This window comes from Epargyreus clarus, unplaced genomic scaffold, assembly GCF_041222505.1.
Source record: "Epargyreus clarus isolate Ecla_fem2 unplaced genomic scaffold, WU_Ecla_fem_2.2 ptg000002l, whole genome shotgun sequence".
In the NCBI taxonomy this organism is placed as follows: Eukaryota; Metazoa; Arthropoda; class Insecta; order Lepidoptera; family Hesperiidae; genus Epargyreus; species Epargyreus clarus.
The window spans coordinates 4,624,053-4,758,214 of NW_027332210.1; the positions used below are offsets into that span (position 1 = coordinate 4,624,053).

Sequence of the window (134,162 nt, forward strand, 5' to 3'; positions counted from 1 at the left end):
GGGATATTTATCCAATAAAACCCCCTCGGGAACTGTACTTTGCGCTACATAGAGGATTTTCGGACACGACAGATTGCGGCTAGCTATACATTCGTCCATTTCGGAGTAAGTAATTGGCTGTTCAAGCTCCTTTTCTTGTCGTTCGAATCTACCCTCGAAACATAAGAATAACTACGCTAGAAATAGGTGTGGTGGTTTTACCTCCCTGATCGAAAAATACTAGTCCTACCATCTTTGATGCCTCCGGAGTCGAACCACAAACATTCTACCACCTTCAACTACAAGTGACATGATTCCTCTAATGTAAGTTACTACTTAACATCAGATCACATGTTAAATAGATCCGAATAATTTTATTATCGGCTTATTAACCAACCAAGTTAAAACGACACTTACTTAAACTTAATCATAAGCAAATAAGAGTTATATTGTACTTGATAGCAGTATTTTAAAGTTGTGGAACAAATCTGTCTCTTGATGGACACGTGTCCTACCGGACAAAAGGATTGTGGCTCATTAGTAGGGTTACCATCGTCCTGTGAGAGCTGGGACATTTGAGGCTTTCGCGCAGTTATTAGTTAATGCCCCTTTCAAATCAGTATAGTATTTTCTAGTGTCATGCCTATAAACAGATTTTAAACTGGATTTTTAGATTTTTTTATCTATTACAGGGGTTGTTTTGTTATCATACAGTGAAAATATCGGTACTTTTGAAACTACAGACAGATACTACAAGTTTATTTATACGTAGATAAAAATAATAGTAGGCATTGGATGGAAGATTGCTAGAACAAAAAAAATCGTGTTTAATTTTGTTAACTGTACCCTTACCATGAGTTTTTACGTTTTGACAACTATGACTGTTTTGGTATTTGTTTACGTATTTGCCCATACACATTCCAATCAGCGCCCCTAGCGGATTGTATCAGAACTATAGTGTCAGTTACGTTACATTAAATGTCTAAATTGACAAAATGGTGCTTTATGTTTTGTCTCTCTTTTTTGCGAACATGTGAGGCAGACTAAAAGACTTGAGCACTTACTTATTGTTACGTTTACTCAGTCTACTAAAGCAAACGGAATAAAATAATGGATTGAGTAAACGTAACGTAAAATTGTGGGATGTTTTGAAAACTCATGGTAAGGGTACTGTATCGACTTTGAAGGTGGTAGAAAGGGTCTCTACTCCAAAGCCTCTACCTATTTCCTATGTTCCTACAGAACTGTTAAGCGCTGCTGTATTCTGGTTTGTGGGGGTGTGATAAGGTATAGGTATTTGCACGGCGCATTAGAACTCAGTTGTCGAGGACAACATCAATTGTGGCCGAACGTATACAGGACTTTAATTATCTCTGGGGAGGAATTAAAGTCCTGTATAAGTCTCAGGTCTTTAATTCAATTACATGTGTCCTTGAACGGCATTGATTACCTTCAGAAGGCGGATTGCACATTCATATTCTACTTCTATATTATAAAAAATGTTTGCTTTTCAATTTCTCCTCTTCCTCTTTTTTGTGGCTCTTTCAGCTGCGTCCCTGCTTAATCTTGGCAATCCTACTCATAAGTGTTTATCTTACGAATCAATTGATACGCAGACTTATCGCGCCGAAAGCTAATACGACAAGGTACTTGGAAGATTAAATACATGTCGAGCTTGAATATGGGAACTCAGAGTTATAATTATTATAGAGTCCGTGTATACCGCCAACACGTCGTTACGAATCGTATGGAATTGTGCTTCAGCTGTTTATAAAGCTTAGTTGTGAAAAGGAATGTAATGTTCGTTTTCACAGAACATTATTAGTTAAAAAATAAAATGAAATTAGCTAACCCACTAAACCCGCACTTCAATTATCATAATTATGTTACGAACTTTTTTCCTGTCACGCGGGTACATGTCTGCGTGTTTGTCTTATTCGTTAATTAACTTGATGCAGTTTCTTCGTAAATCACGTACATTCGGTATAAATGACAGAAAAAGTATTTTTGAAACGATAGGATGCAAGTGGCATGCATGCGGATCGATTCTTCACATAGACACAAACCTGCGTGACATGAAACAGGCCCCTACATCCCGTACCGTGCATAGCGATGATGTTTTTTATTTGTTTATTTATTAAATAATATTCACTAACATTGCAGGAAAGCCTGATTCGTTAATAAATGTAGTCAATTTGTTACTATTCATATAATATTATGAATTACTTATATCATTCATTATTATTATTTAAAAGTTGCATTGTTTAACATTTGTCCAATATTGAGGTATTATTGGTATCAATAAGTGAAATCAAATTATTAGTAAAATTATTATATGTATAATGACATACTAGTCACAGTCCAAATAAACTGATCTAACCTGTGTCCACTGTTCATACTTTAGTTCACTCGCTCTATACTTCGTAGTCCCAAACATACGAACAAACGAGACAGGACAACAATGAGCGGTGCGTTTGATTGGATTGAGGGATTGTGCTCGTTAGCTTAGCGACTGTCGGCGTTCGGTTTGTAATGGATATTGTTAGTTCATACCAGTGTTATACGGTATTAATGAACCGAGTAAAATTTAATGTGATCGAATTCTTAGGGAATTGTTTGGTTAAGAGTTGTTGGTTAGCATTATACAGACCAATATCCTAAAAAAATCAAATAAAAACAGTATTGGGATTGATGTTATCGTTACCTATTAGGTACTAAGTATCACCACGTCATTATTGGTTGTTTCGAAGGTGGTAGAACCCGCTTTGGTTCAACTTCGGCGGCATCACCGCCACATCTATTTTTGCCTAATAACAGCAATGGAAAACGCTTCTATATTCCGCTTTAAAGGGCATAGCAGCGCTTAACACTATTGTTAAGGCAGAAATAAGTCAGTCGATCGTATCCTTGTATCCTTGTATGAAGTGAAACCGTGAAGTTTTGCCACCTTAAAATTTAACTAAGACCTAAGTACTTAATATCTAGTGTACTTAATATCTAGTGTACTTACTTACTAGGAGGTACTTACTAGGTAGTAAATATAACACGACAAACAACATTCTCAACAAACCAACATCAATAACTGAACCTAGCAATTATTCCGTACGAAATGCCAGTCCTCGAACTATCCGTCACTCGCAGCGCTAATCGCCCAATAAACGCCCATTAACAACTAAATTGTGCTCTAATATACCCACACGCCTAAAATATGACAAAACCACTTCATTACATCCTATTGTTGCGATTTCACTCCACTTCCAACGGCTATTGTGGACTAAATACCGTAGATGTGATGTGCTTTGTATGTAGTCGAATACTCGGTTTTTGGTGCGATTTTTTTCGATGATGTTCTAAGGGTTGGTGCACACGAACAGAGGAAATATTTTGTTAAATATGTATTTGAGACGGCTATTTGGATGCAGTTACTTATATTTAAGTTTTAAGTATTGATTACCTAATATTGGCTAAGGGAAGCTTTGAGACAATTACAACGAAAGAAATAAGTAAGTACGTACTTATGTACCGTCAATATTAGCATATATTTTATTTAAATGTAAGAAGCAATGGATTCTAAGTACAAACTACCTATTCATTTTTACAGGCACGGAAATATGTAACCTATTTGTTAGGCTTGTTGAAACTTATCGTGCAATGTTTGTTGCTTAAATCTGAAAATTATTCTTCAATATGACATAACAAGTAATACATTTTTTTTATTAAAAAATTGCAAAGATTTTATTGCATTAAAGTGGCCTGTCTTCACGGTTATTAATTACAGTACTAATTTAATTTTATAAACGTCTGTATAGGTAGGTCCTTGATTATTAACTTATTGTAATACTAGCTGATCCGGCAAACGTTGTGTTGCCATATAAATAAAAAATGTTAAGGGTGAACAACCCTTATCACTTAGGGGTATGAAAAATAAGTAGTAGCCGATTCTCAGACCTACTAAATATACATATAAAATTTGATGAAAATCGGTAAAGCCGTTTCGGAGGAGTACGGTAACTAACATTGTGACACGAGAATTTATATACAAGATAGTTAAGTAGGGTCATGTGTTTGTGTTTAATTACAAAAAAAAAATCTTAAATATAATAGTAGGTATTCCAGTTTAATTACATGTTTGAGGAAATCAATAGTACATTTAAACCTAATTCATGAAATAAACATTCCTTATGAAAAGTTATATTAATTTTAAGTTTATCTAAGTGTGTCCATGCCTTACACCGAAGCAGTTGCAGCCTGTGTGTTTTCTCTGATAATAGGAAGAGAATGTGCGAACTAATTTATCATTCGGACGAATTCTCTTGTTAATTCGTCACAGCGAGGCTTTCGGGTCAGTCCGGGGGATGCTAATGTGAGAAAAAACTTTATTATGATGCCCATTGGGGTTTTATAATGGATGGTTTTGCGAAGAGCTTAAAGCTGCAATGTGATAGTGATGGGAGTTTAGTTGTTTAGTATGCTACTGTATAATTAAATTTATGTTATGTATTGTATGTATTTGTGATGGTGGTAGAACCCTCTGTGGGTCGACTTCGGTGGCACTAACGCCACACCTATTTCTGCTTAATAATAGCAGTGTGAAGCGCTGCTGTGTTCTGGTTTGAAAAGTGTGTTAAGGGAGACATACTTTTCCGAGGCTTTCCAGCTTTATTCTCAGGAGAAGCGGTACATCTGCCGGGCTGGAATTAGAGCCCTACCTACTGTTGACCATATTATACCGTACTTCTGAGGATTAAATTGGTATGACTCGTAAATGTGTCTTTCGTACCAAAAAACAACAACTTGACATTGCTATTATAAATTTTGCCCCGGAGTAGATCCCAAAATCCTTATTTTTACATACATATTAAAGTTATTTAAAAATAAATATTCAAGAAAAATGTTGGTACCAAAACTAGGTTTGTTATTGCGAGCTTTTTATTTGAGGTAATTGTCTCACTTTACTTTTAATTAATTACACTCTACTTCGTTCCCTATTAAAACACTTATTTTTAATGCAATCATACATTTGTATGTAGAGGGTTCGTTTTAAAGGTGCATAGACATAATAGTCATCACAACGGAACTTTCAAAAGAAACTTACAACTGTCGTCGCCGTAGGCGGCGCGTGCCGTTCGTTAATTATTAAGCTTAATTAATAATTAAAATGACGTTTCCATTAGAATCACCGCTGTTCTTGTATTTAATGACATGGCCGCTTCCTCACTATATACTTAAGTGGTGGGATAGGAATGGTATTCGAAGAACATTTCATGTAATTGTTTTTATTAAATTTAGATGAAATAAGACATACGAAGCAAAAATGTATTAAAAAAGAAGAAATAACTGACTAGAAAAAATGCAAATAAATAAATCAAGTAGGTAAGTAAAAAATAATACATTTAACTAAAAGTACCTAAGCTTAGAAAATTTATTGAATCTTCACGTAAGGTTAGGTCTTCTAAAAACGTTTTTTCAGGCTCCAAATTCATGAAATTGTTTATTTACTAGACCTTTTTGTATACTACAAAATATACCATTTCTAGTGTCTATGATTGAACTTAAGTACTTATTGACTAATATTAAAATCTCACTATAAGCCGGATCCTATAGTATCCTAGTACCTACTAGAAGTCTGTGTATGCGCGTTTGGAATACTAAACGCTCAAAACTTAGCCTCAATTGACATACAGGCTGTTATTATTTTTTTACAAACCGTTTCGTTTAGAAACAATTAAACTCGATTCCTTATAAAGCAACGAACACTATTTACCATAAAGCGTGATATAATTATAGAAACTATAATAAACACAGATTATAAAGACTATTTAAATAAATAATTGCCGCTAACACCCACACAAAATACACGCCCTGTATCAAAAACAAATGTGCAGTAATAACATCCTATGTTGAGGTGTAATTATTACGAATTTCGAATTGCTTTCGAAATCACCAACTGTTTTATAGCGCGACCAATATAACTTGATCCCTGTCTTGGATTACTAAAGTTAGTCATGAAAAGCTTACAATGAATGCTCTACGATAGGGTTGGAGATTCGTCTTGAAATACCGAGTATTTTAATCGATTCAATTGAAGTCTGAAGAATCGATTTTCAATTTATTTTATTGCTACTCTAAAACTATGTCTCACACAAATAGATCGACGAAGTGATAAATTTAAATAAGATGATTTCGAAAAATAAAAGAAGCTTATATACTATTTTTGTCATTTTAAAAAAATATTTTATTTGAATAGAAAAAAACGAATATTGAGTATTTCGTTTTTAATAATTTTTCAGTAAAAAGTTTCTTTTAAATATTGATTTGAAGTACTTATCGATTAAAAAAATGATGTCTGTATATTATTCGATCTCAAGTCGACAACCTATTCTACTGCGTAATTCTAAAAATGAAAACATTAAATTCGAATATTAACTTTATGTTTACGCAAATAGAATTGAAAATCCTTAAATATAGGAAGGAAGTTTGCTTTTAGTCCCGAAGGGTTCGAAGCCAAGGGCCGTAGTAAATTTGGTTAACACAAAGCGACCTTCCGTTACCCTACTATCACTCCCGCCAAAATTGTGGTATTAAATTTCGAACAAAGAACCCGAGAATTTATTTTTTAATTTCCCACCCGCGAAATCAATATGTATTGATTGCCAGTTCTAATTACTTACATGAATTAACAATTTACGGCTGTCATTATTGGTTTTCTTTGTCGTAAATGTATGTTTTATTAGGCGAGTGAGTTGTTTAATTTTTTGCGGTTTTTTTATTTGAAGATATGTATATTTGCGGTTTTTTTATTATAAGAAAATATACAATTTTCAGCGTCGCAGACGGGCAAAATGTGGAATGAACTTCTTCCTGATTCCTGAGCGCTATGAAATGGGGCTCTTCAAGAGGGGTGCAAAAAGAGCTCACCTACGAAGTCGGCGATGCATTGGCGACTTCTCTGGTGTTGCAAATGTCCATAGGCGACGGTGACTGCTTTCCACCAGGTAGCCCGTCTGCCTTATCGTTAGCTATAAATAAAACATAGATTAGTAAAGATTACTCACTCCTAACAAGAAAATGTACCCAGTTTTGAGAATTGAAATAGTTGCGTAAAAAAGTTTTGCTATGTCTCCGTGCTAAAATGTCCCTAAAATATTTGAAATAATTATTTATTTATTACGTAAATTACGTTATTATTACGTAAATTAGTTATTTATTCGTAAATTTTCTCTAAAAATTGGTTTATTTGTCAAGAATTCAAAAAAAGAACTTACTAATAAGCCGTTTGTTGCTTCTTTCAATTTCAAGGCGGCGAAGTATCATTACTAATCTATGAAATAAAAGAAAAAAAACAAATTTTTGTAAAACGCTTTTTCGTCCGTGAATACACAAGTTAATTATTCCTCTATATGCCATTGAAAATAATTACAATTGTGTTGATAAAGAATCATTTTTTCTCAGAGTGGAGGTTGTGATTTCACGGTTGCATATGTGAATTGTATAAAGAATGTGTATCACTGTAGGCAGATTATCTCTTTAAGATAAAAAAGTTGGAACATTGTGTATGAAATACAATATGTCTATGCTATAGCAGGCACCTACATAGCAATTTAGAACATTACTGAAATATTGTTCCTCTGGAAAAATCTGAAACATTAAATCAGGAACCAGAAAACAATACCTACTTTACACCATAAATTATATCACAAAAATAAATGTAAATAAAAATAAATGTAAATTCATGCTACATTTTTGGGTAATTTTAAAATGTTTTTTTTTACAGTTAATTTCTTAAGATAGATTCTTATATTTCAAAATTACCTGTATAATGCGGTATTTATACTTTTAAGGATTTACACATACTGTAAGTAAGTAGGTATGTATGTACCTATGTGGAAAAATAAGTAAGATTGAATTTCCTTGAATCTATCAAGTAAATTATTATAATATACACCAAATTTTGTCACTTTTGTAGGTAGATAATTCTTAGTGAAACTTTAAAAGATATTCGCTGCTGGTAAGACAACTCTCAAACACTTAGTTACATGATTTTCTTCGTCTATTTTAGAACGTTTACGCTTTTAACTAATTAAACTGCGAATGACTTAATTACACATTTTGCTCGAGAATTTTGTGCGTACAAAGCAGGCCGAGGACCATTAGATTCATAATGAAATCGTTACAATTAGACACACTTTGGATTGGAATTAGGGGCGCGGAAAAATTGTTTCTTTTTAGGGTTATGTCGTACAAAGGTAAAAACGGGACGTCATTAAGTCTCCGGTAATTGTTTGGCCGTTTGGGCTTCTTTTGGACACTAAAATATGAACAGTTGAAAATTCTCAGTGTTTTTAAGTACTACTTAAGTTCTTTTGCAACGATTACAAATAGTTACTTATAGTTCGTGTAAAACTGCTAGTCCTCTATGAGTATAGAAATGAATAGCGTCGCCATAGTAAATTGTATCGCTACACCTGCTTGCAACAACTTCAAAGTGGACTAGCAGTTTGGCGCAGACTATACTAAAATGAAAAAAAGTAAAAATAAAGATTAGGCTTGTGTGGGGAGCCATTAAAGAAACCATTATTTTTTGGCGTTTTTCGGTTTATCTATTTATCTGCACCTAATGCATAGATATTTTAAATGTTCACAATACATCTAAATAGATAGATATATTTATAGCATTATTTATATTAAGATATCACAGCATTAACAAATAAGTATTGAAAAAAATATTTTTTTAGGTACGGAATCCCCATAAATAAGGTCGACTTGCACTTAGTTAATATTTTAATAAACAGCAAAGCACTTCCCGTTAGCTGAATGGCCAGGAAATGGAGAGATATAAGGATCTCGATACAAAATCGCAATTAACATAAAAGATAAGAAGTTATAACGTTGGTGGTAGTAACGACTTAGAGGGTAGGTAGTAAGGTGTTGTAGATACAAAGAGAAAGTAACGGAATAGACTCCGTATATGTAGGTAAAGCAGTGATAGCCCAATGGTTAAAAAAATACGTGTGGCACTCGGAGACTGCCGCGGTAAAGCTATTACATAGCATTTTTTATGCTATGAAAACGCTCAGAAGGAATTCCAGAAATACAATACATTCTTCCATAATCATCAACATTTACATTAATACATCTTTATCCACTATTTTATCATATCTCCATTATATAAGACATTGCAAATATCAGCCATAAAATATACTTCACGTAATTTTAAGATTTCCGCACGGATTATAAAAAAATGTGTATTACTGCCATCTGTGTTCAAGTTGACGAAGCAAGGTTATCAAATAAAATAATAAGGAATGTAAAATAATACTTTATTCAATTATATCCATATTTTTCTATTGACAGTCAACAACTCGGTTGCCTGGAGACTTGATATCCAACAGTCCTCCACCGCTATTTTCACTTACACCACCAGGGGCGCCGGCAGCATTTGGTCAAGGTGACGGCGCACCTGTATGCCATTTTCAGTTCTGACTTCATAATGGAGTCTACCTAATCTTCGGATGACGACTCCGAACTCCCATTTAACTCCTGGGTTGGTGTAACTGCGGACTTGTACCTTATCACCTTGTCCGAACTCCTTCGTTGGCGGTGCATTGTAATGTAATCTGGATAGTGGGGCGGATTTCTTAAATAAGGCATGCATATAGGTTCTTACCTCTCTGCCGAACAATCACTGATAAGGTGATAACCCTTTTGTATTAGGTGTACGTCTCAAGCGTGCCTTGACAGTTAACAATTTATCAAATAAACTTCCGCTCTTGCCCATATAAAAGAACATTCAGGTATTAGCCGATTATTTTCTTTTTGTACATTCAAAAATTTAAATTTTAGCTTTGTATATATTTCTTCAAATTCGTACCTGTATTTTATTTCCTCTTCTAAATATTCTTCTTCTGTAAGCCATTCAATTTTTTCTTGAATCGCGTAGAATTTGTTCAAATTTTCTTGTAAAGAATTCAGTCGTATATTTATTTCTTCATTGTCAATTTTTTCTATTCCCGAAATGTAATTTTCGGTTCGTTTCATTAACCCACGTAATGTGGCTCGTATTTTCTTATTGTTTTTTAGTTCATTCGACATCCCGTCGCCAATATCAAATAAAATAATAAGGAATGTAAAATAATACTTTATTCAACTATATCCATATTTTTCTATTGACAGTCAACAACTCGGTTGCCTGGAGACTTGATATCCAACAAAGGTGTTACTTATTTTCATTACGGAATTTCTCGATTCGGTCGCCGCGCTCAAAGCCCGCGATAAAAGCTATGCAATAGCTTAAAAACTCGACCTCTCAAACGAGGGGTACGAGGGTCAAATCCTAGGCACGCACCTCTGATTTTTCAAAGTTATGTGCGTATTAGAAATTAATTATCACTTGCTTAAAACGGTGAAGGAAAACATCATGATTCATCATCATCATTGTGCACGACAGATTAATATATGAATTATAAATAATAAAATAAAATATTTAAAAATACTTAAATATAAATGAGTTATAATATGAGCCTGTATTAATAATCTGTGGAACATAATAAAGATGCAAACGAGGACGGCGGCAAAGAAACCGTATCGACTCTGTGGTAATTCGCGCCGCTGCGGATTCCCGCGCTTTTTTAATTGCGCACTTCGGATGATCGGACGATTCGACTGGAAGACACCATTGCTGCTTTTTTATATATACGCTTGCTCTGCCGCCGCCCGCGCCGCTTTTAAACCATAATATCGTCTTTTATTAATATACCAGCAGCCTATACGTAACATTTTGGTCCTTCGAGCCGGATAATTCGTATCGTTTATGCATAAACAGATGGTGAAAAGTTGGGATCTAATTTGAAGAAGTTCGTTTGAAATACCAACAGTGATCGTTTATCGTTTATTTTAAACACTATTGTTATGTGCATGCAGTGTATAGCTGTGTTTAGTGTTACCGTTTAAATTGTTTGTTCGTGGTAATTTCGTATGTTTAAAAGCTAAGTGCGTTTGTAATTAATAGAAATATAGACATAAGTGACTGGTGTTCGTTTGTTCGTTGTCAATAAAAGGACATTTATTATTATGTGGTGAGCGAAGTGTATTATAGTTATTAAAAGTGAGTTCGTATATTAAAAGTAACGTGTATTAAAAGTGACGTGTATGTTAAGTTCGTGTATTAAAAGTGAGTTCGTGTATTACGCGTTAAATTATTGTTTATGTGTAATTGTGAACGTGAATTTAATATATCGGGTGTGATTGTGGTGTTAATATAATTGTGTTGTATTCATGTGTGTGTGTGTTGCGTATCAATTAGTTGTTTATTCGAGTATAGTGTAGTGAAGTGTCGAGTTAATAATATTAACAAAATGCCAATAACGAGGTCAATATCCTCTAAGCGTAGAGGTATAAAGATCGAGCCAGCTCCACCTGAATCGATCCCGGTCACTGAACCACAATCAGCACGAGAAGTAGACGCGCCAATAGGGATACCAAGTACTCCAATGACACAAACGCAAGGTAAAAAGAGTATCGAGTCGTTGCAAAGCCGATCGAACGAGTCAGCATGCTCTAAGAAGAGCATTCAGCGCGCTGAAGCGTTAGAACGACTCGCCAAGGCAAAGCTAGAAGAAGCGCGCGCGGTCACTGCACTTGCTGAAGCTGAAGTAGCCAGGATCGAGGCACAGTCTACCGTAATTGATGATCATGAAAGTGGTCCCGATGCAGACAAAGATAAGTCTTTTCTTATTAAGAGTTGGCTAGAAACGCAACCAAAGATAGGCGAACCCGTGGATCAAGATATTTATACTACCCATCAGAAAAATGATACTGAGTTACACCCGGCGGAGTTCACCGACCGACGTATACCATCTCAAGAGCCGCAAATGATAGATGTGGCAGCGCTCGCCGCGGCTTTAAATGAGGTCGCGCGAGCTACATCATCGCACCCACTATCAAAATATGTTCAAGACTTACCATCCTTTAGTGGTGCTAGCAATGAATGGCTAGCATTTAGAGCTGCATACCGTGATACCAATGGTCACTTCACTAAGACTGAGAACTTGATACGACTAAGAAGATGTTTACGGGGTGTGGCCAGAGAAGCAGCGATATCGCTATTTATTGCGGAGACTGAACCGGACGAAGTGATGCGCCTACTAGAATTAAGATTTGGGCGCCCGGACGCGTTAGTCATAGCAGAGATGGAGAAGATTAAAACTATTCCTCGACTAACAGATAACCCTCGAGACATATGTGTCTTCGCCAGTCGCATTAATAACATCGTAGCCGTCGTACAAGCTTTGAAGAAAACTTATTACTTGTATAACCCAGAAGCGATTAGAGCAGTCGTAGATAAATTAACGCCCGCTATAAAATATCGATGGTACGACTATGCTTCGACAAGACCAGAAGATGAACCTGATCTTATCAAAATCTCAGATTTTCTGTCTAGAGAAGCTGAACTTTGTAGTCGATATGCACCAGCAGAGAATGTCAGAGACCGTTCACCTTCAATTCAGAAGAAACCACACAGGTCTTACACTACCACGTCATCAGAACCGATAGTACGCTCGACCTCCCGAAAGCCACTGAGCGCACCAGATTGCCCCATTTGCGAGAAGGATCATAAGATTCGTGACTGCAAGACCTTCAAAGATTTAAAAGTTAGTGACAGATGGGAACGAGCGAAAGAATTCAACATTTGCTTTCGATGCTTGAATAAAAGAAATTTTCGGCACCGATGCAGCTACAAGGCATGTGGGGTTGAAGATTGTAAAGGATCGCATCATCCCCTTCTACATAGCACTAAACCGGCGGAGTATAACAAAGAGAGTGGTTCCGATTTAGCCGTGGTAACATCAACTCGGCCTAAGACTTTAGAAACAACATTTTTGAAAATAGTGCCTGTAACCATAAAGGGCCCCAAAGGTACTTTAGACACATTTGCCCTTCTAGATGAGGGATCTACAGTTACCTTGATAGAGGAAAGTATAGCTCAGGATGTTGGTGCAATTGGGCCAACAGAGCCGTTCGACATTGAGGGTGTGGCTGGAGCTCGAGTGAGCGCAAACACTTCAAGACGGGTGTCGTTGCTCATCACCAGAAAGCACGCTCACAAGGAACATGAGCTTACAGCGCGCACTATCGACAACCTACATCTGTCACCTCAAGCTATAGACGGAGATAATTTGGACAAGTTCGAATATTTGAAAGAAATTTCCGGTGACCTCATATATAATCGTGGAACACCTACACTTCTGATCGGCCAGGATAACTGGCATCTCATAGTATCGCGGTCAGTTAAGTGTGGAACACGAGGTCAGCCAGTCGCATCATTCACTGAGCTCGGCTGGGTGCTTCATGGCCCCAGTGGAGATAAAACGCATCGAGTTCATTTCGTGTCGAAAATTACAGTCCACAATGAAGAAGAAGAGGAAAGAATAGAAGATCTTATGAAGAACTTTTTTGACCTCGATGCAATCGGAATCGAACCTAAGCACCCTAAGAATGACCCGAACGAACGCGCCATAAGTATACTCGAGAAGCGAAGTCGTCGGTTGCCCAACGGACAATTTGAGACTGGTTTGCTGTGGCGTAATGACGACGTGGTGCTCCCCAATAATAAGGACTCCGCGATAAGACGCCTCGAAGGCATAGAGAGAAAGCTGGACAAAGACGCCAATCTCAAGCGGCAGTACAACGAGCAGATGGCACATCTTCTTGATAGCGGGTATGCTGAGTTAGCGACTTCTTCACCACGCCCTGGCCGCATTTGGTACTTACCACATTTTCCGGTGATAAACCCTTCGAAGCCCAAGCCAAGAATCGTATTGGATGCTGCAGCCAGAAGTCATGGAATTTGTTTGAATGATACCTTGCTAAGCGGTCCTGACCTTTTGATGTCGCTGCCCGGAGTACTGATGCGTTTCCGGCAAAGACAAGTAGCAGTAACAGCAGACATAAAAGATATGTTCCTGCGTATAACCATGCGAGAAGAAGATAGAGATGCGTTGCGTTTCCTGTGGAGAGAAGACAGACGAGAAGGACCACCTACAGAATATCGTATGCGCAGCGTTATATTTGGCGCAGCTTCCTCTCCGTGCACTGCGATTTACATCAAAAATAGAAACGCAAAAGAACACCAACAGCAGTTTCCTGAAGCTGTGGATGCCATCATCAATAACCACTACATGGATGACTATCTACAATCATTTGATTCCGTTGAACAAGCTATTCGTGTTGCGTCAGACGTGGATTATGTTCATCAACGTGCAAAATTCTTCCTGCAAAAATGGGCATCGAATCGACCTGAAGTGCTCGCCAAATTGACATCGGAGCTTAATAGGCGAAGCGAGGAGGTAAAGCTGCAGGATAACCCGACAACAGAGAAAACCTTGGGACTTGCATGGAAACCTGTTGAGGACCATCTGACGTTTAATTTAAACCTTAAGAAAGTTAAACTCGAAATATGTAACGGAACGAAGCGACCAACAAAAAGAGAAGCACTCCGGACCATAATGTCGCTTTTTGATCCTCTGGGCCTTGTCACTCCAGTCACCGTTCCAGCGAAGCGCTTATTACAAGACACTTGGCGTTTAGGTGTCAATTGGGATGAGGACCTTCCTGATGATCTACATGCGGCGTGGCTTGAGTGGTTGCGCCATATGAAACAACTGAGCCATTTGGCCATCGAGCGCTGCTACTCACACTTTACCGATGCAGCGCACGTCGAGATGCACATCTTCGTAGACGCAAGTGAAAGTGCTTGCGTCGCCGCAGTCTACTGGCGAGCTATTACTGTGGATGACACCGTCCATATGTCATTAGTCATGGCCAAGGGGAAGGTGGCTCCATTGAAGGTAACATCAGTACCACGTCTGGAGCTGCAAGCAGCCGTATTAGGCTGCCGCCTAGCACGCACAGTTGAAACCGAGCACGACATAAAACCAGCACGCCGAATATTTTGGACAGATTCTCGCACAGTGTTGTCGTGGCTCAGAGCGGGACCGCGTACTTATAAACCCTTTGTTGCTCATCGTGTAGCGGAAATTGAAGATGATACCAAAGTCAGCGAGTGGCGTTGGGTGCCTACTGCACTCAATGTTGCAGACGATGCCACCCGCGGAACACCAAGCGAATTTGATCACAATCATAGATGGTTTCGTGGGCCGCATTTCTTATATAATTCAGAAGAATCTTGGCCCCAAGAGCCAGAATCTGTCGTGACACCAATTACTGGGGAAGAACGTGTGGCAACAACAACACATGGAACTCAGCGCCTCGTCGACGCATTGCCTCTGGTCTCGAAATTTTCATCCTGGTTGCGTCTCGTCAGAACAACCGGCAGAGTTCTTCAATTTATCGAGCTTTGTCGCCCCCAGCGTCTGGTTGCTCCTGTAGGCGCTATAAAAAGAACACGTCGATCAGATGTTGAAGGCCTGTGGAAGAAGACGACATCACGACGACCACTTCAACAACCGCGAACTACAGCTACGACACCTGCTAAGCCATGCTACGTGCCTCTCGAAGCCTTTTACCTTAAAGCGGCAGAGAAGATTTGGTGGAAAGCTGCTCAAGAAGAGAACTTCTATAATGATATTTGCCGCCTTCGAAAAAACTTGCCAATCGCTAAAGATAGCAAATTACGAGCGTTAAGCATCTATTTAGACGAAGAAGGCGTTATGAGACTAAGATCGCGTATCGACTTGGCCATAAATATTTCACCGGAACAGCGCAATCCACCGGTCCTCGATGGTAGAAGTTCATACACCCGATTGTATATCGCATGGATTCATAAACTTAATCACCACGCTGGGGCAGAGACGGTAGTAAACGAAATTCGTTCACGTTTATGGGTGTTGCGTTTAAGACCAACAGTTCGAAGCATAATAAAAAGTTGCATAAAATGCCGACTTCTGCGAGCAAAACCTAGTTCACCGCTAACAGGAGACCATCCAAAGACCCGACTCGCCCATCATGAGCGACCGTTTAGTTTTGTGGGTCTCGATTTCTTTGGTCCCTGCGGCGTTACAATAGGACGACGACATGAAAAGCGATACGTCGCTCTTTTCACTTGTTTGACAACTCGGGCTGTGCATATAGAAGTGGCAGGATCCCTGACGTCAGATAGCGCTATCATGGCTCTGAGAAGGATGATGGCGCGGCGTGGATGTCCGACGGAAATCCATAGCGACAATGGAACTAATCTGAGAGGAGCTGATGCCGAGCTGAGGAAGGCTGCCTATACGGCGACAAAAGATGAGGCCACATCTCGTTCAATAACCTGGCGATTTATCCCACCCGGAGCTCCATTTATGGGCGGAGCGTGGGAGAGATTGGTACAATCGATTAAACGAGCACTAGCTGCAACATTAAATGAGCGCTACCCAACGGAAGAAGTGTTGCTGACTTTGCTTTTGGAAGCGGAATACACGGTCAACAACAGACCTTTAACACCAGTGTCAACCTCTGCAGATGACCCTGAATCGCTAACTCCTCTGCACTTTATACTGGGAGGTCCAGCTCGAGTGCCACAGCCTGGAAGCTTCAGCGACGCTGATCTAAACGCTCGACAAAGGTGGCGGCATACTCAACGTCTAGCCGACATTTTTTGGGCTCGTTGGGTGCGTGAATATGTGCCGTTGCTTCAAAACCGGCGGGAGCCTCGAAGCCAAGGGCCATTTCCACAAATTGGAGACGTAGTATTGCTGGTGGACGAGAATTTGCCTCGGAATACCTGGCCCCGGGGAAAAATAACAAACTTATACCCTGGAAAGGATGGAGTTATTAGGGTCGTCGAGGTGAAGACAAAGTCGGGGCTACTAAAGAGAGCCACAAAGAAGATTATCGTGCTCACAAATGAGGTGCATGAAATGCACGGCGGGAGAATGTGCACGACAGATTAATATATGAATTATAAATAATAAAATAAAATATTTAAAAATACTTAAATATAAATGAGTTATAATATGAGCCTGTATTAATAATCTGTGGAACATAATAAAGATGCAAACGAGGACGGCGGCAAAGAAACCGTATCGACTCTGTGGTAATTCGCGCCGCTGCGGATTCCCGCGCTTTTTTAATTGCGCACTTCGGATGATCGGACGATTCGACTGGAAGACACCATTGCTGCTTTTTTATATATACGCTTGCTCTGCCGCCGCCCGCGCCGCTTTTAAACCATAATATCGTCTTTTATTAATATACCAGCAGCCTATACGTAACAATCATCATCATTATTTGGAAGGTGGTAGAACCCTTTGTGGTTCGACTCCGGCGGCGCCACCCACACCTATTTCTGCCTAATAACAGCAGTGTCTGGCGCTGCTGTGTCCCGTTTTGAAGGGTGTGGTAAGGGAGACAGACTTTTCCGAGGCATTCCAGCTTAGTCCTCAGGGGTAGCGGCGCATCTGTGGCCGACCTCAGGTAGGAATATCTAATCCTATCTGGGGTTGATTACAGATGTCCACGGGCGGCAGTAGCCACTTACCATCAGGTGGACTGCATGCTCGTCTGCTACTCTTATATTATTATAAAATATGTAAACAAACATATACTGTTTGTTTTTGACACAAGTCGCGATCGGGTGGTACGGTCAGCTTGAGTGTTAAATACGGAAAAATAACCAAGTCAGCTCGTTATCGAACCATATATATATTGTTTACGGTTCATCACGGTGTAAAGATGGCCATATACATAGTTAAGGCTAAATCCGACGAATATTTAAAAAGTGGCCCCAACATGCATGTAACACATAACCAGTATACGTTGACCCGTCGAAGAACTTGAAGTGTTTGTGATTAGGGGTCATGTGAAACTGGATCTTGGAGACCAATTAACGAATAACAAACTCTGGCCCGTGACCAATTCTCGTACAGTTTTAACAATTTGGATCTCTAATGTGTAATTTGACATCGGGTTTGTAGGCTTGGAGTACATGTTTATTGTAAATTTTGATTTTTAATTATTTGTGTCATAGGTCGCCTTTTTATAGTCGGTGTAGACTTTTAGGGTTTCAAAAGGTCTGGATCATCATCGACCCATTAGTATCCCACTGCTGATTTTTTTTTATATAATATAGGAGTAACAGACGAGCATGCAGTCCACCTGATGGTAAGTGGCTACTGCCGGCCATAGACATATGTAATCAAGTTGGTAGGTCGAACCTCAAAGGGTTCTACTTATCAACTTCAAAACTGTCTGGCCGGGGATCGAACCCGGGAGTGCGCGTCAGACCGGCATGGGGACCGCTCCGCAACGCGGGTCGTCACACATAACTCCAATATTTGTTTTCCAGTGTGATCTCGTCCTAACATATTCGCCGTGGGCACGCGACGAACATCAAACGCTGGCCGGGTCAATAAAATGAATCGCACTCCATATGCATTCGCCGTGTGGAGAATGGATTTCACATCGCTAGTTCGTGTTTAGGCTGTTTAGTTTACTTTCGACTTTCGTATCACTAATACAATGCTGTATACGTAAAAGTTTATATCTTTAAGGCACCATCTGCCTTATTAATATTTGAGGCGATAATCTTGGAAGGTTCTAAGTTCTACCTGTCGTAACAGCCGACTAAAAGGGGGCTTCCGGTGTTGCCGGCGGCAAGAGTCGGAGCTCGAACCGTCCAGTACCCTGGGAAGTACCTATGTACCAGTACGGCGGTATGTACCTATGGTCGCTTACCGTCGTGAACACCGTCGTGGAGATGTTGTGGGAGAAGCGAAAACTGCTCCCCCAGGGCAGAGTCCAATCGGGGCATCACGCTTGAAGGACTTCGGTTGTGTTCCGTCGGCGATCCCGGAGTCTCCAACAAGCGCTGAGGACGGCCACCGGGGGGGTTTTAGTGCGGTAAAAATCCCACATAACCCGGCATCGCTTCCATGTCGTCGGGTACCTTTTGAAGGTTTCCCCCTCGTTAAGAAAAAAAAGGTACCTGCCTTTCATACCTGATTTACGGTATGAGGCGACTTAAGTTTTCAGGAATGGCAACGCATCTGTTCGTTAACAGTTAGGTTATGTTTAGGAATAATTTAAGATACCAAGTTGTTATATATAGAGTTGCTTACAAATATCAGCAGCAGTAATCAACAGGCCGTAATTGGTAGAATGTTTGTATGCCACCTGAATGCTAAAAAACTTGGGCTTTGAAATCATGGAACTCAAAGATTGTCGTAGTTCGTCTCTGGAGGCACCGCCGTACATACCTATTTCAATCTTATATCTGCAGCATTGAGTAGGTACTTAGGTAATTAGGTATATGAGGCGTCGTAACTTAGTATTCTACTAGCATCATATCTGTGGCCTATCTTAGTTAGAACTTAAATTTTAGCTTATTTTGTTTACTCTATCGACGTCAATTTGTAATAATTTCATTAATTAATGAGTACTCGTCAACGTCAACATTGAAGGTGGGTAGATTTAAAAATGGAAGCATAGTTGATTCTTTACTTGTCATTTGTAACTAGTCGTAGTTTTGCGCTCGGCGAATTTATATTTATGTATTTATTTATTTACTCTTTATTGACCATGTTAAAAACAATGTGGTGCAAAAAGCGGACTTAATGCTAAATAGCATTTTCTCCCAGTCAACCTTAGGGATGTGCAGAAAAATTAAAGGCGGTAAGGTAGGTTTATTCAGCAAATTTTGTGTGCGCTCATACGCTCCTGTTTCCCAAGTGGACTAGCTGTGCTACATCATGTGCCTTGTGAAGTGTTTAGAGTCCACTCCTGAAGACCAGGTCGTGTCTCCTTCGTTGAGCAACGTGGTAGAGCCGAGCGCATCACCCCTGACACGATTCGGGTCCACATGAAGGCACGGTTGGTGGATTTATTTACTCATCTGCTAGCAGTCCTAGCATTGTATCATATGTCTTTCAATATACATAAATCCATAGGATTAGTAAAGATTACTCACTCCTAACAAGAAAATGTACCCAGTTTTGAGAATTGAAATAGTTGCGTAAAAAAGTTTTGCCACGTCTCCGTGCTAAAATGTCCCTAAAATATTTGAAATATTTTTTTATTTATTATGTAAATTACGCATTATTAGTTATTTATTCGTGACTTCTCTCTAAAAATGTTTTTTATTTGTCAAGAATTCAAAAAAAATAACTCATTGATCAGCCTTTTGTGGCTTCATTGAATTTCAAGGCGGCGAAGTATCTTTACTAATCTATGCATAAATCAGTCAACTATTTCAAGGCAGGCGAGGCCAGTGCCTAACGCATAATTATAAATAAAAAACATAACCTTTCATTTCATAAATAAAAAGCTTTGACGAATAGCTACGCATATTCCTATACAGTAGGTATAAAGAGATCTGTAATGGAACAACTGTTACTGTGTTGTCTTGTTTTTGATAGAACTCGTCAGTGTTTGTATCTCGTGGTATCTACTACACTCTGTTCGTATTTATTTATTTATTTATTAAAAAGTCGCACCAACAAGGTGAACACTGATGCATACAAATTATTTTGATAAAACATTGAGAGATTTTTTAAGTGCCACCTCAATTACAGGTGCGAACAGCTTGAGCAACTACATACTAAACAATAATTTATAGTTATATTATAAAATTAAGAAAATAATTATGCTCTAACAGTGAAGGCTAACATCGTGAGGAAACCTGCACGCCTGAGTCTTAAGAAAAAGTTTCCAAAGTGTATGAAGTTTACCAATCCGCATTTGGTTAGCGTAATGAGAGATCAGGTTCAAACATAGATAGATATATTATATACGTATCTTTCGTCCATTTATTATCTTTAACGAGTATTGCCACTAGAAATGTTATAGGTAGGAAAGTAAAACAAATATTTTAGAACACATATTCATTTATTTACACTAAATAATATTCACATTATTTGCAGAAGCACATGTATAGTGCTTACATACACAATTACGCTTTAAGTCGATATTTATAGGAACAAGAAGTCTAATAACCTGCGTTAGTCGGTAATAATTTAGGGAATCGAATAGTAAAAATATTTACTTTAATATTTACTTAGTTTTACGAGTGTTTCATGTGGTGGTAACCATCTTTAGACATTTTATGATATTTATCTAATTTATTTTTAAGTAGTAATTAGTTTAACTTGTTTCTGAATAAATTGATTCTAGGCTTTCATAAGTTGTGAAAAACGTTTAAAGTAAATTCAATTTTATTTCGTAAGTTGTGAAACGGCATTAAAATAAATTCAATAATTTGTGTATTTAATACGAATATGTTATATTGATAAATGCAATGATTTTTTAATTAAATATTTTTTACAACATTTGTATGAAATAAATTCAATCCAAACTACAGGATTCATATACATTTATTTCAATATTTTAAATGCCGTCAACAATATGTTAATATTATGTGCTGATTAAAATTTCATATTACAACAAATGCGAAATATTATTTTTGTCTTATTTTATTTCAACAAATTATCCGCTCTAATTGGCGTCATTAGATTAGGATCGGTACCTATTTTCATCATAAAAATATATTAATGGACTATGGGTATATAGACAACGCCCTTCAAATTATATATTTGCTGTTTCTTCCTTTAAATTGGTTGTTAAATGTCGATACTTTATTTTTTCCAATGATCAATTTGCATAAGGTTTCAAAATTTAATTACGGATACAAATTTTATTTAAGTAAAGACATTTGTAACCTATATAAATCACCTAGATTTGTATAGGCTACAGTAACATTAGAGACTATTTTTAGGAATATAACTCTACCCAAACAAAATGAATGTGTCTCTCTGTTACAAACGTATTTGAAATCAACAACTGCCTTAGAAATGTTGCGAATGACCGATTTCAGGCGCTTTGTAGTGAAATAGACAAGTTCTAACAAAAATGTAGGTTGTCATTGCTTTCTGGTAGAAATACAGACGCCTATTTAACGGTTCGGTAAGTACGTTTTTAATTTGTATTACAGACTTAAGACTTTAATTAACTGTTAGCCTTAAAATATTACGGCATTTTCATTGCAAATCTTAGTCACATTTCACGTTTAGAAATAATAATTATATCCTCAATGAAATCCAATTTGTCACAACTTGATTGAATTCAACTATTGGTTATTTCATTTACACTCGTAATACAGTTAACTGGTATCTTCGCGCCAAACTGCTAGTCCGCTCTGAAGTTGTTGCGAGCAGGTGTAGTCATACAATTTGCTATGGCGACGCGATTTATTTCTCTATTCAGAGCGGACTAGTATTTTTATGCGGACTATAATTTACTCGAACTAATTTAAAATTAGTAATCAGACTAATTAATAACTACGAAGTACGAGTCCGTATTCACATTTATGATTACAAAACTACTAATAAAATAGCTGTTACTACACAATCTAACTATACATTTATACTATTTACAGTTACAATAAGAAATTATCGGCGACAAGAAAGGAAACTGAAGGTTTTATTGCACAAGAGAGGTTTATGTATTGTAAACTTTATAAAGGAAATATTATTATTAATAAGTTAGATAGAGATATATAGGATAGTCCTCTACGCCAGCCGATAACTCCACCACAATAAATAATTTAGGAATATCTCTAAGAAATATTAAGTACTTAGATAAAATCAACTATCACATTTATTCGAACAAAGCTTCTTCATAAATTTTTGTACAACATAGTAATGTAACTAATATTATTTACATCAACATTAAATAGTGAATTATAACTAGATTAGTGAAGACAAAAAATCTAATGTCACTATAGTTCGTTGATAAAAAGTTTTAATTAATCACTATAAAATCGAAAACGTTGTTCGTAATCACTTCACATTGTTACGGAATCGAATATGACTATTCGATTGAAACAGTCTGGAATCGATTTAAAAATCGAGCATTCGTCTGTCGTAGACGTCTGGCGCGATGGACCGCGCCACCTCGTTTCATTTTGACGCGTTCACGACTAGGTTGGTAGCTGCCTCCTCACTCGCGCCTATGCTCATAGCCTTCTTCTTAAGGATGCCCAAATCCGTGACGTTTTCAAGGAAGCTCTTGTGTGCTGAGAGCACTTTGGCACTCTCGACGTCCTTCTTCAACTCCTCCATGTCTCGCTTGAGCTTTGCTCGTCGGTTCTGGAACCAGGTGATCACTTGGGCGTTGGACAGCCCCAAGGAACTGGCTATCTCGTCCCGGTCTGCCGGTGAGAGGTACTTCTGGTAGAGAAACCGCTTCTCCAACTCGAAGATCTGGTGGTTGGTGAACGCAGTTCGGGATTTTCGCTTCTTCTTCGGCTGTGGTCGTGAGTTGAATAGGTTTAGGTGGTTTGACTGACCATCTGAAACAAGGTAAAGTACAGAGTTAATTTTTTATATTGAGAAATTACATATGTTTTTTTTTTTTGGAGCGACATGGTCGTAACTATATGCAAATACACGAACGAGTGTTACAACCAAAGTGATTAAATATAGGTATAGGGCTTTATAGAGCGGTCGTTGTGAATCAATAACTTTCCAAAAACGTTACAAAAACTTTCGTCAATTTTTTATGACATCTCAAATTGATTGACGTTTAAAATATATCCATTTCGGGACGAATTATTACCAATCGGTAATAAGTCGATGACATTTTTCCTCTCTAAGCCCAGTTACTATATAAATCAATTACTTTCCTACAATAGACGTGGAATGATTTTTTAGATTTTGTTCGTCCGGGATTTGTACCCGGACTTCTGAGTAGTAGATCATTACCACGCGGATGTCAACCAGTTCAAAACTTATTAGTAGTCAGAAAACAAGTTACGAGCCAATCAAAGTCACATATTCCTCTTAACTAGACTTTGATGTCAATACCATAAAGTTAAGGGTCCCAAATTAAGTACAGTAAGGTTCTATAGATAACGAAAAGCCCAAATTAAAATACTACCGCGTTATCTACATACGTTGTGCCATATAGATGGAACTTCTAACTCGTTATCAGACACTAAAACATTATTCCACTCTATGACACTGCAATAAAGAGCCCGCAGCGCTAAAATGTAACTCGTCTGTCATAAAACATACAATAAAACGCAGCATTTTAACGAGCACACAATAATACGGGTTGTTCGTAAAAGCTTTCTGAGTGAAGAAAACAATCAGTGCCTACTACATTGTAATGGTATTTTTTATGAAAATGTTAATTTCGAATTAACGTTATCTTCATATTGGTTTAGTTCCGCTCGTTTAAAATTCGAATTTTCTTTTATGGCTCTCTAATAAAGGCAACGGAAATGAAGACACAGTAACAATGGCGCTATCTATACATCCGGTCGGTTGCCCTATTTCTTATATTATCTGTATTATTTTTTGCTATGCTCTAAAATCGTGTTGCGAATGTAATTGTTTTTTGAAATTAACTTGTAAATGGTTTTGTTTACGGCTCGGTTTACTTTTAACGGATTTGCGTAAACGGTTTTATCTATATCGTTTTCTTGATAAGGGAAACGTTTACAGGCTAGCGATATGAATACGTAATTGTTGTTGCCTTGTACTCAACTTTAAAGAACTTTAAAGAACATTGCCCATAAAATATTAAGTTAATTCCGAGTTAAATTAATGCAAAAAAGTAAAATAGCGGTAAAATCGTTAAGAAATTTAGCATCGATTACCATAATTCACGTAACCTTTATTAATATAGCAATATACAATTTTAATACGCGTGTCGACCTCCATGGAGAGCTTATTCTGTGAGATCACTGCTCTGTAAGGGCGCGGTTCACCGCAGGAATTAATAAAACCCTTCGTTTTAAAGATCAGTATCGTTAACTTAAACTGCCTATGCATTGTCACCTCATCGGAATTCACTTTGCAACTTAACATGCAATTACATGAACATTAGCGGTTTCAACTTTTGTGCCAAAAGCCAAGAGTTTACAGCCGTACAATCGCATAAAAAACAAACCATTATGACAAGCGAATTCCATTCGGTCACCGTCACGTTCGATTCAAAGAATTCAAAAATTATAAAAGGGAACAATTTATTTGTAAAATATGAATAAAACACCGGCGGCATCAAAACAACACATCGGCTGTATTAATCATGGCTTAATCGCATCCTTAGCGAATGGGAACCTCAATTAGGACTGTATAAAACACCCAAAGTGCCAAAAAAGATTTAAGCCAAAGACATCGTTAGTGCACACAAAAACCATCCAATCAGTCATGGCAATGGTAACTGCGAATGAATACACCTGTAGTTTCGTAGTTTGACTGTACCACCACTTCATCTTAGGGGTGTATGCAACACCCCTAAGATGAAGTGGTGAAGATGATTTTACAATTAGGGGATGAAAGGGGTTGCCCACAGTAGATATTGTGGGGCTACCAAAATATGACATAGCTGATATAGGTGCTGACTTATTTCACATGTAATAAAAATAAATATAATTAAATACAAGAAATTGGACTTTGTTTTTATATTAAAAGAGCTTTTGCCCGCGGCTTCGCTCGCGTTACGAAGTAATATGACTAACTAAGAAGATTTATGCAAACTTTCATCCCCTATTTTATCCCCTTGGGGGTAGAATTGATCAAAATTCTTTCTTAGCGGTTGCCTACGTCATAACATCTACCTCCATGCCAAATTTCAGCCCGATCCGTCCAGTGGTTTGGGCTGTGCGTTGATAGATCACTATGTCAGTCAGTCACCTTTGAGTGATATAGGTATGTATTTAGATTGAACTGGCTAACGAGTATGCAGTTTTGATTGCAAGTGGTCGCTGCCACTCATGACATAATGTAGGTAAGTCGTTCGACTTATCCGATCGGCATCACCCATACCGAATACATACCGAAACGGGAGAAATGCTTTACGCTAAAAATAACTAAAAAAGCAGTGATAGCCTAATGGTTAAGAAACTCGGCCTCTCGATCGAGGGGTCCGAGGTTCAAATCCCAGGCACGCACCTCTGATTTTCAAAATTATGTGCATATTAGAAATTAATTGTCACTTGCTTAAACGGTGAAGGAAAACATCGTGAGGAAACCACCAGATATGCAACCTGAGAGATTTATAAAAAAAAATCTCAAAGCTATGTGAAGTCTACCAATACGCACTTGGCCAGCGCGGTCGACTATGGTCTTAACCTTTTCATTTTGAGAGGAGACCCGTGCCCAGCAGTGGGACAATAATGGGTTGATGATGAAACATAACTGAGGTGGTAACACCTCTCCGATCGAACCGTAGTCGTTCTACCATCTTTTAATCTTAATTCCAGTCCTACATGCGATCTACAGATGAGTTGCTACCACCAAAATAGGTTACTTTTACAGTTTATTTCTCCCGAATAAGATCCGTCAAAATACCAAATCATAATCACGACGCCGAATTAATGTTACGTTTTAAAATGAAATAACGAAATATTATGTATAAAACCCACAATATGAGCCGATAGATCATAATTCTAAGAGTATAGAGGTGTTATATATGTGGAGTCTTCGACTGTTGCGTAAAAAATCAGTATCTGTGTCTCTGTCTGACTTCGTATTTGTGTAAAAAAGTCAGACAGTGTGGCAGAGCCTTTGTGTTACGCTGGTCTAATGTGTTTAGGACCTAATTTGCAACCAAATCGCGTAGTGTGTTTAGCAATTTTTCACGTGAAACAACTGCTTGCTGCTAAATCGTCTTTTGATGAGGTTCAATCTTTGAACAATAAATAACGTCGGAAAGTATCGTAAAATATATTTCGAAAATATTATTGGTAGGGATGAAAATGTTTATGCATTCTTTTGAAGGTACTCCTTCGTGCATCAACTCTGGTGATATTTCTGCCTAATAAAAGAGTGCTTAGAGCAATGATATTTAAAACTATAGATATGTTAATTTTTTTATGTTAACGAGGGGGAAACCTTCAAAAGGTACCCGGTGCCGTGAGAGCGACACAGGGTTATGTGGGACTCTTACCGCACTAAAACCCCCCGCGTGGCCGTCCTCAGCGCTGCGTAGAGGACTCCGGTATCTCCAAAGGAACGCAACCGGAGTCCTCTTGGCGCATTGCCCCGTCGGGCTCCGCCTAGGTGAGCTTGACGCTCGCTACACCGGCAGAAATCTAGCATCCTCTTCGCTGCCTCCGTGGCTGAGAGGAACCCACGATGGATTTTCCCATCATCATCATCATCAACCCATTATTATCATTATCCCACTGCTTGGGTCCTCTCAGAATGAAAAGGATTAGGCCATAGTCAACCGCGCTGGCCAAGTGCGTATTGGTAGATTACACATACCTTCCAAACTTTTTTTTTCAGGTTTTTGTCAGGTATGCAGGTTTCCTCATGATGTTTGCCTTCACCGTTTAAGCGAGTGTTAATTAATTTCTAATATGCACATAACATTGAAAAAATGGAGGTGCGTGCTTGGGATTTGAACCTCGGACCCATCGATCAAAAGGCCGAGTTTCTTTACCACAATACTATCACTGCTTTTAAGTTATTACAAAGTTATAGTATAAAGTGTTTCCCCACGTTAAATAGTGCAATGTTTGTACTTCTATAATATATAAACAATTTACAAAGTCATAGAGCTTTTAGCGCACAAAACAAAAGTTTAACACTAAAAACGTTCAAGCTTTCACTGGCAGTAATCTTTAGGACTTGAGTTAAATTGAACTATAAACTGAATTGCACACTAAAACTCCTTTGAACTAACGTATTGACGATATAAAAGTACTTTGGCTCAATAATATGGTAATGCTGTCTATGATTTATATTGGTCTATAGAGAATTATAACTTATGAAAGTTTAATAGGAATATAATTCACATAATATCAACAAATAAAATTGAGGTGTATCTTCGTAAGTAAAATATCTGACATATTCTTGGTTACCGCTAAGTTAACATTATATTTTGTATATTTCTATGTATTGTGTGCATAAACATTAAGAAAGGACTTTAGGAAAAAAATACTCGATCAAACGGATTGTTGAAATGGCCTAAGTATTCGTTTTACACATACTTTCGTTCTACATAGTTTAACTTTTGTAAGTCCCGTAAAATGCAAGTAGGTAAGCGATATAACAAAGATTTATCAGGAATTAATCGAGTTGTAGTGACCGTATTCCCCCGCGGATTTGCGACAAAGATAGGGCATAGTTTGTTAAAAAAATGTTTAAACTTATAAGAAAACTAACTACTCAACTAAGAATTAAGCAAAATTGAGAATAACTTGTGTACCTATTTCATGCAGCAATGAACATCTTCGTCGTCAAAAAGGAAAGGAGTGAGCGGATTCAATTAATTAAGAATAAAGTACCTAATTAAAAGTATATAACATATAATAACATTTACTGTTATTTATAATGACGCATGATTTAAGCGATTTTAAGTTTTAATCCATTGTATTAAGCATTGTACGAAAACGATTGCGTGAACTGAAACACAGTAATGAACAATTATAGCATAATTGTAATGTAAATAAACCATATTATGTAAATTTTTGATTACACAGTCTTTTACGGTATATACTAACAATTTATGATTTAATTAATTTACTCATTATATTCATAAGTAAAACCAACAAAGTAAATGAATTTATGTTAATTAATTCGTATTTTAACAAAGGCGCTCATATACACTGCACTGAGATCAAAAATACATACTTTTATTTCAGTTGCAATTTGAACTCAAACATTTCTCAGGGTACCTACGTATAATTGCGTCCGTTAAAAGTACCTATATTATAATATAGAGACCTGATAGTAAGTTGCCATTGCTACCCATGGATATCTATAATCAACTCTAAGTAGGATTAGATTCCTATCTGAGATCGGCCACTTACGTGACGCTCTGAAGACAAAGCTGGAATGGCTTTGAAAAGTATCTCCCTTACCACACCCGTCAAACCAGAACACAGAAGCGTTTAACACTGCTGTTATCAGGCAGAAACAATTGTAGCGGCGGTGCCGCCGGAGTCGAACCACATAGAGTTCTACCACCTTAATTGGCATAAAGAACGTCAACAACGTACTAATATGTGTATTTAAGTACCACTAAAGCTTTTTTCACATACAAAGCGGCATCAAAACACAGAGTCGTCTCGACTGAACGCCTGGTTTCATATCACGGCCTATTTGCACCGTACGACGTACCGACAGACAGACGCGACACATAATGGGCCATGACAATGTTTGGTTTGCCTCTTAATTAGGAATAAGTATCCGGTAGCTTTTTATATTTGTTTCGGTAAATGTTGTGATAAGCGGCCTTTTGATGTTCATCAGATTAGTTAAGTGACCGTGTGGTCTGGATTTAGATTTCGTGTAATACAAATTGTACGGACGCATGGTAGGTACAATAAGACTTGAGTAATTATTAAATATTGCAAAATGTAGAGTATCTATCCATTTTACTCTGTATGGCAGTCGTAATATGAAATGTATACAAAATTCTTGTTGTTATTCGATTTTGTGCCCCATTATGTTTGAAAAATATGATAAAATTTATCAAAATGTTCAATAGCTTTAAGTGCCGACACACATAATTATGCGTGCGACATATTTTTGCGACTAACTGAATTCGATCAATTTTCAGAGGTGGCTTATCTAAGTTATCTTTAAGAAAGTTTAGAGGAGTCGCCAATGCATCGTTTTGGAAGAGCGCTTGTTTGCACTTTTTTTGATGAGCTGAATTGTTTTTGCTGTTGCCTTTCTTTAGTAACTAACTACCAAGCTAACCGAAATAGACAGCGATCCACATGACGTCACCAAACGAGCCCAAGTGAAGCAAAGCTAAACGCATCTACAAACCGTGATTCATGAACAAAAGACGGAGACAGCTCCTTAACGAGAACAAATTGAATATCCTGCGAGACCTCGTTACGCGTGTCCAACACAATCCCATACAAAAACTCTATAGGATCAACCTATTGGCATTTAGCAAAAAGCGTAGCGAAGTCGGACCTATGTGAGCGATTGATTTTTTTAAATCTTGATTGATTACGGAGTCCGTTTTGAGGGCGAATTGAAATTTGGGATTCAAACACCGTATACCTGGTATAAAGATCCACTTTTGTCACACTACAGGACAGGTGGTTCCTTCATCTTCAACAACCCATTACTGTCCCACTGCTGGGCACGGGTCTCCTCTCATGAGAAGGATTAGGCCATAGGCTACCGCGCTGGCCAAGTGCGTATTGGTAGACTTCACATACCTTTGAGATTTTATTTTTTATAAATCTCAAAGGTATGCAGGTTTCCTCACGATGTTTTCCTTCACCGTTTAAGCAAGTGATAATTAATTTCTAATACGCACATAAATTTGAAAATCAGAGGTGCGTGCCTGGGATTTGAACCTCGGACCCCTCGATCGAGAGGCCGCGTTTCTTAACCACTAGGCTATCACTGCTTCTGTGGTGGTTCCTTAGAATAATTAGAAAGGTTTAGACCGTAGTCCATCATAGTACTCATAAGTAGGTACTTGACAACATACGTATACCTTTCAAAAATTTTTATAAGGGTTCGTAGGCTGGTAGGATTCCTATGTTTTCCTTTACCGTTAGCGCAATTAATTTTAAATTTGCTTGTTCTTACTAAAAATCAGAGGTTTGTAGTTCGAACCTGGTTTATTATGACTGGACAGGAAAGACTTAACAGATCCAGATTTGGTCAATATGAGCATTAGCGTCCATACAAATGTAATATACACCTGTAATATGCCCCTAGGTTTTGATCACCAAGAGAATTCGAGAATTCTTTATTCCTTGGTAAAAGAGACTCCGAAATTTAAATGTCATTGAAGACGAAAAAAATCAACTCCGAACACTTAGGTATTTCAGTTAACGATCAGGATAAAGCCATCCACATGATTTAATCTCCGAGTTTTTCAAGCACATTCATTCACACCGGCATTAAAACAAGATCAGGCTTCACGAATGCGCTAATACGTGCGTATCGATTGACGGGTATCGCCTGTAGGGTGGCCATGATGTGTAGGATATTAGAAGTATGAAACTTTTTTATTATTTTTCGGGCTGACAGCTCAAAAATCCCATCCTATCTTTCCGTCAGAACGTTGGCATAAGAATTTCTACGATTGCTAAGAACTTAAAATAAGGACTCTTCACTGGTTATCTTTGGTTATGATTCTTAAAATGGAGGATTGGGTGTTCTTTATAATATAGTTGAGAGATGTCATTATATAATTTATATTTTGTAATATGCTTTCAGAGTATAATTATTATTGTCAAGTAACTTGAATTAAAATTCAAGAACATAGTCAAATAGTGAAGGTGTTTAAAGTTACAATGATTCCATTTCGCTCTCTATATAGTTTTATCTCTGCTAAAAGACTGTTTACACATTTAATGCATATTACATTTCTTATACTTTAAGGGCATAGACAGGCGCCTATATTAGTAGAGTATAGGACTATATTGTAAGTAGAGAAAGTCTAAGTACTAATATGATCGTGTAGTGGAGCTTTAAAAAATAAAAAAAATAAAAGTGATTTAATGCATCAAAAGTAGTACATGTTTTACAATATTGTTGGGTACCCTCTTTTGAGTACGTTATTACCTGTAGTAGAGTCCCGCTCTTCCCTTATACAATACTAAGTACTACAAAATGTAAATTTCCAAATATATTATACTTGAATATAATTAATAACGATAGTTTTACTTTGTTACATGCATTATTATATGTCTTCTTAAATATATGGTCACCCCATCCGTAGTGAACGAAGGCCATCGACTAAACAGCTCGGAGTAACGAACCAAATCGCTATCGATTACGCTGTTGTCTTGGACGTCCGCACGCCATCCTCAGCCCTTAGGGTGAGAACACACGTGCGACTGTGGCAATACAAGCGACGGTTTATGTCGACGATAATCGCAATAGTCGACAATCGGCGAGTCGGCCGTGGTCGGTGACATAATCTGTCGCTCGTGTAGTACGATAATGCAATAGAAATAACATGTCCGTACATCATAGTAGGTGTCCGTTCACAAGTTAGATGTCCAATTGTATTAATTCGATTTGGGAAACCATAGGCAAATACATCTAAGTAATAAAATAAATTGAATATTGAGTAAGTTTAAACTGTATTTTGTTTGGATATAGGTTATTTAATTTAATATCTCGACATGAATTTGTACAAACTTTTTCATTGCCTGCGTGCAGATCAGGTGCACATATTAACCAATCGTATACTATCGTTTCATAGATTCCTGTCACATAAGCCGCACGCACGCGGGACACGGAGAAAATTCACGCATGCGTTTATTTATTTATTTATTTACATGCCAACAGCAACACACAATACATTATATAGTACTTAGAAGTACACTATAGTAGTATTAATAATAATAAGGGTCGTATGAGTGCCAATTATGGGCATGAACAACGTTTATATATCTGTTAGTTTATATTTTTAATTTGTATGGAACAAATCGAACCATACGCAACCATTATAATGCTGACTGAGCATGGTAATACTGAAACAACCGCAACTGTTGCCCACTAGTTTCGATCTGTGCCATTTAACTATGATATAAGTGCTACTGATATAAGCAGTGGGACAGTAATGGGTTGCTGATGATGATGATAAGTGCTACTTCGTTCGAGACATGTTGACATAACCGCGTGACAAGAAATTAAGTAGCTGAAAAGGTCCTAAGTCTGATCACCGTGTACTGAACGGTGATCAGAGTACAGTAAAACGACCGGCACGTACCCGTTTTATTTCAAGCTCACCTCGCACAAGACGTGACGCTATTGAGGAATTAATTAATACCATGACCAACTTGGCTGGAGGAAGTCTGTTGTGTCTACTTGCTTGTACAGTGGAAAAAAGGCGTAAACTGATAAGTACCGTAATGAATATAGTTATGGCTCGGATGCGCTACCTCTAGATAGTAGGTACCTAGATATATTTATATCGGTCATAGATTAGTATAGATTACTCACTCCTAACAAGAAAATGTACTCAGATTTGAGAATTGAACTAGTTTCGTAGAAAAGTTTTGCCACGTCTCCGTGCTAAAACGTCCCTAAAATATTTGAAATAATTATTTATTTATTATGTAAATTACGCAGTATTAGTTATTTATTAGTAAATTTTCTCTAAAAATGTTTTTATTTGTCAAGAATTCAAAAAAAGAACTTACTAATAAGCCGTTTGTGGCTTCATTCAATTTCAAGGAGGCGAAGTATCTTTACTAATCTATGGTTTGAGACAATGTTTTGTAGTATTACATTACGTAACAGTAAGTATAGTCCGCGTAAAACTGCTCGTCCGCTATGAATATATGACTACACCTGTACCTGTAATCTTGACTAATCTATGTCTCAAACACGTTTTTTTTCTTTTCACTGAGAAGATTCTTTTTTCAAATAAAATATATTCAATAAGGCGCTAATTTTTCTTTTCACTGAGAAGATTCTTTTTTCAAATAAAATATATTCAATAAGGCGCTATCACGACATTAGGCTGACCACAGTCCCACGGCCGCCTTGAGCGGTTCACACGGCCGATATTCGGTAAACGAGCACGTAACTCCTGGTTTTACGCCCCGTTGGCTGACCACCTAAGATTGTTTTTATCGCGAACATTTTGTGCATTATCTGTATCACACCTAATTTTTACTTTTTCTACCGGCGTAACGCTGGGAACTCAATCGTCAGCCAGTAACATTACGAATGATTTACTTTTTTGTTTGTATAACGGTTTCTTGAGCCATATTGGTTTAATTTTGATTTGTTTTGCCTTGATAATGTTTTTTTTTACAAGTAGGATCTTATGAGGTACATTTGTACTAACTCAAATGTAGGTAATATCTGTGTTAGTTATCTAATACATAACATATACCCAATAGGTTTAAATACCTAACTTATAACAAAAGTTTTATAGAAATTTAATAATTGTCCTATAATCAGACGAGATTAAAGTTCGTATCATATGGTTGTAAATATTTAAAATAATGTCATGTACTTATTCACAAAATATTAGTTAATTATTTTTGTCCATAACTCATTTAATTACAATCAAAAAGTTATAAGAGCGGCTGACAGAAACACGAAAACCCCAATTTATTTTCGCAATAATTAATCGCTTTACGAAATTAATCGCTTGATTAACATATGGATATATGACAAGCTATTGGGCCTCTGCCAAGAATGCCACAATATCTCATTAGGAGCAATTAGTATGGCATTAATTAACCAGCATTGTGAGATGATGCGTTGGTGTTGCCATTTGTGAGCCGTGATTTGTTGTTTTGCAAATTATGATTATCTGTGGTTAGTAATTGAGATAATTTAAGCTTTTGTTTTATGTCTAACAGCATTTTTTGTCCTAGTAGGCATTATAATTTCACGTGTGGTAATAATAATAGTTATATGTACCTACATGTTATTATTTTTTTACTTGGAGGAAAAACTTAAGGAAAAAATTGTTAACCTTACGACTATTAAACCATTTTATGCGCCCAATTATTTAAACGAATTATTATATTTTAGTATTACATAGTTCCAAGCATTGGCCACTAAAATGTTGATAAAAAAGACATTAGCGGTACTGCCAACATATCAAAGTTGGCGCCAAAATGCCAACACAAACAAGAATTGGAATTTGGAACGCATAAATTAAAGGCGCCTACTAATGGGCTCGAACGCGTTCGGATCTCGTTCGAAGTTCGAAAGAAAATTTAGGGAGGAAAAAGTGCGGTACAAAAAGCGTCGGTACAAAAATGTATAAAAACGTTGCACGCGTGGAATACTGCGGCAGTTAGTGCAGTGCCCGTGACTGACTAACGATCGATGTTTATCGTAACCAACTCGAACGTTTAGTAATGTCGACGTTGTAACGCTAATGAATAGAGTATCTGCATTCCAGCACTATAAAAGTAAAACTTAATTTTATTTTCTAAATATTACATTTATTTATAAGATTTGTAATTAGTACCTAAGAAGAGAAAAGTTAAGTAAGTTTAATTGTAAACATTTACGATACGTTTTACAAAATAGATTACAAATTAGATTATGTACAGAGTGAAGAACCAATTGGGCTTAAAAAATTTCAAAATAAAAACAAAAGAACAATAATTTGTAAGCAAAAAGTCATTAAACAATTCGTCAAATACATAATTTATTAAATAATTTTACTGAACCATTCTAAGTGAGACGCAAAATACGTTAAAAAGTAGATAGGTACGACAATAAGTAGGTACAAGAAATTCTAAAGTTAGGATTCCTAAGTTATGTTCCATAATCGGCAGACTTCACAGACCAAATCATTTTAAAATAATCCGTATTATTATTGTTGATTCATCTACGCTGTTTGTCAATTTAAAATCCACATAGCTGTAGCATATGACGAAAACGCTTAATTTTTGAAACAAAACCGACAAATTGCTAATGAAACCAAAACAGTTTCAAAGCGTTACTGACGAGGCGCGTCGAGAGCGCGGATACCTTTGAAGTTTCAGTCGACTGATAATTTTTTTAATACCTCTTCAGACCGAAGTAGTCAAAACAAACCATTTGGATCCCTTTTAAGATCCCACTTGAGTTTACTACAGGTTTTATGCTTTATTTATTGTGGTAGCTAAGAATATTTTCTGGTTAATGAGGATACTACTCAATTCAGTGATAGTTTTATTGCTAACTTTAAAGTTATTGCTAACATCCAATTATTGTTAAATGGCTACAATTATTGTAACTGGTTAAAGTAATGGAATTCTAATTAATCTTCTGTAATAATCATCGTTAATCTGTCTAGTAACCCGTACTAATACTATATCTACTGTTATCTGTAGTTGTTTTCTTAGAACGAGAAAGTTTTGCGTATTTGACATCAAATGCCATTGCAGATATTGTTTACCACTTAGGTATGTTGTTTTCGTTCGCTGGTAAAGTAAGTGATAATTAAGCGAAAGTAATTGTGAAAAGTAAGGCAGTGATAGCCTAGTGGTTAAGAGACTCGGCCTCTCGATCGAGGGATCCGAGATTCAAATCCCAGGCACGTACCTCTGATATTTCAAAGTTATGTGCGTATTAGAAATTAATTATCACTTGATAAACGGTGAAGGAAAACATCGTGAGGAAACCTGTATACCTGAGAGATTTATAAAAAAAATCTCATAGGTGTGTGAAGTCTACCAATACACAATAGGCGGCGGTGGACTATGGCCTAATCCTTCTCATTATGAGAGGAGATCCGTGTCCAGCAGTGGGAAAGTATTGGGTTGATTATGATGAATTGTGAAAATCAAGGTTGCCTGCGATCTAAGGCTCTGTTTCTCTTGCGTAGGAGGAGGAAGATCCCGTTTCTTTTTAGTGGGAGAACGAAACTTCTTATCACTTCGCTGTCACTGCTTGATCATCTAAACGCACTGCAGTGCGGCATGCCAAATTCCGCTGTCAATTGTAACACACGCAATAATCGTGCTCAATCGTAAGGAATCAATTAAGGAACAGTAAATAGTATAAAGTGTGCGGTGCTTTTCGAAAAATGATAAATTGAGCACTCCACGCTTTTTCCACAATTATACTATTTACTGTTCCTTGATTGATTCCTAGATTGAAAATTATTTTCTACTTTTTAGTTGAGTTTATCATAAAAGTGTGTTTTTTAGTTTTTTGAACTATATTTTTTAAACTTAACAATCACAATTTTTCGGAAAATATAATTTATTCTTCTTACTACTCGCTACTCGCCTTACATTCGAACTCTGGGTGTAAGCATGCGCAGCAATCTACCTTCACATCGGACTAGGCTATCACATGACGAACATCACACAATTACGTCACAATAAATCAAAATCAAAACCAAATAAACGACAAAAATAGACAAGCGAACTATTCATATAAATGGTGCTATTAAAAGGTCGTCTCTCATGTCTCCTATAAATATCCATCGTATTCCCAGCCCCTCACCCATATGTCTTTATTCTGTCTAATAACAATTTGGGTGATTATGTGACAAAAGGAAGTGTTTTCGTCGAACGCATTTCTCTCGCTTCCCCTTGGGGATCCGAGCCCACATTATTGCTCTCCCGTGATTTATAAGTCTATGCCGCATCTATTTTGTCGCTTAGTCTTTGGTGAAACTTGTAAGGGAAAGTTTTGTTGTAATTCTATTTTGTACGCAAATTTGCTTATCAAATTGTTTGGTTCTGTAATTATTGTACTGTGAAGTTCATCGTAAGTCGCTTTGTAAACGTAAAGGTAACTATGATTGGGTACAATATTGTTAATTGGATTTTACGGCTTATAAAAATGTATAATGTATAGAATACAATTTTATTTAATAATTATTGTTATACTAAAATGTACCATATGTCTTAACGTGTAGCTGACGTGTGTAGAATTCAAATCAGTGGCCGTGGTTCGCCGTGGTTAGGCTGAGTGTGGACCCTTTTGTTAAATTTTACTGCAGCAATGTTCTGATTAGAGAATCATGTTAACTATTATTTATTCCATATAATGTTGTAGTATTATTTACAAATAAATATTTCTTTCTTTCTTTCTAGAACAATAAATAAATATTGATAGATTATTTAAAAATCGATTAAAGCTTTTTCAAAATTAATGAGGATTACTTAAGAAAGAATACACAATAATAATAAAGTCTAGCGTTACAAACTAATACTACTTCAATAAATCCATATTAGCTATAGGTAAAGTCAGCTCCATAATATTTTAATACAATTTAAACTATTTATTTCATCAATAAAATACCATAACAACTAACGATGTCCTAATACATTTACGACACATTAACGCATTGGAACGTTTAAAATAATAACAAACGTATCAACGGCTAATAACAATAATAAAGACACGTTCGAATGTTGTGTGGTCGACACAAATCACCGCCATGTGTCGCAAGCCGAAAACAAAACGCCCCTCTGACAGATATATTAGCGACATCGCTTTCACACGTAAACCACGAAATTTGTCACATTAAAAACCAATACTCAAAGGATTTTGAACCTTATACAACCATAGTAAGATTTATCAATTATTTCGGGAACCGCAAAGTTAATTTAGTCTTCCCAACAAGGTCACTCAGGTTACACATGTCAAAGCTTGCAATACCATTTTGAATAGCATTCCACTAATTTTTCGACAAGCTGTTGGATTTTGGACATGTTTATATTCCTTTTTATTTCAAGCGATTTTTTCTCGACTCTTTATCACACTCGAAATTGACAAAAATAGTGCAGTTTTTGTTTTACAAATATGTCAAAGAAATCTTAGTTAGCAATGGGGGTGGCCTTTGTTGAATGTGTGGTCCGTTTTGTGTGGCCGAGTTATAAAAAATATTCGTATCGAACGAATAATATGAGTACTTGATACACATAATCGATATCAGCTAATTAAAACACGATGACTTGACTTTTATCATGAAATAGATAAGTTAGGATCTACTACTGTTTAAATAACGCTCGTGGCGAAGCCGGTTCTTAATATAGAACTCAGTTTTTATCAAGTGGGTATAAAATCGCAAAAAAACATACGTACAAACGATTTATGCTATAAATAGCGAAGGGATACAATAAAAACCAAGACTTTGTTTATGCTACAAGTATAATTAACCAACTTTTTGTATATGGTGGGGGATAATCTAAATCTAAAGCATCGTTAGGAATTCTTAGATTTTTGTTTGTTTAAATTTCCAAACCGGTAAAACCACGGCGTAATATTTTATAAGAAGACTGTCAAATGTACTCTATAATTATGTGATCTGTCATACAAATGTCAAAAATACAACACTAGCTAAATACAGCACTAGCTAAGCTAGGCATGTGCAGATGATGTCCTTAGGCACAATGTTGGATAAATTAAGATTTTAAACACGATAGCACTGTCGACTGAGAAGGACAGATGACAGGTAGAGTAGTAATTACGCCACTAATCGGTCATTATTTCCCATTAAAGGGAAGCGAGCCATTTTTTAAGCCGGGCAATATTTCATTGACACCGGGGGATTTTAAGCGTATAAGCCGTTAGCTAATTCGGTCTCCCGCTCGCTTATTTGTTGCTAGGGATGTCACTTTAATGATTATTCGGATCATTCGACATCGGTTCATATTCAAATTTTTTATTCAAGAATTTCAAATTGAAATATTTATTAAAATAAATTAATGTTATAGCACAGAATTTGTTGTAACTCTTTTTTAAATTTTCGCCGCTTCTAGTCAACACTTGTTTCTAATTGTACCTTTACGCTTAAAAACTTATACTCATATCTACATTATTTTAAAATAAAATGGAGATAATAATTTATCTGTTTGGAATTGACTTTGTATAATATTAAATTGTAATTAGAAGAACCGTTAATAAAGTCGTAAGCATAAATGGAATAGGTACTTATTATTAATGCTTATATTATATATTCCATATCTATTGCGTTATAGCATTAATTAAAGAAGCTTTATTATCGCTACAGGGGAGTTGATCCGACCAGTCGATCTGAGATATCCGATTGTTTTTCAAACCCATCTCTACACTATGATATGCCCCACCGACACCAGAGACAATGATCGATAACTGCGCATAAGTTAATTGTGCGAACGTGTGATTAGGGCGTATTATACCTACACTAGTGTTTGTCATTTTTAGTTTTCGAATGATATAATGATGTTTTCATTGATGTATCTTTTGTAATAATAGAGAGAAAAAAGACCTAATTCTGGGTAATTTAAGAAATTCTTAAGTAAGGCTCGGAAGATTTTTTATATTTTTATTGTATTCTCTTCGTGTTATGTGAGATATATATTCCTTCTTTGTTATGTCGAAAGGAAAACAATTTTCTACGGAAAATAGCAAAATTCGTAAAAATAATGTTTTTCAATTTAATTTAAATACTGGTCTACTTCAATATAAAAAGATAACATTTTTACATTCAATGAGAGCTTCAAGCAAAAATGTTTATAATTACTAAATGCCTTTTGTAAGTTTGCTAACCTTTTACACTATCCGAAATCCGTAAGTAACGATTTGTATTCAAAGAAATTCTACTAAATTCAAGCAGATAACACAAGCGATAGACATTTGTAAGAGCAAAGGGAAACAAATAGCTGCAATTCTGTGAGAATCTGCGATTTGGGGAAGCCGCAGTGGTAACAATCTAAACGTCAGCACAGATTTAGATTTATTCCCCGAACGGGATTTATTGTGCTCTTTTGTCGTAATGGTATAAAACTTGTCGTATACATAAATACGTATGTAATAGTATAGACAAAGTAAGTATAGTGGTATAGTCCGCGTAAAACTGCTAGTCCGCTATGAATATAGAAATAAATCGCGTCGCCATAGTAAATTGTATGACTACACCTGCTCGCAACTACTTCAGAGCGGACTAGCAGATTGGCGTGCACTATAACTAATTTGTTGGTATTGAATTAGCTGCCATTTTTTGTAAAGATTAAATTTTGTTGATTACAGATTAAACATTTAAAAATCACATTTTCACACGAATATAAATTAAATATAGCATATGTCATAGAATGGTTAAGAGTCAAAGGGTATTTTACTTTCGTGTATTTTATAGGTTATTTTTTTCGTACTTAGTCAACTACCCCAATTATTCATGTCATATATGTCCATAGGCGGTAATGACTAACCATCAGAATTAAAAAAGAACGCAAACTTCTTTGCTACACAAAAATCCAACCACATAGACGCATCTATTACATATAAACTTACACATGATTTTAAACAGATTTCTATCTCCACACAAGATTTGTTATTAGCAACTGCAATTCCAATTTAAGCATTACCTAGACTAGATCCAATCTTCACCTACGATCGATATAATCTCGGTTGCGGGTCGCTGGTCATTTGTCAAAGCCGCCTGTTAGTGATTCCGGTATAAATAGGACATTCGAATTGTACGAATCGATTTGTGTCACTAGAAACGGTTATAAATTGAAAATCGATAGTCGTTTTCGATGCTTTTTAATCGTAACTTGTAGGAATTTTATAACAACGGCTTTTCCTTCCTTATATATTGAAGGAAAAATACATAAGAAAAAGGAAATAAGCTTCCGTACCACCAAATGTTCATTATTTTTTACTTATTTTTATTCATTTTATTATTTTCAACAATATTTAATTACATTACACAAAAATAGATGGCGTTGGGATGATGATCAATGATACCTAAACAACGTATAATAAAATTAAAATAACTATATTAAATTATGTTTTATGGTTCTTATTTGTATTTATTATAACACCAGTAAAAAAATAAAAAAATCAGCTTTTATTATTTTATACTGATAAACCTATGCACTTCAACCACACCATATTTCAGTCTTAATAATTGCGTTACTAAAATCAATTATATAAAAGTGCCAACATTAAAAAACGTGATCGCAAACTTACGCAAGCAATTAAGTGTCTAGCCTATTCATCCGAACAAATGAAAAAGCTCTCATCAAAACTAACCTTTCCGTTGAACTTTTCGCCTCAATAACATTTAAGTCACGTAGACACGTCGCTAATGCTCCGGGATCCCTTTAGCAAACAAATGACTCCGATCCCGGATTAGGGCGACGATTTAAAAGGATCCCGGACTCTCGAGTCCCGCCTCACGCATTCAATTTGTTACAATTACTCGCCTACCGTCAAACAAACCAAAATTGAATCTAAACTCCGGGATAAATGATTCCTTCCCCTCCGTTTCTCAATGCGTATTATATTTGACTTAATGAGTTCCACTTGCGTATGTGGGAAAATAATACTCATAATGAATCATTTGCGTTTAAGTTTCCTTAACTCGGCAACGCATCTATCTGATATTTGCCTTGCGAAATATGATAGTATCATGTTCGTACATTAAGGGTACTCTTTGAGTCCGGGATTACCAGTTTTAGCTAAACAACTTTGAGAATAATAAATTTTGTTTGTAATTGAGATGAGAAGTGTTATAATAATTATTCATTTGTTTATCAGAATAATCATATAAATTAAAAACAAAAATTTGTTGAAATGCTGCAAACGCCCACAAAATTAGACAATAGAAAATGTATGCATATTAAAAAATCTAATTACACCTGTGGAATTGAAATCATGTATGTGTGGAACCTAATGCTTTGATGCGTCCGTAACAGTAATTACCATTGTTGATATTTCTTTACGATTTGCCTCGTATTCCTACCTGTCATTAGGGCCTTGTTCTCATTTACATGCTTGAATTTTCGAGTCATTACGATAGATAAAGCTCGGTGTTGTATCTTATGTTTCCACCTCAGGAAGCATCGCTATCTGTATAATAATCCCGCTTTACGCATGTTGAGTAGCCCTTTGTACTTCAAGAGCCCCGGCAGAACGAATCGATCCTTGTCAGTCCATTTATTAGTTTACAAAAGTAATCAACAGTAAACTCGCTCGCCTATTTGAACATATCATGCGACGGATTAAATGGACGAAATTCAGTTGAAAATTTTCGTTAGCAAGCGTTAAGGGCGATTGGGGAGGGTGGGATGAGGGGAGGATTGTCACAAGCGGGGCGTTTTCCATTTCACGCTCCGTTCGCCGCTGATGACACCGCATTCCGGAAAGCAAATGGCTCGACAAATGAAGTGAGGGCGCAGTCGCAGACACGCCCCGACACGTCATAACTGTCACTTCGAGTATGGGGAGACTTGCTCCCGTTTCGGTGGAAGCCTTTGTGCTGATAAATTGATTCGATTTAACACCGCTGTCCTTTTGACTTCCCAGTAATTGCGCTTGTTCCACTCCTAAGTCAACGTATTTATATCTGAAGTGACATCCAACTTGAACTTGGCAGTTATTAATAAACAATGTAAGACATAATTGTTGTACTGAAGAAATTAAGATTACATTGTTACGAATGTCTTTTTGTTCGCTCACACTGTCATTAAATGTGACGGTTGCTGGTGTCTTTTAATTACTACTTGTAGTCACTTATATAGCGACAAAACTAAGAAACTACTATGTAATGACGTGTTATTACTGAAAGGCAAGCTTTTACTCGTCGTATAAATTACGAGATACAATGTATTAACAGATAAAGTTACTGTAGAAACATACAATAGTAACAGTTATTTAGAGAGAACAGTAAATAATGTTTACCAGTTATTAGAAACCTGATGAATTTAAAAGTTGGTAACGTTCAGAAGTTCGGCATAATGGCTTCTAACTTACGCCTCTATTGTAGCAATACATGTTCAAATAAGACGCCTTTTTAATTATTTGAAGTGAACAGATACTCATCATAAAGGTAAAATCGGCTTTCATACCAATGACTCATATGATTTACTTAGATCAAAATCAAATGCAAAATCTATGAATACAGACCTGGCCAGTGACGTTACTTCGGCTTAAACCCTAATTCTAAAAGAACACTTAGGCCTACAAATAAGCCAGTAATAATCTAGTAGTACCAACGAAGCCCATTTATAACCAAACAAACTATAAACAGATACATCAACGTTTACCTATATTCATGTCCATACACCGCTGCGCGTAGCAGAAGGTCTTTTTCTTTGTCTCATACCTGTTTCCACGATTGTTACGGCTTGCTCGTGACAACTGTCCAACACCTTGAGTGTCCGGGCTATAAAAACCCACTTATTGTCCATCTGAGCTGGCTATTAAGAACACTACGCGTGCTTCTGTTCATACGTTGTTCTAGGAACTCGTTTGTATGATTGGCTGTAAGTACGTATTGATACCATGATAATAGGTTTCTGATGACGGGGATATCTTCTTTCAAGCTAAGTGGCCATTAAAGAAATAACCTTGGCGTTTAATAAAGGTTTTGTTTCTCTTAACGGTTTTCAAGCTACTTTGTCGCGTTGTAAATTATAGAGACACAAACTACCTAATTGATTGTTACGTACAAAAATGTTAACTGTGTGTAAGTAGTATCTACAAAACAATTTTGTGCCATGATAAAAATTAATAAGATAATTCTTCTTGTATTGATTTATTAACGATCACGTAAAAGTTTTTCTAACAGTTTTAGGAACTAGATAGGTATAACTTTAATTTTGATAATATGATTCCAATTAACTAACTATACTTAAGTAACTACTTACGCATTTATTATGTATTTTAGTTTCTTTAACTCAGCAACGCATATATAGGTAATTACTTCAACGGTCTTGAACTTTGAGTTACAGATATTCTATGTAAAAAGTTTACAAACAATGAATTCGAAGCGCTATTAAAATATCTAACTTGTCCACACATTTCTTAGATATCGATCAAGGGACCGATCTAATCGATTTAAATCCCGGCAGGGTGCTGCGCGGGATAATTCCCGTGACGCACATCACTAGCAGGTGGATGGTATGACAATTTTAAATGGTACGGAATGATATAGTCGATCATTTCGTCGTTTTGTTGAATTTGTGACGCTCCGTTTTATTGCGTTCCAATCGAATTATTGTTGAAGTTATTCAGATTCTAGTCATTCTTTATATGATGACGTAGAAATGAAGGAAAACTATTAAGAATAAATAAGCATGTAGTCAAATTACATATATTTTCCAGCAGTTAGTAGATCATTGATAGAGTCGTACGTAGTATCTACCTACAGTACCCTTACCATGAGTTTTTACGTTTGGACAAATATGACTGATTTGGTATTTGTCTACGTATTTGCCCATATAAATTCCAATCAGCGCCCCTAGCGGATTGTATCAGAACTATAATGTCAGTAACGTAACATTAAATGTCTAAATTGACAAAATGGCGCCTTATGTTTTGTCTCTCTTTTTTGCGAATATGTGAGGCAGGCAAAAAGACTTGAACACTTACTCAGTCTACTGAAGCAAACGGAACAGAATAATGGATTGAGTAAACGTAACTTAGGAAGTTATGTATTTTATTGCATTGAAACATTCTCAAATCATATTTTGAATAATCATTTACGCTGTGGATAATGTGTAACTACTCTAACTAATCAATGTAGGTACTCAACTCACTTCAAAGAGACTAAATATAGGTACAATAAGGGTACATACAACGATTGTGTTTGACTCTTTGACTCACACAAACAGAAACCCAAGAAGTGCTAATTAAAATCTCGAAAATATTACAAACAAAATTTACCCGTGAAGCATTTCCCGTTATGTTATATGCACATCAAACAGCGGAAGCTGGCATATCTTGTGAGAAAACGTCTTAGTGTGGATTCATTAAATCACATTAGTAAATAACCATGAAATAGTACGATGAAAAAGGTATACATCTAACACCATGCGAGATTTTTTTGTAGAAAATGGGCTCTTCTTTATGAGGACGACACGACATGGACACGACGCCGACATCAGCTCCACGACACTGGCAGCAATGTTTTGCGATGCGAATGAGAGTGCAACGAAAAAATGAACAAGACAATTATAATAATAACTAAAACTAATGTCTTCATATAAAAATGGAATCTTGCGTGTTGTTAACATATTACATAAGAAACGTGCTGGCATGACAGCGACACAGGTGACATTACTACCGACCGCGACGGCGCGTCCACATCGTGCTGGGCTAGACAAATTCATTGACGTCGTTGCCTGCCGGAGTCGTGTCGTCCCAATAAACAAGAGCCGCTGGTTTTAACTGATATTATCGCAGTTTAAAAACACGGTCTGATGCGTTCAACGTCGTTCATTGCATAAATATTCACTAAGCAAGGTGTATTTAGTATGGAAGCGTCAAAATTATTACCATTGCTAATTTGCGAAACTATTTTAATGGTTGACGTGAACCATAAAATAAAAGGTGTCTAAATTAGTTTAGATGAAGTAAAGATATGTAAATTCTAAATTAATTTTGTTTTATTGAAAGGTTACCGATCCGTGAAAATACCGAGCATATTTTTATTTGGTTAATTACCTAGTGAATATAAGTTTGGAAAAGAGTTGTTATGAAAAAGTAGGTATCCTCCCTAGTGCCTATGTACCTACCTATTATTTTCTTCTGGTTACTTAATTTGGTATTATTTAATTCAAGCGAGAATCTCTTGTTACTTAATTTGGTATTATTTATTTCAAGCGGGAATCTCTTGTTTTATTTTTATGGTTTTTGACTCTTTTTCGCTAAACAGATAGTTTATTTGCTAACCATATTTATTAAGCATACCATTAGCCGTATTCTAAGCATATTTCTGCAAAATACAAAACCTCATTTAGATCACTATAATCTAAATAAATTTGGTAGATGGCAAAGAATGTCCATTTACAATAATGTGAAATTATAAAAGTAAATTACATAAATTCATGAATAAATAAGAAAAACAAAACGAATGCTAATTAAGCAGGAGCATGGCGGTGGAAATGTGCCAGAGATCCGGCGATGGAGTTAAATCTGGTCGTTTAGATCGGTCCGATTGTGGCTATTTCGAGGCCACGAGCGATTGGACCAGCCGATTTGCTGATTTATTGTCGTTTCAGCCGACGGTTAGTTATGGTTAGTTCTTGATTGGCTATTGGAAAAATCATTCTAATTTCAGTCGTCCACGACAAATTATACCTACTACACAAATATAGCTGTCATAAGGAGTTTTACGATTTAAAAAAAAATCAAAGCCTAAGTGATAGATATATCTTATTGATACTATGTACTATTTTCCTAGTACAGAAATATCTTAGATAAAAATATTGATAATATATCATTAAGTCCTCGCCAAAATTGTCTGTCACACAATGTGTAATCAGTCTTATATTATGCCGAGGTAAATAAAAATCAATATTGAAGTTAAATCGGGTCGTTTAGATCACCTACACAAGTTGTTGACTAAAAATCTCTAAATTTAGCAAAATATGGTACCTATGCAGCAAAAAATAAACTAATATGATATATTTGAGTTAGATCTGCTATTTGGGATAAGTCTGCCTAATATGCCCGTCTTCATGGTCATCAGCGATTAGGGAAGTCGATTTGCTGATTTATTCTCGTATTTTGAGCTATACTGGGTTTTTGATTGGCTATTGGGAAAACGTCAGTTCTGTTTTCACCTGTCATAAGTTTGTGACAAATGATACGTGTGCATTGTATAGGTAATACGGATTTAATTTGGCAGAACAGTTTGTTAGAAATTACTTGTACTTTAGTTAGGATAGATGCTAGCTTGTATCTACGCTTGATTGTCCCTATAGTTTCATATAGGCTACGGTATCCCCTGCCTGTCGTAAGAGGCGACTAAAAGGGGGCTTCCGGGGTTGCGGGTGGCAAGAGTGGGAGCTCGAACCGCCCAGCCAGCGGCCCCGGGAAGGACGGCGGTATGTGTGGTCGCATACCGTCGTACGCACCAGACGGTGTGGCGAGCGCCAAGCTCACCTGGGCGGAGCCCGACGGGGCAACGCGCTAAGAGGGCTCCGGTGGCGTTCCTTTGGAGATCCCGGAGCCCTCTACGCAGCGCCGAGGACGGCCACCGGGGGGTTTTAGTGCGGTAAGAATCCCACATAACCCTACGTCGCTCCCACGACACTGGGTACCTTTTGAAGGTTTCCCCCTCGTAAACAAAAAAAAAAAGTGTCTACGCTTGATATTAATCTAGGAAGTGTATTTGGTTTTACTTAATAAACGTGGCAAAATCTCTGACAACCTTAGCAATAAACGATTTTCATTATCATTGACAAAAAAAATTAAGTACCTATCTACTTAGGTATCTACCTTTTTTGTTTTTATATTTTTCATCCTTAACGAAAAGGGAAGAAAACACAGTCAAAAGTTTTTTTTTCTACACAAAATAGAGATGAATCTTCTATGTAGCTTTTCAGCATATTCTTAATCGAAGGTGGTAGAACCCGTTGTGGTTCTACTGCGGCGGCACCACCGCCACGCCTATTTCTGCCTGATAACAGCAGTGTTCGGCGTAGCTGTGTTCCGTTTTGAAGGGAGATATACTTTTCCGAGGCATTCCAGCTTAGTCCTCAGGGGTAGCGGCGCATCTGTGGCCGACCTCAGGCAGGAATATGTAATCCTATCTGGGGTGGATTACAGATGTCCATCGGCGGCAGTAGCCACTTCCCATCAGGTCGACTGCGTGCTCGTCTGCTACCCCTAAATGACTCTACATTCAAACAATTTTAAATTCAAACATTTCTAACGTACACGTATAACAAAGAAGTGAACTGCATGACACCAAAATTCTTTATCCGATTCGTCATGAAAATTGCATACAGGTGCAGTTAAATGTGTCGTGACGTCATAAAAGACCCCTCACCACGTGAGCTGACACGATCACACAAGTCACTGAACTCTGCGAGTGTGAAATGTTATTTATTATTTGGAAATGTGATTTTTCGCTGTAGTTTTCGGTACAAGTGTGTTAATACGAAAGTTTTATTTGAAAAAGCTTACCGTATAAGTAAAAGTTTCTATGTATTTACTAGCTGACCCGGCAAACGTTGTGTTGCCATATAAATAGAAAAATGTTAAGGGTGAACAACCCTTATCACTTAGGGGTATGAGAATTAGATAGTAGCCGATTCTCAGACCTACTGAATATGCATATAAAGTTTGGTAAAAATCGGTAAAGCCGTTTCGGAGGAGTACCTACGGTAACTAACATTGTGACAAGAGAATTTTATATATAAGATTTTAATGCTTTAGTTTTACCAACTTCTTTTATTGATTTTATAAACGTGATTTTTTAATTGGTGGTTGTTATAAAGGTTATTTCGTGTTACGTATCAAAATAACATATACCTACACATAACTACATTGATTAAAGATAAACCATAGCAAACAGAAACGTATACCGAAATGAAAAAAGATTTACATTTTTATTCCTATTATGTAGAAAAGAAATAAATTAATTAAAGCGGAAAAAGGTTTATAATCCAAATTAAATCCTAAATAAAAGCACGTTTTAAAAAAGCTGTACACTAAAGATTGCTACTAACTTTACTACAAGAATTCATTCGGCCGTATAACTATGGGATCGCTCCATTGTTGGCAGCCCTGTGTTATTTTGTCATTTTCCGAGCCACTACGCTGACATATTGTTCCATATTATTTTTGACATTCATTCGTTTGAGTCGCTGACATCTTTTCGTGCCTTAAATAATTCAGGTGATGTGTTTTATGTTTTTAAGCTGTTGTATCTAAGTGTAAACTATTTTTAGGTTTTGTTTATTAAATTCAAATGTGTGATACCTTATAATTACTTTGAAATTTTTGTAACAAGGTCTAGACCATCACTCTTACCATCTTTAGCACTTAGTTATCATTAAATGCTATTTTATGGTTTATAGGTGTAAGGTTATATTTAATTTGATTTATACGAGGTATTTTTACATAGTCTATTGACATGACGATGATTGATCAGTTTCAAGTATGACTTATGCTCTCTTTTGTATTTATCAATATCTAAGATTACACTTATCAGATAAGCGTTTGCAATTTATCGGATAATCTCATGCAATTGTCATTTAAAAATATGAAATGCACTAATGCATATATTTGCAACATATACTTAGGACAAACTAACTTGCCCCGTAAGGACGAAGCGTCCAAACTTTGTCCCCAAGAATAGAACCGGAACCAACGTATATCTAGCTTAAAGACGTAGAATTCAATATTATTCAGGCTGCAGAATATCTAAGTTTCTATTTGCTACTTTGTAACAAAAAGGCACCAAACAACATAATTTGCAATAATGTTTAGACACGTGTCCCCTGAGGGTGTTGGATCGTGTAAATAGCTCACAAGCGACCGCGCGACAATCGCATTGTGTTATTCTGCGATTTTCCGAGCCACTAAGCGGAGATATTGGCCTTTTGTTGGCGTTTGCTTACGTTTTCTCGCCTTTGTTAAGTTTATCCGCGGGGTGTAAAGGCGATTTTCTATTGTCGTGGGGTGTAAATAGTTTTATGATGGTTTTCGGTGTCATGTGAGCTTTGATTATTTTTTGTTGCAATATAGGTAGTCGCTGCTATGTTATAAGTTTAATATTTCTTTAACTATTTGTAATGTAAGGATATTTCAAACAGAAATATATTCTAGTAACGTATTAGGTAAATAGAATTTTCTAACACTAGATAATTAACCAGATAAGCAGACTTAGGTATCTTATTAAATATATTATGTTTTTATTTGTAAATAAATTCAATTTATATACTGAATACCTACAGAGTGTCTTTTTGTACAAAAAATAGAAACAACAAATTAAGCTTAAAATAAAACCCCTAAGCTAGAGACCGACTGCGCGAAAAAAAGCAAAGAACATTATTTCAACCAGTCCCTATCAAATTAAAGTTTACGAAAAGCGCAATCTGTTCGAAGCGTAGCAAATCGCCCTTTAAGCATGAACTATAAAACATTAGCACAAGATTAGGGGTTGCGTGTATGTAGGGTTGCCACACGTACAAAAATATATAAATAGAATTGAACTATATTGAAATCCTATTTCTGCCTAATAACAGTAGTGTTAAGCGCTGCTGTGTTCGGTTTTGACACAAAAAGAGTATTATTGTAACTATATTATGTGAGTTACAGAAAACATATACGTAGATAAGTACATAGAAAATTTAACAATGAATGTCTACACATTCCCCACACACACACAGTAGCTACCTACTTACCTATCTACTATATTTTTACAATTAATAAAGCTTTTTTAGTTCGTGGCAACCCTACATGCAAGCCGCCTAAGCTCTACCAATGTTATCTTAGCAACGACAATCAACACCCTTTCCATCGCCGCGTTCACATTAAATCCTTAAACATTACTGCGAACATAAGAGGCAATGAATCGGAAAATTATTTTTTGTAACGCGATAAAATGTTAACAGTACGATGTTAAATTATTCGCTGAATTATTTACTGTGTTAAATTGAATTTGAGTATAACATTCTACGCGGATTCTTTTATGTCGGTAATTGAATTTGATAGTGTATTGTCAAAGAAATATGTACTTTGTTTGGGTTAGTAAAAAGTGGATCGATGGATTTATTGCTTTTATCCAAAAATCTTGTAAATTTAGTTTTCACAAGGATATATTAATGGTGTAAATAATTGTTGGATGCAGATCAAGCACTCATCTCGATCGGACTCAATACATAGAATAAAATGTATCTTCTCTCTTTCATTTCCTATGGGTAAGTAGGCACTTTGTGAACGAGAAATAAATACCTTACCTATACGCCTATCCAGATTAGACTATTTATTGTAACAAGTTTGGTCCCTACATCTACTAATTCTAATATCAAGCTTAATATAGAGCCAGCCGTTTTGCATCTAACCTAACCTAACCTAACCTAAACATTTATAAGTACGTACCTACCTACCTATATTCTAAAAATAAGTAGGTACCTACTTTAATCTGACTAAGAATACTTAGTCACGTACGAAGTAGGTAGCGAAGGTAAATATACATATTTACGATAAAATCCTACAATATTATTTCGACACCTCAGTAGCAATTTGTATTTTCAAATAGATCACGATAGCCATTACTTAATGCCGTGGTTCAATTTGTCAAAGCGACAATTACGGACTATTGATGGATGGTTCGCGTTTTAAACCAAACGGCCATTTTTGACAAAGTATTGCGGTCTACAATTATTGCAATTACCAGCGAACACAACAAATATCTATTTTATTACAGAAATAAGCGATGTAGCAAACAAGCCTTTTAAGTGGCTATTGTCGCCATTGAACATCTATAATTAAACCCAGATAGGATTGCAGTTGAACCTGAGATCGGCCATTTACCTAAAGTAAGGAATAAGCCTAATACATATTAACTTATTTATAATACCGATAGTAAGGAATACGTTGGAATGAGTACCTAAGTGTCCCTCCTTTCCCACATCCTTGAAATCAAAGCTCAGCAACAATTGACACCGTTGTTATTAGGGAGGCAGATAGATGCGTTGATTCGATTCTGGAGATTTCTCTGAAGTCCAATTAGGAAAGCCTATACCACGTTCAAATAATATCTGTAGATCTGTATATAAATGATAATTGTAAATATGTTATCATCGATCCATTGATGTCTCAATGACCTTAACCACATTTCTCAAAATAGAAAAGGGTTTAGCTACAGTCCACCATGTTGACCAAATAACACAATTTTGAGAATATTTTTTTGCAAAACTCATATGTAATAAGCTATTAAGCTTCTTTCTGAGGTTTTTCTTCGTCGTTAAATTGATAATTAATTTGTAATTTGTACATAACTTCGATGTTCAAAGTTACAGAATTCGAATTTCAAACAGAGAAAATAAATGCGTTACATTATTTGCGAGATATAGTCACCCGTAGCAGTAGAGGCAATTGCGTCAAACTTCGTGGTTCTAACGAGTTGGATGGTGTACATTGCGTGTTTTTCCCCAATATCGCACGATCGCGACCAAATCGCGCGGCCGCACGACATCGCGACAAATCACTAGAATTACGAACCGAGCCTCATTAGTGGCAATATTTCATTTGGAAACAACTGAAACGAGTACAAATGGCGGCACGGTGGCGATTATTATGAAGTTGCCCTTATAACTACGTAGATTATCCACACCTATAATGACGAAACGTAAAAATATCCCTATACCTACTCATACTAATATCTGTTATTCATTTCTTTTCTTATATCTTTAAATCAATGTACAATATGAAATACTTTGTAAGTACGTAATAAGTAAGTTAGTAATTATAGGTAAATAAAAGATAGATAGAGTCATAGATTAGTATAAAGAATGAAGAAATAAATAATAGGCCACAATTTGGTTTTGTTTGTTTTTGTTGTTGTGTGTGACCAAAAGTTTATAGGTAGTAGTAATTTTCGGATCATATTTAGTGTAAACAAACTTTTGTCGGGGCAATAAACGAGCGGATGGCAGTCTAAACGGTATCGGTGCACCTCCCACTGCACACAAATCGACTTTTTGCTCCAACCTACTCAAATATTAGGCCGGACACACACAGCACCGAAAAAAATACAGATAACGAGTCGCCGCTACCGGTCAAAGCGACCGCGCCCGTGCGCGAACCGACTTTGGGCGTGGCGCGTCACGCACAAAACAAACTGAAGCGACACGCGCGCGACAAGGACGACAATACCCAACACCCACGCGCCAAACGAGACAGCAACAGCCCGGTGCTCGCAAACACGACTAATTTAAAACTGGATAATAATTGATGGTGAGCTCAAAACAAACAGATATGGCTGACAAAAAAGGACGGCTGTATACGAAATCTTCATTAGCGAGAGAGTCGGAAGGCACCGGCCGTTCTTAATTTAAAAATTGAATGCAATCGCGACCATGAGTCGACGCTTCGGAAAGTTTGGACGTTTGTTTTATCTACGCTCAAAATGAAGGTGATTAGTAAAAAATACTCATTCCCAATTTATTCACGGAGATGATTTTTCATAAAAGCAAAACAAAGTGGAATGACAGAGCGAAATTAGGTAGTCGTAATGAATGAGCGACGGTTATTAGCAAATTGCGAGCGTTAAAATTAAATTAGTCCGCGGTGGCTTCACTTTGGCTCTAATTAATGGCGCAATAAATCTGGTGAAATCAAGTGAAGAATTAAATATGCTCCAGTGGAGAATTATAATTAAATCACTTGTTCTCGTCGAATGTCTGGATTCGATTTTTTTTCTAAATTACCTACGAACTAGTTTTTGTTTACGGCCGTACTCGCAAACAACACTGTTAGATATGCCTAGCTAAATTAAGAAAATTAAATATTTTTCATGTTGGCTATGTCATTACTTGAAATGTAGCTATGTAATTTTTTAAGTAGATAAGTTTACTCAAAATAGGTTCAGCCATTTCACCAGTTCAGTTAATTAGCCATTAGGTAGGTACAGCCATTTTTGAATCGATTTTAACATATTGAAATTGTGTAACCAACATATTGTACCTATAAATACGTGTTTTTAGAAAGTTTAATTTAACTTTTTTATTTATTTAAATCACATATGTAAGCACATACACTATTCAATTAATACTTATAAACATAATGTAATTAAAGTTATAACTTCTCTAATATAATATAATAAATCTAATATAATATAATAATACACTTACCTGTCTGTTCTAAAGCTATAAAACCAAAAAGTAAAATTAACTTTCTATAAAACTTCAAGAATCTGTCACTAAAGTTGACATGACTGGCAGGTTACAAAATCCTCAAAGAGCCACTTTTTATAATCTGTGTAAGTTTTTTACTCTGTGTGGCGCCAATATTTTGACAGGCAACGTCGTACACTGAACAGATCTTCCAACATGTTTCAATATTATGACATATTGCTAAGTGGGAGTTTAGATAAGAAACCTTTTGGGGTAAGTGTTTTGCGTAATGGAAGGTTTTGATTTAGAGTGACGTTATTTAATTTCATTAATTTGTTTCATATAAAATGTAGAGTTAATTTTGTTACATTCGTTTTTTTAAATGGCCTTATTGATAAAATGGATCTTAATGCTTTTGATTATTATGCCATTAAATAACTTAAAAATTATAATTGTAACACAATTTATATTTTCGAAGAGATTATAGCTTCGGATTAAAACAAATAAAACATATAAGTAGATATGTATATTATCCTTAAGCGGTTACCGTCATAGTAGGTAATTATAGTATCCTATGTAATTAAATTCTTTTTACATCACAGGTACACAGGTATACCTAATCTACCAAACTGCTAGTCCGCTCTAAAGTTGTTGCGAGCAGGTGTAGTCATACAATTTGCTGTGGCGACGCGACTCATTTCTATATTCAGAGCGCATTAGCAGTTTCGCGCTACTATACACGGGTATACCTAATCTAGTTTTTCTTTTTGAAACATTGATTAATATTTTTCGAATTAAAATGAGAAAATGTTCACTGGTAAAGGTACAACCTAATTAAAAATAGAAAATCACGGTTGAACTCTACAATTTTATTTTTCTTAGATATATTTACTGATTTTTTACATCTAAAATAATAAAATAATAATACCATTAGATACATTTCAATGTATATTGCATAACATTGTCTGTGATATATATCACCAAAGCAAATAACTAAACAAATGACAGGAAGTTATAACTAACAAATTGAACAACTTAATTGTTCTGCTAGTTCGCCGATGTTTACTTTAAAACAAAACAATAGAAACAATTGAAAGACAAAGATAACATATTGGTTACTTGTCTTTGTATTGGACCACACAGATTGTGTAATACGTTGCACAATATAACAATTCTGTGGTCGGTTTATTTAGGGTTGCATAGGAACAATTCCATCCGTATGTCTGTACTTTTATTAACTGAACCTAGTAGGTAGGTAGATGTTTTTCAAAACAAAAAAATGTGTTACATTTGAGGATATTCACCATTGCAACATAATGTATTAAGATGAGATAACAAGTAATGAAAAAGTAGAAAATAATGGAGATCCTCTAACTCTTCAAGTATTATCTATTATTTTACGTGTAAAGGCAATAGTTTCTATAATTTACTACATATGCCTAAGAGTTTAATTGACTGTGTTACTTGTTAAAATAATATTATTATCTATTAATTATTATAACATCCTATTGGGAAAGAAAAAAAAAGCGATTGATATTTTGACTAATTTAAATATCTAGAGACAATATTTACCTACACATCTTATTTTAAGACGAGATTCCTAGTCACCGGGAATCGAATCCGGTACTTTCTAAACTGGTAACCGATCCAACCTACGAACAATCGCAACCTAACCATTTAACATCACAACGAAACTAATTAAAACCCTTCTAACTCCCAATCTTTGCACATATTCTTGAGGTATGCGTATAGAGTTACGAAGGGTGAGGTGGGTGAGGTTAGGTTAATGGTTTGCGAATGAGATGCTCTCGTTATTACAAATTGGTAACTTGAGCTCGCACCGTGTGTGTAGTCATTATATTTGTAATATTTGAAAACAGTTTGATTATCACTCAAAGATTTGTTTTTATGTAAGTTCCAGAAGAAAATAAGGTAGGTAATATATTTGTCGTGTAGGTTGTATTCCCTAAGTTATCATCATCCTACTGCTATGCAGGTTTCCTCTAAGGTAAGCAAACTATATCTAGGTACATAATTCGATCTTTTTTTCCAAAGCATTGCGTCTATACAAGTAAAGATGAAATAGAGGTAGAGGTAGGTAACGAAATTAATAAAAATACATTTTTTTAATTCATTTTAAATTAATTATTTAACGCAATTAACGAGCATTTAGGAGCATTCCAGTTTAGCCTTAGCAGTACCTAAACTATGTTTCTCAATTGCAAATGGTTTTTTTGATAATAATTGCAAAGTTTAATATAAAAAGACATTCGAACAAACTTAATTTGGGCTTGCTTATTTGTAACTTAAATAAAATTTAATTACGGTTCATTAAATACTTATATAATGTTGATAGATTAATTTTATTATTGACAAGTTCAAACCAATTCAATATGACTAAATTCCCATAAAAACGAACTTAAAAAGAGCTAATCTTAATTAGATTTTAACTTAATTAACATCAATATTATCTTATTTTATAGCAGAGACATTATAAATCGTGTATTACAAATGAAATGACTTCTTGATTACTATTTCTTAGGTACCTACATTAATTACTAAATTCCGTAGATAATGAATCAATAAAACAAAGATTAAATGAGATTCATGGAATTCTATATAGATTTAATGGGGGATAGTTTGTAAATACCAAATATAAATGTGTTTTGATCTAAAGTGTGAGGTCACTAAGATATAGGTACTACTTATAAGTGGAATGAGGGATTCAACTTTAGTCTTCAGTGATTAGAAGGCTTCAAGTTTTCCGATACAAATTAGATAGGACTGGATGATAATTACTTATTACCTATATATTTTTTCAATTTGTTGTTAATGTTTTATTTTTTATTTATATTCAAACCGGCATACTCATTTTTTTCATAATCCCAAAAAGTCTGGTCTTTTAAATTTATTTATTATTTAATAATTATTTTGATACAACTTGCAAACACTACAAAGTGCTGTGCTAAAACATGCTTGATATCTATATTATTTTTAAACTGAGCCTTTCTTGAATGTTACGGCTCTAGCACACTAGCGTCTTACGGCGAAGTCGTTTGTTAAACGTCCCTATACGTAACCAAGTCGCTGCGCTAACGTTGCGTATACGCAGCGTTTTCGGGATGTCTATGCGCACATTTATCGAACGAATGGATGAAGAAACGCTAGTGTGTAAGATCCTTTTGTAAGGTCTAAAAAAAGTTGTGTATTTGTCCTGAACTTTGAAAGTTAAACCTCTGCTTGCTACCATGACAGTTAAGTTATTATACATATTTCTCTACATACGTATTTGTACAAACACTTGCGGTTTTTGGTTTTCGCAATTACTAAAATAGCTGTAGACGCAAACAAGGCATATGTCTAACCACTTAAGTACCCACGTCTTTTGCAACCGGTCGTACTATACTAGTTCTGCAACATTTATATGTACCTATAGGTTTGGAGATGGTAGAACTCTCTGTGGTTCGATTGGCCACACCTGTTCCTGCCTAATAACAGCAATTTTAAGCGCTGCTTTCGTCCGGCTTGAAGGGTGTAGTAAGGGAGACATACTTTTCCGAGGCGTTCCAGCGTAGTCCTCAGGTGTTACGGCGCATCTGTAGCCGACCTCAGGTAGGAATGTACAATCCTATCTGGGGTTGATTATAGATGTCCATGGGCGGCAGTAGCCACTTACCATCAGGTGGACACATGCTCGTCTCCAATTACTATATTATAATTTAAAAAGGTATAGGTTAGTCAAGAATTATATAAAATACTACAGAGTTCTAGTAGGTATACCATAAACACATCCTTATATGTTAGTTACAGGTTTCTGACGAGTAAAAAGCTAAAGCCTTTTTGCAGCATAATCAGTAATGAGGTAATATCACCTTTTAAGTACAATTAAATACACCTTTTTAGCGAGAATAATGTAGGGTCGTTAAGAATGTGGTTAATAACAAGCTTTTGTAAGATGCTCGTAAAAATAACGTATTTTGTGATGTAATTTTAATAGCTGATACGAGTAGCCTTGTATTTTATATTATAGGAGAAGCAAACGAGAATGTTTCTTGATGATGGTGTTAACTTCTATACATAAACACTTGTTATTATTCCCGCCATACAAGAAATTCGCCATGCAAGAAACTGCTGTTTTTCGGCGTTTTTCGCTTTATCTATTAAGCCGTAATAGATACACAGTTTTGATTTACACAATGTATTTAATTTTGTAGTTGCTATTATAACAAATACTAAAAATTAAAAAAAAAATGGTACGGAACCAGTCGTGTTAGAATTTGACCCGAACTTGGCTAATTATTCATCATCAAACCATTACTGTCCCACTGCTGGGCACGGGTCTCCTCTCAGAATGAGACGGATTAGGCCATAGTCCACCGCGCTGGCCAAGTGCCTATTGGTGAACTTCACATAACTTTGAGATTTTTTTTATAAATCTCTCAGGTATGCAGGTTTCCTCACGATGTTTTCCTTCACCGTTTAAGCAAGTGATAATTAATTTCTAAACCACACATAATTTTGAAAAATTAGAGGTGCGTGCCTGGGATTTGAACCTCGGACCCCTCGATCGCTAGGCTAGGCTTATCCACTAGGCTATCACTGCTGCTAATTATTATCAATAATTTTAGTTCACGCATGCAAGCGTAGACTGTATTTATAAAGAGTACAGTAATTAATTTTGAAAATGATTTTGACTATTCATTAATATGTACTCGTAGTGTCTAGTGACAGAAGCTACTTATCATTTCGTAGCAAATATGCTACTCGTCACATACACAGGTCTTTAAACAAATAAATAATTAAAATGATTCGTTAAAAATCTAATGAATGCCGTTCATGAAAAGTGGTTGCGTGTAGAATAACTCTACAGCTTTAAAAATAGAAATTGGCCAAGTGCGAATCCCGCTCGCACACGGTGGGTTCTGCACCAATGTTAGTTTGTAGGCACGCCATCATGAAGATCCAGCAAAAATTACGAAAACGTCCAAAAAGCATGTTTTTTGTATAACGACCCCTTTTTAATTGCTATCTTATTATAGGTAATTGTGATTATGGCAAGTAGAATAATCCATCCTCTTTAAAACTTCAAGTATTTACCTATTAAGTTTAAATAAATAAGCCAACAGAAATATACGCTTTTTAGCACCCATTTTATTTTTTAACTTGTTTTTTAAGATTCGTTGGCCGACATATTCAATATTCTATATAATAATCTAGCATCTGTCTAATATGGTTCAAGATTTATAGAGCCTAGACAAACGTACAAGAGCAAAGCTTTAATAATACTTATTATTTTATTAATTATGTCACCCCCCTTTGGTTACGGAACGCTAACAATTTACGTATTGTTACGTATAAGTAGCTAAAGTTTTCCATTAAAAATGCCATAAACCTGTTTTTAATCCTCTTTATGGAGTGATTTTAATTTTACCGTAATAGCTATCATAAAGTTGGGTAAATGGATAAATTTATGTACACATGGGTTCCGTGTTGCCTGTCTATGTTTTAACGAGGTTGTATTAACTACCCAGTTTCACGATAGGTAGTAAGTATGTTATTAATTTTATAAGTCATTATTCTGAAGCTGATGTTAATGTTTCATAGAACGGGGTAATACTGTGGTATAGTCCGCGCCAATCTGCAATCCGCTCTGAAGTTGCGAGCAGGTGTCATACAATATGCTATGGCGACGCGATTCATTGAAGATTCATTAAAAGATATTTTAAAAAACGAATGATGCAATTGTAGTTTTTATCAAATTCAGCTCTGTTACTCCTTTCAGCATTTTTCGCTAATACCTACTTACAGTTTCGGATTTGACCCTGTAGGCCCATTTGAAAGAAACACCCCGTATATCACAAGGAACTAGTTACCGACGCGTTTTATACCCATAAATTCAAAATAAATTAATGCCAGCGTACCGATCGCAATAAAGTGTCATAAAGGAATTACGGTCTAAGAACATGCGACAACTATATTACAGGGTAATTGTATCAGGCTAGTTAATTGGCTAAAGATTACCTGTTTGTTATTTTATTGAACTGCCTTTAATAGGGCTGATTATTTTAAATTGATTGCGGATAGTGACGTGAGGTAGGTATTAAATTTATTAATGGCATCGGCTTTTAGGTTATAAACGAAATTTATCCGTGAATGCTTGGCCTTTTGGTTCGTAATATTTAAGTGTATGTTATGAGGTTGGTCTAAGCAGTCATCATTATCATTATCATCAACCCATTACTGTCCCACTGCTGGGCTGGGGTGTCCTATCAAATTGAGAAGGATTTGGCCATAGTCCACCGCGCTGGCAAAGTGCGTATTTTTTAACTTCACATACCTTTGAGATTGTTTTTTATAAATCTCTCAGATATGCAAGTTTCCTCACGATGTTTTTTCCTTCATGGTTTAAGCAAGTGATAATTAATTTCTAATACGCACATAATTTTGAAAAGTCAGAGGTGCCTGGATTTGAACCTCGGACCCCTTAATCGAGAGGCCGAGTTTAACCACTAGGCTATCACTGCTGTTCAAAGCAGTGCCATGGTTTAAAGATAGTAAAACCCTCCGTGTTTTGACCTATTTCTGCTGTTATAACTGCTGTGTTAAGCGCTGCTGTATTCTGCTTTTACTTTAGACACTTAGGCCCACGAGGCATTTTATCTTGTCCTTCAGTGGCCCTTCGGTGAACTGAGGTTATTTATCACGGAAGTCCAGGGGTGGCAATGATTATTAAATGAAAAGCTATCACAAACTGCTCATTACGCAGCACCTATAGTACTTAAATGAATCGTAATCATTAAAATCATATAATTAAGATTTAACGAGTGAAAACATATGTCGGGAATATAGCTATATGTTTATGAATTTAACTGTCCAGGTAGCTAAGTACGTCAATGCGTACCTACCTAAGCTCAGTACCCTTATCATGAGTTTTTACGTTTTGACAAATATGACTGTTTTGGTATTTGTTTACGTATTTGCCCATACAATTTCCGATCAGCGCCCCTAGCGGATTGTGTCAGAACTTGGAAATAGTATGGGCCAATACGTAAAAAAATACCAAAACAGTCATATTTGTCAAAACGTAAAAAATCATGGTAAGGGTGCAGCAATGGTTGTTGAAATAAAAAGCTTAAAAGTTAAGGCTAAATCAATAGAAATTGTAAAAATTTGTAAGAAACCTTAAATCTTAAATCACTTATTGATATCCTCACACACACAAAACATTAATGTCGGTCGTTTTGGTGCGACGGAGTGTGTGCGTTTCTACAAAATTCAGAAACTATTATATAAGTTAATAAAACACAAATATACACATAAGAAATACCCATTCACGTCACTGATTTACAAAGTATATACTTATGTTTCATTTGACCTTCTGCAATACGTGCCTCATCCTACCACAGACAGACACCCGTTAGTCTATTAGCAAACCCAAGTGCCGCCGCGGGCGAAGCCAAGCTATCCAACAACTAACGTCTTGTTGTATTTATAAAGCGTAGTTTGTAGTATCGGTTGTAGCACTTGTAGCATAGCGCTATTGTTCTGGCGACAGCGCTGTAATAGCGCCTAATTACGTTGTTACTGATACCCCGCAAACACGATTTGGAGTTTGTGCTAAAGTCTTTTATTTTATAAGCAATGAGCATTGAAATGGTTTTTATATAGTACACGGGGATTTAGCAATGCCAAGGACCCCGAGAGACAAGCCCAGCTAACTAACAACAACAACTAAGATCTTGTTATATTTATAAAGCGTAGTTTGTCGTATCGGTTGTAGCACTTGTAGCATAGCGCTATTGTTCCGGCGACAGCGCTGTAATAGCGCCTAATTACGTTGTTACTGTAACCGCGTTAACAGGATTCGAGTTGTGTACTAAATGTCTAGATTTTTATAAGTATGGAACATTGAATTGTTTTTTCTATACAGGGGAATTAAGCAAAGCCAAGTGCCGCCCCGAGAAAAGCCAAGCTATCTAACAACTAACGTCTTGTTATATTTATAAAGCGTAGTTTGTAGTATCGGTTGTAGCACTTGTAGCATAGCGCTATTGTTCCGGCGACAGCGCTGTAATAGCGCCTAATGACGTTGTTACTGTTACCGCACATAGTGGATTTGGGTTATGTGCTTAGTGCCCAGACGTTATAAAGATTATGTTATCATTTAATTAGGATGTATGCCTATCTATACCTACAATTGTGAAAAATATAAGTTGTATTTTTATAAGTGACTACTCAAAATAAGTGTAAAACTAAGTTGTAGAGATGTAACTTACTTGATACATGATATATGCTTCCGTTTGCCTACAGTGCCTCCACAGTCCCATCACAAATATATCTACTTTCTAATATTCACCTGCCGAATACTTTTGAACAAAATCATCATAAATTTATCAAATAAACCATATTGATTCAATAGACCTAAATTCAATAGCACGTTAATTAATTTCAAGATAATTCCGCTCTAAAATCGCGCTAAAATTATTTAGCATTCCGGTGTGAACATACGCTGCCCATTATTACTAGTTTGAGCATTTGGGTAACACCTCGATGATTCAATTCTGCACGTTGGCTACAACATAGGCAATTACATCGTTAGGCTGTAATGAGCCACCTCGGGCGTCTTGTACTAGTCTAGTAAATTCCTAGAACTAAGTAGATTGTAAATTTTGACCTTATGCAAAAATTAAATGAATAAACAGCATGACTATTGCATTTGCAAAAAGTCTGTGAATTATATTGCTGGTTGGACATAATGAGGGCCTCAAGCGATCAGGATATATTAGTGTAATAGACGCAATTACTAAAATTTATTTTTGTAAAATAGAAATTGATGTTGATTTTCATAAAATTTTTAGCAAACGACAAGACCACATACATGCGTTCACCCAATGAGTAAAGGGATGTCTAAGTGGCAATACCACACTACTACACATCAAATTACTATCTTGGTTGAAACTTGGCCTTGCAATCCCGGGGGCTTCGAAATATGGGCACTACACACCTCTGTTTTTCAAAGTTATGGGTTAAGTTTAGTTTAGTTTTTTTTAATAAGTTATGTCTTAGAACTTAATTATTGCTATAACGGCGAATGAAACCGTCGCATGGAAAACTACACGCCTAAATTTTTTAAGGTTATAAAAGTGTGTGACCATGTCATTCGTACCAATCCGCTTTTGCCCTCCTGGTGAACTACGATCAAAACCTCTTAATTTGAGAGGAAATCCATACCCAGCAGTGGGACAGTAATAACAGAAATACTATTGTTTATAATAAAGCTCATCACTAACCATAATTGCATCAAATAATGATAGTGTGGACCACCGACTTTCCCTACTATTAACATGTAGATGCCTATTACCTATCAGGGCTAACGTATACACATTAGGGTTATCAATAACTAGTTGACCTACCGTCGTTAGGGTAATTGAAAAAGAAATTGTAATATTCTCTTGCGACAACCTTGATTACGAATGACTTGATGCGAATGATGCTAAATAGTGTGTCGTTGTAGTTGCTGTAGTGACTCGGATTTGGATAATATTTTTTTTTTTAGTAAATAATTAGCCAAGTGCGCGTCGAACTAGCACATGGAGGGTTCAGTACTACCAAACGTTCATATTTTAAGTATTTGGTCATTTTATTATTACGGCAGTCATAATAGTACCTACCTAAATGCATTGTGAACATTATAAATGATTTTGTTAAGGTTCTAAATAGTTAGCATTAAAAACATTGATTAGAAAAGAATACTCCTCACTTCACTTCTACAAGATTCACTTCTGCAAGATTCACTCCTAACAAGAAAATGTAACCAGTTTGACTATTGAAATTGAAAAATGTAGTTTTTAGATCATTTACGAATGAAACGATATTTCTCTGCACTTTTTCTTCTATTTCGTGTTTTTGCACCACTTACTTGCACATGTGGGCATTGTTCCGCATAAATAACACCATGACAGGCATTAAATCGCTGACACATTTGTCAACCGTTTAAGCCATTTAATGGCCCCCGTCAATTACAAGGCGGTAAGATATCTATACTTATCTATGATTAAAAATGGCAAAAAATAAATTATATAAATAGGTAGTCTCCTTCAAATTTCATAATATAGGTATGTACGTAGGTACTTAGTCTTCGTTAGGTCCTATTACAACCAATACTTGAAATAGAAAGAATGGTATAGAACCCTTCATATGGACTGCGTTGGACTCTACTTCGCCAATTATTATTGGTATGCGAAAGTTTTTTAAATGTCTATTGAATATTTGTAACCAAACATAACTGTATTGAATAACAGCTTCATACTAGACTTAGTAGATCGAATATAAAGCTTAAACAGGTATGGTAATGCCACTTATTATCATGTTAGGTCAGACATGTGTTAAGAGTAATTGCATGTCAATTTGAATCAGAATTAATATTGCGGTGAAACAACAGTCGATAATTGTAACGGTTAGTGTCTTTTCACACGTACCGTAATTACACCGTACCGTAATTGCAAATTAATAATATTAATTCTGGAATGGGATAGATTGAATATTAATCATGGGCGTAGGTGATCAGCCATTTTTTTCAGCAATTACCAGAGATACAAATTATGAAAGATACAAATATATTTGAGCTTAATGATCTTTCCTTTCGCCTAGCAAAATTCTAAGGGTAGTAGGGAAAAAAATGCCATTGAGAGATCGCGCAGAGTAGTTACATAACACGTAAAACAGTAGTAAATGGTAGGTCTATGAATTGTTACTCTGCTGATTTAGATGACAATATGTGTGAATAAAACTGTTTTAACCGACTTCAAAAAAGGAGGAGGTTTCTTAATTCGACCGTATAAATGTTTTTGGTATAAATTTGCACCCACCCACGCAGTTACGTTAGTGTATGTATGGTTCGTGTGAATAAGCACTTAGGTTAGGTAAATGTCAGCTGTTTTTAACTTGATTCATTGGCTTAAGGTCCGAGTTCACCAACAAGTAACAGATTAACAAGGCGTTTAGCTTTTCATTGGCAATTTCGCTCATAAACGCTCAATTTTGTAACTTGATGGAAACTTACTGGAGAACACGAAAATAAACTATCGTTCTAGTGCTAAACTTTTTTACATCTACTACTAATCATGGTTGCTTCATATCTTTTCTATGCCCTGGGGGCGTAATTTAGTACCAAAAAGGTGGTAGAGCCGTGGCTCGACACGACCATTTCTAGCGTGAATCAGCTCTACATTTCTGTGAAGTGGGATGGATACCTTATTAATTCTCGGGAGAGACAATGCAGTTGTAATCCGCTTTCGAGTGGAAACTTCAGGCATGGAGTTGATAACAGATATTCATGGTTGATAATGATTACTTACTATCACTGCAAGTTCGTTTATTTCTCCACTCTCATAAAAAATGACAAACTTTAATCAACGGTTAAATTTGGACCGATCAATAATCAAAGGTTAAGTATAAGAAATAGTTTTGGTGATATCGGGCCTAGGTATTGTACCTAATTCTAATTCCTAGTTCACGTTCTAAGTCTACGTAAGACAAGTAGCTTAAGTATTTAATGTCTATGTTGCTTATGATTTCCGTCAGGTTGTCACTAGACAGATATGTAAGTACTACTTAATTATGTTTGTGAGTTAGGTATTAATTTATATTAGGTTACCGATTTTTAGGCAAAAAAATGTTTATTTTCTTAGGTTTCTTTACAATTTTTCAAATAAAATGTTTGGTAAAAATAATTGTATGAGGGTCTTTAGCAGGAGCTAGTCGCTAGAGCAGGTCTTTAGCTTTTCTTGTCGCGCGTGTCGCACCCACACATGAATTAACTCGCTGTAGTCACTTGGAGGCCTTGTTCGTGTGGGTATGCGTATGCCTATAGTGGAATGAACTTCCTTCCGAGGTATTCCCGGAGCGCTATGACATGGAGCACTTCAAAAAGCTTTCATCAAAAGCCGGGGATGCATTGGCGACAGCTCTGGGTGTTGCAAATGTTAATAGGTAGTGATGAATACTTTCCATCAGGTAGCACGTCTATTTAATCGGATTAGATAATTAAAAAAAAAACAAATGACACGCGTGTGGATGCACGCGTGTGCGGGCGTAACCACGCGCGATAGGAAAAACGCCCGTGGATCTTAATAGTATACACATGTGTTAAACTTAAACAGGCTTTCTATTTAAGACAAGTCTTTATAAATGTCAATGGGTGATAATTAGGTAACTTAGCATCACATAGACGTAATAAATTTGTCAGTGTAAAAATTAAAAACTCGTTGAAAGAAAGAAAGGAACATTTTATTCGGATAATAGCAACACGAATAAAATATTAGAAAGATTAAAAAAACTTAAAATTCATAAAAAAAACTAAAAAAAAGCTCTATAAATGTACTCTATGAATTTCATTATTGCAAAATTATAAATATGAATATAACTTATGAAATATATGAATAAACATACGAATAGACTGACAGAGAACTAATTTATCATAGATACGAGATGTCGTGACACTAATTCTATTAGTCATTCCGTTCAAATCTCGCTGCTCAGGTTAATGAAATAACTGGAAACCCTAGTTATAAGGCTGTATAAGGCTCTAGCTGACATGCTACTTTTATTGGAGATTCGCCTTTTGGTAATTGCATCGATGCTGCACATTTGGCTGTTTCGACAAGGTGTGTTTAAGCGACTGTATTAATGTGACTGTTTTTCGCGTTTCGTTGCGTCAAGCGTCGAAAAGTAGCTGTGACCGGCGTTCGGGTATCTAAAAGGCGCGTTTAAGCTACTGCATAAATGTGACTGTTTTTCGCGATTAGTTGCGCCAAGCTTTAAAAAATAGCTGCGACCGGCGTTCAGGTATCGAAAACGCGCGTTTAAGCTACTGTGACTGCATAAATGTGACTTTTTTTCGCGTTTCGTTGCAACGAGTGTCTAAAACTAGCAGTGTTTAATCGTGTGCGGAGATTAGCGTTTGATCGCAACATCTAGCTTGTGAAAAGCTGCTAAATCGTCAATCGCCGATAAAAGTAGCCCGTCTGCTGTGCCCCTTAGAGATGGAAAGGTTTATAATGATACGGCTATTTCACTTAAGTACTCGGTTGCGTGTTCGCTGGTTAAGTGGGAAGAATGTAACTAGCTGAGCAAAATACTTGTACAGAAACTCTTTAAAATTCATGGAACAACGTAATAATAGTATTTCTTACTAAGTACTATGAATAAGTACGTAAGGGTCAATCCTTACTTACAACCATAAGTTTGACTATGAGTACTGACCTTACTAATAATATAAAGTAATTCTAAGTATTTTTTTTATTAATAATGTAATGTAGATGTATTAAACTTTGTTGCAATAACCATTATATTCACATAAAATAATCTAAGTACTTACTTATTAAAATAATTATGACTACTTATTTACAACAAACCATAAGTTTTACTATAAGTGACCCTTAAGTAATTAAAACAATAATTAATTACAAAAAGCTTGAATATCACAAGTTTCAATCATAAATGTTGTCCTTCGTGCCGGATGTCCAAAATATAATTTGATTTTCACAGCTCTATTTGGCCTTGGTTTACAAAATCAAACAGCATGAATGTGCAATACATTTGTTCAAGGCAAGTATGAGAAGAATACGTGCGTATTGTTTTTGCTCGACCTAATCGAACAGTATTCGTACCAAACTACTAGTCCGCTCTGAAGTTGCTGCGAGCAAGTGTAGTCATACAATTTGCTATGGCGACGCGATTCTTTTCTATATTCAGAGTAGACAAGCAGTTTTACGTGGACTATACTTTTTTTTTTTTTTCTTTTTCTTAACGAGGGGGAAACCTTCAAAAGGTACCCGACGACGTGGGAGCGACGCCGGGTTATGTGGGATTCTTACCGCACTAAACCCCCCCCCCCCCCCCCCGGTGGCCGTCCTCAACGCTTGTTGGAGAACTCCGGGATCTCCGACGGAACGCAACCGGAGTCCTCCAAGCGCGATGCCCCGATACATATTGCATGTGTACGATATCCTTGTAATGTATTGAGTACCTAATATCATGTACATATCTTATATACTAATGGGGGCAGTGCATTTATGCATCATAATTAAGATTGGCTCGGATCCGTGCCAGGTGATTAACGATACGAGCTATCTTTATTAAGGCGGTTATAGATTTCAATACTGCATACGATTTATTTTAATTGACTTATGCATCTACCTAAATGTGCTTTAATTAATGTAGGTAGTGTAGGTATTGCTGTTTATTTAATAGGTATAATAATAATATATAGGTACTGGCTTAGTATTTGATAAAATGATATGTGGGTTTGATTGTCTAGGTACTTATCTATTCGCTATATAAATAATATTGAGCAGCCTGTATGTTATTCAAAAGTAACTGTCATATTAAGCTCCAAAATTAAATTTGTATGACACAAGGAATAACAGTATGTTTTAAATTAATTGAAGTAGCAAATGGAATGCTGTTCATCTGATGGAAAGTGGTTACTACGGCCTATACACATCAATAACCAACTTCATATAGAAAAAGAGCCAGACCTAAAAAAATCAGAAAACCAATCGCAGATACTTTGAATTTCTTATTATTAACAGTAGTGTAAAGCGCTGCTGTGTTCTGGTTTGAACGGTGTGCTAAGGGAGACATACTTTTCCGAGGTCTCTCAGCTTAGTCCTCAGTGGTGCGGCAGTAGCCACTTACTATCAGGTGGACTGCATGCTCGTCTGCTACTTCTATATTATAAAAAAGACTGGTTTCCTTAATTTGGCGTAGCTAGGTACATTTGATATAAATAATTGTACAAAAGAAAGATATGTGCAAAACTGAATGCTCATAAGTAATGAGTAAAAATCGTCCTAAAAAATCTCAAAACGTAAACAATACGTAAAAAATATCCACATTGTCTTTACTGTAATAGTGAAAGTATTTGTATAGATTTTTTACAATCGATTTTCGTACCAATATGAAAGTGTCAGCAAAAAAAATGACTGCTATTTCAATCTTATAAAAATACTACAGGCGTGGAACGGTAAACTTAGTTTTTTTTATAATATTGGAGTCGCAGACAAGCATACAGTCTACCTGATGATAAGTGGCCACTGCCGCCCATTGACATCAGTATTGTACCCCAGATAGGATTAGATATTTCTACCTGAGGTCGGCCACAGATGCGCCGCTACCCTTGAGGACTAAGCTGGAACGCCTCGAAAAAGTATGTTTCCCTTACACCCTTTAAGCAAGAACACCGCAGCCGCTTAACACAGCTGTTGTTAGCTAGAGTATGTGTGGTGGTGGTGCTGCCAAAGTCGAACTACAAAGGGTTCTACCACTTTCAGTCTCAATAATGATTTGAATTTACTCACAAATCCGATTACCTACTTAAAAATTTCGTCCACACCTCAATAGCGGGTATCAAAAACGACATCAGTAAAAACAATGGCCGATCGCGCCTCGGATCAAAGGCGCCGAGAGTAATGAACTAACGCCTTAGCATATTTAAAAGACATTACCGCATGATTGGTGCTAGTTTTAAAAACCGGAGAAGTGCGAGTCGGACTGATACTAACGGTTCCGTAGCCAAGTTAGATGTTTGTAGGTATCGTCTTGGAAAATTGGATAAACACAACGAAAATCGAAACAATCAAGTTTCGTGTGTGAGGAGGGTTTTAAATTTTAACTTTATTTTTGTTTCTTGCTTTGTTGTTATTGCAGCAAAATACATACCTACTTTATGAAAATTTCAAGGGTTTTAAAATGTCTATTGCGGTTCAAACATTACTCATAAAAAAACAAAAAATAATGGTTTCTTCTATGAGGAACTCCTTATTAATTAAATTAAAAGTAAAAAGAACAAAACTGAAATACGTAAAAGTAGAGAAAATACGAAAAAAAATGTAATTCTATTATTTATTTGTCGTATTTTTATGCTATGCTCCTCTGTGACATCGGACTGCCTTAGTAGTAAATTTCTTTAGCATCTTTTGTTACGGATCCCTAAAAACGATAATTTTATGCCCGCGGCATTGGATGTGTAAAAAATCTCTCTATAAGTCACGAATCTATTTATCTGTGTGAATGAAATTGATGCCTGACATATTCACACATGATGCTTCGCTAAGTATAGTTGGTATGTTAATTATAGAGCTATTTCATTCTGTCTGTCTGTTTGCAATGTCTATTAGTAGAAAGCGTAACTTAATGTAGGTATAGTCCGCGCCAAAATGCTAGTCCGCTCTGAGTATAGGAATGAGTCGCATCGCCATAGCAAATTGTATGACCTCCTCGCAACAACTTCAGAGCGGACTAGCAGTTTGGCGCGGAGTATAAGTAAGATGTCTTATTGTTCGCCTTCAAGACTATTTTAATAAAGAAGTATTAAGGTTATACATTAAATAGAGAATTGCGAGGTAGTTCGACCGGAGAGGTACTACTGTCACACATATTTCGGGGTAGTTCTGTGATTCGATGGAAGGGTATGAATGGATGATTGTTGGCTAACAGATGAGATGAACATCCTTTAAATGTGGCAACGCATTGCAATGGACTTCGAGTAGAACCAGTAGTTACAGATAACTATCGAAGGTACCTATTTACCAGCAAAAAACAGTATGTTTGTCTAGTAATGTGATTTTATAAGAAAGATATACCTAGGTAATTTTTGATTTATTCGAAAGCATTTTTAATAATAACACTTCTACACTCACAACCCCACACTAGGATTCCCTGTGTCGTGGGTGCCATGGACACACACATAGACAAATACACAACCACCCAGACGTAGAAACCAAAATTTCATTATTTAGATATCTGTCAGGCCGAGGATCGAACCCGGGACTCTTTGCACGTCAGACCGGCATGGTGACCGCTCCGCCACGCGGGTCGTCAAACACGGTCGCATTTGTTTTTAAATATTAAAAAAATAAGTAGGTATTGCATCGTATAGTAATGCAAAAAGTATTTTGCAAGTTAATTCCATGTTAGTTACTCTCAAATTAGTGCCGTGCAAAGTCGTAGTTCGATTTTATTTATTAAACACATAGATTAGTAAAGATACGTCGCCGCCTTGAAATTGAATGAAGCCACAAGCGGCTTATTAGTAAGTTCTTTTTTTGAATTCTTGACAAATAAAAACATTTTTAGAGAAAACTTACGAATAAATAACTAATACTGCGTAATTTACATAATAAATAAATAATTATTTCAAATATTTTAGGGACATTTCAGCACGGAGACGTGGCATAACTTTTTTACGAAACTATTTCAATTCTCAAAACTGGGTACATTTTCTTGTTAGGAGTGAGTAATCTTTACTTATCTATGATTAAACACATTAAAACCAGCTTGGAGTACTCTCAAATAACATGATAGTTTTAATGATAGACATAAAAATCATTGGTTTTAACCTAATCGATTAAGTCTGAATTATTATTGCGTTACGCCAGATTTACCATTTACCTTAACCAGTATTTACTAGTAATTACTAGTTTATAACTATAGAAAGTGGGTGTGATGATGGTGTTATGTAGGGATGGCGATTCTTTCCTAAAAAGATCGATTCTTGGATCGATTCGAATCGAGGCCCAAATAATAGATTCATAAAATATTCGAGGCCCAAAGAATCGATTATCGGAAAATCGATTTTCGATCTTATTCAGTTAAAAGGGTCGCAGATGGCGAAAAAAAATCATCAGGATCATACAAGCACTGAAATACGTATCCGTCAGCAAAAAAATGTCTATGACATATTCAACCAATTTCGAAAAGATCGACTTTCGATTTTCTATGATGAAAGATCGATTAAAATAATCGATTTTTGGCCGAAAAGATCGATTCTTCGATTAATCGATCTCCGATCACCATCCCTAGTGTTATGGTATTCGCGTGGTTTCATATGTTAATTGTTGTTTGCGTGTCAGATGTCTTGTTTGTTAATCGGTAATTGCGGTGATTTGCACGGTTAAGTTATATAACTTAATCCACTTTCTCGATTTTGGTTTTGTAACTTTCGTTTGGCCAAGATCTGATGTTATTGTGTCGAAAATTGTATTTGTATTCTCACTATACGATAAGGATAAGGGTTTTCGAAAGAACGAATAAAAGAAGAAAGGGTACACCAGCTGACGTACATACGAGGTCATCTAAATGTTCAGGAGTGACAACGCCTCGGTAATCGGCGTTAGCTAGAGCTGAACAGGGGTACTATACGGAGTTGTGTATGGATGACTATGGGCGGCAGTGACCCGTGAACCCTCAATAAGTGTGGCTGTGGTGCCGCCGGAGTCGAACGACAAATGGTTCTACCAACAAAAGCTTAAGTTAAAATGCGATCGATACTGGAGTTTACGCCTGAACAATTAAGCTTTAAACATTATTGAACTTGCATTTGAACTTGACTGCATGTTATTCGTTTAATTATATTGTTTTGCATGTTTCGTGTAAATCAAAAGAAAACATTTGAACGTGCAGTGACCCCGCGGTCAATGACATGTACAGATTTACGGAGGCACGCATGCGATGCGTTTTCTTACTAATATAACGGACTTTGCAATAAAATTGCTTAATCCGAACTAAATTAGGGTGATAAATTACTTTTTAAGTAGATAATCTCTTGGAATATTCGTAAATATTCCTTAATTAATGATTAAGTAGTCAAATTACATTCGGTTTTACCCGACTGCGTAGAATATTTTGTGCAAGTTTTGCCATGTTATGCAATTTTAGTTAAGTTTTTTTTTAAAGTCATCTCTAAAAAATAAAAAGCTAAGCCTTAATTTGTGATAAGCTGTTGTAATCGTACCTATCTACTTAAAACATATTTTTAATAGATGTGTTTCAGTATATACACCTAGGTGGGTACATTATATTTCTCAAACATTCAATTTTAATTACACGCCCGGATTAACCCAAATATATAGAGAGTTCTTATTGAAAAATGCTTTTGTAAACATATGAAAATAGTTAGAACATTATTTTAATCTATGATAATAATAATTATTGCAATAATTTTAGCTTTACAGACAAACCATCAATTTTGTTTTGTATAATTGTAGAGTTAAGTAAGTAAACATCTTTCGCCATAATTTTGTCACCAAGTTTTTATAGGAACTGATGATATCTTTATTATGAAATTGACCTCAAAAACAGTGTTAATAAACGAAATTGATTTAAGATTTATAATGATTTGTAAATCAACATAAAATATTCATAAATTATCAACTTAGGTATTAAATAGATATGTTTCTTTCATTGATTATCTTAAAAGATCTTACTTATTCCTTATCTTATAGTCAAGATAAATAGGTATGGTGTATTCTATCTATCATTTTTGCAATTCTGCCATATTTTTAATATCTTGATCTTTTCATAATATAGTTAAGTAGGTGTTTGTTAGATGATTTTGTCAACAATAAAAATTAGGTACCTACCTACCTATTAGGTATAGATGACACAATAGTTATATTAAAGTGTAGAGACTGCGACCTGACGTCAGTATGAAAATACCCCTAATATACTTAAGGCTTTTAATACACTTGTAGTTTATGAAGTGGCCGCTTATAAAACCACTAATTTGCGATGTTTTTCATTTATGTACAAATTGGACAAAATGGAAGGCTCATTGAATTTTAAGGCGTTTCTTATAAAATTCCGATTATGATTTTCCTATTAGCCTTCACATTAAATCACCATTATTTATGTGTACAGAAATTAAGGCATCATATGCACTTGTTTACGATATAGGTACAAATATATTTATAATTATTATATATTGTTCTTAATTTGAAGTGTATTAATAATCTACCTACATATTTATTATTTTGAAATGACCGTTTACCTAATTATTTAATAAGAGATGTAAACTCGGCAACAGTATTGTAACATAAACCTTTGTGGTTGTCTCGTGCTATTTTATAAATCAAAATAATAATAATAATATTTAGATATACACATACCTTCTCATATATAGATAGGTACCTACCTTTACATGAGTAGGTAATTATAAAGCTTATAAATTGCTTGCTTTTTAATTTTGGACATTTTTCTTTCATGAAAAAATGTTGATGAGTGCTATATAATCGTGCTATAAAAATAACTAGTCGTATAATTAATACGTTATACTTATTAAACAATATTTAATTACCACTGTAGTAAGTCTTTATTGATAGGTAGGTATAAATGTTGCTAAATACTTATATCTAATTTCGAAACAAAATATGCGGTCAAAAAATTTACATGAAGGTAATCGGTATCTTTGATTATAACTTAATATAAATCTTTTTAAATTCGCATAATATTATGAATGCTAATCAGATACTCACCCATCATAACTTGTTCTACTGCTTGAGAGTAAACGACAAGCGATACCACTTTCTAATCGCTGGTAATTGTTAGGTATGTCAAATTGATGTCTAGTATTTTAACATGGCTTGTAAAATATATTTTGTAGTTACCTAATCTTAAATGCAGCAGACAGACCTGATAAAAAGTTACCGTCGCCTATTAACATTTGCAACACTAGCCAATGCATCCCCGACCTTAGAAGAGTAGGTATGTGTTCTAGTGGTGATGCCTTCTTAGTCGAATGCGGTAAGAAGTCTTATTTTTCCTGCTTTAAACAAGTGTGGCATTGGTGTGCTTCAAGCTCAAGATATGATAAGATACATAACTGCAATTAAAGTGCCCCAAGCTGGTGGTAAGGAAAAGAAGAAAAAGCAAGGTTTTTATCAGCTGGTACTCAGACTTCTGCGCTGCCGTCTTCTTTAGAAGTCTCTATTTATGTATTGGGGACTTACTACTTACTACGTAGAATACTTGCTTGTTTATTAATTCCATCACACAAATTTATATATAATATATTTATAGATTTTTCACCAAATGGTTCAGGCAAAAAGTAGAGTCAACTAATTTTTTAACGTTGGTTAAAACATTTTGGAGGTTGCTCCAAAATTTGTAGCTTCATGATAACTATAAAACAGGTGCCTTAACAATAACAATAAATTATACCACATTAATTCCGACTCTATCAACATAATCTCACACAAATTAGGAAATCTGATTTAGTAACACTTGAAATCTAGATCAATAAGGTTAATAAAAATAAATTGGATTATTCTTAAATTTATTAGTTGACACTTTCTATATCGGAAATAGGATAGACTAATGAATATAGAATATGGGTGGGTATAACTGTATATGTTATTTTTTATTTTATTTTGGAGTGAAGGGTCTGATAAAGTGGATTAAAAATTCTAGTTTAGCCTTCCTATGTACCTAATAACAAAGCAAAGTCATGAGGGTTTAGCTTTGTTTTTATTAAGAGGTAGTAAAAAGGCTTCCTATGTTCTCCGTTATAAATAATTAAATTTATTATTTACTTTTTAATATTAATATAGGGATAGCAGACGAGCATGTAGTCCACTTGATGGTAAGTGGCTACTGCAGTCCATGGACATCTGTATTCAACCCCAGATAGGATAAGATATTCCTACCTGAGGTCGGCCACAGATGCGCCTCTACTTCTGAGGACTAAGCAGGGACGCCTCGGAAAAGTATGTCTCCCTTACCACGCCCTTCAAACCAGAACACAACAGCGTTTAACACTACTGTTATGAGGAGAAATAGGTGTAGCGGTGGTGCCGCCGGAGTCGAACTACAAAGGGGTTATCACCTTCAAACTACTAGACAGCTAATTATTTACTATGTATAGAGACAAGTGGCACTATAGGGATAGGTATCTAATAAAAGTCCCTAAGCCAATATTAATACTCCAAATCCTTCACACCGAGTACAAAACCTAAGTACCCACAGCTGTTTCATGAAAATGTGTTACAACGTACTAAATGAATGGTAATGAGCGGGTCCTTTGATGTCCAACTAGGGATGGCGATTCTTTCCGGAAAAATCGATTCTTGAATCGATTCGAATCGAAGTGTAATAAATCGATTCACAAAAATATCGCGGTCCAAAAAATCGATTCTCCAAAAATCGATCTTTGATCTTTTCAAGTAAAAGGGGCGAAAATAGCGAAAACAAGCACTTAAATACGTATCCGTCAGCAAAACATATCAATAACACATTCAACCAATTTCGAAAATATCGTTTTTGATCTTCTAGGATGAAGATCGATTCACTGAATCGATCCATTACTGATCGAATAAAACAATCGATTTGTCGGCCCAAAAGAAACATCGACCTCAGATCGCCATCCCTATGTTCAACGATCTTTATAAGTCGGTTAATTCCATTAAGGTCCTGCCGAATCCAATTCGCGCCGCGGATCAAGATCTTTTTAATTCGCTAAAATACTGTACAAAGGTTCTTTGTGACTTTGAAAAGTGGTTTTACGGTACCGACCTGCTGTTAAGGTTTATAAGTTTCTTTAAGTATGTTTCTAAGGCTTTGTATTTCACAAATGTTTTGGTCACTTTAATTCTATTAGAAAGCTGGTGGATATTATTGAAATTTACATTGTTTTTGTTAATATTTTTTTGTGATTTAAGTAAAAACCGATATGAGTATTTTAAATGGCCTGATGTTAAATAAGCGGTGAAGCTTGATACTTCCTCAAATTCACAGATGTATCACTGCCCTGAGGTATAAGTTATCTATTAGGTAGGTGCTTCTAATTACGTAAATACATACCGTATACATTCTACATACACACAATTGAATTCAACAATTAGTTACCCAAGTGCTTAACCAGGGATCGAACGCGAAACCCTTGTATAAATGTAGAGACTGTACAGATTCAAATGTAGAGACCGCTAAGCCACTCGCACAAATATAAAACAAAAGTAAAAATAACATCTCCGTTGCAAATATAACAAAAAGCTTGTTACCTGAAGCGATACAACGTCTAGATATCTTTAGAACATCAGAACACATGTTAATAAGCTAAAAAGTAGCGTGAGATCGACTTTTAATTCCGTACGAGGCTCAACACGTTTCACGGCACGCTATCTCGCTCGTTTACATAATGTTAGTAAAGGATAGGGTTAGATCTATCCGAGAATAGGGAGTTCGATTTTAGACAGTTGTAAAATCGAAAGTGGGAGCCGCTCCGTCTCGGGGCCTTAATCGCACTTTAATAGCAGCGGCGTCTTACAAAGGAAACGCGCTTGTCCAATGCCGGCTTGGAATTTCGGAAGTGAATGAAGAATCGAATTAACATTTTTGTTTTCATTCTGATTCATGCTTGGGGTTATGTTGTGTGATTTGTTAACCCTGTAACGCTGGAGGTCTGTTCAACATTATGACATTATTTTTTTAAAGGAGTAAAGGAGAATGCAGTTCAGCTGATTGTAGATGTCACAGCTGCCTATCGAAATCTATTAATGAATCAACCTTAGATAGAATTGTTTTAAGGCCACTTCAGCCACCGAAGTTTTGCTACCTCTAAGGATCAGATCGATCACCTCGTAAAAGTGTCTCTCTCTTACCCTTCAAACCAAAACACATCAGGGGGGTTCGCGATGGTAGCTCTTAAAACAATATTATTTTAAACATACATTGAACAAAATGTTTTAAGGAGGTCGTGGTACGAAATAAAATAGTGTTTATGCAATATTTAAATAAAACTTTCCTGAACTATGATGGCTTTTAGAAGATGGTAGTAACATTGATTAACCCAGCGCCTAACATTGATTATATAATACAGAAATCAAAAATACGGTAATACTATCAAAGTCACATCACGAAAAGTTTTACCTTCAAACTACCATCTCTATTTTCAAATAGCTATTAAAAAGTGATAGTTCAATACTAATTAAAACAGAAAGAAGTAGCTTAATGAGAGTATCATAGCATCTAACACAATGATTACTATGTACATAAATCAATAACCAACGATACGGTATGTAATGGAATAATTACTTAATACTTGTGCTCTAGTCGCTGCATTACCCACAGACAAGCATGTGCAATTTGTTTTATTGCTTCGTCTTTATTGCAATTAGTTTTATTGCATTAACGAGCTGTATGCAGCAATTTAATAGCAGTTTGGAATGAACGTTAAACAACGGTATGGAGAATGATGACCGCGTGTAATAGTGCGAATATACAATTGAATTTGCTGTCTGTGATTTCGGTGTGTCATTTTTTGGACTGAAAAGTGACACTGACTTATATAATAATAATAATAATCTTTATTAATCAATAAAAAAATTACATAATATTACCACTTTTTATAATAATTTGCAATGTACATTAGGTAATGATTAGCTGACAATCTAGCAGTAATGTAACGTGCGATGTGCACCATTGTTAAGTGCTAATACATAGTGGTTAATGGTACCTATACAATTTTGATACAGAATAATTCAAAACGGCATGTTATTCTATTCTCCGTACTAGTTTGCATTGTATGACGGCAGAACACCGTCACTCGCTCGTTAATCACTATTCACTTATTTCTATGTGTATGTAAAACAAGTGGATATCACCTTATGAGGATTATTATCTAAAATGTGTTCTTAAATAAAAAAAAAATATCTCCCTTGCTAAATTTATTTTTGCGTAAGTCTAAGCTTTCAACAAGTGATAGACACGTGTCGGCGGCAATGGAAACCACGTAATAGTGTGCCGTAAGTCGTTTATGGCTGACAGGCAGTACGGTAACTACGATTGTAGCTCGTGCTTCGAACATTCCGGCATTTCTCTCTCAATGGGACGTCCTATTTCCATTCAGTGTATAGAAAAGCTGTAAATAAAGGTTTAAAATCGGAACCGGAGGAAATCTCTTTTTCTTGAATTAGCAAAGTATTTTAGCGTGCTAGTTTGTCACGCATAGTTTCCCGGTAAAACAGAAAAGTATTCAAAATTTTCGACATTTTATTGAATTTTTATTTTTATTCTGAGTATGAATGTTTGCGCGTTGTCTTTTTGTGTCCATAACACACAATGAGGGTTAGGTTAGAGGGTATGTAGAGGCTCTTTTGATTAGCTTAATGGTAGCTTATAGGAGCTACTTAAACAAGTAATAGAATCGCTATCTCTACTTAGAGATTCTAGAAGGATTGTGACGAAAACATGAGATATTAAGTAGCAATGAGAGGGCACAGATGAGTTTAACAAAAACAACAAAGAAAAGTAGGACATTTTAAGCCGAAATATATGCCGAAAAACGATCCAATATTGCAGAATTTTGCTGTCAATAAAATAAATTAAATGATACTAGAAATATCTTGACTTCTTATACCACCGATATATTTTAGGAATAGTGCAAAAAAACGAATACAAGAAAAGCCTCATAGATTTAAACGATTTAACTCTTTGACGGTATCCGTATTCAAATGCAGAACGTTTAATTATTTCTGTACCTCTAAAAAATATAGGTATACACAATCGTAAAAAGAAATAAAAAAGAGTTTATAAAGCTCAAATCTTAATTAGCAAATTCGTTCGAGTTTTCTTTCAATCGAAATCCGAGAATCGTATTCGATTCCTTTTTCAAATCTCATCTAGTATAATTTTTAATTTCCCTCGCTAAGGCGACTCAACACCCGCTGTTCGTCATAACCGGCCAGTACGTGACCGCGGCATCTTTGAGACCGTATCTTTTTTCTCTTACCATTTACAAGTTTTTTCTTTAATTTATTTTTGTTATTGGTTACAATATTATCGGGCGGCTACCGGGCGAAGCAAAGGGCTGTTATAATTTAGTTTTATTTATGCAAAATAAAGGTGATATCGTCGTAAAGATTTATCGTGGAGACGGGGTGGGCCGCCATTGAGGCGCGAGGATAATAACAGTATTCGATTTTTAATATTCGGAAATTTGTCTCTGCCTTATTAGTGTCGATTTTTACAAATTTTATTACTCACTACTTTTACCTTATTACTAAACTGGTATACGTACTGTAATTAGTATTTTTTATATTATGTGGTATTAAATGTCTCCTTCTCAACGTCGTCAAAAATGCATTGATGTTTTATCTATTGTTATGATTATTTTGATTGGAAGGTTATATTAAACACTGATGATTTAATATTAGCTATGAAAAAAGCCTTTTCAATGAGCTTTTTGTCTTAGGTAGGTAAACTTGATCGGACGCAAAAATTTCGTTTGCCGACGGCAACGAAATATATTTGCAAAATAGATGACAAATTTTTTCAAACTCAAAAGATTGATCTTTTTTAAGTAAGTAGGCAATTTAGTCATTGTTCAGGAGATATTACTACATCATTTTTAAGAATAAATACTTACTTAATCCTTTCTTAAATCCAGCGGAAACATAACATTATTATAACAGCGAAACTAATTCTCCCACGGGTTATGATTTGTAACGAACCAACAAGAAAAACACGAGAGACTCATTCATGAAATTGAACGAAACAGAGATCAAAATTTAGGGCTGGCATTCCTACTAACACCACACTTAAATGGTGGTAAGGTGATTAAAATTACATAAACTTTAAGTTTCATAGCTAAGACAAAACTCTGGACTGTTTTGTTCTAAGTAGGATATAATGTCTATCTGTACATATAAATAAAAATTGGTCTGTTTTTAATATTGAAATAACCGCTTTTTACTACATGCATATGAATATACGTTACGGTACATACACTAAAATGACATTTTTTACAATTTTTGTTTGTCTGTCTGTCTGTTTGTCCTGGCTAATATCTGAAATAGCTGCACCGATTTTGACGGGTATTTATTAGCAGGGGCTTTTGACGGGCTTTTATTAGCAGGTAGAGCTGTAATAAGGAGCAACTTAGGCTACTAATATTTTAGAACTAGCTGTGCCCCTGTATCTTTTTAACGCGGGTGAAATCGCAATAAAAGAAAAGCTAGTTTTACATAAAGGCCTAATTGAAATCATTAAGGACCAAATTTCAGCATCGTTTATAACTTCCAGGTGTACATACCTTGAAGTATCCGCAATCTGTAAAGGTGTTGAAAGTCTAACAATTCGAATTGTAATAATTGTTAATGTTATTAAATTAATAATTTGTAGCGGCAGATTATGGGTCTAAATACTGCTTATTCTAAAACAGACCCGTGTAAGAAATGAAGCAATTGTAGGGAATAGGTGGCTGCATATCAATGTAGAGTCCTTGCAAATTTACCTATGTAAAACTTATAATTAACATTTATTCATCATTAAGTTCGGTTCCAAAATATTCTTACGTGTTTAGTTGTTAAATTTATGTCCAATAGATAGTTACATTATTTCTATTTATAACACAATTTTTCTAATGCTGCTTATTTCTTTGAGACTGAAAACAGCATATAGTGCAGGATCTAATAGCTATAAATAAATGTTAGCTACATAATTATAAAGGATAAGTATTTCTACCTAATAACAGTAGTGTTAGGCGCTGCTGTATTCCGGTTTGAAGCGTGTGGTAAGGAAGACAGACTTTTCCGAGGCGTTCCAGCTTAGTCCTCAGGGGTAGCGGCGTATCTGTGGTCGACCTCAGATAGGAATATCTAATCCTATCTGGGGTTGATTACAGATGTCCATGGGCAGCAGTAGCCACTTAGCATCAGGTGGACTGTACGCTCGTCTGCTACTCCTATATTATAAAAATAAAAAAAGTATTATTTTGAGATTAACATGAAAGTTAAGGCGAATCGCCAACCCTGTTTATTCCGACAGAATAATTGGATTTGAGCCTTAAATTAGGGTGTAAAGGCTTATTAGCACATATTTTAAGAAATACACCATCTGTGCTTGTAGAATACTGAAAATTTAAAACTATGAAATAAATCAAAAAACAACAATTAATGATTTATTTATCCGTAGGTGGAAAAAAAAAAAAAAAAAAAAAAAAAGGTGGAAGGTAAATGATTGGTCGATTCAGTTTTGTTTAGTTGAGCTTAAGAGCTTTTTTACTTAGAATTGCTTAAGTGTGTAGAGATATTAAGTATTTTATAAATATTATTTTCAATTTAATAAGTAAATCGTCATAATAGGTATCTACTATCAAGTATCCATATTATTCCAAGATTATTCTTTAAATAATCGCATAAGTTAAAAATACTTAGGTAGGTACGTACCTAGGTATATAGCTTATGTCGAATTAGATGACCTAATTGGCTTCTTTATATTTTTTATCGAATAAATAAAACAACTGCTTTTTAGTACACTTATGAGTTATTATAATAGACAGTTACACACCTACTTAAAAACAAAGCCTCTAAATTTTGTATTCAGGAAGACAGATAAATAAAGTGAGGGAATAACATTTTTCAGTAGCTAATGTTTCATCGATTAAGCTTTATACTAAAAATCGTTCGATTGTAACGATCCTACTACTAGCAACTAGCAACCGAATTATTACTATACAAGTGTTTATTTTTCGTCTACTTGGATGCTGGGTGCGAGCGAGAGGGCATGCGCGAGAGGGATAGCTAGCCGCGGCCGGCTCAAAGCGGGCGGCGGACGCCAAAGGCGGCGGCGAACGCTAATTGGAGAGCGCGGCTACATCAAAGCTCACCGACACTACAACGTTTATATTAGGCAGGTACACTCCCGCGCACTGGGATTGATTAATTTCACCGCGAGATCCGCGCTAGGCAATTAGTATGCTTTTGTTGGTAAGGGTTGCGTTTTGTGAGGCCCGCGGTGTGGTCTGTTGCTGGATGGAGACAGGGTTGAGTGTGATTCTTATTTTACGCTCTGACGTCGATAAGCATAACGTTATTGTATTATTAAATTGAGCCGAATCCAGCGAATTTATAATGAATATGAAGTTACTTCATTCGTAACTTCGATTGGTGTTTAAAGAATAAATACAATAAAACACAAAAACATACATACTTTCCTACCCAAAAATACCTATACCAAAATCAAGTTGAATTTTAAATAAATCGAAAAGAGTATAAAAGTAAGTCAATATAATAAATATCAAAAATGTAGAGCTGATATCGCTTCGCTTTGATAATAATAACCTGGGATTACAGTAAGCTGAGAACAAAACTTGTACGTTGGGTTTTGGGTAGGTAGTTACCAGTGGTCAAAATATGACCATAATCATATTTTTATCAAATTACCTTATATATTATATTTATAACTTAAAAGCTAGTAAATTGCTACAATAAATTAAGAAATCGGTTTACTAACAAGAGAATACAGGTACCTACTGAACTATTTTATTTCTGCCTATTTATATGCATTATGTCATATATTTTCAGCTGTTTAGTCCTACGTGTGAAGAATTGACTCACGATCGCGGTCCCATAGGTGTAAATTGTAACGTTTTTTACGAATGTACAGTTCTAAATAATGTTAATCAGATTGACATACGAACTGTTTATGTTTATAAACAATGACCGTCGGTTTTATACGTGTCGCAATATGCCGTTTTGTTTTTTTTTATTATTACGCAAAAATAATTTGAAACATATTTTAATGTAAAGTTAGAAGTCAAAACAGTTTTCCCTTTATAAAATTACGCTGTTATGCTGCTGCCTCAATGACTGACTGATCTTGTTAAATAGGTAATTAAAATGAGTTGTTATTGGCATAACAACTCATTTTCATCATGCAAGAATTTATATGATTTTCTACTTAAGTCTATTATTTTCACTGAAAAATCCATTTAAATTGATTCAAAAGTTTAAGGTAGGTAGGTACGGTATGTACGACTTAACAGACTGAAACACAAATATGTTTTAATACCTAGTGTAAATAATAATCATAAAGCAAATTTTGAGATCATGTAGGTAGGTAGGTTTATACTAAAATTTTAATAGTAGGTTACTACCTGGCCAGGACAGGTATAACTTTACATTAAAGTCACATGTCCAAGTATTACCAAAAGCCACGCGCTACGATTGACTTCATCGAAGCAACACGGATCGAAGAAAAGGCGTGTAACCCCGAACTGAGCGACAAAGCCACCGCCATTCTACTTAATCCTCATTTGGAGCCATCCGTGAAGTGTTGACACTAAGCCCGATTTCGTACGGGTTCGATTCAGGTTCTTTCATGTAGACATAGTATAGTATAGATATTAACGTAGATATTTTACGAATTAACCAAGATTTCAGAGTCACTATTGGGATTTATATCTATTTGTATAGAGATGACGTATCTAAGTAGTTTTAGTGTCATCTAAATGAAATCCTTTCAAATAGATTAACAGACAAAAAAATTTTTAGAAGTTTGTCTATCACACGGATAATTTTGAAATTAGACAGATTGCAATTACAGTTCTCATGCGATTATAACATATTTTAGACAAACGTTACAAAAATTATCGAAAGCCACGTGCTACGATCGAGTGAAGCAAACGAAGCACAAAGGAGCGAAGGCGTGTAACCCCGAACTGAGCGACAAAGCCACCGCTATTGTACTCAATCCTCATTTGGAGCCATCATCCGTGAAGTGTTGACACTAAGCCCGATTTCGTACGGGTTCGATTCGGGCTCTCTCATCTCTATACTAATGTATTTTACGGCCTTAACTCTACGCTGCAAGGTAGAGTTTGACGCATAGGTACTTTTAGTATTGGGTTGATCTTTGAGGATCAACCAAGATTTCAGAATATCTAGTATTGGAATTAATATCTATTTGTAATATCAAAAAGATAATCTAAGTAGTTTAAAAAAAACTTTTTATATTGGATATTTCCGCAGATAAAATGTCAATATTACATATGTGATACATATACCTATTACTAAAACTAATTTATTTATCTTTATTGTAGGTAGGTTTAAAAAATCTTGGGATAGTGTTTTAAAAAGATAAAATAAAAATGGTATCTACTATTTTACTTATTAATTAGATATAGGGATCACGTATCTACTGGTAGGTTTAAAAAAAGAACGTAACAATGATCAGTACTCTTACCATGAGTTTTTACGTTTTGACAAATATGACTGTTTTGGTATTTGTTTACGTATTTGCCCATACAATTTCCAATCAGCGCCCCTAGCGGATTGTGTCAGAGTTAGGAAATCGTATAGGCCAATACGTAAACAAATACCAAAACAGTCATATTTGTCAAAACGTAAAAACTCATGGTAAGGGTACAGAAAAATAAAATGTCAGACTGAGCCTACTTATTATCAATGACAGGAAAACATTAACGCTGGCAACATTTAATCCACAGATTAAAAAACGAGGCATCGGAATTCATATTTCGAGCTATCCCGCATTCCCGCTTAAGTGCCGTTTAACGGGTAAAGCGGTTCTAATTCATAATGAGCGGTTGTATCAAAATAAGAGGCAGTACAACAATAAGAGCAAGATGGTCGATGTAGATAGCATCGGTCCGCGGGCGGCGTTGAAATGGCTCAATCTTCAGTAGGGTGGCCATGTTTAATTATCCGAGCATAGACTATCTGGCCATAGAGAATATGTGTTTGTCTGTGGTTGGTTATGAAGATGGAACATGACTTGTCGGTGGTCACGGATCATATTCAGCTATATAGTATTAAGGTTTAAAAAAGAATTATGGCAATTTATATTGCTTGTATTCCTTATAATATTGATGAGAGTAACTTTTACTAGTTGCTTCTTCGTCAACTCATTACCGCTCTTCTCAGGACGCAAATTACCTCTTAGAATGTAAAAGGATTAGATCATACCTTACCACGTTCCACAGATGCTATAATGGGTTACTTCACACTCCTCTGACATTCGTTTTTAAAGAACCTTTAAACATTTAGATTTCGTCACGATGTATTCCCTCACCGGTAAAGGAACTGTACATTATTTTCTAAAAGCACATAACTTTGAAAAATCAGAGGTGTGTGGTCTGATATTTGAACCTTATGCCTCCAGATAGACGCCGAGTTTCAAACTACGAGGCTATCACAGCCTTTTCACTATTATATACGTTACTAGCTGACCCGGCAAACGTTGTGTTGCCATATAAATAAAAAAATGTTAAGGGTGAACAACCCTTATCACTTAGGAGTATGAAAAATAGATAGTAGCCGATTCTCAGACCTACTGAATGTGCATATAAAATTTGGTGAAGATCGGTAAAGCCGATTCGGAGGAGTACGGTAACTAATTGTGACACGAGAATTTTATATATAAGATTAAGGTCGGTACTGACATAATGTTATGCGACTCATTTCATAATTTTCAATTAATATAGAAACAAGCTATTAAAATCATATATAATTTTCGTAGTGCTATAAAACTAATAAAACAATGAATTAATTTATTACAATAACATAACTATTACGTCTCCATGTGTGATGTTTTTATACAAAACCTTGACCGGAATGTGACTAATTGATTTCGAATAACAATCACAGAAACAATCAATTCTAGTTATTATAAACAAATTAATGGAAAATCCTTCAACTGAGGTCTATCATGGTGTCATTAGAATTAGCGATCCTTGTGTAATATTTCGTTTTTATTACAGATTGTTTTCAACGTTTCTTGTTGGCAAATTGATTGATTTGTCTCATAGAAGTGTTTTTTATAATATAGGAGTAGCAGACGAGCATGCAGTCCACCTGATGGTAAGTGGCTACTGCCGCCCATGGACATCTGTAATCAACCCCAGATAGGATTAGATATTCCTACCTGAGGTCGGCCACAGATGCGCCGCTACCCTTAAGGACTAAGCTGGAACGCTTCGGAAAAATGTCTCCCTTACCACACCCTTCAAAACGGAACATAGCAGCGCCTAACACTGCTGTTATTAGGCAGAAATAGGTGTGTCTCATAGAAGTTTCTTTGGTGCGTTTAAAATCTAATTCGATACCTACCTAACAGCTACTGACTATCGCTAAATAGTTAGACTTTGTCAAATTTCGATCTCTGGTAAAGTTGGATAGATTGGTTAATAATAATGGCGTCTGTAGAGTTTTGCTGTCTATCAGAGTCAATGCAATGCTTAATTACTTATTCCACGGCTATCGATTAAGTTTATTATGATCTCTCGTCCTATGCGCTAAGAAATAATATTTAGTATGTATATAGTTTAATAGTTTATAGTTTCGTAACAATTTTTTTCGTGTAATTTGAATGAATACTTACCTATCTGGATGATGTTATTCATTATTTATCAATGAGTGCAAGTTAATTGATTTGTTATGCCAAGTCAATATAAATATTATGTCAAATTAAATAAGAAGGAAATCGGTGTTTGGATAGGTGGCTGTTTGTGTGAAAAAATTTACATCTACACTACTGAGTAGAAAGTAGGTATACAGATCTTGTTCTTTTAATTGTAGATATGGGTTTCCTCTCCAAGTAAGAATGACCCCCTCAGTCCATCAAACTGGGCAACTCCGAGACGAAAACTACCTACTCATAGTAACTTTAGATAAAGTATCTATTTTTAGGATTGGGTCTAGGTCTCATTTCATTTTTGTCATATTAAATCAATAGCAGAAGCTTTATTTTAATACGCATTATTTGAAATAAGATAGATGTGTTTCTTGGGGTCCAAGACAGATCTCTATCAATTGATACCACTTTGTATGAGTTATCATATCGACACCTTAATTCGCAAATCAGCCAACTTCACTTTTTTCAAAATATTTTTTTTTATTTATTTTGATTTCGTTCAACGCCATTTATTATCAAAATAAATAAAAAAAAAGCATTTTGACAAAAAGTGGAGTTCGCTGATTTGCGAATTAAGGTATCGATATACGGTTTTACACATAGAAATTACACCGAAACTATTTTAGCGGCCCATAAAAGCTAATAAGGAACCACATTACCCAAAAGTGCGTATTAAGCTGGTACAGTCAAAGCAATAATCAGGTTAATACCACAATTAGTTCCGAAGGCGACCACCGGCGGCGCATGCATCAACCGGTCCAGATAAGTACCTGAAACTCGACTCCTTTGTACGGAGATACAATTATACTCTGCTATAATTTATTGGTGGTTTAAAAAGAATGCTCTAACGTTCAGTTGTGCATTCTTTAACTAGCTCAAGAGTTCTATAAGAAGGCTATCGTTAACTTTAATAAATATTGTAGGTATGTTCACTGATAAAAAATTGTTCGCTTTAAAAGTTAGCTGTTTCCTTTACTTTGTCGTTTATCAATACGCAACTTGCACTGACATTGACTTTATGCAATGGTCGAACAATACAGAGTGTTTCTTTTTTGAATTTTTTAAATATCTAGTGATGCAGTTTTAATTTTTTATCAAAATCGGTATCATAATGTCATATATCATAAAATACTGAAAGATTTTTCACTAATCTTTATATTAGTATTATAGTTTGGGATTTCGCCATTCACGTACCTACTTGAAAAAATCATCCTGTATATAACTGTGTATTATATCGCACGCATGTTTATAAATTAAATGACATTTGAATGTCAATATATACAGCATGTTCAAAATTGCGAATAAATTGTAGAGCAATTTGTCACTCGACACTTTTAGACATTTAGTAGCATAAAACAATGCTCACTTAAGCTGTTATTAAGTATCTATGATGACATCGATTGTGACATCAATAACTGCTAATATGCCACGTGACCTCGACATTTCACGACATCTTACGCATATATACGTCATATTCCTATGACTATTCTCTAGGTAAGGAATTTGTAGGCAGGATTTTTCTTCGGAGGGAAAGGCCGGGGTGTGGGAGTAGTAGTGGTAGTATTCGTGTAGCTATAACTTCATTTAGGGGCGAGGATGTTTTTTTTTATAATATACAACTATTTATGTCAAACTAAACCACTGTTTTGTGCATATTAATGTCACATTCACATTCATATGAGACGGCCATTTAAGTCCTCAGGACTGGGATCGCATTTGTGATCGGCTTCACATACAACTAGTGTTCTATATAGATTTGGTTGCAGCAAGCTCGTCTAATACTGTTTTGCTCCCTGTGGGTCTTTTTATATCTCATTGATTCGCAAAGGAAGACACGACAAGAATAGGCATATAAAATGAAATCTACCATGCTGCTTCAATGTAACTCAGCCTTACGTGCTAGCCAAACGGTCACCTATCCAACTTTGGACTTCTGTCTGCTACGTTCACCAACTAAATATTGATTCCCAGCTGGACTGGAAGCGTGTTTAATTAAGCCTGCTCTATTATTAGCACTGATTACCTCGCCCAGTAAGGACCCGTCACACGACCGGCGTCATTAGCGGCAACGTCGGGCGGCAAAACTAGCATTCCGATTTATATTTAGTTAGTTATTAGTATCGTTTGCAAATGTGTATTCCGATTTATATTTAACGCCTTAAGGTTAGTATTGTTTAAAATATGTGTAGCCTTTATATTTAAAATGACGAATGACGAAAAAGGTACTCTTGATTGCATAGAATAAGTAGTTGAAGAAAAAAGAATGTGTAGAAATTTGACGGCGTGTGTAAAATAGTCTTAATTGCATGAAAGATGGCATTTCTCGTTGTTTTATTGTAACAGTAATTGTATTGTAACAGTCCTACTGCTGGGCATGGAATTTTTCTAGAAGGATTTAGGTTATTGTCTATCACTGGTCAAGTGCGTATTAAATATTTCACACAACCTTGACAACTTTTTCTTAGAATTCTCAAGCAAGTTCTCTCAAAATTGTTTCCTTCACCGTTTAAGCAACAAGACATTAATTTATTATACGCACATAATTTAAAAAAGTCTGTGATTGTCTGGGATTCGTATTTCGGATCCTCCGATTGACAGATCGAGTTTCGAACTAACTCTATTATTGTAATCCATTTTAAATTCTAAAGGCTATCGCTACATTTACCTTAAACATGTATGAAATAAAAGCAGCGTTCCAACAGCTCGTGTGAAACGCCCTAGTCGATTAGTCAAGTCGGGATTAGAACAACAATGGTTTATATTTACGACGCAGCCACCGTCCACTGTATCGAGCAAATCGACTAGTTATTGTGCCAGTATTAGCTCTACAACTGCGTACAAAGACTATACCTACCTATTTATAGTCCAGTCGAATAGAATTACGTTTTCAGTTAAGATTGCAATCGGATTTGATTCAGTCAGTATTGATTAGTATATCCTATTGTTTTTAAGGAAATGTATCGTTTTTCGAATTGTAATAAATTAAAGTTTTTATTGGGTTTGTAGAGATGGGTTGCGAAATTTAGTATAGATTCTGTATTAAGGTGGTTTTAGGGATATTTCATAGCGACTTTTTTATATTAAGTACCTACCTACCTCTAGTACGATGATAGGCATTTGTTTTTGTACCTCTGAGATTTGAGAAGTGCTCTCAGGTAGCGGTAGTTATGGACCTGTAGTTATGTGTATATTAAATATTGTAATTAATGTTTTATTTTCTAACTAGCTGACCTGGCAAACTTTGTATCGCCTCAAAATCTATTTATCAAATATATTTTATATAAAATATAGCCTATGTTACTCGTCGATAATGTAGCTTTCGAATTGTGAAAGAATTTTTAAAATCGGTCCAGTAGTTTTTGAACCTATTCATTACAATCTAACAAACAAACAAAGGTTTCCTCTTTATAATATTAGTATAGATAAAAGTTTCATTTGTATTTGTAGAGATGGGTTACGAAATTTAATATACATTCAGTATTAAGGTGGTTTTAGGGATATTTCATAGCGACTTATTTTTATATTAAGTACCTACCTACCTACCTATGATAGGCATTTGTTTTTGTACGTCTGAGATTTCAGAAGTGCTCTCAGGTAGCGGTATTTTTAGACCTATGTGTATATTGAATATTATAATTAATGTTTTATTTTCTAATAATAAATACCTGGATTACAACTGAAAAAAGGCGCAGTATATCGAATATGAAAATGAGAGTAAAACTTAGTTGTCATGTAAAAAAATATTCCGATGGGTGCGGTGGTATATGGCTGCCGATCCTTTGATGTCTTCGATCAGTAAACAAGTGATGAATTACTACAAAATGAATGCAAGATATGTCACTACACCATAATCCATAGCATTAGGCTGTCAAATATTTAAATTGCGTCGTGGCTTCCTTCTCTCAAATTGAATGCGGTTTGCATTAACGCAATCCTCTATTCCAACTGAACCGCAGAGAGCATATTTTGTAAGAGAATCCCAAGATTTAGTCGACACAGTGCCGTCTGTGTTCCTCTGTGTCTCAATTTTGTAGATAAGTCGGACGAAAATGAGTGCGCTTTTAATTTTGCAATATTTAATGCTTTTGCAGTTGCTACAGCTTTTGTTTAGCAAAGGTAACTTGATGTAATGATTACGGTTTGTTTTCATAATACTTTTGTCATTTCTACGTAATTTTGTTTAAAAACAGCAGTCTATGTCTCTGGCTTTGTAATTAGTACAACTTAGATTAAAATGAATGTGAGTTTTGATCTCTACCAATCTAAAGTATAGTCCGCGCCAAACTGCTAGTCCGCTCTGAAGTTATTGCGAGCAGGTGTAGTCATGCAATTCGCTATGGCGACGCGATTCATTTCTATATTCAGAGCGGACTAGCAATTTTATGCGGATTATACAAATCTATTCCAGACACGATCAATGTTTTCAAGTTGTATGCGTATTAGGATAGGTTAGGTTAGGTTAGATATAAATATTGCGTTCTTTGTCGATGAAGGAAAACATCATAAGAAAGTCTACATGACTGAGAGTTTTTAATAAGATTTAAGAAGGTAACGAGCATACGGAAAACCAGATAGTAAGTGATCACTGCCGCCCATGATCATCTGTAACTCACTCGATTTAGAAGAGAGATTCTTTCCTGAGTCGACATCCACTCCATTCCACCAAAAACTGTTTGACGGTAGAAATGCGTTCCTTTATGTTATTTTCCATATGATAATAAAAACGTGTGAAATTTACCAATCCAAACTGGCCAGCGTTGTGAACTACGAAGCAATATCCTTAAATAATTATTTTGAAAATTAAGATATTAGGTAGAAATGTTTGCGGTAGGTAGGTACGTAGTCAAAAGGTTGTACCCAATTGTATTTATTGTCAGTTTCAATGAAGTTTAAATCAGTGCGGATTTAGTTTTGACATTTGTAAGCCATTTATCACGTCAGCTGTCAAGTTAATTAATGACGACTTAAATCTCGTATTAATTTATTGCTACGAAATTATTACCTAGCGTTATGACCGACTTTGAAACGGTAAAGGTTAGACCTTTTCATACCTACTTATTATGGGCACATACCTTAGTATTTAATGAAACTAATACTAGGTACTGACTGACAGACAACGCTCAAAATAGTACGTCTAAAGTAGTAGCAATTTTTGTCATATTTTGGGAAAACAGTTTCGATGAAATGATTTGTGTAACGGAAACGGTTATGCTAAAGCGTTTAGTTACGGTAATATTATAATATTGAATTATATCGATCTAGGTAGATGGTAAATTCCATGATAAAAATGACATTAAAAGATCTCTCTCTCTCTCTATCTGCCCAAGTCTCTGCTAAAAACTTAATCTGACACTCTTGTTTTCAATGTTTCTGGCTTATATATATTTTAAAAAGCTCGGACCTTCTGGAATAGAAATGAAGCTGCAATTAAAATACAATTTTGTAACGTGAGGAGAGGTACTATACTATACCGTTTTCGAACACCATTTTAATATAATGTACTACGATAGGTTTTGCATTTTACCATTTATTCATCATAATTGCAACAAATAATTAGGTACTTGCCATTACGAAAAATTCAAAAGACTAAAAAAAATAAGTTATACGTTATATGAATTTTGAAACCGCTACCATGGATTTGAAATATAACCGTTAAAATAAACGTATGTGTTACATTTAACCATTTATTATTTACATTCTACTTATCCGCCATTGCAGTAAACTGACCAATCAGAACACAGCTCCGCCGCGTCTAAACACTGTGACATATTAGTGACGTAAACAATAATTCAATTAACTAGTGTTGCCCCAGCTTATCGTCACGGTTTTATCGAGTGAAGAAAATCGATGCTAATTGATTGCCTTATCGCGAAAAATGTGCTAAATACAACATTTACCTAGGTAGGTAATATTGAAAGTTATTTAATAATATGTTAGTATCGGTTTTTACAGATAATTTTAGTTTTTCGATGTACCTACTCTAAAGCCATTAATGTAGGTATATAATGGTATTCATATCAATAGATAGATGTATGTTAAGTATGTATATATAAATGTATTTAAACAAACATGAACATATCAATATACGAGTTTTGTATTCATGAAACTTATAAGTTTCAAAACTGTTTAAAATTTTAGTAGATGATCTATTTCAACTTCAAAGCTATTAAGCTATTAAGCTTCAAAGCATACCTATTATTCATCAAAATACATCTACCTAAGAATACAAGTGTACTTGTAAAATAAATAATGCTGTTAATAATACGTACCTAATATAAAATATATAACTTTCACAGCATTGCCATAACTGTAAGCGATCTCGCTAAAATCGAGGGGACTTAATACTGAATACGAATTCAATTGAAGCATCTTTTGTGCAATTCAAAAGTCGATCCTTTATTGAAAGCCATTTTCGCCAACAATCGTATCAATAAGAAAATAATTCGGGGCGCGATGTTATACGAACCAAAAGGTACTTACCATGTGTTACGATCGTGTACGCGAATATAATATTTATTGTAATATACGAAAGAACGAAAAATGCTTGCAGATTTCGTATAGAACTGACGCATTATTGTCTGTACTGTACATGGAATTTTATATTGAATGAATGATGAAATATGGATCGCATGCTTAATAATGACCGAGTCGTGATGTTTTTGAATGATATTCTTAATTTTGGAAAGTGAAGACGCAAGCCACCTTTTGATTGCCTTCAGGGTTTCGGACTAAATGTTACGATTGTTAAAATAATTTATTTAATCGTTAAATTGTGGCAACACCGCAATTGTGAGGAAATTTTAATTCTGATGGGTTTTGATGTTAAGTAATAAGTATATGGTGCAAACCACCTGGCTTTTTTATACTATAAAATATTTTAGTATTGTTTATTGAATGCCTATTAAATAATTAAAGTTACTTTAATATTTCTGCCCTTTTGTGTACAGCGTAAAATTGACCCCACGGTAGGTGCATAAAATACTTAGGAGATGTGATATGTGAACAATTATTAAAATATTTATTGTAGGTATGCTGCCTAAAAATGATGTTTTTTATCGATAAAAAACAATAAGATTAAAAATAATTGTTTTTACGTATCTGTAATAAGACGGTTTTTAATTTAAAAGTGGAAATAAAATTGTAATTTTTAGAACAATTTTTACCTACTCAATTAAACGCACGAAATTCCTACCTACTTTAGAAAACGAATACTGAATGAAATAAAACAAAATAATGTGTATTGTTCTAATGATTTTGCATAAAGTTCCAGCCTTTTACATAATCCTTCGCATAAAAAAACACATAATGTATTTTCCCTCACCTTTAATCCAAACAGTATCGGAAATAGGGTCATTTTAACGATTTCGACCAATTATAGAGGACCCAACCCAAAACTCACAAACCCCACTAAAAGCACATAATTACCCAAACGTCGGCGATACCAAAGGAGAATTAAAATCGATTATATTGATATCGATCCTTATCTAAATCAATATCTTGTATCGAAAGGTGTCAGGTGATATCGTGATATTTTTATTATAAACTCTACATGGCTCTACATGCGTGGTTTTTGAATTTGTTCTTTTTTATTTTTTTTACGCTGAAATGTATTTTTAGAGGCTAAAATGTTATACTATTTTCTGTTTGAACCTACTATTTCCTGTTTATTTCTTTATATTTTAGCAAAAGTCCCATTAAAATTGGCTTAACTTAATAAACCGAAACAAACATTAAGAAACCTTGAAAATAATTATTAATCTTTGAAATTACAAATAAATATTATGTCGAGAAAAATGATATTTAAATAAACTGTGTTTAAAAGTATCTATTACTAAAGATACTAGGTAGATATAATATGTATAAAAATGGCTAAAGAGCGAATGTTGTTAAGATTTTCATACATTAACTTCCTTTCCGCTTCGCACTGACTCCATCTCGGAATTATACTTGACATATACTTTAGAACTACTTTAAACCAATTGGAAATAAGTCATGGAGTAAACTTTTACGGCCATATCGGGACTACTTCCACTATATAATTGAATGTCTTTCTTTAATACTAACAATATGTGTGTGAGTACCTTTTTTTATAATATAGGAGTAGCAGACGAGCATACAGTCCACCTGATGGTAAGTGGCCACTGCCGCCCATGGACATCTGTAATCAACCCCAGATAGGATTAGATATTCCTACCTGCGGTCGGCCACAGATGCGCCGCTACCCCTGAGGACTAAGCTGGAACGCCTCGGAAAAGTCTGTCTCCCTTACCACACCCTTCAAACCGGAACACAGCGTCTAACACTGCTGTTATTAGGTAGAAATAAAGTACCTACCTACATATCTTCATATGTTTGCGAGCATAGCTACTCGTATAATAACTCACTATGTATCATTCATCATTATCATTCATCAACCTGTAGATATTAATTTCAAAGCAATTCATAATTTTCTTCTTGCTGAACACTTTGTGTGGTTACAAAGTCGTGATAATTACACATAGATCTAGTTCTATCTTACGTTATAATAATAGTGGGTATATCATGTGACCTTAATGAGTTATAAGTCATCATTATTTTATAAATGTCTGTGTATCTTTGAATGTATAAAAAAGATATAAGAGGTGTGTTTGAAGGTAGAAACTTTTGTGATTCAACTCTGGTAGCACCACCGCCACACATACATCTATAATAGCACATACAGCCTAATAAAGCAGTGTTAAATGCCGCTTTTGAAGGAGGGACCCGGACTAATCCAAGGCCTTTTGATGTTATTCTTTTGATGTTAGTCCTCAAGGGTAGCATCTGTGGTCATCTTCAGGTAAAACAAATTTTATCTGGACTTGATTATATATATCCGTGGCTACTTACCACCTACGTTTACCTATAGACCACTAGTTATATTATATATCTATTATTACTAGCTGACCCGGCAAACGTTGTGTTGCCATATAAATAAGAAGATGTTAAGGGTGAACAACCCTTATCATTTAGGGGTATGAAAAATAGATAGTAATCGATTCTCAGACCTACTGAATATGCATATAAAATTTGTTGAAAATCGGTGAAGCCGTTTCGGAGGAGTACGGTAACTAACATTGTGACACGAGAATTTTATAATAAAGACTATTAGTATGTATTATAAAAAAAATGTAGCACTTTTGTACTTTCGTTGCATAAAATGTAAATTAATTTATCAGTAGGAACTCGATAGAATAGTCGATATTTTTTATTCTGAGACGTGTACCAAACAGTATTTCTGTTTAAGATTCTGTAAAAGACTGATAAGAGTTAAAAGTATACCTTATGGGCTTTACACACGCTTTACAAATAACATAAGTAAGCAAAGTAAGCGAGCGAAACCACAGGCCCAGCCTAGCACGCTAATAACAGGTCGCAAATTGCGGGTTGCAATTATAAAATGCATAGTTTACAATGTATGCTCATGTTAATATTACCAGACTGTCGACCGGAACGCGTTGTCATGACTGCTATTATATGTGAGAATTTATTGTAAGTACGCTTTAAAATTAATGCAATAATTAATTTTGATAAGAATGCTTTATTCTTAGTTGTGTGGTTCGCTGCATTCTGACAAGTGGAAAGTTGCGATGCTGTTAAGGTTTTAAGCTTGTAGTCATGGATGCGTTAATTTTGAGTAGAGACTCGGGCGATTTTTAGGGTTCCGTATTAAAAGGTGTTTCTAGTGTGTTTTTTATAATACAACAGTAGCAGACGATCATGCAGTCCACCTTATGGTAAGTGGATATTGCCGCCCATGGACATTGTATAGTGTATGTATTTACTTATTATTGGTTTGTAAGGACGTGTTAATGACCAATTTAAATTTTAATCCTGGATCATAAAACGTTCGGTGACGACGAGATGGTGACGATCGCGAGTTCCATGTTTTTGTTCGCTCAAAAAGTGTCCAATGCGCTTAAAGATGTTTTCACTTCAAAAACTTCACACAAATTAAAAATAAGAAAAAATATCTTTAATATTATGTCAACACGGGTAAATAATTACGCTCGACACTCAGAATATAATAATGATGGACACAATACTGTCACACGGTTGCATATGTAACAAGTTTCATGCGTTTATCTGTTAATTATTTATGTGTCAGTTCACAGGTTTCTATGTTACTTGATCTGACAACACTGATCCTTCAGTATGTCTTAAGCTGTGTACCCACTTGCGATCCGTAATTAAAACCATTGCAGTTACTGTAACCAAAACGATAGTGACTACGTACCGCGAGCAGCTCGCTCCGATCAGATGATAATCATTTTGTACCTGTAACTTTTATTATTACAAGCTTTTATTTAATTTGCTTTGTTAAAAGTAAGTACCTACTTTGTATGTTAACGTCAAATCATGCAACTAAATTTTAACTTAATTTTTTGGCCGCTCGCTGAACGTCGCGCCTGAATATCGTATACCGGGAGCATGTTTCTGTTTGGGTACAGTTACAGATCGTTAATGGGTACCTAGCATTACTTTTATTAGTTATTACAATGTAAGTTTTTGTAATTAACTCAGATTATATATATAATATGGTGTAGATGATATAATTACTTAACTTATCTTATTAGGCATATACTACCACGTAGGTACACGTGTTTTGCTCTTAAACACAGCATCATTAAGTTGAGATGGTTGACTTTTTCTTAATTTCAGCCTCAGGTACGTTGCTACCCTCGAGAACTAAGTAGGAACGCCTCTATATGAGGCGTTCCTACTTAGTCTCCCTTAAAACACCCTTCAAACCTAAATACAGCGGCACTTAACACTGCTGCTATAAAACCGAATAGGTGTGGCGTTAGTGCCATCGGAGTTAAACCACAAAGAACCCTTATATTTACACATATCTAAGTTTTTAGCTTTTCAAAGTGTACCATATAAATACCTATCTTTTTCCCGTACTAATCAGTTTATACACACATTACTAAGACATTAATTCCTCTCAAACCTAACGCTAAGTTAGTCATAGCTCGCCCGCCCCAAACGAACGCGAACATCAATTTGGGACAAATAACGTTTTCAAAAGGCCCCGGCGGCTTATTTACAAAAACAGGCCTATAATTCCACTCTTGGGGTGTCCGGCCAAATGTGGGGTCATTAAATAATGAAGCTGCCGACCGGAGTAATATCTTGCACTATATTCGGTGGAAGGGTGCGAGCTTTTGATTGTTCTGGCTTTTGAACACCTTTACCTACTGTGGGATTTAATTGAGTTAACGGTTTTATAGATAGATCGTCATAATGGGGTTTTCACGCAATTGTCAACTAAGGTTGATTTACTGATCTATATTAAATAAAGGTAAGTGAATTGATTACAGATTAATGAAAATTAACTAAATAGATAATAAATAACCTTCATTTCGTAACAATTGATATAATTAATACCTATATTTTGCATTTCGCTTATCTAATAGGTACCTAACCTGCCTACCAAATAAAACTAAATGCACTATACATGCGTGTTATAGTAAATCTTTGCCTATAGGTACCTACCTATTTCTAAAAAATATTCTTAAAAACATTTAATAAATTACGTACGTTTAATGAAAACAATATTAATTTAAAGTTAAAACTACCTACTTATATTTTAGTCGCTTTCAAACTTTCCTACACCATCAAATATATGAGCATATTTTTTTTTATATCTTATAGATTCATGATGAAAACACGCTTTACACTAATATCTTGATACATGACGAAAACATGCTCTACATAATTTTATCAACGGTTACCTTCTCTATCTACTGAATATCACAAAATTAGTAATAATCCCTCCAACCCAATTTTATATTTCTGAACGTACCCAGAAAAAGGTGCACTCTCTTCAGTCGAACGTATAACAATACATCTACAGATGGACAAGAGATAGGACGCGATGAAGGTGTATCCGAATGATATAATTAAATTAACAGAGGTCACCTCACCTGCCTTGCTCTAATGCATAACAACAAAAAAGGACAACCTTACAATATTAACGAAAATAACCCTAAAACTGTGTTATGAAAATCACAAAGACGGATGGTAAAGAAAGAAAATTTTATACGAAAGACAGAGGTATAAAATTGTTTTAATTTTTTGTTTGATAGAGAATATTAAACATGTTACTTATTAAATAACATTAAAAAAAAAATTAAAGAAAATGTGTTACCATGTATAATATTCGTCAATTTATGATTCGTTCAGGATCAATTATAATTTATTTAAATTGATTTAAAAATTAAATTAAATTACATAGCTGCGTTTCAACTTTGTTTTATAGATATGTAAGTGATAAAAACTAATTAATCAGTTAACATTACCAACATATCGTATAAAAAATATTTACAATATCGATTCACAATTAAACACGTTTAATATTCCAAAACTAATTACATTTAACACGGAAGCCATTAATATACGAAAAGGGACTAAATAAATCAAACTATAGCGAATTAAATTTCTAAACATTCTGCAAGCGCCCCATCAGTTTCCAATCTAATAAAGGCCCATTCACAATCAATTAGTCAGCGTTTTCTTTTCGTATAATCGGTAAAAGTCTATACGCGGCTTAATAATGGCGGGAGCTTGCTTTTTGCCTCCGTTTTTTTTAATAGGGGTAATACTAACGTGCCAGGACTGACACCTTTGCGGACCCCACAAGTGGTTGTATAGGAATAATTTGTGGGCTAATAAAATATAATAACCCGAATAGTGCAGTGTCGACGTAATGGTTTAGTTTTTTTAGATGAAGCGCACCTTTTGTTAATGCAGTTTTAATAGAATTGGAGATGCTTCGGTTATGATATTAATTAGGGCACTGAGAAGTCACACCTACATAGATGTGCTGAATTGTGTACTATAGTCAAAATATGCGTGTATGGAAATTCTTTAAGTTCAGTATAGCTTTAAAAGGTTTATCTTGTGTAAATACTTAACCATTACATAAAAGTTAAGCCTAGTCGGATAGGTAATAAAAAGAAAGAAAATAAATGAAAAAATATTTTAATAATATTACATAGCAATGCTAATCATATTTTTAAAATTGAAATCCAAAATGACAATATGCCATTAAAATATCACTTGTATCTTTAGAATAAATATAACAAATTAAAGTGTGATTCAATTTAGGCCATAAAATTGTAGAGTCTATTAAGTTCGATTTTTATAGACATTTGTCATCAGAACAAATACGTACCTAGGTACACCTATAAATAAGCATTCTACATTTTAAGTCTTATATATAAAAATCTCGTGTCACAATGTTAGTTACCGCATTCCTCCGAAACGGCTGTACCGATTTTCACCAAATTTTATATGCATATTCAGTAGGTCTGAGAATCGGCTACTATCTATTTTTCATACCCCTTAGTGATAAGGGTTCATCCTTAATTTTTTTTATTTATATGGCAACTTTTGCCGGGTCAGCTAGTAGACCATAGATTTAACAATATAATATAAATTAAACCTGTTTACACAGTAGCGAATCACATTTACTTACTACGCGAACTCATGCGCACCGAACCTAGGAAAAATCCTGAAAATTACTAAACAATTTAATGTCCCCATAGGTACACCATTATTCAGATTACATCGCATAACTATACTTAATGTCATACTCAACTACTGTTCATAGATTTAAATATCCACTTATCATACCTCGGACAATACTGCACATATATTTTAACGTCAAATAGTTAAAATACACAGCATTCATTAAGTATACATATTTTATATACATTTAATAGCTCAATTTAGCTATTCGATCTAATGTATGTTTTAACAAAAGTATGGGGATAATCATTTGTTTTTGTTCATGTACGTACGTAAGTACTGGCCGCTCAATGTTAAAACTTTGACCATAATCATAAATTTTCCAAATTTTATCGATCCCATTAAAATTTGTCAATAGTTACCAAAACCTAACAATAAAATTAAATAAAAAAAAGAAAACAAAAATCTGACGCAGTTTGGACAATTCCAATGACTCCTCATATGTTAAAATCCGTCAAGGTTTTTAGGCTATAGAATGTGCCAAAGAATGAAACATATACAGGATGAATTTTTCAAATAGGCCTTCAGGGCCAAATCCGAAACTATAAGGATTAGCGAAAAATACTGAAAGGAGTTACGAGGCCGATTTTGATAAAAACTAAAACTGCATCATTATTTTTTTTTAATATGTTTTTCCCTAGCCGGGAATCAAACGAGTTAACTTTGAAAAAAAAATACACCCCCTATATTATTCCACTATCGATAGTGTCGCTGTAAAAAATCACCCTGTATATCCATAAGAACGCTCGAATAACATTATCCACCGTCTGCAGTCAAGCAAAAAAGAAAATAGATTGACAGACAAAAAGAAAAACGCACTGAGCTGTTTTGTCTATGCCTATTTCATACAGATAATTACACACATACAGGTGATAGGCGCTCATTTATTTAATGCATGGCCAGTAATATAGATATTTCTCCGAATGATAATCTCTAATGTCCCGCGGTGTACGGGGATGTTGAAAAAATATTATTTCCGTTGAATGCAAGAAATGACTTCCTCAATCAACCATCTAACCGAGAACCAATGACAAATGACTAGTTTTCCGTTTAATATGTTAATCTCGTAACATATGGAGCATAGAATTCCCGCCTCTTTTGACGTATGTTCGAATTTGGAATCCCCATTGTTAATGGCTGTGATGTCTTCTTTTGTGCCAGCAACAATGGCGTTTTTGCAAAATGCGTGTAAATTACGCTTTATAAGTAGTCAATTTTAGTTTTTTTCAAAAGAGCCGGCGACTGCGTGTAACTTTCGGTCTTTAAGAGCTCATTGATTTGTTCTGTTATTTTATGAAGTGGTTAATTTTGGTAAACACCCTTCATTATGAGGTTTAATTTTGAAAGATTATGGCGAATACGATTTTTACACGCTTGACAAGTTTTTGTCTAGAGATATTTGATTTATTTTACCTAATCTAGTTATAGTCTAGAGCTCTAGAAACATTCTAGGTTTCATTTAAAATACACTTAGTATTGTTAATTAATAGGATTTAGTATTGATTTAGGTTTTGATTTTGACTTAGATATTATTAACAGATTTTTTTTTATGAAATACAGGTAGAAATGTTAACGAACTTTTTGAAAATATGCAATGCTTTTGAGAATAATGTAATAGGAAAATAATTAAATTAAATACATTAGGAAGATAAACAAAAGGTAATTGTTATAAGTAATTATTGCAGTCTTAAAAGAACCTCATTATTAAAATTAAAAAAAAATCCTAAACCGTCCAATACAATTCCAATAGCACTTTAAAAATCGAAATCGCCGATGACAATAAAAAAATGGCGCGCGTAATGACAGGGAAAGACGCAGATGCGCCTTTCAAAAATCTTTCAATTATTCCGCCGGTATGCAATCATGGCAACACCTTCGAAATAACAGGCAGATATCGCTCGTGTTAGCATATCTCTTTGTCTTCGGTATAATCAATAAGCAATGGGTGTTATCATCGGACCCATCATTAGTCAATAAGGCCCTTTCTACGTGTTGCGATTGGATCGCGCGAACGCGATCTTAAGACAATGCGCCGATTTTATCAATTTTTGAAATCAATGAGCTGTAATGTTAGTAACGGCTTTGTTATTATCAATTCCAAGGCATTTGTATTATTGTATTTTTAAAATACCTAAAACATATTTATCGTTTATTTAGGTACCCATTTTTTAAATATTCTGTCTTTAAAATACGTCGATGGGAATTTTAATGTTATGTAAATCAAAATATTTATGAACGCGTTACATGACTTAGGTTTATTTTTATTAAACAGTTAATATCAGATTAAAGCAGCTCTGTTGCAATCAGTTAAAAACACATTTAGGTACATTTACCTATATTAAATATTTTTTCTAAATAATGCACGTGTTTATCTTGCGCAAACATTACAGTATTACCTTTTTCTAGTACATCCGCTCTCATATTTAACAGTTCCCTTTCTATAGTTAATTTACGTTCCGTTCTAACAATTAGTGTGCACAGAGCCTAAGGAGATTTTAAATTGTCATGTATAGCTTGCTTTCCTTTAGAATAATCAATGTTTAATAATTAAATTTTATAATTGATTTGAGAGACTCAGTTGCAATTTTGATTTTGTAACATGTTTTAAACACTTAATTGCTAGTTGAAATAAAATTATTTACACGTTAAGTAATTAATAATTTTTAAATGAATTTATATTAAAAATTAAAAAAAAAATAATAACAAATTAATAATTAAGCTTATAGTAGGCATTCAACAGATTTAGTTTCCAGAATATTTTTTATAAAAATTTAAATACATTTATTTTTATTAATTGTATTTTATTTCGATTAAATAAGTAAAAGTACCTAATGCTTAATGATGTACCTAGTACCTCATGATTATTATTTAAGCAGTAGGTACAGTTTAGTACCTTACCTTCGCAATTACCTCTATAGGTATATACGAGTACCTCGTACCTATATGTGGCATAATGCAGATTCTAACCTACCTAATTAGGTACCTATGTTATAGGCAGATCATCCTACGCATTAATTATTATTCAATTGTCTTACAAATTTATGACAAGTCACGACCTCGGTAAACCGAATATAAGTTAGTGTGACGGCTAAACCGGTTTTGATAAAACTTTAGATACAAGAGTCAATGTAGGTTTGAAAACCTACATTGACTCTTGTATCTAAAGTTTCATTCAATCTTCAATATTTTGGAATGAATTCCAACATATTGAAGATTGAATGAATTGGAAATATTCAAGAGTGAATGGAATAGTGAAATATTTATAATGCTAACGGTTGATTTTTTAAACATATTAGTCCTCTTAAGCCATGGGCCAAATGAAGCAAAGCAAAGCAATCTTAAGAGATGATTTATAAACATTTTTAGGTAGGTACTTGGGTACCATATTAATTGATATAGTTTTCTTTGTAAAAAAGTGTTAATAAAATCAAAACTTCCTAAATTTTTGCTTCAAGTCCTGCGGTATCAGTCGGTCTACGGAACGCGCAGTAGCGTAAATAAATAGTTAAGAAAGATAGAAAAGATAAAGTATGAAGTATATAAGCGAGAATGGTATGAAAGAGAACTTAGATACAAAAAGTCTGCAGCCACCATGCCGGAGGTAGAAAGATTAAAAAAATAATATGTACAATACCAAAATATTGATTTATTCAACTACATACCATCCATACATTACATACTCATCTAACACAGTTAATGACAGTCGCTCACAGCGTAATGCATTGAACAGTTGCAACTTTCTCAGCGGAACTCGGGAAATACAGGGAAATGTTAATAAGGATGCATACTCTTCCGGGACATTCCAATTTAGTCCTCAGGGGTAGCGACGCATCTGTGGCCGAATTCGGGTAGGGATCTAATCTTATCTTTGATGGTAGTAGAACCCTTTGTGGTTCGACTCCGGCGGCACCACCGCCACACCTATTTCTACCTAATAACAGCAGTGTTAGGCGCTGCTGTGTTCCGCTTTGAAGGGTGTGGTAAGGGCAACAGGCTTTTCCGAGGCGTTCCAGCTTAGTCCTCAGGGGTAGCGGCGCATCTTTGGCCGACCTCAGGTGGGAATATCTAATCCTATCTGGGGTTGATTACAGATGTCCATGGGCGGCAGTAGCCACTTACCATCAGGTGGACTGTATGCTCGTCTGCTACTCCTATATTATAAAAAAAACTGGGGTTAATTACAGATGTCCATGGGCAGTAGCCACTTACCATCAGGTGGACTGCATGCTCCTCTGCTACTCCTATGTTATAAAAAGTGCTTAAATTTTACGTTTCCTTATTTTATTTTAAGTTCTTCGTTGTCTCTCTATTAATTCCCTTACAAGTACAATACCTAAGGAGATTCTTTTAAGTATACCATGCATATATTACCTATACCAGTATTCATCTGTTAATGACAGTAGCTCACAGCATAATGCACTGAACAGTTCCAACTTTCTCGGCGGAACTCGGGAAATACAGGGAAATGTTAATAATGACGCGCATTCAATTTCCTTTTATAAATTGCCCTCATCACACGGACAGTTTTGTTGTGCAGACAGGTTATGTATGTGAGTGATTTATGTGTGAACAAGTCGCTTCTACCTTTAATATTCATATTATTAACTATGTTGTGGGGTTGGGAGGTTTTTTATGTTGATTAGTTGCCTAGTTACATATTTTGAAAGTTACTTATAGGTTTACCTATATCTAAACAGAGTTGCTAGAAATACAATATGTAATGTAGTATATTGATTATATTTTATACTGTTGCTCTTTTGTACATCATAACAAAATATTTTATTTTTATATTAAGTGTGTTGCCTACTTACATATTTTCAAATATATTTACATATTTTAGGTTATTTATATTTAAACGGAGTTGCTTAAAACATAAGCAATTGTACCTATATTGTAATTAATTGTATACTATTGCTTTTTTATATAGTTGTTAGTTTTTATTCGGTTTAAAATAATTAATAATAGGTGCATATACCTACCTATTACATATTATGTCAACATATTAAAATACAATTGAAATAAAATTAATACGGCTTTAACTGAAATATTTAGGTTATAACAATAAAGTGCAATTAATTTTATATTAACATAAAAATAATACTTAAACGATATGGACGACGTTTTTATTTTATAAGTTTAATTTTATTGTTATTTATTATTAAATTTTTAAATTATGTTTAGTTTACATTACATTTAATTTATTTTAGTACCTATTATAAAAACCTTAAGCCTAACTGATTTAATACTTTTATATTAAATATAAAATAACAAAAATTAATTATTAAACAAAATGAGCTCTAAAATGTTTAATAAAATAGACTCATTAATATATAGTTTTGAATGAACAAATAACTTGTATTATTTGTAGACTGACATAATCATTTTGTCGTTTAGATTAATCTGTAATCTTAGATCGATCAAGCAATCCTTGAATTAAGATGTGGGTGTTTGGAATAGAGTCGTAATAGCAAATGCAAACAAAATGTATGCATAAGGCGTCTATATCTTCATTGATACTTAGTAAATGGGTATTAGGTAGGTACTATACTAAGTAAATATTACTATACTAAGTGTGGGTAATGGATATTGACGGACATAGAGTCATTTAGATTTCTCGGAATATGGAATTATTGTCACATTGACATTATATGACTCTACAATTAACATACTTAAGTATAACTATCTTACGTGCAAAATATAGTAGCTATATATGGTTGTACGTACATTAGTTAATATCTTATATATAAAATTCTCGTGTCAATATGTTAGTTACCGTACTCCTATGAAACGGCTTTTCCGATTTTCACCAAATTTTATTGACATATTCAGTAGGTCTGAGAATCGGCTACTATCTATTTTTCACACCTCTAAGTGATAAGGGTTGTTCACCCTTAACATTTTTATTTATATGGAAACACAACGTTTGCCGGGTCAGCTAGTATTTAAATAAAATTTTGCTTAATTTAGAGATATAAGTAGGTATTTAAACAAGATTATTTATAAAATTCAGGAGGTATATTTTTACTATGTATTGATTATTAATGTATTTTAGTTTATCTAACCTATTTATGGGTTATGACAGATTTCCTATCACTGGTAGAGTCTTGGAACTCTACCACGCAGCTATATGTATTGTCGAGATATGATGATAGTTATTGTATATTTCTACGATAAAAATCTTCGTAACGAATTGTAGTTGTAATACAGGTATTAAAAATAAATTCTTATTGGTTTATTTTTTTTCTCTAATCATTTTATTTTTGCATTTCCCATGTACCTACCTATTTGGAAACGAATAAGTATCACGAAATAAAACCATCAATAAGAATGCCTCATCAAATTAAGGTAGAGACGTGGGGATACACTAAACTTGGTGATCAAGATTGTCAAATTTCTATTCTCAGTACGCAACAATCGGATAGATTGAATATTAAAAACGGGCGTTAGTATCAACGCACCTGTAATCGATCTGACGAATTCAATCATATTTTGTGTTGATTAAATTTCTGAAGATTAAAGATAGCTTTTGTTGGAAGAATGCGAATATTTATCATAACGCGTAATGTAAGCTTCTTTGTTTCCCTTTTAAAAGGGTATGCATGCATTTGCCTTGCTAACCACATTTTTCTTGCTACAAAAAAGTGTAAACACTAATGTTATAAGTAGAAATAATTGTGGCGATGTTGGTCGCTGTAGTAGAAAAAATATAAATATCTAATTAGGTGTAAGAAGTGTTTGTCCCTGTAGTTTCGGGACCAGAATAGGGCTACGGTATCCCCTGCCTGTCGTAAGAGGCGACTAAAAGGGGGCTTCCGGGGTTGCGGGCGGCAAGAGTGGGTAGCTCGAACCGCCCGGTAAGCGACCCCGGGAAGGGCGGCGGTATGTGTGGTCGCATACCGTCGTACGCACCAGACGGTGTGGCGAGCGTCAAGCTCACCTGGGCAGAGCCCGACGGGGCAACGCGCTAAGAGGACTCCGGTTGCGTTCCTTTGGAGATCCCGGAGCCCTCAACGCAGCGCCGAGGACGGCCACCGGGGGGGTTTTAGTGCGGTAAAAATCCCACATAACCCTGCGTCGCTCCCACGGCGCCGGGTACCTTTTGAAGGTTTCCCCCTCGTAAACAAAAAAAAAAAAAAAAAAAAAAAAAAAAAAAAAAAAAAAAAAAGGTGTAAGAAGTGTTAAAGTTTTTACTGGAACTCAAATGTTCAATACGAAGTTGAAGATAGAATTATTCAGATGGATAGTGATTTTGGGCATGTAAATTCGCTTAAACACACCTAAATTTAAGTTATCATTACTTACTTTAAAATTGTACCACCTACTTACTCAGGCTCACTAAAGAAAATATAATAGATAAAGAAAATAAAAACCTAAAGAAAAGTACAACGAAAAATTAAGTGAGCTAAACCAGAACCCACAAATTGAAATAAGGGTGGTAGTCCGTATAATTTTTCGTATGGTCTTAGACATTTATGAAGTTAAACACACATTGATTTCAAAGAAAATGCACCCGCAATTACTAAATTTAATATCCGTGCAAACAAACACAAGGCTCTATAAAATACTAGAAATAAATTATATTAAAATCCTTACCTCCATTGTCAGTATTGTTGGCTTCGAAGGTCTTGCTTGTCATGTGGAACAGAGCATCGAGAGGAGTGTGTGGAGCGTTGGACCCTGGTTGAGGAGCACGGCGAGGCTCCGAGCAGCAATCTGACGCCGACGACGACCTCTCCGACGCCGAATCACAGCATTCAGCCGGCGCCATCTCTCTCGGCCTCAACAGCCCTAAAGCCGCTAATCTCCAGCGTTCCCCATCCAGCAACGCAGCACCAGCTAAGCGCTGCAACCGCTGCAACCTCTCAAAACCCGACGCATCCCACGGACGCACTATACGCGGCGGCGTTCGCGGACTGTGCGACAAAATGTCCAGGATAGAGAAACTCTTCACGCCCTCGCCTCGTCTCTCCTCGACCGGCTCGGAAGCCATCTTCAATCTCTTCAGCGGCCTGAAGTAGTCTTGGGGTGACGGCGACCTCGACGGCGCCGGCGACGGGCGCCCAACACTGATATCGTCCTCGGAACAGCTGTGCCCGGACATCGACTCCTCCTCCATCGTTCAATTCACATCCATCACACAACAGTCACAGTAAATATCGGATGTTAGATCACAGTAACGCGGGATACGGCTGACGGGTCGACGCGCCTCGGTCAACTGACGTGGCGTGTGACAGCCCTGGGCCGGGCACCGGTGGTGGGCGTGGCGTACCTACGTGCGACCAATCGGAACACAGTACGCTATAACGGGCACGTTTCGATTGGCCGACGGGGAAGCGCTAGGCACGTCGGGCTGTCACAATCGGCGGTCCAATAAAACTTTTTAATCCGGCCCTGGATTGGGGGCGAGATTCGTGGTGTGATTAATTTAGCTCGCGGTGGACGGGTGCGGGAGGGGGTTGGGGGGGGGAGTCCGTTTAATTACGGGATGAAGACGCGAGTCTAACTACGGCCGCTTCATTATTTAGCGTCGATAAGCCCGACGTTTGTCACTAGAGGGATTGCCACTTTCCTTCATTTATAGTTCATCGGTTAATTGTCTGACGTCGCGTCGTTATTGAAGTATGGTCTGTTTAATAAAGATACTTAGGTATTTACAGTCGTCTTCGAGTGGTAATTAATTTCGTTGATTGCGTCTAATTGAGGCGTCCACTTAGGTATGCCTTTGATTAGAGATGTAATGGCTGAGTAACGGCAGATGGTTGAAGAGTGGTTTGTTTTGCCATTGCGAATCTGCTTACAATGTAGCTAGGTAAATGATGGAAATGATGGGTTTACGTCGCTAGGCAATTGTGGGCAGCCATCCATCTGATGATCTATCTTCTCATTAAAACAAGTAGTTCGGTGTATAGGTAGAGCTCCTATATTATCCATTATTTTCTATCTAGATAGCTACCTATATTTTAACCTCATCTTAAATACTTATTTTCCTACTTACCTTTCAGGTAGGAAAAAATCACCAGTCTAGTTAGGTAGGTAAATAGTTGTATTGAAATTTTCTTGTTAGCACATCAGATCTTTATTATCAAATGTAGATGTATGAATGCAGTAGATTACCATACTCAATTACCTACATCAATTAATGAGTTTAAACCCAGTAAAGAAAATATTCAAAAATATAAATCACCTACATATCTATCGACTTTGCGATTTTTCCTCTAATATTTATGTAGAGTTTGCCTACACCTAATCATCGTCATCAAACTACTATCTTATATGGCCACGTTATGCCAGGCGGAGGAGTGATTTCTGTTCTTACCTAAATGATCACAATTTGCCTTTAAATTTATTTATTTCCCTTTTTAGTCAGGCAATAATGTGTAATACATTAATATTTAGGTACATTGTACTTAAAAACCTTAATTTATCATAATTAAAAAGAAAATTTAAAGTCCACTTATAAATAGCTATTTAAAGGACTCTACCTAGCTGTTTTACATTAATGCTCTCATACCATTTTAGCGAAATCAGGAAAATAATCCTTATCTATTGACAAAAAAAAATATGGATTTTCGCGACAAAAAAATGTAATAAAAAGCTTGTAGGTTTAAAAGTTGTTTTGGTAGGTACCTAAGTCGGTACCTAAAAACCGAACCACGAACTTTTCTGCACAATAAAATCAGCTTTCATAAAACCACAGTTAAATCAAGTTTTTAAAATAGGTAGGTAACCCTAAATAAAACCTAAACCTAAATAGCATTGTTACGTAAGTACCTAATACTTAAACTTAGATATTGTAAGTAGGTCCATTACACTTGTAAGTTTTTGAGCACTTTTGAGGGTAGAGCTCTACTATTTGACTACGGCGGAAAACTGCGCCATCCATTCAATTTTTTCAAATTAAAATTCAATCGCGTTATTCAAAATTGTGCCTATAGAACGAATTTTGAAAGACTGCTTCGGAAGATGTATCGCTATGGAAAAGAAGTGGTACAAGAAACTCTCTCATCTATAGGTAGGTTACTTATTAGGTACCTAACTAGGTAGCACTTACTAATTACCTACTTTCCTCATAACAGCAGTCTTAGTACCTACATTCTTACTTACAAGCACCTACCTACATGAGACCCGAGCTATATTTTAATTTAATTTAATAGGTACAAAGGTATAGTCCGCATAAAACTGCTAGTCCACTCTGAATATAGAAATGAGTCGAGTCGCCATAGCAAATTGTATGACTACACCTGCTCGCAACAACTTCAGAGCGTACTACCGGCTTGGCGCGGACTATACAAAGGTCAGTATTCTATTCATGGGTGTCAGTAGCATCCAATATAAAAACAAAGCATTCTTCTTGTGATATACCTCCCTTCTTACTCCAGTCAACCTTTTAATACCCTAACAAGAAGTGGGTAGGGGATACCTACTACCTATTTTACATATTACTAGCTAACCCGGCAAACGTTGTGTTGACATATAAATAAAAAAATGTTGAGGGTGAACAACCCTTATCTCTTAGGGGTATGAAAAATAGTAGCCGATTCTCAGACCTACTGAATATGCATATAAAATTTGGGGAAAATCGGTAAAGACGTTTCAAAGGAGTACGGTAACTAACATTGTGACACGAGAATTTAATATATAAGATTTCAAAACATTTTATTTAAGAATCGCATGACAACATTATTATAAGTAACATTATCAAACGATACTAAAATGTAAGAAATTTACGACTTCAACACTCAAAAACCAAAAACTAAATTACAGGTAACGTCAGTTAATTTGGCGCGAACATGCCGCCATTTTGATTCCGTTGTTTATTTGTCGCTTCACGCTCCGTGGTTCCGGGGTGAGCGTGGAAACTAATCTAATATCGTTGTTTTATTGCCATATTACACCATGATAGGCTTTCAGACCATGACATTGTTTGTACGTTTTGGTAAATGGCTGTATTGAAAAAGTTTGGTGGTTTAGTAGGTACCTATCTGTCTGTTTGATGTTCACATTGAAAAAAGACGGTTGGGGTCTGTTTTGTTTCTACTCTCGGTAATGGAATTACTTTTTAAACGTCTAAGATAGTTAGCTAACTAAATACATGCCAGCTAGGTATATTTCATACCTGTCCCTGTAGCTCCGAGACCAGAATAGGGCTACGGTATCCCCTGCCTGTCGTAAGAGGCGACTAATTGGGGGCTCCGGGGGTTGCGGGCGGCGAGAGTGGGAGATCGAGCCGTCCAGCAAGCGACCCCTGGAAGGACAGCGGTATGTGTGGTCGCATAGCGTCGTAAACACCATACGGTGTGGCGAGCCCTAAAGCTCATCTGAGCGGAGCCCTCAGGGACAATGCGTTCAGATGACTCCGGTTGCGTTCCGTAGGAGATCCCGGCGTCCTCTTAATAACGCTGAAGACCGCCACCGGGGGGTTTTAGTGCGGTAAGAATTCCACATAACCCGGTGCCGCTCCCACGGCACCTGGTACCTTTTGAAGGTTTCCCCCTCGAGAAAAAAAAAGTATATTTCATACCAGCTAATTCTTACTACCTATAAGCATAGATTAGTAAATATTACTCACTCCTAACAAGAAAATGTACCCAGTTTTAAAAATTGAAATAGTTGCGTAAAAAAGTTTTGCCACGTCTCCGTGCATGAAAATAAATAAATAAATAAATAATAAATAAATAAATAAATAATTATTTCAAATATTTTAGGGACATTTTAGCACGGAGACGTGGCAAAACTTTCTTACGCAACTATTTCAATTCTCAAAACTGGGTACATTTTCTTGTTAGGAGTGAGTAATCTTTACTAATCTATGCCTTTTACTAAGATAAACCTACATAAAAGTGATTTAAATACTTTAACTTTACCTACCTATTTAAAACTAACACCATCCAATTCACCAAATAATTAAATTAGATAAATAAATAACCGAAACTAAAATCAATTAATGGCGCCCACAATCCCCTAATATCCGTGTTATTATTTCATTTCCCATTCGCTTCCACCGGAACCGGCGCCATATTGCCCGCTTTCCCGCCATTACAAGCCAATCATATCGATTTCCGGTACGTTACTCGCAAATCAATTTGATTTTTTTAATAATAATTACCCATTATATTTTTGTTTTGTTTATTATTTCGGGTATTACCTATTATTATGAAAATAATTGCAATCGCAATTTATTCAAGGTAAAACTATAGAAAAGGTAATTGTGTTTAAGTAACTTTATATACAGTGACTAGACGAAATTGTTGCACATATTGTATGCATATCGAATAGGACTAGGTTTAGTCCGCGTAAAACTGCTAATCTGCTCTGAATATAGAAATGAATCGCGTCGCCATAGCAAATTATATGACTACACCTTGCAACAACTTCAGAGTGTATTAGCAGTTTGGCGCGGACTATAGGTACTACGAGTATATTCATAATCTTAGGAGGGAACACATAGATTAGTAAAGATTACTCACTCCTATCAAGAAAATGTACCCAGTTTTGAGAATTGAAATAGTCGCGTAAAAAAGTTTTGCCACGTCTCCGTACTAAAATGTCCCTAAAATATTTGAAATAATTATTTATTTATTATGTAAGTTACGCAGTATTAGTTATTTATTCGTAAATGTTCTCTAAAAATGTTTTTATTTGTCAAGAATTCAAAAAAAGAACTTACTAATAAGCCCTTAGTGGCTTCATTCAATTTCAAGGCGGCGAAGTATCTTTACTTATCTATGAGGGAACAGATAATAAAATCCAGGCGGTGCACAACAGCGTTAGACGCTTGGCTACACCTAAAGGTTGTGTAAAATACCTCGTAGGTGGCTACTACACATTTTACTACTTCTTACTACACACTTTAAACTATAGAGAAACAATGTTTAACACTATTGTTATAAGGCAAAAATAGGTGTAGAGGTACCACAAGCGAAAGAGGAAAAGTTATACCATAGTCATAGATTAGTAAAGGTACTTCGCCGCCTTGAAATTGAATGAAGCCACAAACGGCTTATTAGTAAGTTCTTTTTTTGAATTCTTGACAAATAAAAACATTTTTAGAGAAAATTTACGAATAAATAACTAATACTGCGTAATTTACATAATAAATAAATAATTATTTCAAATATTTTAGGGACATTTTAGCACGGAGACGTGGCAAAACTTTTTTTACGCAACTATTTCAATTTTTAAAACTGGGTACATTTTATTGTTAGTAGCATAGATTAGTAAAGATTACTCACTCTTAACAAGAAAATGTACCCAGTTTTGAGAATTGAAAGAGCTGCGTAAAAAAATTTTGCCACGTCTCCGTGCTAAAATGTCCCTAAAATATTTGAAATTATTATTATAAATTATTTAATTATCATGAAAATTACGCAGTATTAGTTATTTATTCGTAAATTTTCTCTAAAAATGTTTTTATTTGTCAACAATTCAAAAAAAGAACTTACTATAATAAGCCATTTGCGGCTTCATTCAATTTCAAGGCGGCGAAGTATCTTTACTAATCTATGGTTAGTAGTGAGTAATCTTTACTCATATATGACCATAGTAAAGAAAGTACCATAGTAAAGTAACTACTACTCTTTCTTTACTATGGTTATACTACGTCCATGTTTTATAATAGGTATAGTCCTCAGAATATAGAAATGGATCGTGTCGCCATAGCAAATTGTATGACTACACCTGTTCGCAACAACTTCAGAGCGGACTAGCAGTTTGGCGCGGACTCTACCTACTTATAGAAGAATGAGTAACAAACGAGCATGCACCCCCTAAACAATAACTCGTACTCATCCATGGAGATTTGCGATCAAACCCAGATAGAATTGAAATTCTACCTGAGGTCTATGCGGATTTGAGAACTAACCTGCAATACCTCGTTGTCTTCAAACCAGAACATTGAAGCTTTTAATACCTCCTGCGTTTATAGGGCAGAGATAGATCTTGCTTCGGTGTATCAGCAGTCGAACCTTGAGGGTTTCTACCACCTTCAAGAGTTAATAAAACCTACGTTATAGGTATTTCATTTCTGCCTATATAACAGCAGTGTTAGGCGCTGCTGTATTCCGTTTTGAAGGTAGTGGTGAGGGAGACAGACTTTTCCGAGGCGTTCCAGCTTAGTCGTCAGGGGTAGCGGCGCATCTGTGTTCGACCTCAGGTAGGAATATCTAATCCTATCTGGAGTTGATTAAAGATGGGCAGCAGTAGCCACTTACCATCAGTTGGACTGCATGCTCGTCTGCTACTCCTATAATAAAAAAGGTAGATACAGAATAAACATAGTTCCTATATAAGGTACCTATCTATCTTATAACTACATCGTGAGATATATTTAAAAAGAAATAGCAAAACTACAAGAAATGCTTTTCACTTCCGTATGTCATCTGTCGTACACGCCTATATCCTGAAGACTTAGACTATTTCTAATACACGGGTTATTATGGCGGAAATAAATTATGCCTTCAATCATTCTACATGCTTTTATTTGCCCATTAAAATGAGTATCCTAGCAATTTGTGACGTTTAGGGCAAGGAAATGATAGGGCTGGACTTATGCATTTTTAAGGTATCCTAGAAACACGCATGTGGACGTCGTATACAAGTGAATTTATGAAATGTAATTAAAGTAATTGATCTAATACGAATTAAATATTTCTTTGTTAGTCATATACCTAGCTAAGTATTTTGCTTTACCTGCAAGAAAATTGTTTTAAATTCTTTTTTAAGAAATACAGCTGGTTGAGAATTAAATACTGGTCTTGAATAACGACATTACTACTACCTATTATTACTACCTATTATTTAATTCTATAATAATATTAGATATATACTAGGAAAAATTAGCTACATACCTATATTAAAAAAATTGGAAAATGTATGTTTAGATACCGAACTATAAATTTAATAACTTTATACACGGTTTCGAAATACACATAACCGAAATAAAATAACGAAAATTACAAATAATACGTTTTACGCTTTCGGTCAAATTTCGCACCAACGGTAGCAAAAACTGTCCATGATCCAAATGATAACTATATTTTGGAAACCGACACGTACCCTATACTTAAGGGCGAACTATTTGTAGATTGTATCCGGAAGTCGGCGCCGAATTATGTTGCAGGGTGGCGTCATTAGGCATAGTACCCGTGAGCACGGAATGGGTGGATTCCGGGTATGGACAATGGTTTAGATACATCATTTTCTAATAGCCTAGATTCATGGGTGTTTTTCAAAGTAGTAAGCTATAGTAACCAGACTAAACTAGTTACTAGTGTTTAACATGAATATGTAGGTATATTTAATAGACACTAAGAAGCTATAAATCTGAAAGAAACCAATCAAAGAGTTAAAGTTCTAACAAAGTAATTATTATAATTTCAATAATAAATACTTTAACATCACATAAATATTTATAGGTATAGGTAGGATTGAATGGTGATTTGAGCCCTGACCTCTAAATCGGTGGGTCTTAGGTTCAAATCCCAGGCACACACGTAGGTATAATTTTGTGTGCGCATCAATGTTGTGTGCGCATTAGTATTAAGTATCATTCGGTCAAATGGTGATGGAAAATATCATGGAGAATCCTGCACACCTGACAAAAAGTTCTCAAGGCTGTGCATCGTCCACCAGTTTGCACTCGCCAGGAATATACCCTAATAACTTTGAAATATACCCTAAACCCCTCTCACTATTAGAAGAGTTTAGGTCATAGTCCCGCTCACAGTAGTAAGACATTAGGTTAGGTTAGGTAGTTAGGTTAACGACGATAACAATAACATAGATCAAAGCATATCATAACAGCGCATCAGAGAATCCTGTACAAATTTAATTCGAACAAAGCTCAAATGCCCTCACAGCAACGCGAGTGCCGCTAGCCACAGCAGTAATTTCGGGAGCGGTCATTATGACACATCTCAATTTGGGTTTAACACATAAATTGTAATAAGCAGCATGCGGGTGGCACCACAAAAAGTCAGCTAGTGTTGGCGTGGGATAGGTGATTTGTGCATCCCATTAACTTAGGTTAATTAGTTATTACAATAACATTTGTGCCACTTCTAATCGCGAAAGAATTAGGTTGTTTAAAAGTTGCGGGAATATTTCGTACCTATGTAGCGGCAGTAGCCAGTTGTATTCTAATTTTTAAAGGTAGTAGAACCCTCTGTGGTTCAACTTCGACGACACCACCACACCTACTGCTGCCTAATAACAACAGTGTTAAGAAGATGTGTATGGTGTTCTGGTTTTAAGGGTGAGGTTAGGGAGACATACTTTTCTGAGGCATTCAATTTCAAACTTAGTCCTCAGGTATAGCGGATCTGTGGCCGACCGCACGTAGGTATCCCTGTGGCGAAATAGGCTTACTGACTTAAGGAATTCAACGCAGTTTTCCGAGTTAGTAGTTTACCTTTGACCTACTTTATGTATAGTAACGTCTAAATAGAAGTAAGCAACTGTTGGAATGCCCGTAACATGTATCTAAAATTAACTGATCATTTTTGAGGAAGCTTATGAGTGAGCTTATGATTACGGACCTGTATTGTGTAGCTTGAAAGTAACATTCTAGACTCACAGGGCCACACAAGGATTCCCTATATCATGGGTGCCATGAACACACACAAAGACGAACGCACAGACACGAATACCCAGAAATGATAGGTATCTTAACCCATAATTTTGATATTGCCGAGGATCGAACCTGGAACCCCTTGAACGTCAGATCGATATTGTTACCGCTCCTCCACGTGATACCAAACTGATTAACCTTTCCATTGCTTCAATACAAAAAATACATAATGCACACGTAGAAAATAATATTGTAGTACCTACCTATCACAAAAACATAGTAAAAAAACGCGTTAAAATTGTCGACCACAAATGATAACCGATTACCGACCACACATCGCGTGTACAATACAAATAGTCGTTCTAATGGCCGCCTTCGTAACATGGCCCTATGGTCTACGCCCACACTTTCGTTCAAATGTGATGCGTCAAAAATGATGTCTATATTGTTGGTACATCATGTGAATGTAATGTGGATTGAATTGTTGTTGATCGATTTCTGTTGTGTTGCAAATATGAGAGCTCTCCGGAAAATAATGGATTTTTTTTATGAAATGAGGGATATTTTTTAATATGCAACTCACGATACGCGGGGTTCAATTTCTTTATTGCCGATATTTCGTTGTTGTAAATCGATGAAGAATTTTAAGAACAATAAAGTCTAAAATAGATACACTTCCTGGTTTGTTCCAATTGTGTTCAGAAAAATGCCATAGAGTGGGTAACTTAGATTTACATACGAGGTAGCTACCTTACAAGAAGTAATGAGAAGCTACGCAACGGGATGACATCAGGTAAAACACTTTTACATAATTATGAATGTTCACGGGCGGCAGATACCATTTTATTAGCGACACAGAGTTATGTGGGATTCTTACCGCACTCCCGTCCTCTGCCCTGCGTAGAGGACGGGCTCCGGGATCTCCAAAGGAACGCAACCGGAGTCCTCTTAGCGCGTTGCCCCGTTGCGTGGACTCCGCCCAAGTGAGCTTGACGCTTGCCACACCGTCTGGTGCGTACGACGGTATGCGATCACACATACCGCCGTCCTACCCGGGACCGCTGCCCGGGCGGTTCGAGCTCCCACTCTTGCCGCCCGCATCCCTGAATGCCTCCTTTTAGTCGCCTCTTACGACAGGTAGGGGATACCGTAGCCCTATTCTGGTATCGGAACTACGGGGACTAGGCGGCAGAGACCAATGTGGTGGATTTCAAGATCGTTTACTTTCCCCATGTTATAAAAAGTATTTACTTCAGGTTCGATACGGTAAGCTACAAAATCTCAAACCAACATACAATCAACAACTTTATTATTAGCCCAAAACTAAAGCCCAACAATCATCAACTTTAGTCCAAACGAATTCCCAATACTAACTAAGGCATCCATAAACCAAATCAAAATATCAGGCCACATCTAAACCAATCAATATCCTTCCAAAAGTCACGTTGACGTGTCGAGTGACAGTGACAGGCTGGTGACAATCGATAGAGCCGTCGGACATGGCTAATCACAGCCATTGTAACTGCAGATGTTACAAGGGTAGGGTGACTATCGTTTATTTTATCTAGGATTTTCCCGGATTTTTTTATTCTATAACTGTATTGTCGATATTATGAGCTTTCTATCACTAAGATTTTTGTTACAAGTTGATTTTATTAATGATAATTGCTTTAAGGAGAGCAAAAGTATAAAAATACAATTTCCATAAAAAAATAAAAACAATTTCAGGTAAGATATTCCATCCATTAGGTATTTAGAATTTAAAGTATCTCTTTCTTAAGATATTCTATGCATTATGTAGTATTTATTACTCTTTTTCTTATATATTCTAACGAATCTTTATAGTTCACCCAGAAATATATCACCGCCACATTAAGTATTTCTAACGTGTTTACACATCGAAGGTGGTAGATCTATTACCTTATAACAGCAGTGTTAAGCGCTACTGTATTCCGGTTTGAAGGGTGTGGTAAGGGAGACATACTTTTCCGAGGCATTCCAGCTTAGTCCTCAGGAGTAGCGGCGCATCTGTGGCTGACCTCAGGTAGGAATATCTAATCCTATTTGGGGTTGATTACAGATGTCCATGGGCGGCAGTAGCCACTTACCATCAGGTGGACTGTGTGCTCGTCTGTTACTCCTATATTATAAATATATATATATATATATATACATATATAAGGCGACCATCTTAGTCCTCAGAGTTACAAGACATCTGTGATCGGCTTCAGATAAACTTCCGTTTTATTATGAAGCTGGTTACAGGATAGATAGACTACACGCATAGATTAGTAAAGATTACTCACTCCTAACAAGAAAATGTACCCAGTTTTGAGAATTGAAATAGTTGCGTAAAAAAGTTTTGTCACGTCTCCGTGCTAAAATGTCCCTAAAATATTTGAAATAATTATTTATGTAATAATTTACGTAATAAAAATTACGCAGTATTCGTTATTTATTCGTAAATTTTCTCTTAAAATGTTTTTATTTGTCAAGAATTCAAAAAAATAACTTACTAAAATAAGCCGTTTGTGGCTTCATTCAATTTCAAGGCGGCGAAGTATCTTTACTAATCTATGACTACACGCTTGATTGCTGCTTCAATCTTATATAGAAAAGACTCCTATATTCCCAGGCAACTCGTGGTCACCCTACAAACGACAATACGGGCCCGTTTAATTATGTGTGACCGATGTACTCCACTTTATTTAGTGTCGCCGTTCACTAGTGATAGATAGATGATGGACTCCATGGGACCCGGTGGTGTATGAATACTTAATGGACTAATGCAGGGCATACCTACTTACATAATAGTGACGAGGGGTTATTTGCAAGGTATTAAATAAAATCCTTAGTATGAAATCAAACTAAGGATTTTTTGGTACCTAGTAAACTTCATTACACTGTCATGAAAGATACTACTGACCTACAATAAATAAAAATATATGTGTGTCATACTTATCACACTAACCGTTTCTTTTCGTACAAAGTTTGAGTTCGCCTATGTTGAGGCAAATAAACAATTAGAAAAAATGCTAAAATGCTAACGTAGGTGAACGATTACTTTTTAATTATTTTGTCTTGTGTATATCTGAAGTGACCATCTGTTTTAATATGATAAAAATGACCTAAATGGATAAACTTAGGTATACCCACGTGTGTCATGCATTCTTGCCAACAGATAATAAAGATAAACAAAATCAAGCATACTTTTTAATAAGTCCACTTCTTTATCTTCTAACTCTCTAACTCTATCTGTATTATAACTTTCATCTCTACCGCGAACTCTACAAACGATACAATTATTATTGATCGATCATTTGTAAAATTCAGTGTTGACACCTTAACATTTGTTAACCCAAGTTAAATGTGCCTTTAATAGCGCTACATGTCTCTAACAAAACCATTGCTGGTTATTTCAAAAGAGGCTCTAAATTCTTTTATAAAAAAGGGCAATCGATGACGTTCGGTGATTGATTTTAAATCTTTAAATCAGTGGCTCTCAACCTATAGGACACGAACCCCTGGGGGATAGAAAATCTGGGTATCTGTAAATAGATCGCGAGGGGTCGCGAAGCCTCAGTAAAAATAATATAAAATACCAGCAGTAAAAAAAAAGAAGATAAATGTTAATTAAAATATATTCCAAAGTGTATTAAATCGAGTGAAATTCCAAATTGTATTAAAACTGTGCATTAAACCGAAATCCAATTATTAAAATAACTAAAAAATTGTTAAGATTTGATATTTGTAATATACAAAGTAGAAATTATCTGCAAAATACAGATTAGAAATAATGAGGGGGTCGTATATATTTTCACATATTGAGGGGGTCGGGGCATAAAAGTTTGAAAAGCACTGCACCAAAGAATACCGTTCGTTATAAAGGTACCCGATTCTTTTGTGTACCTTAAAAGAGTCATAATGTGACACCCGTTGATGACAGATGACCGTTTTCGAACGCATATCACTTACTATTTATAAAACCAACGTCAAACTAAAGTAGGACTTAATATACACGAGACAGAGCTTACCAAAGTTTAGCAAAGAATATTTACGAGGGGGTTTTGTGGATATTAAACGGAGGCGCTAAAAGGTGGTCTTTTAAGTACATATTTATTTTATTCGAAACTACAAGGCTCTGTTGATTTTATAAAGATGTTGGCTTGTGAGAATTAGCATGCGGCTTCCAAATTATTCTGTATTTGATGTTTTCTACCTGTTTACGGCAATGGGGTAGCGGATTTCTTATTTGTGTTTGTGTTAGTTGAAGGATGTTGATTTAGTGACACAATATCCTTAAGCGAATACTGCTAATTATTGTGTTAATATTTGGTGAACAACAGTGAAACCTTTTTGTTTATGAAATACTAGCTGACCCGGCAAACTTAGTACCGCCTCAAAATCTATTTATCAAATATATTTCATATAAAATGTAGCCTATGTTACTCGTGGATAATGTGGCTTTTGAATGGTGAAAGAATTTTTAAAATCGGTCCAGTAGTTTTTGAGCCTATTCATTACAATCAAACAAACAAAGTTTTCCTCTTTATAATATTAGTATACATGTTTCTATTGCACATCCAAACGGGAAATGAGAATGCAGCCCATCGAAGGATATGTGACTACTTCCGCTAATGGACATTTGTAATCAAACTCTGATAGAACTAATCTTATTGACTCTAAAGTCCTGTCTAAGGTAGACCACAGGTGCGCTGCCACCCCGTTGCTATATCCCTCAATCTTTGAAGGTGGTAGAACCCTTGTGGTTCGACTCCGGCGGCAACACCGCCACACCTATTTCTACCTAATGACAACAGTGTTAAGCGCTGCTGTGTTCTGGTTTGAAGGGTGTGGTAAGGGAGACATACTTTTCCGAGGTGTTCCAGCTTAGTCCTCAGGAGTAGCGGCGCAGCTGTGGTCGACCTCAGGTGGGAATATCTAATCCTATCTGGGGTTGATTACAGATATCCATGGGCGGCAGTAGCCACTTACCATCAGGTGGACTGTATGCTCGTCTGCTACTCCTATATTATAAAAATAAATCCCTCAATCTAGAATGTAGCAACGATTAACACCGCTTACCCATATTAGACTGAAATAAGCATAGCTCTATATGCTTCCGAATTCGAATTATGAAAGCTTCTAATATTTTTACTCGACTGAAGAAGGTTATATTTTTGAACGGAAGTAAGTATCATTCTTTGGCATGCCCTCCAGTCCAAACGGCTTGACAGATATTAACATAATAAAAAATATGAGGTGACGTTGGATTTGTATAAATGTTGGATTTGTGGAAGTTATATGTCAACCCGATAATTTATCCTATAGGCCCGCGTTTCACAACTTGTGGTCCGCGGACCCCTGGGGGTCCGCGAGTATATGTATGGGGGTCCGCAGTGCCATCTCTGGACTATACATAAATCGCTAATTAAATGCCAAAGGGCCGCTTTACTGCTTTTTTCAATCACATAACTATGTGAAAAGGCATTCTCTACTCTTGTTTATACAAAAAAACAAATACAGAAACAGATTATAAGTAGAATCTGATTTGAGATTACAGCTTAGTAGCAACATCAACCAGAATATCTGTGATTTAGTTGCAAAAATGAAACACCAACCTTCACATTAACTTTTTTCATATTTTTCATAATAAAAAGCGATTACCTTCTGTATTTGTTTTTTTTTTGTATCTGTAATAACTAAAATCCGTAATCTGTCTTTTTTCTGTTTATTTCATTAGAGGGGTGTGAAAAATCCGTGAAAACTGTGCTTAATTTCCTAAGGGCCCGTGGACTGAAAAGGGCTGGGAAACGCTGCTATAGGCTATATTATTTTGTAACATCGGTATTTCATTTTCATAATTATTAGTTGTTATTGTCCTAACCCTAATAGTAGTATGAAGATACTACATTCCAAAAAAATCCCATTGATATAGTCCGAGCCAAACTGCTACTCCGCTCTGAAGTTGTCGCGAGCAGGTGTAGTCATACAATTTACTATGGCGACGCGATTCATTTCTATATTCCGAGCGGACTAGCAGTTTTACGCGGACTATACATTAAATTATATCGCGTCTCAAAGGAGTCAGTATTGCCGATAAAGCATTTATTCAAAGTAAGCTAATTAAGAGTGCACAGTACATGCCAATACTGTTTTTAAAGTATTCAATGAATCATTGTATGCCTGCTTAAATGCATTACATTTTATACCGACAAATTTTAGTTTAGGAAGTAATCTAATCCTATCTGGTGTTGATTATAGATATCCGTGGGCGGCAGTACTCACTTACCATCAGGTGGACTACATGGTAATCTGCTACTGTTAGGTCTTAAAAAAAATAAAGATTACATATTTTAATCTCACACATTAATACATTAAATCATATCATATCATATCGGATCTTAAAGGAATAAGTTTTTGCCGACAAAGCATTTGTTCAAAGTAAGCTAATTAAGAGTGCACAGTACATGCCAATACTGTTTTTAAAGTATTCAATGAATCATTGTAAGTTTGTGTTGTAGTTTTTGTATGAATAAAACATACTCATGCCCACTGTTACAGACTTGCAATGAACTGAGGTCCATTCTGCTAATGCAGACTCATTTCAGGGTTAAACGCCACTCTTGGAAGAGCGCCTAAAATGCTGCTACAAGTAGGTCAGCTACATGCCTGCTTAAATGCAATACATTTTATACCGACAAATTTTAGATTAGGAAGTAATCTAATCCTATCTGGTGTTGATTATAGATATCCGTGGGCGGCAGTACTCACTTACATACAGTGGACTTCATGCTAATCTGCTACTGTTAGGTCTTAAAAAAAGATTCTCTATTGCAATAAACACTCATTAATTAATACATTAAATCATATTGTATCATATCAGATCTTAAAGGAATAAGTTTTTGCCGACAAAGCATTTGTTCAAAGTAAGCTAATTAAGAGTGCACAGTGCATGCCAATACTGCTTTTAAAGTATTCAATGAATCATTGTAAGTTTGTGTTGTAGTTTTTGTATGAATAAAACATACTCATGCCCACTGTTACAGACTTGCAATGAACTGAGGTCCATTCTGCTAATGCAGACTCATTTCAGGGTTAAACGCCACTCTTGGAAGAGCGCCTAAAATGCTGCTACAAGTAGGTCAGCTACAGGCATGCTTAAATGCATTACATTTTGTACATGCATTTGGTTACATTAATTTACGCATAAATAATTTTATAGTCAATTGGTTTCAAATAAAAAAAAAGTAATTTATTTAAAGAATCATTTTTGAACGTTAATACTTACTGCAATATAGCTTCGGAAGGCGTTCGATTTGTGGAGAACAATGAGCAAAAGGAACTCCGCAACATATTTTTTTTCATAAATAAATAAATAATTGTGAAAAAAAAAGTATATATAACAATTTATATGTTATGGCTATTGCATTTCATTCTACACGTTTTTATCTTTTCTACAATCATTTATACTTATCTTGTTTTACAGAACATAAAGATAACATTTACATACTAAAGAAAATTATGAGTCTATTTATTCTTCAAAATCTCTTTAGTCTACGAGTAGTTTAAAATTGGAAACAAGTGAAAATTCTGTGGACTTCTGGGGGGTTACTATCATCTCTTAAAACAATATTATTTTTATCATATTTTTACTTTTTTTGCAGGAAATTTAACTTTTTAAGCAAAATATGTCAATTTCAGTTGGTTTTATACAATGGATAAGCGAAATATTAATAAGGGATTAAATTTGTTCAACTGTGTATGTCGGAATATTTTACTGCTTTAAGGAGGAAATAAACTTTTCTGAACTATGATGTTTTTTAAAAGATAGTGGTATTTACCTGGACGTATTTACTAAGTAGGCTAAAATGGAACAGATAAGAATCAGCTTCCCTTTTGTTTGAGAGTGTTTAAAATAAAAATAAAATAAAAACATGATAATAAAAAAAATGAAAAAATGGAAAATTTATGATTATGGTTGAATTTCTACCTTTAGGCTAGCTACTCGTCTTATCAAACGCGTGTAAAGCCTCCCAACCTAATCAATGAAGTTCACTTTGTCCTTTCGTTCATTCGTCGAGCGTCATTTTAGCGTGAGTCCCGCGCGATTAGCGGTGGCTGTGTCGCTCTCATTACCGCGGGCCCTAATTGCGCCGGAGCACATCTCAAACGCGCCGCTCGCTTTCATCTCGCCGCCGGGCTGCGGTCACTGTGTGGGCGGGCGACACAGGTGTGCGGGAACTGTTCCTGTTTAGATGGGTTGGGTTCTAGGTTCGATTCTGAGACGTGAAGATCACTAAATGTTTGATGTTCTGGGTCTGAATGTAGTTATTTTTAGTTACAAATTATGTATGTATTGCACATTTTTTGTTATAAAGTTTTGATATTAAATTTGAATTATTGGTGTATTTTAATATGACTTAAAGATATTGTATTGTTTCTGTCAGTTACGTATAAAATGTGCTTTCAACCGAAATATATTTATAGGTGTAACTCTACATGGAATATCCCTTTATTGTATGACTCTCCCATGAGCCAGCGAATTGAAAATTTGTTTTATAATTAATTAATATTTATAAATAAATAATTAATTAATATAAATATCTCGTATATAATTAGTCATAAATATTTTCACAATCTGTATGTATTATGTATACGTATCTACTATTAAAATTATTATTGTTTAAAATAAAATTCCTGCCTACAGCTTACTATGACAATAAATTAGTAATATATTTATTATAAATATAGTACCTAGGTATAGCTTTTAAATAGTTACTCAAATACATACCTATCTTATATATAAAATTCTCGTTCCACAATGTACCGTACTCCTCCGAAACGGCTTTACCGATTTTCACCAAATTTTATATGCATATTCAGTAGGTCTGAGAATCAGCTACTAGCTATTTTTCATACTCATAAGTGATAAGGGTTCACCCTTAACATTTTTTTATTTATGTGGCAACACAACGTTTGTCGGGTCAGCTAGTACCTACTATTCTAAATATATTGACACTCGATATTTATAACCAATCTATCCAATCATGTCTACGATATAAATGAATATTGACATTTGTCATATTGTAAAAAGTCAATCGATCGATCGAGTATCAATAACTGCATTAATCCTTGAAGCTACCTCTTCCGCTACCGCCCATGACAGCGACCTCATCATAAATTCATATTATTATGTAGCCGACAAACCTTTCATATTGGGCGGTACACTTAAAATTAAGCATTGAAAATGATTCTGAGGTTCTGTGATTCTTACGTAGGATTTTCTTAAGCGCAATCGTAACTTGGTTACGATAATTGTCTTTATTCATTTATTACTCTCATATAAGTTGAAAGGTGATCTTAATAGCGGTCTATTAGCAAGTTAAGACTGGTGTGGCCAGATTGGTTTATTTAATAAGGACGTTTATTTTTGTAGAGAAAGTTACTACTGTATTTTTCATATTTTAGAAATAGCAAATTTGTTATGCTTGGCTATAGATTGGCGCCACCCATAGATTAGTAAAGATTACTCGTTCCTAATAACAAAATGTAACCTTTTGATAATTGTCATTGTCATCTATTTTCGTGTTTGAAAAATATTACAAAAATCTAGTTTTTAGATCATTTACGCATGAAACGATATTTCTTCGCACTTTTTCTTCGATTTCGTGTCTTAACTGCGCACATCGACATTGTTCCGCGTAAATTACACCATGAAAGGCATTAAACGGCTGACAGAATTGCAGCCGTTTAAGTCATTTAATGGCTTCCTTCAATTACAAGGCGGTGAGATATCTACACTTATCTATGTCGCTACCCATGGACATCTGCGATTAACCATAAATAGGATACCTACCTGAGATAGGTCACACTTAGCTCTGCGACCCTTAGAAACAGTGGAACGCGTTGTATATGTTAAGTGTACTAACTACTCACCCTTCAAACCAAAATTAGGATAAAATGCGGGCAACTGCCCAACTACTAAAGGTACTAATATGTCTTATCTCTGACAGGATTCTTATCCTATCTGTGGCTGGTTTAAGGTGTCAATGGACGGCAATTTCCACTTATCAGGTGAACTGCATCCTCTGCCGCTTTTTAATAAAATATATAGAAAAGGTTTTTATAAGGTTACTATATTTAATATAGTAAAGGTGGCCACCCTAGCCGCGACAGTATCACTGAATAGCATTCAGCGGAGTGGTGTTTTATTACAGTTGTTACTATGCAACTTATTGGATTGAGTGTGATATTTGCTTATTAAAAGGAAATTTTCATTTGAACGTGATAAGCGTGTTTTATTGAAGTTTTATCGCACGCGATAGAGCCGAATGGTATTTCTATGGTATGAAAACGAGAATTGGTAAAACAATTTTGTGTGGGAAGCGAAGGCTTGCATCGACGTGGATGGGATTTCCAAAGACATACAAAAAAATATTTTACTTCCGAAAAGCGTTTATTTTTTTTAAAGTGTTTTTTTTTAATTCTTATCATAATATTTTTTGGGAGATTATTTCCGTTGGTTGTTTTTGTAGATTTTTTTTATAATTATATTATAATATTAGTAAGTAGTGTCAAAATTTGATCAGTTTTTTAAAGACACATATTATTATAGGCAGACATAAGTATATATTTACTGTGTTTAATAAAATAAGCACAGGCGAAAATATATATTTTATAAAATAAATGAATATTTAAATCACTGAAGTTACAATGAATTTACGTAATTTATTTAAATGAATTTAAATAATACAAGAATGATAATGACAAGAAGATGCAGAGCATGCCTATGCACGATGTTTCTTTCCTTCGCGAAAAGTTTTCATAAATAAATAGGAATTTTCCATATTATCTGGGTATGTGTGATACTCGTATTAATACCTAAATAGTATCGTATCGTAGTATATAATCTACCTACTTATCAATAAAAATCTCACGTAATAAATACAATTTGATATGAATTTAATGTATGGTAGAGCCCGTTCTATTCAGAACTATTTCCCATAGAGCACGGAGGCGGGCCGTGTATACAGGTACCTCCCATTTGTACTCAAATTGTATGCCGGACCACACATCAAGGTACCCGCCAGACACTTTATTATATGTGATACTTAGTAACGTTACCTTATATTTATACTCATATATAAGATATAGAGAAAGTAGATAACTACCTATAATTATAATATCTATTCGAAGTTTCATATTTTTATAGTATAGGAATAGCAGACGAGCATGCAGTTCACCTGATGGTAAGTGGCTACTGCTGGTAAGTGTATGACATCTATAATCAACTCCGGATAAGATTAGATTCCTGCGGTCGGCTACAGATGTACCGGTACTCCTGAGGACTAAGCTGAAATGCCTCGAAAAAGTATGAGGGTATCCATAAAATTTAATGCGTGTACACGATGTTTTCCTGTACGTGATCATTATTTTTCTATCCAATTTAAAGATAGATACAATTTCCAAATATAGGCTTAGTGTTTTTGATTTGAACTTCGGTCCCGCAATGTAAGAATTCAATATTAATTTCACTATAATAGGAAGGTATCATCGCTTCACTACCTTTGTACCAAATAGCTATTAAGGTATAAATTCTATCATAGAATCTTTAACAATCAGGTAGCTATGAGTATACTTAGCAAATAAAACAGTAGGTAGAAAGTGAACATATCTTGTATATAAAATTCTCGTGTCGTGTTAGTTACCGTACTTCTCCGAAACGGCTTTACCGATTTTCTCCAAATTTTATATGCATATTCAGTTGGTCTGAGAATCAGCTACTATCTATTTTTCATACCCCTAAGTGATAAGGGTTGTTCATCCTTAACATTTTTTTTAATTATATGGCAACACAACGTATGCCGGGTCAGCTAGTAATTATCTGAAAATCTCCTCCTACTCTTGCCGCTCGCTACCCCGAAAACCCATTATTAGTCGCCTCTTACAAGAGGTGGTAAATACCATATATCTACCTTTTGTAGTCTAGACTACAGGAAATAGGTACATACCTACCTATAATAGTGTAGGTAGTCTACACAAGTAGCTAGTAGATACCTATCTATTACTGTCATTGAAAAAAACATAACATAATGCCCATCGGCCGCTAAAACAGTCCCATAAAACATATTTAATACCTCCATCGAAGTAAATTTCCTCATTCCATACATCACCGCACTCTAATTGTATTAAGGCGGACCACACACTCTCTAACTAGTGTAGGTAATCTACACAAATAGGTAGTAGATCATCATCGTCATCATCAACCTATTATTGTCCCACTGCTGGGCACGGGTCTCCTCTCAGAATGAGAAGGATTAGGCCATAGTCCACCGCGCTGGCCAAGTGTGTATTGGTAGACTTCACACACGTTTGAGATTTTAATTTTAATAAATCCCTCAGGTATGCAGGTTTATTTTCTAATACGCCCATACCGTTGAAAAATCAGAGGAGTGTGCTTGGGATTTGACCCTCGGACCCCTCGATCAAGAGGCCGAGTTTCTTAACCACTAGGCTATCACTGCCCCTGATAGTAGACACCTATCTATTACCTATCCCAAGGGCAGACCCCGATAGGGGCATCGCGCTCGGAGCACGTCGGTTGTGTTCCATCGAAGATCCCGGAGTTCTTCACCAAGCGCTGAGGACAGCCACCGGGGGGGTTTTAGTGCGGTAAAAATCCCATATAACCCGGCGTCGCTCCCACGTCGTTGGGTACCTTTTAAAGGTTTCCCCCTCGAAAACAAAAAAAAGGGTACTAGATACCTATCTATTACTGTCATTGAACAAAACGTAACATAATGCCCACCGGCCGCTAAAACAGTCCCATAAAACATATTTAATACCTCCATCGAAGTAAATTTCCTCATTCCATACATCACCGCACTCTAATTGTATTAAGGCGGACCACACACTCGCTACCTAGTGTAGGTGGTCTACACAAGTAGGTAGTAGATATCTTTTTTTTTCTTCTTCTTAACGAGGGGGAAACCTTCGAAAGGTACCCAATGACGTGCGAGCGACGCCACCGACGACTAAAACCCCCCGTTGGCCGTCCTCAACGCTTGTTGGAGAACTCCAGGATCTCCGATGGAACGCACCCGGAATCCTCCAAGCGCGATGCCCCGATCAGGCTCTGCCCTGGGGGCTTTTGCCGCCCGCAACCCCGGAAGCCCCCTTTTAGCCTCCTCTTACGACAGGCAGGTGATGCCGTCAGCCCTATTCTAGTCCCGAAACTACAGGGACAAGGTAGTAGATATCTATATAGATAGATTAGATACCTATCTATCTGTCATTGAACAAAACATAATGCCCACCGGCCGCTAAAACACCATAAAACATATTTAATACCTCCATCGAAGTAAATTTCCTCATTCAGTACATCACCGCACTCTAATTGTATTAAGCGGGACCACACACTCGCAGCCTTCATATGAATACTGTTTAACACTGCATTTTATAACCACTAGCGATAGTGCAAGGTAGTGTTTCTGATTGCCTGGTAGTTTGATTTGTAAACTTTTACTATTTGAGTCGGAAGTTCGAATCTCAGGCACTCTGATTTTTTTTTATATTTAACCTAACGATAAGGCACAGGCTTCCTGGCGGAAAGCAGTCACCGTCGCTTATGGATATTTGCAACTCCAGAGAAGTCGCCAATGCATCGCCGGCTTTGAAGGAGAGCTCTTTTTACATCCCTGTTGAAGAGCCCCATGTCATAGTCTTTCTTTTTTATCTACACTCACAGCCCCACACTAGGATTCCCTGTGTCGTGGGTGCCATGGACACACACATAGACAAATACACAAACACCCAGACCCAGAAACAGGTATCTAAATTCATCATTTAGATATCTGTCTGGCCGGGGATCGAACCCGGGACCTTCTGCGCGTCAGACCGGTACGGTGACTGCTCTGCCACGCGGGTCGTCCTGAGAGAATACCTCAGGAGGAAGTTCATTCCACATTTTTCACGTACGAGGCAAAAAAAATCCGAAGTTATGTATGTATAGAAATTAATTATAACCTAAAGGAAAATACTATGAGGTACCTAACTTACATACCTACCTACGTGGAGATTATGTAAAAAAGTTTGAAAAGGTTTATGAACTCTACCAATCTGTAGGTACCTGTATGGAAACAATACATAACATAACTTGTCTCTTATCATCATTGACATTTATTTTTTTATTTTTTTTATTATAATTAACATCGACATTGTGAATTTATATAATTTATTTTTATCTGTCTATAAAAATGTATTATTTATAACGATTGTTAATAAGTGTAATTGGTGCATAACCGTTCTTCTTAACATTAAACAATAAATAAATAAATAAATAAATTGGCAACTTGGTGAATGAAGGCTTAAACCCTTTTTGCTTGCAGAAGACTTGTGTTCATCAGTTGCACTGAAATTAGTTGATGATGAGAATAAGACAGACAGATCACCTAATGGCATATAGATACTTATAACACATGCATGTGTTCTGAGGGAGAGAATGAGGTACTTAACAATATGATTTTAACTTAGTTCTCGTGGGTGAGAATCTTTGCCGACCTCAAGTACGACTTCAGTCCTATCTGGGATTGATTAAAGATATCCCTGGAAGACAGGTTACTTACCATTAGGTGGACTGCATGCTTTGCTACGTTTACTTAACAAAAATACGTATTTTTTAAAGTTATTAATAAATTTGAAAGAACAATTTTCAGTAGGTTTTCAATGTGCTACCAGCGTTATATGAAGCTCAATGGATTGATATTTCAAAACCACTTAATAGTTAGATAATAGCGGAGTGGTTGGCATATGACTAAATGACTTAATGTTCTCTCTGACCAACGTAACACGAACCCCGATTTTATATCAAACGGCCCTATTATAATACCAACCAAATTACTCCTAACTTTTATTATGGGAATATAGCTAGTAACAATATTGTGCTAAAGTTGGTTCAATGTGTATATAAAATTGGTCGTTTAATAGTACAAGAGTAATGTGAGATCAGTGTACATTGGTGTGTAATCAAATCGTCCCCATTAAAGCCATTACTGCAATGATATTACCCACAATTTTGTATCATGTCAATAATAATACATTAAGCATGCGGTGTAACGTATTAACTGATTTATGATACATATTGTAGGTATTTTTCCAATATTTTTGAGATTGAAAATATCATCATCATCATCAACCCATTACTGTCCCACTGCTGGGCACGGGTCTCCTCTCAGAATGAGAAGGATCAGGCCATTGTCCACCGCGCTGGCCAAGTGCGTATTGGTAGGCTTCACATACCTTTAAGATTTTTTTTTTATTATAAATCTCTCAGGTAGGCAGGTTTCCTCACGATGTTTTCCTTCACCGTTTAAGCAAGTGATAATTAATTTCTAATACGCACATAAATTTGAAAATCAGAGGTGCGTGCCTGGGATTTGAACCTCGGACCCCTCGATCGAGAGGCCGTGTTCCTTAACCACTAGGCTATCACTGCAATTGATTGAAAATAGGTAGATTAAAATTAGGTTGGGATAGTCCGCGTAAAACTGCTAGTCCGCTCTGAATATAGAAATGAATCGCCTCGCCATAGCAAATTGTATGACTACAGCAACTCGCAACAACTTCAGAGCGGACTAGCAGTTTGGCGCGGACTATACCTATTTATTATGTAGGTACATTTCTACTTTGTTTACAATCCTATAGCAATAATTATTTTCGTTCAACTCATTAAAACTGAATCGCTTGACTAATTGCCCGATCGCTAATTGCGTGGCGGCGCCCGGAAAGCGTTCTATTTTAGATCTCTCGTTTGTAGCTCTAATTTAGACAAATAGATCCACATGTCGCCGTGTCATAGCTAATTGATTTACTGCGGGTTTGTCTGTCGGTTAATACTGTTTTTATAGTATGGGAATAACAAACGAACATGTAGTCCATCTGATGGTAAGTGGCTACTGCCGCCCATAGACATCTAATCAACTCCAGATAGGATTAGATATTCCTACCTGAGGTTTGCCACAGATGCGCCACTACTCCTGAGGTCTAAGCTGGAACGCCTCGGAAAAGTATATCTCCTTTACCACACCCTTCAAACCAGAACACAGTAGCGCTTAACACTGCTGTTATGAGGTAGAAATAGACTACTTGTGACTACTAGGCAGTGTTGTAAGTTATTGTGTCAGTCATGATGCTTTGGTAGGTACTTTTTAGAGACAGATTTGTTTATTATGATGTTGACGATGCTCTAGTACTTTTTTATGTCAATTATTATTATTATTATTATTTTGACGACTCGCGTAGCGGAGCGGTCACCTTACCGGTGTAACGCACAAAGGGATTTCGGGTTTGATCTCCGGTCAGATCTGATATCTGAATGAATTTGGATATCTGTTCTATCTGGTCTAGGTATATATGTATTTTGTCCCTGTAGTCCCGGGACTATAATAGGGCTACGGTATCCGCTGCCTGTCGTAAGAGGCAACTAAAGGGGGCTTCCGGGGTTGCGGGCGGCAAGAGTGGGAGCTCAAACAGTCCAGCAAGCGACCCCGGGAAGGACAGTGGTATGTGTGGTCGCATATCGCTGTAATCACCAGGGGATGTGCGAAGTACGTAAATTGCTCCCCAAGGGGAGAGCCCGATAGAAGGGCATCGCGTTAGGAAGACTCCGGTTGTGTTCCGTTGGAGGTCCCGGAGTTCTCCACCAAACGCCGAGGACGGCCACCGGGGGGGTTTTAGTGCGGTAAAAGTCTCACATAACCCGGCGTCGCAGCATCGGGTACCTTTTGAAGGTTTCCCCTCGTCAACAGAAAAAAAAGTAGGTATTTATATATTTGTTTCATTTTTTGTAAATCCTAATTTTAGTGTTCTAACTTGTAGTGACACAATCCTCTCTTAATATCTACTTCCTGTGAGCAGATATAGGTATGAGCTAAATTGATACAAACCTAATTAAATAGCATTTATACTCGAATTCGAGTGACTTAACCTCCATGTTGTCTTCCAACATCTAATAGGATAACTAATTATAATTGACTCGTTTCTCCGTAAGCTAGTGATGTCCGCGCTTGGCGTTAATCCAAATACCAATTAATAACGCCAGCTTCTACGTCACAGTCACGCAGGACCAAACGACGAAACGACGCGTTAATGCCAATTAGC

General features: G+C 35.7%; 2 protein-coding genes across 2 annotated transcripts; one reads left to right on the top strand and one right to left on the bottom strand.

The window, feature by feature from the left end:
- The first annotated feature begins 11,333 nt into the window (after positions 1-11,333).
- On the top strand, positions 11,334-16,871 carry LOC140744529 (uncharacterized). Its single transcript, XM_073076162.1, has one exon. It carries the CDS (start codon positions 11,334-11,336, stop codon positions 16,869-16,871), a length of 5,538 nt encoding a protein of 1,845 aa, XP_072932263.1.
- Positions 16,872-20,783: 3,912 nt separating this feature from the next.
- LOC140746402 (uncharacterized) lies at positions 20,784-108,636 on the bottom strand. Its single transcript, XM_073078538.1, has 2 exons — positions 108,029-108,636; positions 20,784-23,263 (listed from the first exon to the last, which is right to left on the bottom strand). Exons 1-2 carry the CDS (start codon positions 108,549-108,551, stop codon positions 22,872-22,874), a joined length of 915 nt encoding a protein of 304 aa, XP_072934639.1. The 5' UTR covers positions 108,552-108,636; the 3' UTR covers positions 20,784-22,871.
- Between the last annotated feature and the right edge of the window lie 25,526 nt (positions 108,637-134,162).

What these genes read in the sequence shown, in the direction of transcription:
- LOC140744529 (XM_073076162.1), top strand. Translation starts at nt 11,334, where the DNA reads ATGCCAATAACGAGGTCAATATCCTCTAAGCGTAGAGGTATAAAGATC.
- LOC140746402 (XM_073078538.1), bottom strand. Translation starts at nt 108,551, where the DNA reads ATGGAGGAGGAGTCGATGTCCGGGCACAGCTGTTCCGAGGACGATATC. An exon ending in CAACAATACTGACAATGGAG is followed by an intron (nt 23,264 to 108,028) that starts GTAAGGATTTTA and finishes ACCTTGTTTCAG; the next exon opens with ATGGTCAGTCAAACCACCTA.